This window comes from Vombatus ursinus, unplaced genomic scaffold, assembly GCF_900497805.2.
Source record: "Vombatus ursinus unplaced genomic scaffold, bare-nosed wombat genome assembly UNPS02014782.1, whole genome shotgun sequence".
Lineage (NCBI taxonomy): Eukaryota > Metazoa > Chordata > Mammalia > Diprotodontia > Vombatidae > Vombatus > Vombatus ursinus.
Window position 1 is genome coordinate 6513460 of NW_020954560.1, and position 134109 is coordinate 6647568.

The 134109-nt window shown below is 39.1% G+C and overlaps 3 protein-coding genes and 1 pseudogene across 10 annotated transcripts; 3 read left to right on the top strand and 1 right to left on the bottom strand.

Annotated features, from left to right (window-relative positions):
* Positions 1–12975: 12975 nt before the first annotated feature.
* Positions 12976–14263, bottom strand: LOC114046412 (annotated as a pseudogene).
* Positions 14264–21205: 6942 nt separating this feature from the next.
* SIKE1 (suppressor of IKBKE 1) lies at positions 21206–44737 on the top strand. Of its 3 annotated transcripts, none has more exons than XM_027866737.1 (5): positions 21206–21434; positions 21583–21688; positions 22359–22501; positions 23356–23469; positions 42601–44737. In XM_027866737.1, the coding sequence occupies exons 1-5, from the start codon at positions 21276–21278 to the stop codon at positions 42700–42702; spliced, it is 624 nt and encodes a 207-aa protein (XP_027722538.1). In that variant the 5' UTR covers positions 21206–21275; the 3' UTR covers positions 42703–44737. The 3 variants fall into 3 exon arrangements, with proteins under 3 accessions (XP_027722538.1, XP_027722540.1, XP_027722539.1); XM_027866739.1 differs by lacking the exon at positions 42601–44737 and adding an exon at positions 31965–33715; XM_027866738.1 differs by lacking the exon at positions 42601–44737 and adding an exon at positions 31811–31956.
* A 10833-nt stretch (positions 44738–55570) lies between these two features.
* On the top strand, positions 55571–110155 carry CSDE1 (cold shock domain containing E1). Of its 5 annotated transcripts, none has more exons than XM_027866678.1 (20): positions 55571–55675; positions 73620–74025; positions 84064–84262; positions 85016–85125; positions 85512–85604; positions 86196–86293; positions 87199–87280; positions 88156–88284; positions 88380–88505; positions 89388–89600; positions 94600–94767; positions 94856–95020; positions 99370–99477; positions 100625–100800; positions 101080–101192; positions 102307–102426; positions 104710–104888; positions 105013–105176; positions 108665–108797; positions 109216–110155. In XM_027866678.1, exons 3-20 carry the CDS (start codon positions 84064–84066, stop codon positions 109261–109263), a joined length of 2424 nt encoding a protein of 807 aa, XP_027722479.1. In that variant the 5' UTR covers positions 55571–55675; positions 73620–74025; the 3' UTR covers positions 109264–110155. The 5 variants fall into 5 exon arrangements, with proteins under 5 accessions (XP_027722479.1, XP_027722481.1, XP_027722482.1 ...); XM_027866680.1 differs by having other exon boundaries at positions 94600–94740; XM_027866679.1 differs by lacking the exon at positions 55571–55675 and adding an exon at positions 58493–58673.
* Positions 110156–110660: 505 nt separating this feature from the next.
* Positions 110661–119720, top strand: NRAS (NRAS proto-oncogene, GTPase). Of its 2 annotated transcripts, XM_027866742.1 has the most exons (7): positions 110661–110765; positions 110994–111121; positions 112559–112737; positions 114370–114529; positions 115899–116022; positions 116444–116487; positions 116589–119720. In XM_027866742.1, exons 2-5 carry the CDS (start codon positions 111011–111013, stop codon positions 116016–116018), a joined length of 570 nt encoding a protein of 189 aa, XP_027722543.1. In that variant the 5' UTR covers positions 110661–110765; positions 110994–111010; the 3' UTR covers positions 116019–116022; positions 116444–116487; positions 116589–119720. The 2 variants fall into 2 exon arrangements, with proteins under 2 accessions (XP_027722543.1, XP_027722544.1); XM_027866743.1 differs by lacking the exon at positions 116444–116487.
* The last annotated feature ends 14389 nt before the right edge of the window (positions 119721–134109 follow it).

Below are 134109 nucleotides of genomic sequence, written 5' to 3' on the forward strand. Positions count from 1 at the left end.
AACCTTTCCATCAGGAATGAAGCAAAGATGTTCATTAGCACCATTATTATTCAATAGTGTACTAAAATGTTAACGATAGCAGTAAGATGGGAAAAAAAAATATTGAAGGAAGAAGCATAGACAATGAGGAAACAAAACTATCACTTTTTGCAGACAATATGATGGTATACTCAGAGAATCAACAAAACAGTGGCCTAAAGAGTCAGCTAAAAAACTCATCAAAATAATAACTTTAGCATAATTGCAGTATACAAAATAAATCCACATAAATCATCAACATTTCTATATATTACCAACAAAGTCTATCAAGAAGAGAAAGAAAGACAAATTCCACTTAAAATAACTGTAGACAGTATATAATGCTTGCTAGTCAACCTGCCAAAACACACACAGGAACTATATGGACACAACTACAAAACACTTTATACACAAAGACAAATCTAAATAATTGGAGAAATATTAATTGCTCAGGAGTAGACCAAGCCAATATAACAAAAATGACAATTCTGCCTAAAGTAATTTACTTATTCAGGGCCATACCAATCAAACTACCAATGAATTATTTTATAGAGCTAGAAAAAGTAATAACAAAATTCATGTGGAAGAACAAAAGATCAGGAATATCAAGGGAATCAATGTTAAAAAAAGTGAATGAAGGCAGTCTAGCAATATCAGATTTCAAACTAGATTATAAAGTGTTAATCATCAAAATAATCTGGTACTGGATAAGAAATAGAGTGGTTGATAGATTAGGTATACAAAATATTGAAGTAAATGACCACAGTAATTTAGTGTGTGACAAATTCAAATATTCAAGCTTTGGAGGCAAGAACTCATTATTCAACAAAAACTGTTGGAAAAACTGGAAAGCAATCTGGCAAAAACTAGGCATAGACCAATCTCACACCATATACCAAAATAAGGTCAAAATGGGTAAATAATTTAGACATAAAAGGTGGTTTCATAACTAGATTAAGGAAGTGTGGACAAAATTACTTGTCAGATCTATGGATAAAGTAAAAGTTTATGATCTAATAAGAGATAGAGAGGATCATGGGACATAATTTTGATTAAATGAAATTAAAAAGGTTTTGCAGTAACAAAACCAATGCAGCCAAAATTGGAAGTAGGAAATTGGGGGAATTTTTTACAGCAAGTTTCTCTGACAAAAGTCTCATTTCTCAAACGCATAGGACACTGAGCCAAATTTTTAAAAATAAGATCCATTTACCAATTTATAAGCAGTCAGAGGATATGAACAGGCTGTTTTTAGAGGAAAAAGTGAAAGCTATCAGTAATCATATGGAGAAAATGCTCTAAATCACTAATAATTAGAGAAATGCAAATTAAAACAACTCTGAGGTATCATCTCGCACCTATTAGATTTACTAATATGACAAAAAAAGGAAAATGATAAATGTTGGAGGGGATGTGGGAAAACTAGGAATGCACTAATGGACATTGGTGGAGTTGTTAACTGATCCAGTCATTTCAGAAAACAATTACAACTATATCCAAAAGGCTATAAAACTTCGCATATCCTTTGACTCAGTGGTGTTGCTTTGACTCGGTAACAGCACTACTAAGTCTATATCCCAAAGAGATCATAAAAAAGAAAAAATTACTTATTTGTACAAAAATGTTTACAGCAGCTCTTTTTGCGGTGGGAAAGAATTGGAATATGAGGGGATGCCCATGAATTGGGGAATGGCTAAACAATGTTGAGCACAATGCTTTCAGAAAAACCTAGAAAACTTTATATGAACAGTTGCAAAGTGAAGTGAACAGAACCAGGAAAACATTGTATATGGTAACAACAATATTTTAACAATGATCAACTGTAAAAAACTTAGCTACTCTAATCAATACAATGATCCACAACAATTCCAAAGGACTCATGATGAAAAATGCCATGTACCTCCAGAGACAGAACTCATCAACTCTAAGTGCAGATTGAAGTATATTTTTCCAGTATATTTTTTATGAATCATGACTAATATGGAAATATGTTTTGTATGATTTCACATGTATAATGGGTATCATACTGCTTAACTTCTCAAGGAGTAGAGAAGGAGCAGAAGGGAGAGAAAGAATTTGGAATTCAAAATTTAAAAATGAATGTTTAAAAAAATTTTAATTTAAAAAATTTAAATGATTAAACCCTTAATAATTTTGTTTAAATTTAGTTACTTGTTTAGTAACCAAAAATCAAAAGTGGGAAATGAACAATAGAACTGATAGTAACATTTGAATGTTTGGCAGTCCAGAAAGGACCTCATTGTCAGGTATCTTATTTTGCCAGGTGATGGAATTGGAAATAATTCTTTTTCCTGGCATGGTGCTGGTAAACTGTTCAGATTTCACAGACGTTCAACAATGGGGTCAGCAAAATGGCTCTGTAGTCCTTCAGTCTCGGTAGGCAGTCTAACACCTCTTCTTTCCCACACTTTCTTTTGGAGCCTGAGCTGAGCTAGCTTTGGCAATGTATGTGTCAACCTCATCATCTACGTGTACATCCCTGGAAAGTATATTGCCAAGGTAAGTGAACTTATCCACAGTATTCAATATTTCTCATTTGTTTTAACTGATGGTTCCACATGTGAATGGTGTGGCACTGGCTAGTGGAGAACTTGTGTTTTCTTGGTATTAATCATTAGACAAAAACTAGCAAAAGCATCAGAGAATCAATCCATACTTTGTTGCATCTCAGCCTCTGAGGCTGCACTGAGTGCACAATCATCTATGAACAAAAAGTCACATACCAATTTTCCCTCCACTTTAGTCTTGACTTGTAACTTTTTCAAGTTAAATAATTTACCTTCAGTGCAGTAGCTAACCTTGATGCCTTTTTGTCCTTGTTGCAAGCATCTAATAACATTGCTGAAAACATCATGCTAAAAAGCATGGGAGCAAGCACACAGCCCTGCATCACTCCATTGGTGACTGGGAAAGCTAGAGAGCATCGTCCATTATCCAGAACCTGGGAAAACATGCCATCGTGAAACTGACATGGGGCAGCTAGGTGGCGCAGTGGATGGAGCACTGGCCGTGGAGTCAGGAAGACCTGAGTTCAAATCCATCCTCAGACCCGTAACACTTACTAGCTGTATGACCCTGGGCAAGTCACTTAACCCCATTGCCTAAACCCCCCCCAAAAAAAATGAAAAGAAAAGAAAAGAAAAGAAGCTGACACGTAATGTTGACAAATTTCTCAAGACAATCAAATTTTGACTAATTTTCCATAAGCCTTCCAAACTAACAGTATTAAAAGCCTTAGTCAGATCGATGAACATTGTGTTTAGACCTCTGTTCTGCTCCTGGCATTTCTTCTCTCTGATAATTAATACTAAGCAAGGAATAAAACAGAGATATATGCACAACAAAGGTATTCCCCACTGTAATAGAGGAAATCCAGTATGGAATCCAAGTTGAAAAGGAATTTCCTGGAGATGATAAAGTCCTCTAGGTGCTCTAGATGTATTATGTTGTCTTGATTACATCATGCCCAAAGACATTGAAGAGCTTGTCTTGGACCTATTCTCTTCTCCTTCTATACTGTTTCACTTGTTGATCTCATCAGCTCCCATGGATGAAATTATCATCTCTATGTTGATGATTTTCATACTACTTATCTAGCCCTAACCTCTCTGATGACCTCCAGTCTTTCATCTCCAACTGCCTATTGGGCATCTTGAACTAGTTGTCCCATAGACAACTCAAACTCAATATATCCAAAATTGAACTTATTTCCTCCTCCCCAACCCTCTCCTCTTCCTAACTTTCCTATTACTGTTGAGGGTAATACTATCCTCCTAGTCACACAGGCTCACAACCTAGGTGTCATCCTTGACTCCTCATTCTCACTAGCCCACCATACCCAATCTTTTACCAAGACCTATCATTCTGACCTTCCTAATATCTCTTCCATGGACCTCCTTCTCTCCTTTGACACTGCCATCATGCTACTACAGTCTTTACACCTCAAGCTTGTAATATTGTAGTAACTTACTGGTTAGGCTGCCTACCTCAAGTCTCTTCCCACTCCAATCCATCCTCCACTCACCTATGTAAATCTTCTTCCTAAAGTGCAGGTCTGACCATGTCTTCCACACACCTTTCCAGCCCCATTAAACTCCCAGAAGGTCTAGGATCAAATAAAATGTCCTCTGGCATTCAAAGCCCTTCAGAATCTACTCCCTGACCTTTTCAGTCTCCTAAGCCTTACACAACAATCATGCCATTCTCCACAATGTACTCTTGGATCTAATGATACCAGCCTCCTTGCTATTCTTAGAATAAGAAACTCCATTTCCAGATTCTGGGCATTTTTGCTAGTTGTCCATCATGCCCAGAAAACGCTCTCTCCTCATCTCCACCTCCTGGCTTCCCTGGCTTCCTACAAGTCCCATCTAAAATCCCACCTTCTAGAGGAAAATTCACTTAATTTCCCTTAATTCTAATGCATTCCCTCTTTTGTCTCCATTTTATCCTGTATATAGCTTATTTGCACATAGGTGTTTGCATGCTATTTCCCCCATTAAACTGTGAGATCCTTGAGAACAGGGATTATTCTTTGCTTTTCTTTGTATCTCTGTACTTAGCACAGAGCTCAGCAAATTATCAAGCCCAACTATTAATATATGTTTATTGACTGACTCTGGAAGAGATATATAATCTTTTAAAGGAGTGTGGTCTGTCCATCAAGGAAAGACCAAGTAGATAAAGAATATCTGTTGACCAGTTTACGCATTTTAACTAACACCCTAAAGAGCTTGTCTGACGGTATATGTATATATATGTATGTGTATGTGTGTGTGAATGTATATGTATACATACATATACATATCTGGGACAATAATACAGATGGACAATGAACAGGCTCAGAGTTAATTAGATAGAAGAGAGCAGATATTGATAGATAATGGATAGATGGATGGATAACACATAATATACTCAATATATTATATGCATATATAATGTGTCTATATACACACATATATAATTGCAAATGGAAACTCTCTCTGTCCTAGCAAGGTCTTCATGTATTTTATAATATTTGGAAACAAAAACATTGGAATATTGCAGTAACTTAGCTGTCTCTGATTTATCAAACAGACCAATAGTCATTTCCTTGATCCATTGAGGGTATGAGGAATGGAGGACTGCTCCATTAGTTAATGGATTAGTTAAATGGGGCTTCTGCCCTTGTCTGTTCACCATCCTAACTATCTTAGGGAGATCATAGTTCTTCCCTGAGCTTGACTTAGTTTCCATTTAGAAAATGGCAGGCCCTTGAAAAGTATGTTACAAGAGGATTGGGGTGGCCTAACAATGTGGGGGTAGCGGAAAATTTGGCAACAGTAAAAGGTTTCTGAACATGCAACAACCAAAAATCAGCTCAAAATCAAACATGTGATGAATCCAAGGTGTTTCTGGAAGTGCTTGCCCATGTTGAATCATGTGACTTCATTGCAGCCTTGGTTCTGAACACACAACATGCACACTTTGTGCTACCATATGCTGTCATGCCACACAATGCCAACAAATGCTGCCAGAAACACTTCGGCTCAGATTCAAGACTATTGTATGTTGTGAATTGCAGTGGTTTTACTGTACAAAGTTTTCTGCTCTTACAGAAACATAATAGTTTAATTTTGGAAAATAAAGACTTTTAATATTTTCTACCATCATTCCTCAGCATGTATCAAATCAGCATATCTTTGGATTGTATTGTGTTACAGTATTTGATTTTTTAAATCGCTGTTACCTTCTTCTTTTACAGAAAGATAAGAGTTTAATTGCAGCAAGCAAAGACAAAAACCCTTTAATAATATTTCTCCACCATCACCGCTGTATGTGTATGTAAGTGTGAATATCAATTTTTAAATTAAGTGCAAACAAATGTAATTTCATACACTGAAGCTAATATTTATTTGAGAAATTATTAGCAATATTTATTTATATTTTAGGGCAAAAATATTTTTCAGTTATGGATAAGTGGCTAAATTTAGACAGAAGAGGTAAAAATATTGATGACAATGTGGCAGAGTCTTCACTACCAGGTTGTAGTACACCTAAATTGACAAGAAAAAGAAAATATGTCAAATCACTTTTGCAATATGGATTTGCTTCTAATAATGATGATGGTGAAAACCTCTTTGATTAATTTATAATGAAGTTTTGGCTACAGAGAGCATGAAACCAGCCAAACTCAAATGACATCTTAATATCAAGCATGCAACTTAATGCAATAAACCAAAGGAATATTTTGAACAACTTTTGAAATCTTCAAATAAAAAAAACAATGCTTTGAGAAATTTGTTAGTCAATGAAAAGTATTTACTTGCATCTTCTGAACCTTCTTGTTTAATTGCAAAAACTAAAAAGACCTATGTAAAAGGAGAAGATCTTGTTAAAATTTAGAACGTTAACATTAACATTAAAATGTTAGAAATAGCTCATGAGAAAAAGTATGAGGATGAAATTCATTAAATTCCTTTATCGAACTATACTGTTTCCAAAAGAATTTCTGGGGGCAGCTAGGTGGCGCAGTGGATAGAGCTCCGGCCTTGAATCAGGAGGACCCACGTTCAAATCTGACCTCAGATACTTGTCATTTACTAGCTGTGTGACCCTGGACAAGTCACTTAACCCTGATTGCCTCACCAAAAACAAAAACCAAAAAGAAAAAAAAAAGAATTTCTGAAATTAGTAATAACCAACTCCAGTAGCTTATTACCAGGCTTAATGGAAGCCCAAAGTTTGCAATTCAATTAGATGAAACAACTAATATTTCTAACGTGACACAGTTGTTACTTTATGTAAGATATGATTATGAAGGTAGCATATATGAGGAATTATTGTTCTGTTGCCCTTTGGAAGGACACACAAGAGGGAAAGACATACATCTTAAAGTCAATAAATTTTTCACAAATGAAGGTTTACAATGGAAAAATTGCATTGCACAGATGGTGCTGGAGCAATGCTGGGTGAGAATGTTGGATTTGTAGCAAAAGTTAAAGCTGATGGCAAGGAACATATAACTTTTACTCACTGCATGATCCATCAGGAGGCACTCACAGCCAAAAAAAATATCACCAGTGTTAGATGTGTTTCATGATACTATCAAAATCATTAACTTCATTAAAAGTGACCTTAACAGTTGTTTGTTTTCAAACCTTTGGAAAGACATGGATTCTAATTACAAAAGCTTATTACTACATGCAGAAGGTGACTCTCAAGGGTGTAAAGTTTAAACACATTATTGAAATTAAAAGATGAAGTTGTTATATTTTTGACTGAGCAGAAATCTAATTTTATTAATTTTTTTCATGATGACTTATGGCTTTCAAAACTGTTGTTTGTCAAATATTTTTGAAAAACTCAATGATTTAAACATGCCACTTCAAGGAAAAAATTATAACATAAATATGTGTACAAGATAAAATTGAAAGTTTCACTAAAAAAAGTTAACATATGGACAAATAGGGTGGAAAATAGTTCTTTTTTTGGCTAGGCAATGGGGTTAAGTGACTTGCCCAGGGTCACACAGCTAGTATGCGTTATGTGTCTGAGACTGGATTTGAACTCAGGTCCTCCTGAATCCAGGGCCAGTGCTCTATTCACTGCACCACCTAGATGCCCCAAAAACAGTTCTTTAGAAATGTTTACAGCTACAGATGATTTTGTAATTGAAAATAACCTTACAAAAGATTTAATTTTAAGAGTTATTATTGATCATCTGAAGTGCCTGGAGACAGTTTCAGAAATACTTTCCTTTAAATTTTGATTCTAAAAAACTAAATTGGGTTCATAACCCACACTCAATTGAAATAAAAAATGTCAGTCATCTGCCATTAAAAGTTCAAGAAGAATTTAACTTGAGTTTCCTAAAAAATCATTAAATGAATTTTGGCTTGAGATTAGGACTGAATTTCCAACAATTTCTGAAATGGCTCTAAACATACTTCTACCATTTTGAACTACATATTTATATGAAGTAGCATTCTCAGCATTGACGATTATAAAATCAAAATATTAATCAACTCTGAAAAATGTTGAAGATGCTCTACGTCCCGCAGTATCAAATATTCCACCGATATTTAATTTGTTATGTAAAAATAAACAAGCACATCCACCTCACTAGTATGCAAATTTACTTTCGTCTTTAATAAATGATAAAATTATATGTATACCAAAGAATTGTTTTAAAATAAATTTCTTTATGATTTATTATCAGTAAACATTTGATTTGTATACCTATTTTACATACCTACATGTCTGTGGTCGTGTAAAAATTTCTTGGCCAAAAGGGGTCTCGAGAGGAAAAAGCTTAAGCCCTGTTCTATGGAAAGCCTTTCCTGATCCTCCCAACTGTTAGTGTCCTCACTCCCTAAACTATCTTATGTTATTTTGTATCCATTTTGTATCCATACACTTACTTACATACTTGTTTCTTGAATTATTTTAGGATCTTAGCCACTGCCAATAAGCCAGCACAGGAGACAGACAGGAAAAACTTCAGTTCATTCACTCAGAGTTAGACTCACTCCACCAACAGATGATGAACCTGTATGTTTCAACTCATTCAGTGATATTTATCCCAGTCTATCATTCATGTAACATGTGAGGCAAAGTTCCACTTATTACAGAACAAGTTGGTCAGAGCATAGAAAAGGAGTATGTGTCTGTGATAACAAAAGAGGATGCTTATTGCTTGTTAGAAAAGGAATGTGTGCTCGTTAGCATAGTTATTCATCACCGATCAAAGGGCACCTCACTTCACCTGCTGGACTAGACAAGGCTATCAAAGCCCTCCTTTGCAAAAGCAAACAAGCAAAAACCTAAAGGCAGACATTCAATTAAAGGAGACGTTCAAGAAAGCCAACCTGCATTACACACCAAAGCAACACATTATGGTCAATATAGATCGGAGTTAGTCACGTCAGCTCCCAAAAGACCAGTTAGTTCCCCCAAAATTTACTTTTGACACTTCTGATAGAATGTAAATTGAAAGCAGCAACTGTATCATTTTTATCTTTACATCCTCAGCACTTACTGCAGCCATTGCTCAGTCATTTTTCAGAAACGCCCAACTCTTCGTGACCCCGTTTGGAGTCTTCTTGGCAAAGACTCTGGAGGGGTTTGCCATTTCCTTCTCCAGCTCATTTTACAGATGAGGAAACTGAGGCAAACAGGATTAAGTGCCTTGACCAGGGTCACACAGCTAGTAAGTGTCTAAGGCCAGATTTGATCTCAGGAAGAGGAGTCTTCCTGACTCCAGGCTTCACTCTATCCAGCTAGAGTCACTAGCTAGTCACTCAGCACAGCATCTGGTATTTAATAGATGCTCTGAAAACTGTTTGTTGATTAACTGATTGACATGTGCAGATAGAATTAACTTTGTCTCTTCTTGCCTTTTCTAGAACCACTAGCTTTTCTAGAATGATGTCAATTAATAGTAGGAATAGAAGACAAGTTCATTTGAGTCCTGTATTTATTAGGTCAATTTCTAGTGTTCCCCCATGGCAAATAATGCTAGCTTTCTGATTTACATGTATACTTTTATCATAATAGAAAGTGGCCCTTCTATACCAGCGCTTTAACGATATTTTTAAAAATTTAAATGAATGTTTTACTTTGTTAAAGGCTTTGTCCACATCTATTTATATAATGATATAGTTTTTAGGGGGATAGATTTTGGACCACACATGCAACTTCACTGGCATATGAAAGACTCCATGAGGACAATCTCTCTCTGAATTCAGATTACCACTTGGTCTGCAACTTCATGGATAAGAGAGCTAATGGTTAAATGTCTTGCCCAGGGTTGCATGTCCTTTACATGGCAGAGATAAGACTTGGACCCAGGTTTTCCTGACTCTGAAGAACTTCTTGAGTCTCTATCCATTGCATCATGCTGCCTCTCTTTGTTTTTAATGTAATTAATATTTTTTCTTTTCCTAATTTTGAACCATCTTAGCACCCCTGGCATAAAGCCAATTGTGTCATAGTAAATAATTTTTTGGCTATGTTTCTATAGTCTTTTGGCTAGAATTTAATTTATAATTTTAATCAATATTCATTAGTCATATTAGTCTATAGTTCTCTTTCTTTGCTTTATCCTTTATGGTTTAGGCTCAGAACCACATTTAAAAGAATTTGTTAAGTTTTCTTAATTTGGGGGAATAATTTATGTATCAGAGGTATTCATTTTTTTATGTTTGATGAAATTCACCTTGGCCAAAGTGTTTCTTTATATAAAGATAGATAGATGGATAGATAGATCAATAGATAGACAGATAGTTCATTTATGCCTTCTTTGATTTTATTTTCTGTGATAGAGTTAAGATTGCTATTTGAAGTTCAGTTAATTTGAGTATTTTATATTTTTGTAGTTAATCTTCCGTTTCTTTTGAAGTCTTCTGAGTTCAAATCTGGCCTCAGACACTTGACACTAGCTGTGTGACCCTGGGCAAGTCACTTAACCACAATTGCCTCACCCAAAAGAAAAAAAGTCTCTAGTCTTTGGTAAGATATAATTGTGAAGTGGTTCTGATGATTTTTTTTAAATTTTGTTTTGTTGTAATTTCACCTTGTTTTTTATTTTGATAATTTAATTTGCCTCCCTCTTTTTTGATAACTAATAAAGGTTATTTAAAGGTTTATTAATTCTATATTTTCAATGGTGCTATTTTTAGCTTTATCATCTTTATTTTCCACTTTTAATATTTCTCTCCCTTTCAATATTTACTCTTTTGTGCTTATTTTGGGTTTATTTGTTGATGTTCTAGTTTCTAAATGCACATCTTCTCTCTCTGTCTGTCACTCTTTCTCTTTCTCCCCCCCCATGTCTCTCTCTGTTTCTCTCTCACCCTCCCTCCTTCTCTCTCTCTCCCTCCTTTCTCTCTGTCTCTGTCTCTCTCTGTCTCTCTCTGTTTCTCTCTCTCTCTCTCTGTCTCTCTCTCTCTCTCTCTCTCTCACTCTGTCTCTGTCTCTCTTTCTCTCTCCAGAGTGATGGAGAGGCAGGAAGGGGGAGCTGCTGTGCTGCATGAAAAGAGAAACACTCAGGAAATGACTCTCAAAGGTGACACTTGAACATTTTTTTACCTTATCTATTTACTTTTTTTCTCCATTTCTTCTTTCCCTCTGTTCTCTATGATTCCTTTTGAATTTGCTTTCTGTCTCTCCTTTCATTACAACTAATCACCAGTAAAACATGGTCTTTCAATCAATCACCAAAGACTCCAGAGCATGATTGGGATATCTCTGTTCTGTGGATTAAATTTGTCCTTCAGCTTAATTTAGTCTGGTTTACAGGATATCAAGAGATCATTCCACATATACCTGGTGGCACAATGGCTGCATTCATAGTTTGTAAAAGAAACATAAAGAAGTGTTCACTCCTTGTTCCTACTTTAGGAAATACAAAGAAATTCCTGGCCAATTTTATGGGTTATAGAGAAGCTCAGACACACCCCTTGCACTGAATGAATAAATAAATGACTTGTAAGCATGTGTGTGGTGCCTTGCTTGTTGTTTTGCCCAAGTAGATTATGTGTGTCTACATGCGTCCATAAAGATGTAGTTCATAGATAATCAAGAATAGGTATCTCTAATCTCCCCTGCCCCACCCCCCAATTCTTCTCTAAGGAAGACAATGAGTGCTGCAGGGAGGAGAAACAGGAGATTAGGGCCTCAGACTAGCCACTCTAGTCTCCTCAGAGAGAGAATACTGGGCTAGAACTATGTCTCTCTGCTCCCCTAAATATTGTTAGTATGGAGAAGATATATTTTAGGTTCAAGCTCCGGATTGTTATCTCTTAATAGGGAAGGAGTGCTCCAAAGCTCTCTGTCTAAGACTTGACTCCCTTCCCAACAAATGTTGGTTCCACAATGAACCCACGGAGCAAATAAACCTATTTACCCAAGTCTATAGCAAAAGAGAAATCTGAAAAAGTATTCACAGGAGAAAACATACCAGACAATACACAGAATAAATGAACTCTCCCAATGGGAGTGAGAAATCTCAGCTCAACTTGAAGAGTCTCAGATCTCACCCCAAGGGAAATTCCCTGAAGTCTCTAGTCTAGTGTATTAAGCTGGGGATAGCAACATCATAGAGATTGCCAGCTCTGCTATATGTTGGCTGCTTCTCAAAGTCCTTCCCTCCCTTTAGGGACCTGAAGTGAATTTAGAATGAAGCTGGAAACCAGAAGCCCAGGATCTCTCCTTTCTGAAACTCTCACCAACCCCTCCCCTCAAGCAGGCATGGACTGTGGAGTAGTCAATTTTGACCAAAGAGAAGAGCCTTTGAGCCACAAGTTTCAGAATGAATAAATGAAAAGGCATTTATATAAAATGAAAAAGCACTATGTTCAAAGCTAAGCTCTGGGGATAAAAATAGAAAAGCAAGTCTTTGCTCTCAAGGAGGTCACATTCTAATGGGTGAAAAGTCAACACATATGGTGAGGTTTCAGCTACAAGTCAGATGGAAAGGCCTGGTAGGTTCTTAGGGTGCAAGGACATGGTAAATGATAAAGAATCTCTTTCAGTGTCACAATTTCCATTGATAAAACAATATCCATTCTTAATTTTTAAGACACATTTATTTAGCATCATGATCAGACTATTACACTTAGCAATCAACACTATAAGTACAAAAAAATTTACATTAAAACCCTTTGTTGGAATATTTTCCACTTTCCACACAACTGAGATTAAAATAACCTGTTATGCAATTAGTCACAAATACAGTCCTGGTAGGTTTCTTTGCCCATACACAAAAAGTATTGTCTAAAACATACCTTCTTGTAGTATCTAGGCCCTGCCCCCACTGTGCGTGGCTGAGTTACTAAATCTGTTGTAACCTGTGGCTTCCCTGTCACTTCTCTGGCTCTCCTCTCCTGATGAGCTTTGTTTCCTAACAGTAATTAAAATCTTCTGCCACTGCCATAACTACTGCTACTATTGGAACTACCATTGCCACCTCGTTATGTGGTTTGGCAAAATATTGACCCCCCCACCAACAAAGGGGCCTGAGCTCCTGACTCCAAAGCTTCCTCCCTTCACGGGACCAAAGGTTGAAGACTGATTGTTATAGTTGCCAAAATCATTGTAGCTTCCACCACCTCCAAAGCTGCTTCCATTGTTGCTGAATCCATTGTAGCCATCTCCACTTTCACTATATCCTCCACCACCACAAATGCCACCAGAACCACCATAATCACTGAAGTTCTTATCGTGACCAAAATTATCATTTCCATCAAAGCCATCTCCATGGTCACCATCAAAGTTTCCAAAATCACTTCAACCTCTTTGACTAGATGAAGCACTGGCCATTTCTTGTTTAACGAAGGCTTTCCTTCAGAGTTGTGGCCATTCATGTTATAGTATTTTTTAATGTCAGTCTTATCCACAGAATCATAGTCATCAAAAGTAACAAAAGCAAAGCCCTTTTTTTGCCACTGCCTTGTTCCATCATGATTTCAATCACTTTAGTTTTTCCATAATGTTCAAAGTGGTCTCTTAAGTGATGCTCCTCAGTGTCTTTAATGCTACCCACAAAGATCTTTTTCACAGTTAAGTGGGCACCTGGCCTTTGAGAGTCCTCTCTGAAAACAACTTTCTTTGGTTGAATAACTCTTCCATCAACTTTGTGAGGTCTTGCATTCATGGCTGCATCTGCCTCTTCCACTGTGGCAATGGTAACAAAATCAAAGGCCCTGAAACATTTGGTATTTAGATCCCTCCCCATTGCTCAAAATGGCTCCTTAGACTCTTGTCCATTGTCTCAACGCTCAGGCCTTGGATGAAAAGCTTCCACAGCTGCTTGGGCTCCTTGGGGACTCTGACTTCGACATGGTGAGAGTGGTGGCAGATGCTTCAGTGATCCTTTCCCAACAGTGTTAGGGAAAGAAAGGAGCTAATTAACATCTGTCCATTCTTAATGTTGAAGCATTTGACAGTGTCAAAGACTTGGGTGATGAGAACTTTCTTTTCTAGACTTTTAGTGTTTGAGGCAGGAAATAGAGGTAGGAAATAGAGGACCTACACAGATGGTTACCAGGTTTCATCTCCATGAAAGTTGCTTCTCTAGAATTTGCTGCCAGATGCAGCCCTGGTGGTCTGGAGGATTTTGCTATTCCTGAGACTCTTGGACACAAGATGTACTGGGCTATCTCTACTCGCATCTGAAGTGAAGGTAATAGTTAAGGTGACAGCAGTATTACTGCTTTTCGATGTCTGTTGAGGGCACCATCATTCTTCTAGACACTGAGGTTTACAACCTGAAAGTCATCCCAGACTATTCCTTCTCTTTCAATCTGCATATCTAATTAGCTGCCAAAGTCTTGTTAGTTTCACCTCTAAAGCATCTCTCAAATTAATCCCCTTTTCTCCATTCACATGGCAACTACCTTAGGTCAAGCCCTCATGTCCTGTCCCCTAGACAATTACAGTTGTTCATCCTTCATTTCAAAAAGTACCAGTAACATCATGGGGTGATTTCATGGCTCATCTGTGAATTGGATTGAGGCAGAGTTACACAAAGTCATCTGCTTCACCTTCCCTTCCAGTCACTGAAGTCCAGTGGCAGGACAAAAGTCAGGAAGACTGATGATGGCCCAAGAGTGGATGACCTTAGCATCTTCAATATCTGACCAGGCTCTAAGTGCTCCACAGAGACTACTTCAGTTGCCTTCATGGCTGTAGGAACAAATTGTTCTTATCCGCCCATTCCACTGGAAGAGGTCTTCAGATGTCTGAGGTAGACATCCCCCTAACTCATGGACAGGTTTGAAGCCTGTCAGTTACCTTCAACCTGGTTTAGCCCATCTTCCAAGATGGTTTTACTGGGATGAAGCTGCTGCGCATGCTACAGCTTTTTGGAACCACAGGTGAGAGCTGGGTGACAGGTGGGATTTCTAGTGGGGTCCTGAAGGAAGCCAAGGAAGCCAGTAGGTGGAGATGAGAAGGTAGAGCATTCCAAGCATGGGCTTCAACATTGATTATTCTCACCTTTTGTGTTTTTGTCAATTTGCTGGGTGTAAGGTAAAACCTCAAGGTTGTTTTGATTTCAATATCTCTTATTTTTTAGTGGTTTGGGGCATAATTCCATAAGGTTGGGTAATTCTTTTGAGTAGTATTTGTTCATTTACTTTGCATTTGTCTTCTAAAGGATGGTCTTTGGTCTTACATACTTCTGTTAACTATCTATATATCTTGGATACTGGAATCTGAAAAACATTTATTAACTGTGTGACCCTGGGTGAGTCACTTAACTTCTGTCTGCCTCAGATTCTTCATCTGTAAAATGGAGATAGTAATCATACCTACCTTCCAGGGTTATTGTGAGGATCAAACGAGATATTTGTAAAACACTTAGCACAGTGCCTGGCACATAGTTAAGTGCTATATAAATGTTAGTTACTATTGGTTATTATTATTATTGTTGTCCCAGATATATTCTTTTTTTTTTTTGCAAAAGTCTTTCAGTTTCATGCAATCAAAACTATCTACTTTAGGTTTTGTAATTGCCTCTGCCTCTTGTTTGTTTAAGAATTCATCTCCTACCCATATCTGAAAGCTAGTTTGAGAGGAATAAGGAGTTTTATTTTAGAGACGTTCAATTTGATTGAGGCAGTTGGAATGATTCACTGGCTCTTTATTTTGCCTCCAGAATAAACTACAAAGTCCACAGTTTGACATATCCAGTCCTTCACAATCAAGGTCCAACTTACCTTTTTAGACTAACTGCCTATTATTCCTCCTCAGCCATCCTACAATCTGCCCAAATTGTTTCCCACCCACAACATTCAACTTTCTACCTCTCTATGCCTTTGCACCGGCTGTTTCTCATGTCAGAACCATGCTCCTTCCTCATCTTTACCTTTTAGAATCACTTCACAGCTGGGCTTAAGTGCCATCTCCTTCAGAAGGCTTCTGCTGATCCTTTATCTAGGACTGCCATGCCCCCTTTCTGCCAACAGTAATTTCCACTTATTTTGCATGTACTTAACATTTATTTATCCACATACAAACTCCTTGATAGCAAAGATAATTTCATTTTTGTCTTTGTAATCCCCAGGACCTAGCCCAGTGCTGGGCACATCTTTGTCACTTAATATATACTTCTTAAATAGAATGGAATATAATTGGACCTTAGGTAACAAGAGGACTGGAGAAATTTGGCAATGATCAAAACAGACGTAATGATTGATACCAAGAAATTGAACCTCCCCAAGGAGAGAGATCAGTTTTAACATTTTGTATTTTTCTGTCTCACGGCTTAAAAATATACTAGGTAGTTTATTTATATATCTCAATTAATTTTTTCTGGGGGTTAATTGCCCTCAATATTCAAAAATCCTCCTAAACCCAGATCTTCAAGAATGAATCTATGAAAAAGCCATTTTTAAGTGCTTAATATGTGCCAGGCACTGTGCTTAGTGCTGGAATACAAATACAAAAGAGAATCAGTTCCCTGCCCCCTAGAAGCCTAGATTCTAACAGAGATAGATAACATTGCAAAGGGAATTACGATTTTCATATTAATGGACATATGTGTAATGAATATACTCATAGATTAGATTTTTCAGAATTGCCTCTTTTGGCTTGTGAGTCAGAAGCTTACAATGCAGCTTGAAATGATCAATCAAACTTTGACAAGGCCCACAACGTATCCTTGTGCCTCTACACCTTAAGTGAAGTGAATCAAAGAGTGTAGACCTGTTACCATCACAGAACTCTGATCCTGTGACCCACCATGTAACGACCCCCAAAGACCTGAACTCCAGAATTGTTGTATTGTCTTCCATTTGTGGGTTTGTCTTGGGAAATGGCTAAAAGCCCTGGGAACGATTATTTGTGATCCATCTTCCCCCTACCTTCCCATTGTGATTTCTGTATATAATCTGTCTTCATTTCAGCTAGGTGGAATTTTGATCAAGAGAATTCCCGATTTGTAAATCTGTTCCTCATAATGAAACTAATTAATTAAATGGCTACCTGATTACTTATTACTGGATAACTGATTACTCTGGCCCGCTGTTTCCTCATTCTCAGGTTAGAGATTGGCTCAGTAAAAATACTGTTAACAATGGGTATTGGGGAATGGTGGCCAGTGAAGGGTATTTCAGACTGGAAGTCACAGGGAGGAAGAGTGGAGCTGATGGGGTTGGGATCTGGGTCTCAGAAAGGAAAAACCCTGGACTTTCCCACATGGCCAAATCTGGCCTCCCCCTGAGGCTATAATCCCATCAACTGACCTTTCGTTGTGGACCTCCCTATGGCCCCAGGCCTCTTCTCCATTCTCCCTTGGCCAAGTGGTCCCGGTCCCTGGAATTTGATTACCTCATAGACTACTTGGCCACTCCCAGATCCCTCCCACAGCCTTTCTGTATATAAGGTCCATCTTGTCTCCATTAAAATGCTTAGATTTTTATAATCTAGCCACTGCTCAGATTCTTAAAATCTAGCCAATGCTTAGACTCATAATCTAGCCACTGCTTACCCATGTTCAGACTCCTTAAGACTCTGCCCAATATGATGAATGTTCTAATAAACCTTGTCTTTGGCTGAAAGAAGGCTTGGGTCGAATTCTTTCGGGCAGGACCTGCATGTTGTGATTTTGGGGTCCCAGCACCCCTGAACCTCTAAACCACATCATTTTGGTGGCCCATACGGGGAAACTGCCTGACCCCAAGTTCTTCTCCAGCCAAGACTGGAAGGTATGTAAGCCTCCCTCCCCTCCTTTCTTGCTCTGCAGTTAGGGTTGCTCTCCAAGCATTAAGGCTTGGAGGTGCTTTTCTGACAGACAGATAATTGCACTCAGCCTAACACTCTCAGGCTCTCAGTCCAATGGGTCGGTTCGAGGCCATGAACCTGGGTACACCTTCCGCAGCATAGAGGACAAGGATGGATGTCCTATCTGAAAGTATGAATTCCCTCGGCGCTAGGGAATTGGGGAAAACTGCAGTTTCTTTTTGGTTCCCCGAGGCTTACTTACTCCCTTCCCTCTGCACCTCTGAATCCTCCTTCATGGAAGTTACAGGGAAAGTTAGAACAGCTAAAAATATCTTGGCATATTCTGAAGGTTTTGTGATTGATCATTAGGAAATTTTGAAACACCTTTGATTTCACCCTCCCCCACCTGGGAAAGGAAGGAGGGGGGAGGACAGCAGCTACGTCAGCCATACTGGCAATGGCCTTGAGCTCTGGGGCAACATTTGCCTGGAAGCATCACCCAGTTTCAGCACATCCTGCTCAAAGTAAAGACGCTGGCCTCTGACCTTGGATAAGCATGCTCTTCTTAAAATTTTTAGTTTTAACTGTTAATGATGAGATGTTGATTCTCTGTGTAAAGTAATTTGGAAGTGCATTTAACAAAACTGAACTCACCTGATTGGTAATGCGTTTGTTTCAAGTTTCAAACTGGGGAACTTTCTGTATCAGTTTTGTCAAGCAACTTTTCATAATTTAATTTAATTTAGCTATTGTTGGTTATTGTTTTAATGTGTAAACTAACCAAAAAGTTTTTTTGGGTTATGTATGGCTTGCTGAGAATTTGCAAGTGTATAGAAATCTCTAATGATTGGCTTTTTACACCAGGACAAATTTAAGTTTGAGATGTAAATCCTGGAAAAGTTTTTCCTAAGCTGTGATTAGTAAAACTTGCTATTTGAGGCAAAAGCTTTTCCATAAGATTTTATTTTGAGTTGTCTGATGGGTCATAATCGATAATCAATAATCCATCATCTGAGAGAAATACCACAAGCCACTCAGAGAAGGTGGTACTGGTGGGAAGTCAGCATTGGGAAAAGCTGAGAGGACAATTTTAGCCTCAGTCTAAGATGAGATCCTCCTGGCTCAGTTTCCCCATTATGTTCCTTTGAAAAGGAATGTTACCCACCTGGCTATTCCTGAGTCTGGCTATGAGGTGGATTTGATACTGCATGGTAGGAAAACTGAATGATCTGAATCCAAACAGAGCTAAGGATGTTTTATCCTCTCAAAGTTGGGTCCTAAATTTAGTCCCTGCTTTATATCTGGGCCCTGCAGTTTTTTTTGTCAGATTTGTCTTCCAGACTATGGGCCATTCACCTACAGTTGGTAGCAAACAGCAGGTACCAGCCAATGTCCTCCCATCATCCCCTGGATGCGGCCTGTGCTCGATTCCAGTCAACCTCCTCTTTGGGACCCCCTCGAGGCAGGACAGCTCTAAGCCCCTTGCCAGCAGAAAGCAGTTTCAGAGGCCAAGACCTTCACCTCTTACTCCAAAAGAATGGGTCCCATTTGTTTAAGGGGGGAATGATGGGGTTGGGATCTGGGTCCCAGAAAGGAAAATCCCTGGACTTTCCCATATGGCCAAATGTGGCATTCCCCTGAGGCTATAATCCCATCAACTGGCCTTTCATTGTGGACCTCCCTATGGCCCCAGGCTACTTCTCCATTCTCCCTTGGCCAAGTGGTCCCGGTCCCTGGAATTCTATTACCTCATAGACTACTTGGCCACTCCTAGATCCCTCCCATAGTCTTTCTGTATATAAGGTCCATCTTGTATCCATTAAGATGCTTAGATTTTTATAATTTAGCCACTGCTCAGATTCTTAAAATCTTGCCAATGCTCAGAGTCTTATGATCTAGCCACTGCTCAGATTCTTATGATCTAGCTACTGCTTACCCATGTTCAGGCTCCTTAAGAGTCTGCCCAATATGACGGATGTTCTAATAAACCTTGTCTTTGGCTGAAAGAAGGCTTGGGTCGAATTCTTTTGGGCAGGACCTGCATGTTGTGATTTTGGGGTCCCAGCACCCCTGAACCCTTAAACCGCATCAGAGCCATAGGGCAGCCAATTGGTATGACCTTTCCAGAAGCAATGGTATTGATTACTGATACTAAACTAAGATACAGAAAAGGGGGGGTAGAGGACTCTTTAGAATACTTCTTGCCTGTCATAGTATTAGGCTCTCATGAATCAGGACTGTACAATTCCTGGGAGGAAGTTCCAAGCTGAATGGCTTAGCACCTACTCCATATAGTATCTGGAGATCTGGACCAAAGAACATCATGGCAGGAAGACTGCTGGGGAGAAACACTGGTGAGTGAAAGGTTGAGTAGCTAAAGACATTGAACTCTCACCAACCAGGACAACACAGCCTCAAGGGCCAGTTTGATCATTAAGAGGTTGAATTCCAACTTCAAAGGAACCATTGATAAATAAGCTGCAAATAGCAAAAATCAGAACTGGGGACCTGAATTTGTAGAAATTATTAAGATATGTGTGTATACACATACATATGCCATATAGTATCCATGTGTTTTTGGAGAATAGGAGTCTAAGATGCTTTGATTTGTAATGCATGGATCCATTGACTAGCACAGTTTCTAAAATTTTAACAAACCAATTTTGGGTCATGAACCCCTTTTTCAGTCTGGTGAAACCTATGGAACCCTTCCTCTGAATAATGTTTTCAAAACAAAACAAACATATGCATAAAACAAAATACGTATTACAAAGAAAACTAATTATATTGAAATAAAAATGTAATTTTTTCCATCCAAGTTGAAAATCTATTCACAGACAAGTTCTGTGGACCCCAAGTTATGAACTCATGCTCTACAATAATAACGGTAACCAGCATTTACATAAAACTTTATAGTTTGCAAAGTGCTTTACATATACTATTTCATTTAATTCCCATTAATACCCTGTGAGGTCGGTGGTGTAGCAAAATAAAAGAAATTTAGGCAAGCAGGAAATAGTGGTTATACAAAAATTCATATACGGCTAAAGTAGCAAAGGCTAAACAGTGATGCTACTACTATTACTACTACTAATAATAATAATTTGCATTTAACTTTAAGGTTTCCAAGGTGCTTTACATTCGGTAATGCCTTCACAATCACATAAGAGGGTATGGAAGCATGATACCCATTTTACAATGAAGAAAGTGAGGCAGAGACTTGCCCAAGGTCACGCAGAGAAAGTCCTACCCCCGCCCCTGCCCCCTCCCCCTCCCCCTCCCCGGAAAGCGAGAGCCGGTTCCTAGAAAACGCGGGTCAGCGCGCGGGCAAGAATGCTGTGCGCAGGCGCAAGGCTGAGGCGATCGGTCGGCAGAGCATGGGAAAGACTCGCCTGGGGCTCTCGGAAGCGGCGCGAGTTTTTTTCGTTTGCGGAAGTGACGTCAGTCGCTGCGGGCGAAGACCCGGAACCGGCGGCGTAGGAATCTGTGACTAGCGTCGCCTCGGGTTCACTTTGCTCCAAACCTCCGCTATGAGCTGCACAATCGAGAAGATCCTGACGGACGCGAAGACGCTTCTGGAGCGGCTGCGGGAGCACGACGCGGCCGCTGAGTCCCTGGTGGATCAGTCGGCCGCCCTGCACCGGCGGGTGACTGCTATGAGGGAGGCGGGCGCCACGCTGCCGGACCAGGTCAGGCGGGGCCGTGCGGGGCGTCCTAGGCCCGGGGGCGAGGCGGGAGTTGGGGGGCCCGGGCTGGGGGTCTTCTCGGGCCCTGTGGCCCCCGCCCGAGCCTCCGCTGTAGACTTACGTGGGCGGTGGTTGGTCTGTGTTTAACCAGTATCAAGAGGATGCGGCGGACCTGAAGGACATGGCCAAATACAAACCTCACATCCTGCTGTCCCAAGAGAACACGCAGATCAGAGACTTGCAGCAGGAGAACAGAGGTTAGTTCAGCAGTCGTACCTCAAGCCCCTTTTCTGTACAAAATATCATGCTTTCGGAACATATAGTTTAGGCTAGTTTATTCCCCATGCAGGCAGTGAACAGCAATATAGTGCAGTACTTCCGAATTGGTGATTTTAATAAGAAAATCTTTTGCTAGATAACAGCCTTTGTAGGAAGATGGGACCAATTAATAGATGATCCTTTTCAGTATTGTTAGGTAATTGAGATGTCTTAAGTTCAGTTGAAGGATTTTTTTAAACCCATGATTATAAATGTGAATATAATTTTATTTAACAGACGTGAGTTGTTTCCGCTAAGAACAGTATTTTCAGATGAATTCAGTTTGATATTCTAAAGCAGTGACTTACAACTATTTGGTGAAGTTCTTAAAATGTTATTTAACTTAATTTGAGTTTAAATGTGTGTGGAGAGATAGATATACACCAACACATGCATATGTATATAAACATATATGCCATAGAGTATCATAAATTTTTGTTGAACAGGAATCTAAGATGCTTTGATTTGTACCATGTGGACCATTGGCTAAAATTATAGGCACCATTAGTCAATGTAAATATGTTGTCAAGTATTTCAGTATCACATGGGGCAGAGGTTCTTCACTGTCTCAGATATCACTGCCAGTTTATTTCACTTATACTTTCACAGAGTTGTGGATTTCCTTGGAGGAACACCAGGATGCTTTGGAACTCATCATGAGCAAGTACAGGAAACAGATGCTACAATTAATGATTGCTAAAAAAGCAGTGGATACTGAACCTGTCTTGAAAGCGCACCAGTCTCACTCTTTAGTAAGAAGTTTCACAATAAATATTTTTAAATTGAATTGAATCTAGAAATTGTTTTTATAAATTTCTTGCCCTGTAGAGAGCTTTCTTAAGGAGTTTAGTTCAGAAGGCAAAATATAAAGGATAAGAGCTAGCAGGGATGGGATTTTTTTTTTCCATTAAGAAGTTACCTTTTTTTTCCCAAAGAAAAGTTATCTTTCTTTTCATGTTTATCACTTTATTGTTAATGTTTTAATAATATCCTTGATCTGAGGACTGTGTTAGCTATGATTCTATACCACAAAAGAGTAGTGAATATGAAAAAGAAGAATCAATAGCAGAAATACTGAGTTCTTCTGCACTGTTTAGGGAGGTCAGAGTTGTGTATTTACTTTACTCTGAGTGATGTCAAGTGTTTCTAAGATCTTTCACTATAGTCATTCAAAAAGATTTTTTTTAATTCATTCCTGCAGAGTGTTTGGCAAGGTGGGCCAAACAATTTACTCAGTGAATCCTGAATGGCAGAGGGAGGGGAAAGTGAAAGAAATGTAACTTCTATTCAAGTACTTGAAGAATTTGTTATTTAGCTGGGGAAAGCCAATACAGTGGAACTTTAAGAGCATTTGACCTAGAACACAATATAGTATGAGACAGAAGTACCCAGGACCAGGAAACAAGAAGGGTTAGATTGGAGAGATGGACTGTAGAAATGGGAAGGTCCGGCAATTGATTAGCTATGTGAGAGGAGGAAGAGTGCTTTTTGATTGATTGAGTGGGATCACATTACTTGAGTCTTCTCATAAGCATTTTACTTTTTGTATTGTTTGTTATTCTTCCTGCAGGGCAATGCAGAATTAATATACTTAATATCTTAACAGGAAATTGAAAGTCAGATTGATAGAATCTGTGAAATGGGAGAGGTGATGAGGAAAGCTGTTCAGGTGGATGACGACCAGTTTTGTAAGATTCAGGAAAAGCTAGCCCAACTAGAGGTAAGAATATTGTTTTTGCTATTGGAAAAGTATATCATCTTTCAGTCATATCACCTTAGTGTTGATCTCTCAGCAGATGACTCTCAAATATACATATCCAGCCCTAATCTCTCTCCTGAACTCTGGTCCTATACTGTTAACTGCCTGTTAGACATCTCCACTCCACCAGGTTGTCCTGTAGGCACTTCAAACTCAACATGTCCAACTATCTTTCCCCCAAAATCTATCCCTCCTCCAAACTACCTGATTTCTGTTGAGGGCACTACCATCCTTATGGTTACTTATATTCTCAATTTTGGAGAAAATGACTTGACTTCCCTGAACAAATCCGATCACTTGTCAAGTCTTGCTGATTCTCCCTCCCTTTCTTCACGGTGTCCTCCCTGTCAAGGATTCACTGAGTGCTTCCTAAGGCCAAATACAGTAGTAACATCTCTTGCATCTGTTCCCTTTTCTCCCCTATTCTGCTCCACCCTAGTTCAGGACCTTATATGCTCTGATAGACTATTACAATTGCCTCCTAACTGGTATCCCTACCTTCAGATATACTTTCTCTAAACCATTCTCCACATATCCCTTACTCAAAAATCTCTGATGGCCTCCTGTTTCCTCTATAAAACACATACTCTTCTTTTTGGCATTTGGCAAAGAATTCTACAGCTAGCATCCACCTACTTTTTCAGTTTTATTTCATATTATTTCCCTCTCCACACTTTCTTTTGCTGTTTTCTCTATGTGACATTCCAACTCTTGCAAGTGATCCCCTCCTATTTGGAATACGTTCCTTTCTCATCTTCATCTCGTTCCTTGACTTCTGTCAAAGCTCACACTGCTACCTTCATGAGGCCTTTCCTAATCACACTTGTCATTGGCACTCTATCTTGAAACTGCTTTGTGTTTTCTTTTACTAATTTTGAATCTTTCTAGTGGAATGTTCCTTGAGTGCTGGAATTGTTTCATTTTTATCTTTGTGTCACCACTACCTTCCACATATTAGACACCTTAATAAATATTTTGTTGAAAATAATTAAATTGAATGACTTCAAGGTTAAAACATTCCCCTTCCTCCTTACAGATCAGATCTGTAGTTACTTTACTTTAAATGTTTCTTTGAGACTTCCTGTTATATTCATTCAAGAATTTTCTTTTTCTATGTCCTACACAATGTTCAGTGTTAGACACATGGAAGGTTTTCAGTAAATCCTTGACTGATTACAAAGATAGGGGAGTGTGAAAAAAATAAAATGTACTGTTCTTACTTTTGAGGAATTGATCATTTTAGCTAGTGAAAGCTAATACATTGGTACTTAAGGATAACAGTATTTGTCATGGAAGGGAATATAGTAATATAGTATAAGATAGTTCCATTGAAGGGAATTATTTTTTGCAGGTAAAAAAGTAAGTTTTCAAATTTGTCATCTTGACTGAACATGAAAATATTTCACTCTAGAAATAGGAAAAGTAAAAAGAACTTAACGTTGCCTTTCTATTTTTCTTTTAAAAACACATTTTATTGATATCCTTTTTAAAAATCATCCACATTTCTCAACATATTCCTTTTCTTCCCTTCCCCAAGCAATCTTTATAACAATTTTTTAAGGGGAAAAAAAAGTTTAGCAAAACTAACCAGCTTATCAAAAAAAAAGTCTGACATTATATATAGTGTTCCACACCCATTGTCTCCCACCTCAGCAAAGATCTTATGCTTTGGGGCTAGGATAAGTTATAATTGGGCAAATTCCATTTTATTTGTTTTATTGTTCATGTTATTAAGTTTTTTTTTTAAATTCTGAACTTAAACACTCCCCATTTTAAAAAAAAATTCAATATATATGGCAGAACACAAAAAGAGGCTAGTAATTTCATACCATTTGCTTTTTTAAATAATATATAACAAATTCCATGCCATACTCTCAAATGTATTATTTATCTGTCCTTTCTTTGGAAGTTCCATTTTCAACCATTTGGTGAATCTATTCAACTCTACATTCAAATCCTTGCACACTTCGCCTCCCCTTCCCCCCCCCCCCCCCCCCCGCCATTCCCTCACTGATTATACCTTGCTAAACTCCAGCTTTTGTATATTGTTCCACCATCACCTCCTTTACTCTTGTTCACATGCTGCTTAATGGAGCTAGAAAAGAATCACAAAATTGTGCTTAGTCCACTACAGATATATGTTCTAGATTCTCAACTGTCCCCTCTGCAGCAAGACAATCCTTTTGCGCCTCCCTAATTGATTCACTCTCACTCACCACCATGGCTTTTCCAAACATTTTCATACTTCCTCACACCTCCCATAGTACCCATTCCCCCTTTTCTATGCTGAGAACCTTGTCTTGTATTTCTCAGAAAAACTGAGGGCATCCACCCAGAGCTTCTTCTTGCCTCCTCATATCACTCAGTTGTCTTCTTCCTTCTTCACATATCTCAAAGAGATGGTTCTTCTTTTTTTTTTTAATTTATTTATTTTTAATTTTCAAGATTCACTTCCACAAAATTTTGTGTTGCAGATTTTCTCCCCATCTCTCCCCTCCCCCCACCCCAAGATGGCATGCATTCTGAATACCCCTTTCTCAATCTGCCCTACCTTCTGTCCTACCGTACCCCCTTCTCTTATCCCCTTCCCCTTCTATTTTCCTGTAGGGCAGGATAGATTTCTATACCCCATTGCCTATATATCTTATTTCCCAGTTGCATGTAAAAACAATTTTTAACATTTGTTTTTAAAACTTTGAGTTCCAAATTCTCTCTCTTCCTCCCTGCCCAACCACCCTCATTGAGAGGGCAAACAACCTGATACAGGTTATACATGTGTAGTCACGCAAAACACTTCCATAATAGCCATGTAGTGAAAAACTATATTTCCCTCCATTCTGTCCTATCCCCACCCCCCACCCCCGTTTATTCTGTTCTCTCCTTTGACCCTGTCTGTCCTCAAATTGTTTGCTTCTGATTAGCCCCTCCCCCAATCTGTCTTCCCTTCTATCATCCCCCCTCCTTTATCCCCTTCCTCCCTATTTTCCTGTAGGGTAAGATAATTTTCATACCCAATTGAGTGTGTATGTTATTCCCTCCTTAAGCCAAATCCGATGAGAGTAAGATTCATTCATTCCCTCTCACCTCCCCCCTCTTTCCCTCCACTGTAAAAGCTTTTTCTTCCCTTTTTTATGTGAGATAATTTACCCCATTCTACCTCTCCCTTGTTAATGTTACCATCCCTTCATATTCAACTCATCCTGTGCCCTCTGTCTATATATATATTCCCTCCAACTACCCTAATATTGAGAAAGGACTCATGAGTTACAAATATCATCTTTCCATGTAGGAATGTAAACAGTTCAATTTTAGTAAGTCTCTTATGATTTCTTTCCTGTTTACCTTTTCATGCTTCTCTTGAGTCTTATATTTGAAAGTCAAATTTTCTATTCAGCTCTGGTCTTTTCATCAAGAATGTTTAAAAGTCCTCTATTTCACTGATTGTCCATTTTTATCCCTGAAGGATTATACTCAGTTTTGCTGGGTAGGTGATTCTTGGTTGTAATCCTAGCTCCTTTGACCTCCAGAACATCATATTTCAAGTCCTCCAATCCCTTAACGTAGAAGCTGCTAAATCTTGTGTTACCGTGATTGTGTTTCCACAATACTTGAATTGTTTCTTTCTGGCTGCTTGCAATATTTTCTCCTTGACCTGGGAACTCTGGAATTTGGCTATAATATTCCTAGGAGTTTTCCTTTGGGGATCTCTTCAGGAGGTGATGAGTAGATTTTTTCAATTTCTTTTACCCTCTGGTTCTAGAAATCAAGACAGTTTTCCTTGATTATTTCTTGAAAGATGATATCTAGGCTCTTTTTTTGATCATGCCTTTCAGGTAGTCCAATGATTTTTAAATTACCTCTTCTGGATCTACTTTCCAGGTCAGTTGTTTTTCCAATGAGATATTTCACATTGTCTTCTATTTTTTCATTCTTTTGGTTTTGTTTTTTAATTTCTTGATTTCTCATAAAGTCATGAGCTTCCATTTGCTCCATTCTAATTTTTAAGGAATTATTTTCTTCAGTGAGTTTTTGGACTTCCTTTTCCATTTGGCCAATTCTGCTTTTTAAGGCATTATTCTCATTGGCTTTTGGGACCTCTTTTGCCATTTGGGTTATATTTTTTAAGCTGTTATTTTCTTCAGTATCTTTTTGGGGTCTCCTTTAGCAAGCTGTTGACTTGTTTTTCATGATTTTCTTGCATCATTCTCATTTCTCTTCCCAATTTTTCCTCTACTTCTCTTTCTTGCTTCTCAAAATCCTTTTTGAGCTCTTCCATGGCTTAGGACTGACTTATATTTTTCTTGAAGGCTTTGGATGTAGGAGCTTTGACTTTGTTGTCTTCTTCTCGTTGTATGTTTTGATCTTCTTTGTCACCAAAGTAAGATTCTGTGGTCTGACTTTTTTTTGTGCCATTTGTTCATGTTCCCAACCAATTACTTGACTTTTAAACTCTGTTAAGGTAGGGGTCTACTTCCAATGTGGAGAATGTACTGTCCCAAGCTTGGGGGTTTTGTGCAGCTGCTTTCAGAGATACTTTTAGGGACCTGTAAATTTTCAGTTCTTCCAAGGTGGTATGATCAAGGGCAAGGTGTTTATTCCTTTCCTGGCCTGTGCTCTGGTCTATGAGTGACCACAAGCACTCTTTTCTGCCTTGGAACTCTGAGGAGAATTCCTTCTCCACCACCACCAGCAGCTCTACCATGCCAACACTCCTCCTTGGCCCAGGACCACCACCCAGGACTTCAGCTGAGATCCAAGCAGGGCAAAGCAAGAGAATCCTGCCTCAGAACCAGCAAAGAGATCCCTGTAATCCCCCTCTGATCAGCCACTTGATTGACCCTCAGTCTGTGGGCCAGGAGCAGCCACCGCCCCAAGGCTGTGCCAGGATTGAGGATGGACCGAGCTCCTCTCTTACTGACATCCAATAGACCTTTCCTACTGACCTTCTAAGTTGTCTTTGGCATTTGTGGGTTGAAAAATCTGTAAACTGCCACAACTGCCCTTGATTCAGTCCCTTGAGGCTTGTTCCAGGTTCGCTTTGCCTGGGGTGCCCACGCTGAACTGTGCTCCTCTCCCAGCCTGGCGCAACAGACCTTTCTAATCAACTATCCAGGTTATCTTGGGCTGGAAATTTGTTTCACTCTGTCTTTTTGTGAGTTCTGCTGCTCTAGAATTTTTTGAGAGCCATTTTTTACAGGTATTTGGAGGGGTTTGGGGAGAGCTCAAGTAAGGCACTGCTTTTACTCTGCCCCGAGGTGGTTCTTCTTGCCAAGACAAACCCCTTTATGTGTACCCTTGATGCCATGTCATCTTTCGTAGACTGCTCCTCCTGATAGCTCCACTTTCTAATCTTTAATCTTTCCCTACTTACTGGTCCTACTGCCTACAAACACATCCACATCTTTTGTATTCTTAAAAAAAAGCTTCACTCAGTTCTACCATCCCTGCTAGCTATCATCTTATATATTTCTCCTTCTGGACTAAACTCCTTGAGAAAACTATTCACAGAAGCACAACCAAGATGGCAAAATAGAGGGAGCATTCCAGCTGCACTCTCCCAACTCTTTAAAACAATGCATACAACTTTAAAATAATGCATAAAATCAAATTCTGGAGTGGCATAGCCAACCAAAGGTCAAAGTGAGACATTTTTCCAGCTCCAGACTACTTAGCAGTTCAGAGGGTCAGATGTGTGACACTGTGATGGAGATGGACCATAACAGCACAGTCCATAGTGGCACTAGTTGTGAGGTTTGGAGGCAGCAGCAGCAGCAACAGTTCTAGGAGCTCTTCCCACCCAGGGACAGTAAGGAGATTGGACAAATAGATTACAGGGAACCCTTTTGTGGGCACTGTGCAGAATTAGAGGCTGTTTGGCAATTCCATTAACCATTCTACTTCTGGGCCAAGGTTCAAGGGTGCAGAGGCCCATGTTTCAGTTCCAGGACAGAGAAGAGTGCTAGTGCTTGCTGCTGCAAGGAAACAAGAATCCTTCCTGGGTAAGGACCAGAGTGCAGGCCAGGAGAGGAGTGATCATATATCTCTCTTGATCACTCCACCTTGGAAGCGCTGAAAACTTAAAGATATCTTCCCCCACCCAACTAACTGTGAAAACAACTGAAAAGCTTAGGACAGTATTCCCCCACACACCCCTACCACAAGCAACTCTAACATGAAGGCCAAAGTAAAAAAAAAAAAAAAATAGACTGGAAAAATGAACAAACAACAAAAAGAGAACCTAACCATAAAAAGCTATTGTGGTGACAAGGAAGTTCAACACAGGAAATAATTCCAACAAGAATTCCTAGAAGAGCTAAACAAAGGTTTTGTAAAAGAGCAAAAAGAAAAAAAAAGATTTTAAAAAATTAAAACAGTAGAGAAAAAATTGGGAAAAGTAATGACAGCAATTCAAGAAAATTATGAAAAAAAGAATTAACCACTGGCACCAAAAAATACTAAAGAAAATAATACTTTAAAAAGCAGAATTGGCCAAATGGGAGAAAAGGTACAAAAACTCACTGAAGAAAATATTATTCCTTAAAAATTAGAATTGGTCAAATGGAAGCTAGTGACTCCATGGGACATCAAGGAACAAAACAAAGCTATCTACACTAACTGCCTGCACTTTCTCTCCTGTTACTCACTTGTAAACCTTCTGCAATCTAGCTGCTGCCTTATTTAACTGAAACTGATCACTCCAAAGTTACTGATGATCTCTTTGTCGCCAGATCTCATGGTCTTTTTAAAATCGTCATCCTTTTTTGACCTCTGTGTATGCTTTGGCATTGTCAATCACCCTCTTCTCCTGGTTACTGTCTCCCTTCTGGGTTTTTGTAACACTGCTTTCTCCTTGTTTTCTTACTTCTCTGAACACTTTTCAGTCTCCTTTGCTGAGTTTTCATCCACATCTCACTCTGAAACCTGGGATGTCCCACAAGGATTCTCCCTGTATACTCTCATTTGGTCAATCTCATCAACTCACATGAGTTCAAGTATTATCTCTGTGCAGATATTCCTCAGATTTATATCCATTGATATATGTGCATAAATGAGAGAAAGAGAGAAAGCTTCGAGGCTTTTCTCTTATTTTCTTTTATTCCCCTCTTAGGATCAAGAAATTTGTTTTATTTTTGACTCTTCCTCTTAACTACTCCCCATTGCCATGTTTTTCCCTTTCTGTATATGTGTTTGTTCTGCCTTCCTTTGTCCCATTCAGATAAGAGTTGAGGTTCATCTGATGTCCATTCCTCCCACCCCTTCATGTTTATATACTCTTCTCACATACCCCAGTTATGAGAAATGTCAAATTCCACCCCTTCTTCTTTCTACACTAATATATTCCTTTTTTACTCTCTCTTCTTTCTCCTCTTAATACTTTCAGAATAGGACCAATCTAATGCCAGATTCTGTCCTCTTATTTAACTCTCTCAATGTGATGAAGGCTTTAAGATACTGAAAGAGCCTTGTTTATTTTCCCCCTCTCCCTATTAAGATATTGGAACCACATCATCATACATCCTCTTTTAATTGCTCAAATACATTTACCTTTCTAGGTTTCTCTTGACTCTTGTGTTTGTATTTTTAAGTTCCCACACAAGCTCTGATATTTTCATCAGAAACATTTGGAAGTCCTCTATTAAAGCGTCATTTTTTCCCACACTGTTGGATTATGTACAGTTTTACAGGGTAAGTTAATCTTGATTGTAAATTCATATCTTTTGCCTTTTGGAATATGTGTCTCTTCTCATTTTGGGTAGCAGTTCCTGAGTCTTGAATCAGTCCTGACTGGTTCCAAGTACTTGAACTTCTTTCTGTATACAAGTAGTATTTTCCCATTGGTATGAAAACTTTGGATTTTAGCTTTGACATTCCCTGGGACTTTTCCTTTTGAGGTTTCTTTCAGGAGGTGACTGATATATTCTTTCTATGATTCACTCTGTTCTCTGGTTCTAATAGATCTAATTAGTTTTCATTTGTGATTTCTTGAAATGAAGTATCCAAGTTTTTCTTTTTCTTTTTTTTTTAATAATGGCTTTGATGGAGTCCAGTGATTCCTTAAATTATCTCTCCTTAACCTTTTTTCCAAGTTAGTAATTTTTGATATTTCATTTTCTTATATTTTTTTCAGTCTTGATTTTGTTTTGATATTTCTTGCTGAAGTCATTGATTTCTATTTAGACTATTCTAATTTTCTGGGATTCTGTTACTTGAATAAAGTTTACCATTTTATTTCCTAAGCTATTCTCCTTCCAGTTTTTTCCTCAAGAACTTTTATTTAATTTTATCTTTTTATTTCTTCTAGGTATTCATGTAGTCCTTGTGGAAAATCCATTTTTCCTGTTGAGTCTCTCCTCACAGTTGTTTTTTCGTTACCCTAAAAGCCAACCCAGGAGAGAATATATCTGCATCAACAAATACTTCTTTTATAGTTTTCTTTGCTTTTTTCACCTTTCCAGGCTTAGTTCCTGAATTATAGCTTTGTTGCAGAGCGAGACTCTACTTCTGCTACATTTTTGGTTGGAATGGCTGGCTAGCTATGAGTTTCTGAACTCCCCGGGACTTTGTTATGGCAGTGTATGACTCTTGCTTCCTTTGCATACAGAGACTTTGTAGGATACATGCATCTGCAGGCCTTAATTGGTTGCACTGAGAATCTCTTTGTTTGCTTCATGGTCCCCTTTCCTATTGCTCATGAATTTCTACTTGGTTTTTTGTGCAGTTCTGAGGTGGAAGTTGTCACTATAGCAAATTATATGGGGGTTATAACATAGACAAGTATAATTCAGGGTAGCAGAGGAAAGAGAGCAAAGGAGAGCTCAAAGAAGGATCTGTAGGAGTATTTGAAGAGGGAAAGATGGCACTAATAATTTGTAGTGGGGATTAGTGAAAGTTTCACAGAAGAGGTTGAGCCTTGCTGAAATGATGGATTCTGAAAGACAAGATGTGGCAATGCACTTTAAGTTAGGGGGTGGCTTACTTATACACATGGAAATGAAAAGGTAACATACCTTATGCAAGAAAGATGAAGTAGTTCAGTTTGGCTGGAACACTGACCCTGTGTTTAAATAACACTTTAGAATGCAGAAAACCTCTTAATCACATTTTTAAAAATAATATTTTAAAAGAAAAGCTGACTGATGCAGTTCTTAGGTCCTTATGGCTTAATGATTCCTAGGAAGAAGCTCTCTGTAGGAGATTTCATACCTGAAATGAATAGTTTCTACAGAGGAGCATAGTTAACTCTGCTTTACAATTTCCTATCCATTTGCTCTCCTTGACTCTGTTCCTGCCAGTCAATTAGATTGATAGAAAGCTCTTATTAGAAATCACTTCTTGGCTATAGCTATTAGGCCTGCTCAGCACAAGGTGAGTGTTGATCACAGAAGGGAAATTGCTGCATAGTCTTTTGTGCAAGAGTTTCCTTTTTGCAGTGAAAACTTTCTTGATCACTGAAAATGCTCAAGAACCCTAACAAACAGAAAAGCCGCACTAAATATTTCGGGGAAGGAAAAAACAAAATTGCACAAGAAGTCAGTAGTCAGGTAGAAAAGACATGGTATTGATGCTGTCCCTTAGGAAACAGAGCTCTAGAGAGCTACGCTTTAGAAAATTCATCACTCAAGCGGCTAGTAGCGGAACTTCAGTGTTGTGATACTCAAAATACAAATATTGTGCCAATATGGGGAAACTAGGATTGACTGGAGGCTCCCCAGCCTTTAAATGCAATTTCTAAAAGTAGGATTAGGCTAAGACTACATCTTTCTCTCCTTACTAAATGGGCTTGTTTAAAATTTGTAGGACAGAAGTTAGGGTTACATGCAGGCATTATTTAAGGATTTTTAAGTAGGCCTGTTTCCCTTGAAAGGCTATTAATCTCCATTGAAGAATGTCTGATTCCTTTCATTTTTCTCTAATTGTCTTTCATCCAGTTAATTATTTAATCGCATAATTGCAATTCTGGGGAATTGTTCGGGGGAACTAGATGGATAAGCAGTAATAAATTAAATCTCTGTTTTCAGATAACTCTTGTAAAAGACAGTACCACAAATAGTTAAATAAGAATATTAAGACAGTATATGATTAAGTGCTGAAAAGAGTGCTATGAATTGCTTAGTGATAAAAAGCACAGTTCTATGGTACAATGGACAGAGATCACTGGGCCTGCAATCAGAAAGACCTGAGTTCAAATCCAGCCTCAGAGACTTTCTAGTTGTGTGACCCTGGGCCAGTCAATTAACCTGTCTGCCTCTGTTTCCTAACCTGTACACTAGGATTAATAATAGCACCTCCTTTCCAGGGTTGTTATAAGCAAAAAAAATTAGGTAACATTTGTAAAATGCTTTGCAAATATTAAAGCACTACCTAAATGCTAGTTATATAGCTAACTAAAAGTCACCTGAGCAGCCACTGAGCCTGGAGTCAGGAAGGCTCCTTCCTTAGTGCAGATTTGGCCTCAAACAGTTACTAGCTGGGAGACCCTGGGCAAGTCAGTTAACCCTGTTTGCCTCAGTTTCCTCATCTGTAAGATGAACTAGAGAAGGAAATGGCAAACCACTTCAGTGTCTTTGCAAAACAAAACAAAACAAACAAACCCAAATGGGGTCACAAAGAATCGGACACATCTGAAATGAATGAACAACAGCAACAGAAGAGTTACCGACCTAAGTTGTTCTCCAGCAGTTTAGATTTTGTCATTCGAGATAGTCTATTAAACAGTATTCTGCCTACATAATCCCCTGCCTGAGCAAGGATTTTTGGCTTTGGTTTTTGGCCTGAACCTATTTAGTGAACACTTGTTAAGGAAATACCTTCTACCAATATAAATCAGCAGCTGTTCTGTAACCTAGAGTAGTAGAGTGTTATGTGGGGACAGTGCCACATTCAGTGACATGTCCAGGGTTATACAGCTTATGTATGTCATAAGCAGACTTCAGCCCTGGTCTCAAACCTCTGACTCAGGTCAGCTGTCTGTCCTGTAGCATGTTCCTTCTTATTTTTGTCATATAGCTCTTGTCTTTGTGATAACTGCATTTTTTTTCCTTAAAAAGGTAACAGGCTGAGTTATCCTCAGTTAGTTTGGAGAACATTACATTTAATGGAAAATTTAATTTCATAGTAAAACTTTGTTAATTTAGACTATTCTTTTTGAATTTGGAATAATTCAACCAGGGTTGGGCTGAAATTTATTTTTCTAAATGTACCCTTGACTTAAATGAGATTATAGAGGCATGTCTAACCAACTGAAGAAAATTATTATTTTTTGTTTGTTTGTTTGTTTGTTTTTTTAGGCAATTGGGGTTAAGTGATCTGCCCAGGGTTCCACAGCTAGTAAGTGTCAAGTGTTTGGTCTGAGTCCAGATTTGAACTCAGGTCCTCCTAACTTCAGGGCTGGTGCTCTATCCACTGTGCCACCTAGCTGCCCCGAAAATTATTTTTAAGGACACTATTTCTATTCTGTCAGATACTAATTAAGGATGAACCACTTATTCTTTAAAGTTAGACCCAATAGGAATTTTATATATCTAGAAATATTTCAACAGCTTATTTGTTTTCAAAGTAATAAAGCTATGTTTCTATGAAAATATTCAGTAATTCATATTTCATTAGAATGTACAAATTTATTGTACAAAACTATCTCATTTGACCAGCAACTCCTTTATGTAGTGTAACTTTCTAGAACAAAAAAACCCTTGCTGGTATCTGGAATTCAATAAAAAGTTGTTTTGGTTAATCTCTTAATTCTGTATTTTTTTTTTTAGTAAAGCCTTTTATCATTTTACTACAATTTCTACCTTCATATTACACCCCAGTCCCAGCTCTCTAACTTGTCCTAGATGTCTTCCCTTAGGTGTTCTGTCACCACCTCAGACCCATTTCCAAGACCAAAGTCATTGTCTTTTCTCTGAAATTATCCCCCCTTTCCATTGTCCCTATTTCTGTCAATGGCACTGTTATCCTCAAATCATTAGCATTTATTGAGGGCCTACTACATTCAGGGTAGGACTGAGTCGTTTTTCCTTCGATCTCAAAGAGGACCATGACATCAGGGAGGTGATTCCATGACATGCAAGTGAATTGGATTTAAGTAAGGGATGACTGTGCAAAGTCACCAGCCTCATTTTCTCCTCCAGAGCCATCTGGGTCCAGTGGCCAGATTAGGTACTAATGATACAAAGAGGTATAAGATTCAGTCTCTGTCTTCAAAAATTTTATAGTCTAGCTTGTCAAGTGCAAACTTCAAAATGTCTTTCACAGCTGTTCTTTCACTCCACCACACTGGTCTAGGCCAACCTCACCTCATGGTTCCTTTTGATCTTCCTGCTTTCGATTTCTCTTCTTTCTAATCCATTCATCCATATTGCTACCATGCTAATCTTTTAAAAACTCCTGCTTTTATCATATCACTTTTAGGCTTTCCATCAAGTCTAAACTCTATTGTTTCAAGGTCATCCATAATCTGACTCCTCACCCTTATTGTTCAAACTTATATTTGTTCCTACATTGTAGTAATACTGATTACTTAACATGTCATGCCCATTTCCACTTGTGCTTTTATTCATGTTTCTTCCTTTGCATGGAATGCCTATCCAAGTTTACCCATACTTCAAGGACCACTTCAAATCTCTTCTTTCATGAAGCTGTCCTAATTATCCTAGCCTTCAGTGATCTACCCCTTATCTGGACTTTGACAATACTTACATTTTATACCATGCATATCTTTTTTTTTTTGCCTTATCTCCCACTGCCCTCTCCCTAATCCTTTCCAGAGAATTACCTTTTATAAAAAATCAAGAGGGAAAAAACTAACCAACATGTCAAAAATGTCTCTCATCTGCATCATTCCACACTTCAACTATATAGTAGTCTTCAACTATGCCTTCTCATGTATTCTTTAGGGCCATATCTTTTTAATACCAATATTCTTCCAGTGATATCATATGACCATAAATGATGAAATATAACTTCCATGATATAAAAATTATAGTTATCCATATAGCACTGGAATGATGTATGGTAGGCATAACAAAATACACACAAAGAGCTGTATAGAAAATATCAGATGTATAACTACACAGGGAAGTAAGGTCAAGTAGCAGGAGCAGAGTCAGCTTACATGTTCCATTGGTCCCTGTGTAATATTCAGAGGCCTGGAGGAAAAGGACAAGAGTCATGGAGAAAGAGGTGTGGATGGGTTGCAATCTTCCCTTCGAAGGGGGTACCCATGTTGATGAGATTACGGACCCACTAAAGTATGTATAAAGCAAAGTGGATACAAAGACAAAACAAAACATGGTCCCCGTCTTCAAGGAACTCATACAGTCAGCAAGTAGTTCCCTAACAAAGGTTTTTTGGATTGAATTGTGCCTGCCAGCAGAGGTATGACATTAACCCATTTCAGTTCAACTAACATTTATTAAAGATTTCTTATGAGTAAAGTTCTGTGTTTAAGGAAGATTTTTTTTCTTCAGATCTATAAATTCACTGGTGTGAGGAAACTACCTCTACCAATTGAGATCAGAAACTGTTCTACAATTTATCAATTTAGAGAGTTGTCTGGGCACTGAGAGATCAAATGAATTATCCACGGTCATATAGCAAACATGGTTCAGAGGCGGAACTTGAACTTGGGTCATCTTGACCCTCAGGCCAGCCCTTTCTCCACTATTCATGCTGCCTCTATATACAGATTCAGCAAGATACCATCTTTGCCCTTAAAGAGCTGGTGTAGCAAAGATACAACACATACACACACACATAATACAATAACATAATAAAACTTTCATACAAAATAGAATGAACGTATGTGTGTGTGTTTGTATACATAGAGACTGGGATGAGGACTGAACCAGTGATTTCACTGATACAGTTAACTCCCTGATAAGGAAACTGCCAATGCAAATTAGTACCTTTCTCAAAACTTAGATTCTTAAAGAGTTACCTAGAATACTGAGGTTAAGTGACTTGCTCAGGGTCATACAGGCAGTGTGTGTCTGAGGCAGGATACATACATATGCATTATTTTAAAATGTATATATAAATAGGAATAACGTTATTTGTATCTTTTACATATTTATGCAAAGGAAAGGTACAAATGTCAATTCATATTTATATAACTGCTAGATAGTATGGAGGTTCTGATCAAGGAACATGAAAACTTTGATATCAGTTTCCAGGAAGAGAAATTTCATGTGTGTGTGTGTGTGTGTGTGTGTGTGTGTGTAACATACACATAAAAGCAAGGTACATATAATGTTATTCAAGGTCACAGAAAGAATAATTTCAAAATAAGGATTTAGAGAAAATTTTATAAAAGATAGCATTTGATAATGGGTCTGAAAAGAGGATTTCAACAGAGATAGCGAAGAGAGCAGTTCCGGTGTAGAGAACTTGTAGGTAAAGGTATAGAGGCTAGGAAAAGTGGGACCTGAATGAGGGTTCAGAGGAAGACTATTTATAGTCCATTTTGACTGGAGCATAAAGCATAGAAAGGATAATAATGTGAAATAATGCAGTTGTATTATAAGATCATATTAATCTCTGCATAAATGATACAAACTCAACACTATGATGAGAGCAGAGGAGGGAGGAGCTGTCTTGGAGGATCAGGGGAGCCATCATAGGAGAGAGACAATCTGAGTTGGACCTTAAAGTTTCTCTAGGAATTAATGAGAGGATAGAAATCCTGGTGGGGAAAAACAGCCTGAGAAAAAGTAAAGTGATAAAGTCAGTGTCTTTTCAGGGAGTCAGTTCATAGTCTAGTTAGATTTTAGACTCTTAGGTTCCTATTCGGTAGCTGTGTGATACAATACAGGAAAGGTAATTTGGAGCTAGGTCGTAAAGCCCTGGGATGTTGACTAAAAAACTTTGAATTTGAGTAGCTTTGAAGAACACTGGGCCTAAAAACTGAACTAAAAGTGACAGCGGAAGGAGAAAACTGCCCAACACACAGCCACTAAGCTAGATACTATACAGCAATAGTGTCAAACTCGACTCGAAACCCCTGGAGGCAGCATATATAGCCTTTGAGAATCACAAATTAACACTATCTATGTTGTATTTTATTTTGTTAAACATTTTCCGGTTATATATTAATCTGGTTCCCACAGCACTTGGAGTTTGGAGGTCAGGAGTTTGACACCTCTGCCATAGGATATAGCTACTGGTGAGGAAGAATAGTAACTGAGGTATCCATTGGTTCACAAGAGATAAAAATCCAAGAAAAGGGCCAGGCTCATACCCTCAAATGTCTACATACAAATGCACAAAGTTTGGGTAAGAGAAAAACTAGAGGTTTTATTATAAGAAGGCACATTTGACCTCATAGGTATCACTGAGACTTGGTCATATGAAACCCAAGACCAGAATACTATTCTGGAATGGTATACCTTATTCAAAATCAATCAGACAGATAAAAGGCTAAGGGAGGGAGGGGGAAGAGGAGAGGGTACCTGAAGAGAAAGCAGGTAGCATTGTAAAAGAACATAATGTGAAAAAATTTAGGGAACTAGGGTAAGCAAATAAGGTGGAGTAGGTACAGATCATGGAGACAGAACCAGAAGCATGATTGTCATCAAGAGTATACCACATATGGAATACTACTGTGCTATGAGAAATGACAAGCAGGATGGTTCCAGAAAAACCTGGGAAGATTTATATGAACTGATGGCGAAATGAGCAAAGCCAGAAGAACATTGTACACAGTAACAGCAGTATCGTAAGGATAAGCAGCTGTGAAAGTCTTACCTACTCTGATCAATACAGTGATCCAAGACAACTCTAAAGGATCCATGATGAAAAATGCTATCCACCTCCAAAGAGAACTGATGAACTCTTCAGTGCAAATCGAAGTGTGATTTTTTCACTTTACTTTTCTTGCTTTTTTTTGCAACATTGCTAATATGCAAAAATGTTTTGCATGATTTCACATGTGTAATTGATATGTTGCTTGCCTTCTCAGCAGGTAGGGAATGGTATGGAGGGAGGGAGTGAATTCAGAATTCAAAAAATTTTTTTTAAATAGCTAAAAATAATAAAAAATTTTTAATAAGTATATCATATATATGATTGTGATATAATCACAATTAGGTTATAAGAAGTGACAAAAAAGATGGTTTCAGAAAAATCTGCAAAGACTTATATGAACTGATGCAAATTAAAGTGAGCAGAATCAGGAGAACACTGTACGCAGTAATAGCAATATCGTAAGGATGGTCAACTATGAAAGTCTTAGCTACTCTGATCAGTACAATGATCCCAGACAGTTCCAAATGATTTATGGATGAAAAATGCTATCCACCTCCAGAGAGAGAACTGATGAACTCCTAAGTGCAGACTGAAGCATACCTTTTTCACTTTCTTTGTTTCTTTTTATTTATTGTTTTCAGTATGGCTAATATGGAAATATGTTATGCATGACTTAAAAAAAAAGTATGCCACATCAGTGGGACGGAATAGGAAAATAGATAAGTTCTGAAAACAGATCACAGCACAAAGGTACAATAGGATGGGGGAAATTACCTAGATGGCTGTTAAAGCTCTCTTTTTGCCAAAGGTAGACTAACTAATAATTTTTCAACAGGCCTTAATGGTAATTTCATCCTTCAAAGGATAGAGGCATCAACCAGTAGAATTTCTGTTCAGCATCTGATTCTCATCAACAGAGAGGAACTAGTTTCTGGGGTAGAAATGATAGGTCGTGGGGGGAAAGAGGGGTTACCACTAAATTGTAGTGTCTGTGATAGAGGAGAAAGGACAGCTGAGCACAGTCTAAGACGCACCCTAGATTTTGGTAAAGCAAATTTCAGGGGGTTCAAAGGAAGGAAAAATAGGACTTAGTGAACTAAAATTTTGTTGGCTAAGTCAAACAAGGGGAGATAGATAACTCAAGAAAGAAATTCTGAAAGTACAAAGGCAAAGATTCCAGTAAAAAAGAAAAACACATGTTGAATGCAGAGACTGTTGTAGATATACAAGCATCTTAGATTTTTTAAAAGATTTTAAAGATGGAAGCAAGGGCAGATAGCAAAGTATAAATATGAAAGCAGGGTAAAAGGTACAATAAGCTCGAAAGAGCTCAGGCTGGCAAGGAAATCTAGAGACAAGAAAAAAAATTGTTTTTGTTTAAATAATTGTATTGGGTTAACGTCCAGGGTAGATGGCTTCTCAGGTCAGTAAAGACTGATAATGAAAGAGGGGTCAGAGCTTTTTAATTATTATAATATTAATCCTTATTATACTTCTGTTTTCTGTGCTGAGGAGATTGACCTTTGAACTGGGAAAAAAAAAGGATTAAAATGGCTAATAGAGCTTATAGGTAGTATAAATAAGGAGTTAGAGGGCACCTTGTTTTTCAGGATGAATTCAGATCATCTAGCCCAGATGAACTACGTCCTCCCATTCTGAAAGAACTAGCAGGCATGACTGCTGAGTTACTCTCAGTGATATCTTAAAGGTTATGGAGAACGGGAAATATAGCCAAAGCCTAGGCTTGGAGATGGACAAATGCCCCAATTTTCAATCCACTGAGATTGCCGAGACTGAGGGCATGGAAAAAGAAAAGATAGTGGCCTAGGATAATTAGCTCACATTTATTAAACATTTACCATTGGCCAGGTACTTTGGAGATATCTGTGCTTAGGGAGTGGGAGGTGAATGATGATCCAGCAAAGGGCACAGAAGAGGATCACTAAGCCAATTAAGGAATTTGGGAAAGAGCAACGTCAGAGAAGGTGAAAAAGTAGGACAGCTTACAGCAATGGTCTGTGATGACTGGATGAAGGAAATGGGTACATTTACCCAGGAGAAGGAAAGCCGGATGAAATAAGGCAACTGCTTTCTAGTATCATAGAATTTTTATTGGAGGAGAGATTAGGCTCACTATTGTGTGGCTTCTGGGGGAAGATGCACACAGTCATATTTAGAACTGATGCAAGGAGAAAATTCCCCATACTTAGAGCAATCCCACGCATCTAATGACCTGCTTCAGAAGGCGGTGGTTTCCCCATCTTTGGAGAGTTTTAAGCAAAGGCTGGATAAGGGAGTCTTTCCTGATTAGCCCGAGTGTTAGTGCCCTTCCCCCATGTTACTTTGTATTTACTTGGTATCTCTTTTGATATACAGGTTCCTTCTCACTGCCCCAATGTAAGCTACTTAAGGATAAGAATGGTTTCATTTGTCTTTGTATTCTTTGTGCTTAGCATAGTGCTTTCCATATAGCAAATACGTAAGAACTGCTTATTGAATTAAAAATTGAATTTGAGTGTGGGTTGGATTAGATGGTGCCTTTTTCTAACCCTGGAATCCTGTGATTCTGTGAGATCCTAAGAAAGATGGATCATTTCTTTCTAGAAAATGCAGGGGATTCTTGATGAAGATGACCTTTGAGTTGGGCCCTGAGGAATGTATCCAAGCAAAGGTGGATAAAGTTATTTTAGCTGTAGGCACTGTACAAAGACAAAGAGGTAAAAATATAGCATTATGGTAGGCAGCTTTGTGAGATTAGGCTGGAAAGGTAGGGTGGTGGTAGGATGAAGTCTTGAATGCCAGGTTAAAGATTTAGCTAAGTGGATTTGCCTGGATAATGTCTAAGGCCCCTTCTAACTCAGAGACTGAGGTGAAAGGAACCAAAAAGAGAACATGTAGAAAGGAGGAGAAAAAGCATAATTTTGATTTGAAATGTCAACATTCTAGTAGGAAGTCATCAGCAGAAGGAAATTAGGCTGTTACCCAGAATAAGAGGGCTGAACAAGGGGCACTCTTTAAAATCACTTTTTTATAAATGCACTTATTTTCTGGCACTAAATTTGCCATTTTCTATGGCACATAGGTAGTATTTATCTTTGTACTAAATCAAGCAACTTATTACAGTAACAGCTCAAAGATTCTAGTGGCCAAAAACACAGGGAATGTCATTTTCTAATTTTGCCTGGGATGCACAGATTCCTCAGGTCTCAAGTTTGGTCCTTGGTTAGAGCCCATTCGCCCTTAAAAATGTTAAGTTTGTCTCCTGTTCCTTGGCCCCAAAGATTGTGTTTGGTGATATTTTCTAGGGGAACAAAAGATGAAATGTCCAAACACCTTTTTGTTTTGCAGCTTGAAAACAAGGAGCTTCGGAAACTGTTGTCCATCAGTAGTGAGTCTCTCCAGGTGAGGAAGGAAGACTCAATGGAGAGTGCTTCCCAAGTCACCAAATAATGCTCACCTTTTGAACAACTGCTGCAGAGTACCCCGAAGGGAAGGGATTGGTAGTTACTTGCTCTTTGTGTGTTGTCTGTTCAGTGTCATCTTCCTGCCTCAGTTTTAATTTGGGGCCAGAGGTACTAGGTGGCAGCTTGGTTGCTAGTCAAAGCCTACTTCTTACAAATATCATTCTTCTGATATGTCAGTAAAGGTATGACTCTCATTGAGCTGTCTCCACTCCTTTTTCCAGGAGATGACTTTTGCTTCATTTTTCATTTTGGGGACCTCAGTTTATCCAAACTATGTTTCCGTCTTAGTTTTTTTCATAGCTTCAACAAGAAGAGCATTTCATTGTGAGACATCATATTTACTTTAAGATAGTGAAATCGAATTCCAAACAAAGAAGTATGATAATTCAGAGCTATTTGGTTTGGAACTAGATTATGGCATTTAGCCAGAATAATATTCTTACATAGAGCAAAACTAGCAGTTTATCTATATGTAGGATCATTCAATTTATCTAATGTTTTAAAACTCTTTGGTGCTAGGAATTGGGGCTTTGTGTCCTCACTCTTGTTTTGAGAGTACTCATTATAGCCAATCCCAAGAAAATATACTTGAAAATTATAGTCTATTAAGTCAGAGACAGTAAAATTGTAATATGATTAAAACCGTGGAGTTTTTTTTTTAATCTTGTATTTCACACTGTACTCAGTTCAAAGGCTTAAAGTATTTTTTTTTTCTAGCAACTGTTTAGAGTCTATTTTTCAACCTTGTCTGCCTGAAATTTTTGACCTGTAGGAAGTCAGCCAGCCAGATTTATGGCACGTCTTCACCGCCAGTTTTTAATTACTTATTCTTTTCTTAAATTGAATACAGGTGTGGTGCTTAAGGTCCCACCTCTCCCATGAATCTACAGGGGTTTCCTTCCTATTCCTGCTTTACCATTTTCACCTTGATATTTTCCCCAAAAAGTCTGGTGGAGAAGAAAATTATAAATTAAAATTCCCATTTGGGGAGATTGATGATTTCCACTTCAATTCCAAACATTTATCCAGCCCATGAAAAATATACTTTTATTGACACAATATTATATCTCGACAGCATTTCTTGAGGGTTTCCTGTTGGTTTCTAAATCTGAAGATCATTTGATGGTGTTGCTTGAACTTTTTGGTTTTAAAATCAAATTCTTCTATCATGTTGTCTTGGTTTCATGGTAATACATTTCTTGTAAATACTGTCTTATCTTCCCACCCCATAGCTGCCACTTTCCTTATCACATCTTACACCCTCTCCCCTACCCCCAGACTACTCTTGAGAATTCAGCTCACCTTTAAGAAGCAGTATTCAGTTGGTGTTGAAGTTCAGGACAAAAAGTCCAACCTTCCTAAACTTTACTCAACATAGCTTTGTGTCATGGAGGAACAGTGCATTGTCTAAAAGAGCTTATTGTGAAGTGTTTTGTGATAAGTTTCTTTTGCACAGTCACAAAAAATTGTATTGCTATTATCATAGCATTTTACCTTCAGCTCCAGGATCAAAATATCCCCCAGAAATCATGTGTTTCTGAGTACCAGTGATGCCAATTTATCTTTACTGTGGATAGTGTTTAGAGGGACAGACTTATTTATGGTTTGAGAACTGGCTATTCAGTATCTGAATACAATTTTATTGAAAGCACACCTGTCCCTTTGAACTAAATATGTGTCTTCTCATACAAAAGCAAATGAACTGTTAGCCCAACTTTTATGCCTTAAAATATGCCATCGGTGCCACTTGGAGTCAAATAGGTAACCCTGTTCTTTCTTTAACTGACTGTAGTAATATTTTAATGGAGTTGTTCATTGGCATAAAGTCAAGTTATGTGATAAGGTGTATAAGATGGTGTTCGCTACACTGTGGTTCTCTGTCATCTGCTTTCTACTATTGGAGCCATTTGAAACAGCTCTTTACATCTCAGGTTGAATAAATCTGTACAGTGAGTGGTTTATCCTCCCTTCCCTACATAAAACAAAATAAAGGCTTGACATGTGTTTTTGATTGAAAGTAATTTACAGTGCTCTCAGCTCTTAAATGTGAAAAATATTAATATGCAAGTTAGTTTTAATGTCATGTTCAGAGAGTAATAATAGCAATTATGAAGCCAGATGAAAGTGAAGGTGATGGTACCATTTGGCAACCTCCTTGTGACAAATTAATGTTCAGATAGGAAAAATGAGGAAGTGTATCTTTGTGAATAAAATTGAGAAATGCAGGGTAGATGAAGGTTCACTGTGAAGATTATTCTGCCATTGAAAGCTAGCCACTTTCTTGTGATTCAGCCTCAAACTTTGTTTTGTATTCAGGTAGGAGGTTTGTCTGAAACTTCTGCTTAGGAAAATCTACTCCTTTGTGATAACCCCTTGTTTAAATTGCTGTTAAATTTCCTAAGTCCACTGGTACACCAAATTTTTTAAGTTTACCATTTTTTAAGTGATTGGATAGTCATCCTCCACGAATATCCAGCATAATAGAGTTACATTAAAAAAAAATGGATGTTACTTTTTGTAAGCTAAAAAAATAATTTTAAAAATTTTAATTAATTTTAATTTTAAATTTAAATTTAATTAATTTAAAAAAATAAAATATTTCTTCAGTGCCAGCACACAATCTGTATTGCTCATCTCACATAGTAACTGCCTAAATGATCTGATTATGGAGCCTTGAAGAATTCTGACTTTTTCTAACAGGGTGTTTTTGTACATGGAAAATCTATCTGAGGAATGTACAATACTTTGACAAATTTTGACAAATAAATACTCACAGGAAGTGATGGCATGTGAAAACTTTGGGATGTGGGGGAGTGAAGTCCTGGATTTGTGATTTCCTAAATGTGGGGAACTCCTTGTCTGAGGTCTCTTTCACTGATACAGATTGGCAGCCTGGCTGAAATGTATAATATTAGAGAGTTGTCTAAGGGCACTGAGAGGTTAAGTAATTTTCTCCATTTCATAAAATGTGAATGTGTTAGAATCTGGACTTCAACCCAGGTCTTCCTGACTCCAAAGCTGAACCTCTGTCTAGTTGTTGGAAAGGAAATGGATGCTGTTAAAATAGGTCTTAAAGGCATGTTTAACAAACTAGCACTTTCCCACTACCTACCAAGTACCAGAAATACAAAGAAAAGCAAAAACAATTGCTGCCTTCAAGGAACTTCTATTCCAATGTGAGAGATGTACTTTATATAAAAAGGTACATTAAAAAGTCATCTGTACCCTTTTTCTATCACCTCTTATCATCTATTCTTTTCTGGTTTCCAACCCTACCACTCAATAGAAATTGTTCTCTCAGGGTTACCAACAAATTCTCTTAACTGCTAATTCTTTTTTTTTTTAATTAATTTTTAGTTTTCAACATTCACTTCCACAAAATTTTGTGTTCCAGATTTTCTCCCCATCTCTCCCCTCACCCCATACCAAGACAGCATGCATTCTGAATACGCCTTCCCCCAGTCTGCCCTCCCTTCTATCACCTCCCTCCCCTTTCTCTTATCCCATTCCCCTTCTATTTTCTTGTAGGGCAGGATAGTTTTCTATACCCCATTGCCTGTGTCTCTTATTTCCCAGTTGCATGTAAAAACAATTTTTAACATCCGTTTTTAAAACTTTGGGTTCCAAATTCTCTCCCTCCCTCCCCAATCCCCCTCATTGAGAAGGCAAGCAGTTCAATATAAGTTATACATATGTAGTGATGCAAAACACTTCCATAATAGTCATGTTGTGAAAGACTAACTATATTTCCCTCCATTCTGTCTCACCCCCCCATTTTTTCTAATCTCTCCTTTTACCCTATCCCTTCTCAAAAGTGTTTGCTTCTGATTACTCCCTCCCCTAATCTGCCCTCCCTTCCTCTCTATTTTCCAGTAGAGTAAGATAGATTTTCATACCCAATTGAGTATGTATGTTATTCCCTCCTTAAACCAAATCCAATGAGAGTAAGATTCACTCATTCCCTCTCACTTCCCCCCTCTTCCCCTCCACTGTCAAAGCTTTTGCCTCTTATGTAAGATAATTTACCCCATTGTACCTCTCCCTTTGTCTTCCTTCCAGTACAATTCCCTCTCTCACTCCTTAATTTTATTTTTTAGATATCATCCCTTAATATTCAACTCACCCTATGCCCTCTGTCTATATAGATATAGATATATATATGTTCCTTCCAACTTCCCTAATACTGAGAAAGGTCTCATGATTAACTGCTAAATTTTATGGCTTTTTCTCAGTTCTTAATCTGCTCGACCCTTATGCGGTGTCTAACGTTGTCCCACCCCTAGCTCCTGGATACCTCTACTCCCTTAGCTTCTATGATACAGCACTCTTATGTTTTTTTTACATGTCTCTCTGATTTTAAGTCTCATTTACTGGACTATTACTTATTTTACACACATACACCCCCTCCCCAACTATAGGTATTTCCTAAGGCTCTGTAGTTAGTCGTCTTCTCTGTTTGTGATCTCATCTGGTCCCATGGGTTTAACTATTATCTCTATGCAGATGATTTACAAATGTACTTTTCCAGCCCTCATCTCTCTCTTGAACTACAGTCACATATTGCCAAGTGCCTGCTGGACATCTCCATCTGGATGTCCCATCAGCAGCTCAAACTCACTATGCCCCTAACCAGACTCACTATCTTCTCCCCAACTCATCCTTCTAGTTACAAAGGCTCTTAACTTTGGAGTCATCTTTGACTTTTTTCCCTTTTCTTGAGCCCCACATCAAAGTAGTTGCCAAGTCTTCCCAATTCCACATGCCTACACACATGGTCTCTATCCTAATTAAGATCTTCATCACCTCTTACCTTAACTATTACAAAAGCCTTCTAATTGGTCTCCCTGCTTCCAATCTCTCCCTGATACAATCTGTTCTCCAAAGAGCTGCCAAATTGTAATCCTAAAGTATAGATTTGACTATGTCACCATCCCATCCCACCTTCTATCCCCACTACTCAAAACTTGAATGACTGTTGCCTCTAGGATAAAATACAGACTCCATCTACATTGGCTCCCATTCATTTTTTCAGTCTTATTTTCTTCCTTCACACGCTTTTCATTCCCGTCAAACTGGCCAGCTAGTTGTTCCCCATATGTGACATTGCATGTACTTTCTCTACCCCTTTGTACGAGTGGTTCCCATGTCTAGAATACAGCCCAGTGTCACTTCAACTCTTGCAGAATCCCTTGTTTCCTTAAAATTTTAGCTCAGATGCCGATTCCAACAGAAGCCTTTCCTGATCCCTGATCCACTAGTTAACCTAGTACTCTCTTGATGTACTTTGTACTTAGTTATTGAGGTGTTATATTACCCCCACTAGGCTTCACCAGACTGCCAGAGAAAGCCCAGGACCCCCAAATGGCTAAAAATCTCTGCACTAGGTGATATCTAAGGCCCCTTCTAGTTGTGAGGCTTTGAACTGACATGGGATGTTGTTGGTTGAATACCTTGATACAGCATCTTGCTTGCTTTAAACTGTTACCAGAGATGTCAAGAGTAAAGCTGCCTGACCTGATTTGAATCTTGTCCTATAACTGAAATTTTCCTTGCTCTATTCATGTTCTTCTCTCCTCCTCCTGATCAAAATTCAATTCAACAAACATTTATTAGGCCTCTACCATGTGCCAAACACTATGTTAGGTTCTAGGGCTACAAAGGTGGAAAAGGAGCTGTCATGGAGCACAATTATTATTTTTCTACTAAGTCTGTCTCTGCATTTCATTTATAATGACATTTTCCCCTGTTCCTCTTGCCCTCCTCACTTCAGTGTGAATAATTCTAATTTACTAAGTACCTCCTATGTGCCAGGTACTATGCCAAGTGCTGGGGATACATAGAAAGCAAAAACCACTGGATGTCCAAAGATAATAAAGAAAACAATTCCTACTTGAAACGGACAGCAAGGACGTGTATAAGTATATATAGTAATAATGGAATGAGACGAAACATAAAGTAGTTAAATCCAAGTAACTTAACTAGATTCCAAAAGCCCATCTGTATCAGGGGTAAAACTTGAATCCAGATCTTTCTGGCTGAGACCAGCTCTCTATATCTACATCACATTTTGCACAGTACGTACCTCCCATAGGTCAGCTCTCATCTCTGCCAACACCGTCAGAATCTCTGAGCCATCGGTCTTTTATGTATAAGTTAGAAATCACATTCGAGTGAGGCTTGAATGTGATGATGCCAGTATTACAGCACTATATAAATTTCACCATCCTCATTATTATTACCTTTTCCTCTTAGAATTCTCTTCAGGAGACTTTCTGATCCCACAGTTGTTGGTGTTTCCTTATTCCCAAATTGCTTTGCATTTGTTTGTACGTACACAAGTATCCCCACAGAAGAACATGAGCTTCTTTAAAGCAGGCTTTGTGCTTAGGTCAGTGAAAGGTGGTCTCATCAGTGGTGTAGTTTTCTGTCTTTTGTGACTCTTGTCCTCTTCCTGTCCAGATGAGTGGAGCCCAAAGGCTTGCCCTATGTTGTCCCTCGCTCTGGTTGTATGACCAGCTCATCTCCTTTCCTAGTTACACAGTGATCATCAGTGGATGATCTCCTATAGGTAGCTTTGTAAGTGCAACTTATCTGAGTGGAAAGGGACATGACTGTGTGCCACTAGGCTAGTCACATCACTCAGTGCCTTAAACTACCAAGGTACAGAGGAGGTGCCGATCTGTATTGATAGAGTTCACTATACTAATCAAATTATATGGCCAGTCCCCATTCTCCATGTCCACAGTACATACTGAAGGACCATATGAGTAACCAGCAATTTGGATTCGTCTAAAACTCTGGTATTGCATGATTCATAACCATATGGGCAGCAGGCAGTACAATGGATAGAATATGGGACCTTACATCAGGAGAGTTCAAATCCTTCCCCAGATGTTTACTAGCTGTGTGACCCTAGGCAAGTCATTTAACTGATGTCTGCCTTGGTTTCCTTAACTATAAAATGGGGATAATAATAGCACCTACCCACAGGGTTGTTGTGAGGATCAAATGAGATAATATTTGTGAAGAACTCTGCAAACCTTAATGCACTTTATTAATGCTAGCTATTATATATAAAATGTCACTAGAAAAATAGTTATTTCCAACAGAAGCTTGTCACTGAAAATAATAACTCACATTTGTGTAGCACTTTAAGGTTTTCAAAGCACTTTACATATCATTTCATGTGGTCATTGGAAATACTATGTAATTTCCAAAATGCAGTCCAACCTGTTTTCTTCCTCCTATTCAGCTCTGAGCCTTCATTATCCATTTCTATCAAATCATATGCCTTTTTGTAGTAATGAAATAGTAAGCTGTGAATAGAGTAGGCACTTAATGAATGCTTGCAGAGTCGATAAATATCTCCTTTTCCATAATGATCAACCTTTTCTGGCTTCCTCCCAGGCATTCACAGGAAAACAGATTCCAGCCGCCTGCCACCCCACCCCTACCCCATTCCCCTCTTTCCTGACACTGCTTGCCTCCCTGGTCTGAGGTCATCACTGTAACCAATCAGAGTAGTTACAATTAACAGTATCTCACTGCCTTACTGGCCTGTTTCCTCAGCAATAAAATGAGGGGATTGGGCTAGAACAGAGGTCCTTAATCTAGGGTCCACAGATCACTCCCCCGAAGGATTCATAGGTAGATTTTAAAAGATCTTGAGCTTGATTGAGAAAAAGACTATACTTTTATTTTTTACTAGCTAAGATTTAACATTTCCTTCAATTATGAGGGCAATAGACATTCTTCTGAAAAAGCATCAGTTGGCTTCATCAGACTGCCAGACAGAGCCCAGGACCCCCAAATGGCTAAAAATCTATGCACTAGATGATCTCTCAGGCCCCTTTTCGATGTGAGGCTTTGAACTGACGTGGGATATTGTTGGATGAATACCGTGATACAGCATCTTGCTTGCTTTAAACTGTTACCAGAGATGTCAAGAGTAAAGCTGCCTGACCTGATTTGAATCTTGCCCTATAACTGAAATTTTCCTTGCTCTATTCATGTTCCTCTCTCATCCTCTTGCTCAAAATTCAATTCAACAAACATTTATTAGGCATCTACTATGTGCTAAACAATATATTAGGTTCTAGGGCTACAAAGGTAGAAAAGGAGCTGTCAGGGAATATAATTATTATTTTCCTAATAAATCTTTCTCTGCATTTCATTTATAATGACATTTTCCCCTGTTCCTCTTGCCCTCCTCACTTCAGTGTGAATAACTAACTTAAAAAAACTGATTTTTAGGCTCAGATTCTTAAAATCTAGCCAATGCTGAGATTCACTCTAGCCCACTTGTCAATATGAGCGTCACAACTGTTCAGATTCCTTTAGAGTCTGGTCAATATGGCGAATCATTAATAAATTTTGTCTTTGGCTGGAAAAAAAACAAAACAAAACAAAACAGATTTTTTAAAAAAGGTTTAATTTAAAAAACTTTGCAAATGAACTTTTGGAATCTTGTGTATTGAGAACAGCAGTAGGGTGAGTACCTGGAGGGGAATGAAATTTTTTTTTTTTAATTTTTAAATTTATTTATTTATTTTTAGTTTTCAACATTCACTTCCATAAACTTTTGAGTTTTAAATTTTCTCTGCCTCCTTCCTCTTCCCTCCCCCCTCCCAAGATGGAGTGCAATCCGATATAGGATCTACATATACTTTTTTTTTTTTTGGTGAGGCAATTGGGGTTAAGTGACTTGCCCAGAGTCACACAGCTAGTGAGTGTTATGTGTCTGAGGTTGAATTTGAACTCAGGTCCTCCTGACTGCAGGGGCAGTGATAGCCCCACCTAGCTGCCCCTCTACATATACATTCTTATTAAACATATTTTCACATTAGTCATGTTGTAAAGAAGAATTAGAACAAATGGGAAGAAGAGTGAGAATGAAGAAATAAAACAAAAAAAAAAGAGCAAATAGTCTGCTTTGATCTGCATTCAGACTCCATAGTTCTTTCTCTGGATGTGGACAGCATTGGGAATGAAATTTTAAAAAGAAAGGTTGCAGCCAGATTATGTAGGGTTTAAAATACCAGAATAATTTGTATTTTACCTATATTTAATGGGAAGCCACTGAAGTTTCTTAAGCAGAGAAGTGATTTGGCCAAATATATGCCTTAAGATTATCAATTTGGGTACAATATGTGTGGTTGCAACCCTGATTAGCATTAGTCCAGTTGTCTCTGTAAAATTAGAAGAAAAATGTCCATAATTCATTAAAAAATATTTTTAGCTTATTGTTTTAGTTAAATAAAATGATTTAAACAAATTTTTATGATGGTGGTTTTCCTAATATAACAGTGTTAAAATATTGTAATAAAAATGATCCACCTTCAGTGATTTTGTGACTACCTTCATAAGTAAATAAGGTAACAACATTTTTCAGTTTTTAAATTAATCTGAATAACACCTCCCCAAATCATGGGTTTAAAATATGCGGGATTTATCTGTTTAAAAAAAAAAGAAAATCTCCGAGTTGTCAAGATAACATGGCAAAATTACATTAAGAACATAGTTTTAAGAAAAATACAATTAAATGTAACTAAATTCTAGTAGAAAAGCATCAGATTGAGAGTCAAGGATCTCTGTTTAAATATTGGCTTTGCCTCTGAGGAACTGTGGGACTTTGGTTGGCTGGCCAGTCACTGAGTCTCTTGGGGCCCTTGTTTCTTCATCTACAAATGAAAGCCTGGATAAAATAATCCCTATGAGCCCTGCCACCTTCACATCCCTTGATCTATGATTTAACTCAAATATATTCTGTCCCTGCCTTTACTGAAGTAGCTTAACTTAAATATGTTTTAAACTCCTTAAAGGATATTTAGGTATTGTCAGAATAATGATGATATCAGAGGTTAAAATTTTTCTTCCTTGTAAACAATTCTCAAAAAAATATAGGAAGAATTTGGTTTGGAACTACTATGTGTTACATTATGATATTTGAGAATGTATGCCCTCAGATCTGATTCTACTTTTAGCCCAGCTTCACATGACCTTGTTTCTAATGGAAGAGCCCAAGGCAGTTGTCTCTGTAACGTTAGATGAGAATGTCCAGAATTAGACCGATCAGAAGTGAAGTTCTCCATTTAAGGACTCCACAAAGTGACCAAAATAGCTAGTCTGAAATAATGTTTACATTCTGCACATTGAAGTTTCAAGCAAAGACTTGTCAAACTTAATATATCCAAAACAGAATTCATTATCTTTCCCCAAAAAAGCTCACCTCTCTTCCAGACTTTTTTATTTTTGCCAAAGGCACCACCATTCTTCTAGTTTTCCAGGTTCATAGTCTCAGTGTGGTCCTTGATTACTTACTTTCCCCTACCCCACATATCCAATACACATCTAGTGCTAAATCTTGCCATTTCTACCTCCATATCAGCTCTTGAACACGACTCCTCTCTAGTTACACAGCTACCACCCTCATCAGCTGTCCCCTGGATTATTGCACCAGCCTCCTAACTGGTCTCCTTGGCTCAAGTCTCTCCCTTCTTGAGTACATCCTCCACATTGCTACCAGGGTCACTTTTTCTTTAGTGGAGATCTAACCTTGTTACCCTGCCCTACTCAAGAAACCTCAGAGGCTCCCTATTGTCTCTAGGCTAAAATAAAAACTCCTGTTTGGCTTTTAAAGCCCTTCATAGCCTATCTTTCCAATGTTGTACATTATTGCCTCTCCCTCACTCTGATAGAGCCAAACTAGCTTTCTCTCTTTTCCTCATATACATCACTCCATTTCCTGCCTCCATGCCCTTGCACTGGCTCGTTCCCTGACTGTATTGCACTCCCTCCCTCATCTCTGCATCACAGAATCCTTCTTTTCAAAATGTAGCTCAAGCACCTCCTGCCTCAAAGTTTTCTTGTCCGAGGCCACATTTGAACTCAGGTCCTCCTGACTTCAAGGCCACAGCTTATCCACTTCGCCACCTAGCGGCTCCTTGTATTTATTCTTTTACATTTATTCTGCATATATGTGTGTATATATGTGTATATAAGTGCACATATATATGTATACACATGTGACACTGGCCTCCCAATATTCTTTGTACAAGATACTCCATGTCTCTTGACACCTGGTATTTTCTCTGGCTGTCTCCCATATCTGCAATTCTTTCTAGCTATGCACTCCAGATTTCCCTGGCCTCCTTCAAGTTCCAGCCAAAATCCCACTTCCAGTAGGAAGCTTTTCCCAAATACCCTTAATTCTAGTGCCTTCCCTCTGTTGATTATCTCAAATTTATCCTATACATATTTCATGTTGTCTCCCCCATTAGATTGTGAGGTCCTTGAGAAGGCACGGACTGTTTGCCACCTTTCTTTGTATACTCAGTGCTTAGCACAGTGCCTGGCTGACATTTGTTTCCCTCTTTAGAATGTAAGCTCCTTGAATGGGAATTCTTTGTTTTTGTATCCTCAGTGCCCTGCCAATAAAGTGCCTTGTTGACTGATTGTACTAAAAGAGTAGAGGTAGGGCTCTAGGGGCAGCTAGGTGGTGCAGTGGATAGAGCATCGGTCCTGTAGTCAAAAGAACCTGAGTTCAAATCCTACTCCAGACACAACACTTAATAGCTGTGTGACTCTGGGCAAGTCGCTTAAACCCAACTGCCTCACCAAAAAAAAAAACAAAAACAAACAAACAAAAAAAACCAATTGTTTCTAACATTGCTGCACAAAGGGAAATTCTTTAAAATTAAGTTGGGGGTGAAAGTTTTCCAGTTAAGAGGCACTGTTGTGTCTCAGGTTGAATTCAGATTTTTAAACTGTGAAACTGTATCATATAGACAGAATAAGTCTCATCAGAGTTGTTGAAAGCTAAATAACTGTAGTTTAAAACTGCCTGTGAAACATTTACTATAGACATTAGCACCAGCCTAACTTGATTAAAGTTTGTTAACATGGGCTCTGCCATTTATGCTTTTTTCAAACTTGTGATTTTGGGAAACAGGAAAGGAAATTATAGACATTAGCCCTACTTCTTGATTCAGTTACAACCTGCTATATTTATAGCTCCTTCTACCTTTTTTTCCTTACCTTACATCCCTTCTCAGCATCACACCTGTTGCACCTCTTGCCAGACTCTCACAAAACAACTGTGAAACACACTTGGCCTCTATTCCATTCTTAAAGTCCTAATTTCCAGGCTGTTTTAGTGATAGGAACGGTCCTACCTCTCGACTGTATGCGGTTACCTCCAGTTTTGCGATGCATTGTCAAGGCTGTGAATGGCACACGCGGCTGCCGATTCATTTTCCTTTTATTTATCCAAGCAGGAACCTTTTTGTAATTAGCTTTTCCTGGCCAAACCATTCATATCAAGCGGCTGGTGAGGACTGGTCTCATTCACCAAGGCCACCAACCAATCCTTCCTTAAGAGTCAGTCCTTCCCTGCCCGACCACTGTCCCTGACTGTCGAACCAGGTGAACAGGACGGTACCGGACCCTAAATGAGAACAAATGGGCAGCGGGGAGAGAGGGGGCCCTAGCCCACCCCGAGCGGCTGCTGCTGCTGCTGCTGCTGCAGCCCGGCCCGGCCCAGCCCGGCGCTGACGCCAGAGGCTGTCAATACCGATTTCCTGGGTCCGCCTTAGAACTGGCGTGCCTGAGGCCTTACCCTTAATCTCTCAGCCCTACACGTCACGAAGCAGGCGATGACAAGGGAAGCCGAACAGCCCCATGAAGCATCCCTGCGGATTCAGTAAACAAGAAGTGGCCGCCCGCAGCACGTGGGAGAGAAGAGAAGGGAAGGGCCTCCGCAGCCATCTTAACTACTGGCAAACACAGACAGACAGGTTGGCGTCCCTTGGCTTCTTTGCGCAAGCGTAGCATGAAGGCTCTCCACCTCCCAGTGCACGCGCTCGTAGCTCGCTACTCTCGCGAGAGGAGCGAGATTTATTCCTACGTACCGGGCCGTGCTGCTTATGGCGGCGCTGGAGAGGGGGCGCTGAGCTGTTGGGGTGAGTATGACCTCGGGACCCCGTTGGGAGCGGGAGGGTACCGGGCTAGGGACAAAGGACCAAACTACGACTCAGGGGAGGGACTCTTGGGCCGAAAATGGGGACCCCCAGAGCTCTAGGGGGGAAGCCCCTCCCGTTTCTCCCAGCCCAGTGTCTAGGGCTTTACCACCCGCTCGGAGCCCAACCGCCTGGGCCACGCACCGGACTGGGGAGCTGCGGCTGAGGAGCTGGGGTCGGGCCGGGGGAGGGGGCGGCATAAGTGGGGGTGGGGGGCGAAGATGGAGGCTCCGACCGCAGCCAAGATGGAGGCAGAGGGTGCGGGGCTCGGACGCAGAGGCTGCTGGGAACTGTAGTCCAGCTGCAACCCCCTCTGCGGCCTGGCCTAAGAACTGGAACTACAAGTCCCGGCGGGCGGGGGCGGGGGGAGCGGCGCGGTCCTTTGTGTGTGTCTGGGAGCGGCAGCAGCACCTGAGTTTGGGCCCGAGGCTGGACTGGATCCGGCTCCGCTGTTCCCGGAATTGTACCCACCCGGGGACCAAACTACGAGTCCCAGAGCGCAGTGCGGCGGTAGTGCCTTCCCTTTGTGTGGCGGCGGAGCCCCCGCCCGAGCTAGGGAGCCCCTACCACCTTTCACCTTACTGCGGTGAACCGGAGCGGCTGAGGCGGCGTGCCTCACGTTCCCCCGGAGTACTTCCCGGGCCCGACCGGGGCCCTGGGCCGGCTTACCGGAACTGCCCGGGCACGTGGCCCCCGGCCCTGTCACCTGTGCGGGGGGCGCTTCTGCATTCTCCACGCTTGGGGCTTAGGGTTGGCGGTGGCCATGGTGGTGCAAGAGCGCGGCCCATATTGTGCAAGAGCGGCCTAGCTTCGTCATTCTTCCCGCAGCTCGGTCTCCCGGAGCTTCGAGCCCCGCGGGGGCAAGCGCCATGTGGAGTTTACCTCCCCTAGTGGTCCTCTTACCAGGAAATCGGTTTAATGCCTCCGTTTTTTGTTTTTTTGTACCTCCCCTTGCTGTAACGCGGAGGTGGCCCTGCCTAGCAAAACACATCTGGGCTTGGGAAGTACTCCAAGACGTTCCCTAATTCCCTTTCCCATTCCCCACATACATCTTAGCTCAGCAAACTTAGCCTGACAAATATCTGGCAACTACTTACCTTGTAACAAATGTAACAAAGTGTATCTAAAAGACTTTATCCCCACTTTATTGGGGATTGGGGGATGCAAAGGCAGAAATTGTGGCATGTGACCGTGATGGATATTTATTCAGTGAACCTTGGATTTTACCATGCTGTTCTGAATGGAAATTGATGGGAATAAACAGCTAGAGATAGGCCCATTTAAAGGCCCCATTACTTGTACACGACGCCCTCTGAGGTAGCCTGTACTAAAACTTCTTTCATCAGCAAAATGTATATATACATTGGGGTTCTAGAAGGTGTGTGTAGAAAAACTCACCAAAAAATACTTAAGAAAATACAGTAATTGTGTTCTCTGGGAGCTAACCAAAGATTTAAATGTCACCGCATCAGAAAAATCTCTGTTTCAGCATTGTTTTCTTTTTGCTTTCTTTGAGCCTTATTACAGAAATGGATGATTGTGTCTTAAGTATTTGGTTATGCAGCTGCTCGGGATGCTTAGCATTGGGATGGATATTTATAGCAACTGAGTTGAAAAGTAAAGTATCTGACTGAGACCCAGAAGATAGGTTTTCTTTTTTTTCTAATTTAGTTGTCTTAAGTTTGACTTCTAAAAGGTGTGATTTAAAAGTGCAGCCACATTTTATCCAGAGAGAAGAAAAGATTACCTTGGTTTTATCTCACTTTCCTCACTCCGCAAAAAAAAAGAGAAAAAAAAGCCTTCACTGGCATAATTTTGAGTGACTGAACTGAGATAGAAAAATGCTTTGGATATATTCTTTTGTATTAACTGTTTGAATCGTATATTACAAAATGAAATTTTGTATATTTAAAAGTACTTTAAAAAGCACGTTTTTATTTACATTCATTATCCTTTCTTCCCATAAAAGTTGAATCAAAGTTTGCCAAATCTGAGGGACCTAAATTCATAGAGGAGAATCCTCTTTTCAAAGAGTCTTTCGGTGTGCCCAGCTCAGGTGCCATCTCTTATGGCTTCCCTTATTGCCTTAGTGTTTTCTCCCTTCTCAAGTTATCATCTGCATAAGTGCTTGTTCGAGTGAACTGGCCTTAATAGTCTTGCTTTCTAGCATTTTCTAGTTTTAAGTGTCGAAATTTCTCCAGTGAGATATAGCATTTTATCTTCAGCCTGTTCCTTTTTTTCCAAAGGTGAAGTTACTATTGGTGTGTGGTTAAAAAGCATCTGATTTGTGACCAGAAATTTCTTCCAAATTACACTTTAGTTGCATTCACAGCCAGCCGGTTGGTTATTTGTATCCTTGCTTCTATGACCCCACAGGCTCAGTCTTTGTACACGAGCCACTCAATTTTTTCATACCTATACAAGACATTCGTCTGCCAGTTCTCAGGAGTTTACTTTTTTCATGATAAGTTTGTAAATCTTTTAAGATTTAAAAGCTGCTTTACCAGTAGGACCTTATTTGATTCTCACACAGATCCTCTTGGGAGAGAGGTTCTACAGATGTGATGAATTTTATAGCAGAGGAAGCAGAGATTGAGAAAATACACTTGCCCAGAGCCACATATCTACTAAGTGTTTGGGACAGGATACAATCCCAGGTCTCCTGACTAGTGATTTTTCCACTACATCATGCTACCTCTTACTGTCTAATATTTCTTGTAATTTTTTTTGCTGTTTAAAGAGTAATATTTTCCATTGGGGAAGTAAGAGCCTTTCTAAGACAGCTAGTCAACTTAGAGCCTGAGGAACTCACTGCTGCCTTCAGAGGCTATATGTGGAATGTAAAGGATAAGTGCTGACCTTGAAGTTAATTCACGTTAATTCAAAATGACTTGGATTCAATTCCCACCTTTGCCTCTTAACATCTCTGTATGACCTATAGGTAAGTCACTTCACCTCAGCCTCAGTTTTCTCACTTACAAAATGGGGATAATGACACCTACATCATTGGGTTGTTGTGGGGCTCAAATAAGATATTTGTTAAGATCTTTGAAGTTTGCCAAGTGATGTGTGTATGTGTATGTGTGCCCGTGTGCATGTGTATGAATTTTAGTTACTGTCATTTAGCAGCTGTGGTCTATCAAGAGTTATGATGAGCATAGTTTAACTTTTCATATACACCAACATTTTTATTTGTCATCTGTTCATCCTACATGTTATAATGTCTTCAAATAATTACTCAGTTTTAAAAAATTATTTTAAGTGAAAATTAGCTCATAATAATCAAAAGATGTTTCACCTGATATCAAAATAATGGTTTGAATTTATAACAACTCTTAGTTCCTTGGATTCATGTGGCATGGAGTTTTGCAAGTTTCTCAATTTTAGAATGCTAGGTTTCATAGGATTAAGAATTAGAACAGTCCTAGAGACCATCTGATTTTTATTTTTATTTTATTTGTTTATTTAGAGAGCTAGATCAGGGAGTCTAGAGGCAGCCAGTGACACGGTGGACTTGGATGTAGAATCAGGAAGACTGGAGTTCAGACAGCCTCAGACACTTAGTAGCTCTGTGACCCTGAGCAAGTCACTTAACCGGTAAAGCTTCACTATCTCAACTATAATAAAATGGAAACAACAGTTGTATCTACTTCTAAGGGATTTGTGAGGGTCAAATGAGTTAACTTGTGAAGTGCATTGTAAACCTTAAAATGATATAGAAATCACATTATTTTGTGACCTACTCAGGTCATATATAATTAGTAGCAGATTTGGGATTTGAATTCAAGCTCTCTGATTTCCAAACCCAATGATCAGTGATTATACTACCCTGCTTTTCTCCTTTCCACCTCAGTTATAAGGAATATTTTTTCACTGGGGTGAAAGGATCCTTTCTAAAATCAACTAATTTGGGGGAAGCGAGCACTGACCTTGAAGAGGGAGGACTTGAGCTCAAATCCGCCCTCAGACCAAACACTTGACATTTTACTAGCTGTGTGACCCTGGGCAAGTCACTTAACCCCAACTGCCTAAAATAAATAAATAAATGAAATGAAATCAACGAATTTAGTGTTTATAAAGGGTATCAGATTGGTGGTCTCTAAAATTTGGAGTGGGGAATGGAAAACCTTTTCGGTTAACTGAAAACAGTGATATTAACACCTACTCTCTACAAGGTGTCCCTTTTCTTTTGTGAACCTCCTTTGTCAGAACACAGTGAGAGAGGCAGTTCTGATAACCTGGGTGATGTTTCATGGTAACTAACAACTCTTCATTTAAAATGGACTGTTGCCTTCACATTTGGCTAAATTCAAATTCCTAAACTAGATAAAATGATTTCTATTACCTGTTTGAGTCTTTCTACTTGATCCCAGTCAGTGGAGAGGGGAAAAAACTGCTTTCTGTGAAAGGCCAAAGAGAATTGTGAACTGGTTCATTAATTCTCTGTAAGTGATTACTGTACAAATGCTCTGAATAGTTTCCACAAGGTTAAATTAACTGGGGTTATGCTTAATAAGAAGTAGAATTAGTCATCTATTTGAGAGACAATAAGATTCTAATATATCTTGCTTTGATTCAAGTAAAGTAATTTAACCTGTAACTTCTTTAAAAAGTGATAATGGTGGGAAAAGTTTTACAGGTAATATTTTCCAGAGTAGCATTTTTTAATTGAGGAGGAAAATGTGCTGATAGCTAGTATATGAAAAGAATCCTTCATAATATTCTCAGGCACATAGTCTTTATTTGTTTCACAATGTTCTTTGTGTGGGTTTGTGTTCAAAGTGTCGGCATTGAAGCCCAAAATCAATTTTTAAAAATGATCAACTGAAAATGAAATGTCTGTGGCAGATGAAGGCTGATATTCTTGTATTGGCATAAATGTATATCCAATGAAGACAAAATGCCAAAGAAATCTTACCATATAAAGGTGCTATAATTAAACTATTCCCTTGGTAAAATTAGACATATTGCTTAGTGAATTTTAATAACCGAGACAACAAATTTCACTAATGCTCAAGAGTGGTTCTGTATTAATCCTGCCCTTGGATTTTAGGTCCCTTATTTCTATTTGGATAGTAAGTAACAAGTGTGAAATTTTCAAATAACACCACCCCAAATTGGGTTAATCCAGTTTAAGTTATTCAAGATTTTAACAGGCTTTTGATTGTCATTTTCTACTTTATAGTTTTGGCCTTAGCTGTTACATGATTCAGGTTTGCAGTTAAACAGATCACCCAGACTAACTCATACTAAACTGGGATTACTGCTCCTCCACCCCTTTTACAACATTGCTAACTAGCAGACCTCTAGTGGTAAGAAATTTAGCCCCTCCCAGAGGTACAATGTGTTACTGGGAGAGAATACTGCAGTTGAAATGAGTGGGCTTGGTTTCAAATCCCATCTCTGCTCCTTACTACTCATGTGATTTTAGGCAAGTCATTTAACTTCTCCAGACCTCAACTCCTGTTCTCTAAAATTACAGTGTTGACCTAGACGACCTCTAAGATTCCTTCTTGATTTCCGTCTTGAATTCTGTGCTACTGTGGTTTTAAATAAGCGTATTCTACTTCTGCCCAGTAGTATTTGGTAAAACTCTGTATCCTTAAAGACATGTCCAGTCTCCCCTAAGTCTTTTCCAGGCTGAATGCCCCTAGCTGCTTCAGCTAGAACAGGTAGACTAAGATCAGGTTCACTTCTTGGGCTATGGTATCACATTGTTGACTTTATGAGTTTGAAATCCTTTAAAACCTTTGGGTCATTTTCTTGTCAACTCTTAACACGCTAGGACTTGTGCAACTGATTTTTGTCCCAGTATGGGGCTTTGTATTTATTCATATTTAATGTCATCTTATTTGATATCTCCTCTTCCCCTGTCCCCCGATTCATTATTCTAGCCTATTGATCTGTCAATACACCATGGGGTGTATTGGAAATAGCACTGGACTTAGAAGACTGCAGGCTGGATCTTTGACTTGCTTGTGTCCCTGAGGGTGACATTTCCCTGTCTCTGAGCCTCAGTTTCCTTATCTACAAAGTTAGACTAAATTACCTCCAAGGTTTATTCCACTTCTAGCACTGTATTATCTTCAAACATGAAAAACATGCTGTCTCTGCCTTTGTTCAAGTAAATAATAAAAATGTGCAGGGCACCTAAGTGGCACAGTGGAGAGCCTGAGTTCAAATGTGGCTTCGGACATTAACTAGCTGTGTGACACCCTGGGCAAGTCACTTAACCCGATTGTCCCTGCCTCCCCCCTCCCCCCAAAAAAGTTGAACAGAATAGATTACTGGGCACTGTTTTTATGTAGGCCACATGCTTCCATCCACAAGAATTTCATGAGAGATTTTTGTCAAATATTTTTCTATTAAATGGGCTTTTGTCTCTCAGCATAGCACAATTTTGAGTGCCTTTGATTCCTAAAGAAAATTAAGGTGTTCTGTTAATATCAAAATATTATATAAAAAGATAGCTTATCTTGCATTACTAGATAATGAAAAATAGCAAACTTTGTAAAAATATGGTAAGCAAACTGTTAAAACTTCAGGTTATGAATTAGAGGTGTCACAGCAATTGTGTATTAAATGTTGTACCATATTGTCCTTTATTCCAGTATACCATTTAAACATAGCAAGCTGGGGAATATGATAGGTTATTTTAAAACTTGAATGAACTTCAGAGAGTAAGCTACTGTCTTTGAATCCTTTTGAATTCTAGAACCTAATGACAGGAACTTGCTTAGGTCTAGAAAAGTAACTATACCCACAGACACTAAATTTTTGTCTTCCCTGGTTTTATTGTAAAGAATATAAATACTTGCTAAGTATATAGAATTGTATTGTCCAGAGTGAAGTTAAAAAGGATGGAAAAAAAGGAAGAGCCTTGCTTTTCAGGAGCTTGGCATTTGACTGAGGAGACTAGAGATGTAGACTCGAAATGGTTAATTAACAGTGTAAAGCATCATGTAATTTAGTACCAAAATGAGTAATACAGAAAATGAGCATTGGTAATTCAGAGGGGAGGAGCTCAGTGTGGATTGGATCTTGATGATTTTGAACAGATGGGCTTATAGTGAAAAGAGCACTAGATTTAAGGCAGCTAAATGAGACAGTAGATAGACCCCAGGGTCTGGGATCAGGAAGATCTGAATTCAAATTTAGCATGAGACATTTTAGATGTGTGGTCTTGGACAAGTCACCTCTGCCTCAGTTTCCTGTTCTGTAAAATGAAGTAATAACAACATCTCACTCATGGGATTGTTGTGAAGATCAAAGGAGATATTTGTAAAGTACTTAGCACAGTACCTCACATGGTGGATGCTATATAAATGTTGTTATTTGGAGTCAACAGATATGGGGTTAAATAAGTTCTGCTATTTATTTGCTATATGACTTTGGTCAAGTCACTTAAACTCTGGAGCTGTTTCCTCATTTATATAATGAGGTGATTGGACTAGATGGCCTTCAAGGTGTTTTTGAGCTTAAAATCTGTCCTCTTGAAGGAATACCAGTAGGAAAAAAAAAACACATGCAAAAAAGAAAGAAATTGAAAAGAAAATAGAGTAAGTGAGCTAAACTAGGAAAACAATTTTTACAATAACACTAATACAAAATAACTCTGGAAGACCTAAGGGCTCCGACAAACCGAAATTTCAAAAGACTGATGCTCAACTGTGGTACAGAATAGGACACACATTTTCAGGCACAGCCAAATTGGTACTTTGCTTTACCTGACTATACACGTTTATTACAAGGGAAATTTTTTTCCTTTCAATTTTTGGATAGGGCCAAGAAAGGAAAAAGGTAGAAATAGCATGAGCTGTATTGAAATGTGAGGGACAGCTAGGTGGCGCAGTGGATACAGCACTGGCCCTGAAGTCAGGAGGACCTGAGTTCAAATTCGGCCTCAGACACTTGACACTTACTAGCTGTGTGACCCCGGGCAAGTCACTTAACCCCAATTACCCCCCCCCCAATAAAACTGGTTACACTAGCAGGAATTGTAAATAACCGAAGGTAAACTAAGGATACATAAATATGGTAGAGGCAGATTACAAGAATTAAATCGCTCCTGTGCAGGACACTGTGCCTGGATGCTAAAGAAGGTACAGAGTTTAGAAAACTCCCTACCCTCGTGAAATTTACAAGTGTTAAAGGGTAAGCCACTCACCTGATAAACTGTAATACCTAAGTACCCAAGCCAGTTACAAAATAGAGTACTCTGAGGAGGGGCAATCCTTATGTACCCCGTGCTTCAAAGAACTGGTGACATTCAATTGGGCTTTAAATAAGGGGTAGGAAGTCATTGTACTAAGAGTAGAAAGGTGGATATGCCAGATAAAAGGAATATTGTGAATGAAGACTTAGAACTGGGAGAAAGTAGGAGAATTCAAAAAGAGAACCTAATTTGGCCACCATATAAAGCACTTGGATTGGAAAGAGAGTAATAATACTAGCTTTAAGGTTTATATAGCATTTTACAAGTATTATATCATTTGGTTAAATAGGAAGGATGGTGCCATTATGAAGAGGAGTGAATGCTAGGGCAAAGGAATTATTTTTCTCAGCAATTTATTTTACTCAGATATTTTAGCAGAAAAAAAAGGCCTTATCTGTGAATATGAAAACTTTATGGTAGGTAGTATAAAGGATGGTTTAGAGTAGGAGAGGTAGAGGAAGGGTGTAGTCCAGGGGAAAAAGAAATAATTATATTTACACAGCTCTTACCACTTATAAAGTGAGGTGGTTAGTGTGTTATCCTTATTTTACAGGTGAGAAAATGGAAGCTTCGAAGTAAAATAATTTGCCTCAAGTTTCACAGCTAGTAAGTGGCAAATCAAGCATTCAAATCAAAGTCAGTCTGCTGGCTGAGTCTAGCATTCTTTCAGCTACACTACATTGCTTCCCTTTAGAGTCCTCTAGTCTAACTCCAAACTTGCTCTCTTCTCTCACCTTCTTCAAATCCCCATTCAGCTAATTGGAAGTACTATTTTCTCAGTTACCCAGACTCAATTTTGTCATCCACCTTTGATGCCACTACCCTGTTTGTCTGTGTGGCTTCTGAACTCCCTTCTGTTCTTTTCATAAGAATGCTTTGTTGAGGCTATTTTCTTTTATTTGCATCACTTTGATTTCTCACATGCTCCTATCCCTCCCCCTGTCAAGCAAAACAAAAAAATTTTGCTATATCTGAAAATGTACGAGTCATTCTGAACCTCTTATTCAGTGGTTCCTAAAACATCCCCCAGGAATCTACTACAGACAAACTATTTACATAATCCTAAATTCTGGTTTCTAACATGGCACATACCAATAGAGTTAACCTACATTAACAAAAGCTCTTTAGTGAGAGTTTCTAAGAACAAAAAAATTTGAGAACAACTGCTTTAATCAAATCACCTTCTTCCAAGAGGTGGGTAGCATGCTTTATCATTCTTTTGAAGTCATGGTTTGTCATTGTGTTGATCAGTATTCTGAAGTCTTTCAGAGTTACTTCCTTTTATATTACTGTCACTTGTTATGAAGTAGCTCTTGGATGATAGACCTTTTATTCCATTTTTTAAAGTAATTAATTTGTATAAGCACATGGTATAAGAGTATTTTTATTGTTAGTGTGCACTAGCATTTTTCAATTGGAAAATAGGCACTATTCTCATACTTAGATTGATGAACTAATGCAGTTCTACCCATGTCTACCGAGCCTCTTTCCCCCAATAAACTCCAGTGGCTTCTTCTCTCCAAAATGAAATAAAAAATCCTCTCTTTTTTGGCTTCTAAAGCCATTCACAAACTGGTCCCTTTCTACCTTTCCAGTCTTCTTACGCTTTAGACTCATCGATGTATTGTCTATACTCTATGATCCATCAACATTGACCTTATAATTAAATTGTTTTGTATTAAAAATCTACCTTCTCTCCTGCCCGTCCCAACCCCCTCGTCCCACTGAAAAAAGAAAGAAAAAAGCCCTCATAACAAATATGTGTAGTTAAGCAAAACAAATTCCTGCATTGACTGTCCAAAAAATACATCTCAGTCTGCATCCTGAGTGTGTCACCTCCTTGTCTGGAAGGAGGTGGGTGGGTAGCATGTTCTGGAATCCTGGTTGGTCATTCTGCAGTGTTTCAGAGTTGTTTGTCTGTATGTTGCCATTGTGTAACTTGCTCTCCTGGTTTTATTCCTTCACTCAGTATCAGTTCATAACAATTCTTTTCAGGTTTCTCTGAAACCAGCCACTTTGTGATTTCTTACAGCTCAGGAGTATACCATCACATTCAAATACCATAATTTGTTCAGCCAGTCCCCATTTGCTGGGCATGCCCTTAGTTTCCAGTTCTCTGCAAGAGTTGCTATAATATGGGTCCTTTTCCTCTTTCTTTCATCTTTTGGTGGTATGGCCTTTGTAATGAGTGGTATCGCTGTGGCAAAGGGTATGCTTTCTAGAAAGGCTGGACCAGTTCACAGCTCCACTGACAGTGCATTAATGTACCCGTTTTCCCACTTCCCCTATAGCATTTGTCTTTTTTTGCCATTTGCTTTAATTTGCATTTTTCTAGTTATTAGTGATTTGGAGGATTTTTCACATGGCTATTGATAGCTTGGATTTCTTCCCTTGAGAAACTGCCTCTGCCTTTATCAGAAACTTAATACAAATACTTATTCCCTAGTTACCAGCTTTTTTATTATTAAAAAAGTAAAAGGAGTTTCTTAAAAAAAACAAAAACATAAAGGCAGAAGTGTCTTGGCTGTCTGGCTGGGAGGGAACTAGTCCCTGGATTCAAATCAGGACTATTCATAAGAGTAAGGCAATTCTGATAGGTACACATTTGCAGAGGGGGATGGGACTATTGCCTCTTAAATTCTCCCCTTATGGCCTACGGAAATGAGATTAGAGATGAGGGAGGTGGGCAACTGAGTGCTAGCTAGCAAGTTACTAGGAAAACAAAAGGGGATGGGATCAAGTACTTGCCACAAACTGCCTCTTCCCCCAAATAACTGATCTACAAGTATCTAGAAGACAAGTAAGAGTGGAAGCAGTGGAGTCACTGGGATACACATGTATGGTGCAACATCATAGTTACATCCATATCAGTCTTCTATCCTCAACTGCCACAACCCAATCTTGGTTGCCTGTAAATTTTGGCTTGGGGATCAGTTCTTTGCACCAAAGGCATTGTAAACATGGAAGCTCACAATCCCCATGAGGACACACGAGAGAAAACCCACAGATACTTTGTACATGAAAAGTTCTGCACTCCCCCATCTCTCTTACCCCCCCCCAAACGTATAGCTAGCCTGTGGATTTTGGTAGTTCAGTATAGTCACTCTGAATGTTCAAATGGTATGGCGCCTACTTCTATTTCTTCCCCATCCCCATCATAGTTTCCTTCTGTGAGGAGTTAGACTCTTGATCCACAGTGGTGCTGGTCCTCCCTGAGTACCCCATACACAAAAAAGATCTACTTTACCTAGGAAGGAGTATAGGGCTTGCTCTGAGACCTTTTCAGGGCTGCTTATCCATCCACTTCTAGTGTCTACCTGCCACCTAACTCTCACCTGTAGCTCCAAGGAGCTGTAGCATGCTCAATGGCCACGTCGAGTTTAAACTGTCTCAGCAAACAGGCTATTCCAGGTTGAGGATAACAGACCAGCCTCAAGTCTGTTGGTCAGTTAGAGGATGTGAAGCATCTGAAGACTACCCTCAGCAGAATGGGCAGATGAAGACAGTTTGTTCCAAGGGCCATGAAGGGAGCAGAAATAGGTGCCATGGAGCACTTAGAGCTTGATTAGATATCAAAGACACCCGGGGCATCCACTGCATCCCGGCCATGCCAGTTAACTTGACTTTCTCTTGCCACTGGTGAAGTTATCTTCACCTCACAATATCATTGGTCCTGAGGAGTGGGAAGGGGAACTAAGCAGTTCTCAGACCACACTTCATTTTGGCAGTACTTGGCATTCCCCTTGAATGGTGCATTGTTGGCTTAATGACAATCCAGCTAATCATACCTGAAATCAAAACTCAGAATATCAAATAACAGTACCAAGAGATTTTTATCTCAAAGAGCAAAATTTCATTGGTCACAGCTTAGGGCTAGGATATTACTTGTTTTCTCATCTTTCCGTAACAGTTAACAATGAGCAAATATAAAGACGTTTCATTTGTCCTTTATAAAGTAAGAAGAATCACATTTTGGAGTTTCACACATACACTGAACACATCATAGTTGACTCAAAACCCCTAGAAATTGCTGGCTACAGTAGGTCCCCAGTATTTACACCTAAGGCAAAAATAAATCTTTGAATCTAAATCTTATTGTTATTAAATTGGTTCAAAGATGTAACTTCAGTCTACCATTTATTAACAGATAGTTTTATACTTTTCATAAGTGATAGCCAAGTAATCTCAGATGAAACTCACTCTTCACTATAAGCAAATTTGTAAATTTCCACAGTGGCTGGGAGTAGTCTAAATTTCAGCACTTTGAGATTTTACAGTAAATGATCAGCAAGGCTAGAAAGTGCACAGTACCTGGCATATAGTCTTCACGTGTATAGGATAACTTTTCTCCCAATAGTAACTTATTGTCGTTATCCACTTTAAAGCTATCATTTATTTAAAACATGAAGCAAACTTATTACCAGCCAGATAACATCAATTCAGTAGAATGCATTTCCACATTATCTTACATAGAAAATCATTCATTTTATCACTTTTGGCATTCTGTATTGATTACTTTCAACACTAGTATAGAGTACTCACATTTACTATGATATAGTGCTTGCCATGTGCCAGACACTTTACTAAACCTTTTACAGTCATGTGAGGTAGGTGCTGTCATGGTCCCATTTCTCAGATGAAGAAAATGAGGCAAGTGGATCACACAGCTAATAAATTTCTAAAACTGGATTTTAACTCAGGTTTTCCTCTCTTTCCAGTATGTTGTCTTGATGCCACACAGCAAATATATTTTGCATTGTTCTGATTTACCACAATTATCCTAATAGAAGAACATATCTCACTTTAAATTTAAAACCATATTATGATTTTTGAGCCCATTCTTAACTATTAGCTCTCCCAAGATTCAAGGTAGCCCTTTGACCTTTTCATAAAATTTTTTTTGTTCCTTTAAAATCACCCCAGGAGCCAAATCAATTCCTTTGTGTTCTTAACCTAGCTTCACCCAGGTACTTTTCAGAGGGTGGATCCAGGGTTAACCTTACCCTACCCCTTAAACCTGGGTAGGGCCATAGACTGGAAAAGCCACTTAATAAAAAAGAAAGAAAGAGGATGCTTAAATTTTTACAAAGGCCTTTAGCATAGCTATTTATACCAAACCTAAGAAAACTGTCTTCTTCCGAGGTCAGTTAATTAGCGTTTGTTAAGCTTCTAAGTGCCTTATTGGATAGGATAAAGAGAAGGAGGGTGAATACCTGGAACTATTCAAAATCCTAGGAGTTTTCTTTTGTGATCTTAAATGTATTTGGGGGGGCTGGTACTGAAGAAAACATCATTTGTTGTTTGTTGTTCAGTCCTTTTCAGTCTTGTCTGACTCTTTAGTGACCCCATTTGGGATTTTCTTGGCAAAGATACTGGAGTGGTTTGCCATTTCCTTCTCTAGCTCATTTTACTGATGAGGAACTGAGGCAAACAGGGTTAAGTGACTTGCCCAAGGTCAAACCACCTGTAGGTATGAGACCAGATTTGAAATCAGGAAGTTGAGTCTTTCTGACTCCAGTCCTTGCACTTTATCTACTGTGCCATCTAGCTGCGCCTTGTCAAAGAGGCATCTGAGAAGGGGGGAGGGGGGAGGGTTTCAGGTTCACATTCACATTCTAATCCTCCTCCTCAATGGCTAATGGGCCTTTCTCTTAAAATTTCTTAAATCTTTATTTCAGTTGAATAAAGCCCTTCTCAAACCCCTTTCTAAATTTCCAAACCCTTTCTGTCTCGTAACTTTCCACTCACAAGATCAGTGCAAATTAAACTACTTTTAGCTTTTTTAACCCATTCTCCTATTTCTACTTACACCTTTTGAAAATTTTCCCTACCAACTTTGAAACAAACATTTCATTTTATATTCCTGGTTATTCACCTTTCTTTATCTTATTTCACAATTGTTTTCTAATCTAACATTCCACTGAATCTCCCTTGTACAGATTTCCTTAAGCAGCAATAGCTCTATAACTCTCCTGGAATGGGGGAGAGAGGTTGTTGCCACTTAACCTTAATCTGCAGACCTCCAAAATCCACTAAGATATTTTAATAGTTACCTTAATTTAGAAATTTTTGGCAAAAAAAAATTTTGAGGTTTAGGGGTGCCGAGACCCCAAAATCACAAGCAGGTCCTGCCCGAAAGAATTGGACCCAAGCCTTCTTTTAGCCAGAGACAAGGTTTATTAGAACATTCATATTGGGTAGACTCTTAAGGAGTCTGAATGTTAGTGCACTATTGGCTAGATTGTTAAGAATCTGAGCGCCTTAATAGAGAGACAAGATGGACCTTATATACAGAAGGACTGGAAGGGATCTAGGAGTGGCCAAGTAATTTGGGGTGACTGGAGAAGGGGTCTAAGGAGGATTTGGATGGGAGTGACCAGTAAGCTGGGTTAAACAGAATGGCCTAGCACCTGGACCATGTGGCCAAAGGAGAATGGAGCCTGGCTAGGATTAAGGGTGAGAAATGGCTGGGGCCTTAGAGAGGTAAGACAGTAGAGGGCTAGGCTAGGTTAAGAGTAACAACACAATTGGGAGATTTGGAGTAGCCACAATGAAGGGCCAGTTGATGGGATTATAGCCTCAGGCAAATGCCAGGTATTTGGCCTTTTGGGAAAGTCCAGAGTTTTTCCTTTTTGGGGTCTAGCTCCCGTAGTCATCAAAAATAGTACATTTCAGTTACAAGTTATAGTCTGTGTTTTATGCTATAAATTTCTGCAAACCCAAAAAAGATTTCCTTCTTTCTCTATCTCTGCAGTCGCTAACCTAGTCAGGATTGTAAAAGCTGAGAGAAAGAAAGACTCAATTTTTTTTTCTTATACACTACTGAAAGCCTAATCAAAGTCATTGAGTCCCTGCTTGGTGTTTGTTACCCACAGCTGGGAGAACTGTTTTGCTACTTCTTCAGCCTTCCCCACCCTTCTCAGCTCCACTTCTGTATTGTCTCCCCACAGTTTTGTTTTATGGGTAACAAAGTGTTCCCCTTCAAAGTTCTCCAAGGTAAATTTTTTAAAAACCTTGTCAGCACTGAAAGCCCACTCTTATTATTCCCTGCCAAAGTGATTCCTTAAGATTCTATGGTCTTTTATTTATATTTTATATATATTTTTTCTTCTTCTAGGCTCTAGTTTTTTCTTCAAGTTTGTGGTGGGTTTTTTTTTTTATGTGCAGTTAATAATAATCAAAAGTCCCATATTTATCTGGCCATTTCTCTCTCTTCCTCCCCTCCCCCTACAATTATAAACCTCTGTTACTGAATCCTGTGTGTATGCCAGACTTTTTTTTTCCCTTTTCCCCAGACTTTTTAACAGCTTGCATAATAGGGAGTCAATAGGATTCTTTGCCAACCCCATTTCTGGACAGTACTCACTTATCAACTTTTTGTTCCTGGGCAGCCTGTGATGTTGGGTAATGACAATTTACTGCCATCTATTTCCCATGTTCCATTCCTTTTCCTTGTAAACAAGTGCGAAAGAATGGTTTTGAGTTCAGGACTTATTCCTCTTTATCTGTTCTTAAGTTTGAGGGGCAAAATTTCTTCAGCTACTTCACTGCTAAGTAAAACCACCAGGAGGCCCCAAGGTCTGGCAGTACCTGAGAGCAGGCTTTCTGGGGTGGGATGGGGTGGGGTGGAGTAGAGCACCACTACCTTTGGTAATAGTCCTGGGTTAATCACCCTCAAAAATCTCCTGGCTTGGGGCTCTACAGATTGTTAAAAAGAAAAATTCTATTTTGGGACCTTTACTCTAAGAAAAGGCAAGCAAGAGAAAATTAAAAGGAGTCTACTAAAAAAAAAAAAAAAAGACCAAGGCAGAAACACATTGGCGGGCTGGCCACAAGAACCAGTTCAATTACTTGTTCTTCTAATTGAGCTACGTTGGGTTTGTTTGTGCAAAAAATTTCTTAAATTTTATGTAATCACAATTGTCCATTTTGTCTTTTATGGTTCTTTCTCTATCCCTAACTTGGTCATATTTTAATAGTGCATGGCACCTATTAAGCACTTAATAAATACTTGTTTCCTTCTTGAAATCTTCTCCCTATACATAGTTCTTCAAGATAATTTCTTCTTTGTTTCTTTAATCTATTTATGATGTTACCCTTACAGTCATGTATCCATTTGGAGCTTATTTTTGTATAGGATGTGAGATGTTAGTTTATACTTAGTGTCTGCCATATGCTTTACAATTTTCCCAGAAGTTTTTTGTTAAAGGATGAGTTACTAAGCCAATAGTTGGGATCTTTGGATTTATCAAATACTAAGCTACAGTATTCATTTTGCTTCTGTATGTTGCAACACTGGCCTTGCTATTCTTTACACACACCACTCCATCTCTCAATGCCTTTTCACTGGCTGTCTCCCACACCGGATGCTTTCTCTCCTCACCTCCACCTCCTGGCTTCCTTGGAATCCCTCAAAACTCAGCGCAAGTCCAACTAGATGTCCTTGCCTGTTCCTTCCTCTACTCCCCACCCCACATAGGTAGTCCATTCCTTCTGAGATGACCTTCCATTTAAACTGTTTATATCTTGAAGTGTAATACTTTTTTGTAGGTTTTCTTCCCCATTGGAATATAGGTTTCTCAAGGGAGGAACCATGTTTTTGCCTTTATATACCCAGCACTGGACACAGTACTTGTCACATGAGAGACACTTAGTAAATTCTTGTTAAGTGACCCCAGACTAGTTTCCCCACCACCATTTCCTCCCTGCAATCAGTTGTTGTTGTTCAGTCATTTCAGTATGTCTGACTTCAGCTTCATGACTCCTTTTGGGATTTTCTTGGCAAAGATAAATGGAATGGTTTGTCATTTCCTTCTCTATCTTAAAGGAACTGAGGCAAACAGGGTGAAGTGACTTGCCCAGGGTCACACAGCTAGTAAATGTCTGAGGACAAATTTGAACTCAGAAAAATGAGTCTTCCTAACTCCAACCCTGGCACACCTTATTCCCTGCCACATACTTTTCATTCCAGTAGCATTGGCCTCCTGGCTATTCAGTGAACAAAACATTCTAACTGGCCATTCTCTCTAGCTCTTTCACTCCTCCTGCCTGGAACACTTCCTCCTCCATTCCACCTACTGACCTCTCTAGCTTCCTTTTAAGTCCCAATTAAAAACCCATGTTTATTGGAAGCCTTCCTCAACCCTTCTTAATTCTGGTGCCTCCCCTCAGTTAATTATTTCCTACTTATCTTGTATATAGCTTGCATTGTATATATGTTTGTATGTTTTCTCCCATATTAAATGGTAAGATCCTTGAGGCAGGGACTGTCTTTTGCTTCTTTTTGTACTGTCTGTGCTTTACACTATTCCTTACCTGTGTGTGTAAGTGTTTTTTCACTAAGGTTGAAAAGTCCTGATGACTGAGACTGCTGCACTGTTGTATTCTTAGTTTCATCTGGAATAGTGTTAGAGACATGCTGGAGAGCACTGGCTTGTACCAAATTAGGTTCAAGCCCTGATTTCAGGGTCCCAGAGGTGACGTATTAGATATTGTTTATATTATTAAAGGGAATTGTTTACTAACATCCAGATAATATCAAGAATTTATTTCTAAGGTGCCTCAATCTAGCATAGATGTGAGCTCTTCCCCTTTTTGCTGTTCCAGATTTTACCATTATGATGATATCCATCATGAAATTATACTGAGTGCCTTTATTTCTTTTTTCCCCAGTATGAAGTGTAACAGAACAGACTTTACCACCTGAAACTGCTGCTTCAAGTTCAGATCAGGCAAGGAACACGCCTCGTTTGTAACAACCAACAAGACCAAAGAAGAGTAAACTTAAGCTGAAGACACAACACTTGATCTGAAACAAGAAGTTTGTGCCTACTCAACAGCTTCACAAGAGCACTTCCCAACGCTGCTAGTAGTCTTTGTTTTCTTCAGTGCTGTACTGTGAGATTGATTGCCCACTGCAGCAGCAGTCGGATCTCTATTAGCTTGGTAGATCATTTCCTCTTGCTCTCTCTCTTTTTTTAAAAAAATATACTAGAAATTTTCATCCTTTGAAACGTGTGCTGAAAAAGAAGAATCAGCAAATACTACTGAAAGTGCAATATTTGATTATCACTGCGAGGTAAGTCCATAAAGAGCACTTAAATTAACCTTCCAAAAATATATTTCAGTGCTAATTTTGAAAATTATCCAGTGCTTAATAAACTACTCAACACTATCTTCCTATAATGACACTCAATCCTTATCTGGTCATCTATAAAATAATTATTATTGCAATATCTCGTTCCAGAATTCTTCAGAAACTTGGTTGCTTTGATAACCCTCAGCTACTTTGTTTGTAGCTCTTGATGTATTGAATTCTCTGTGGATCTCTTCCCCCCCCCCCCCCCCAAGCAGTTTTAGTTGATGTTAGAACATTTCTGGCCATAGCTATGTTAAATGCATGGCATATTAGCATTTTCGTATTAATACAGACTAACCTCTTTTGACGCATCAGCCTCTCAGGAGCAGAATCTCCATTTGCACTATTATTGCTGCTAATTCACTTTCTTCAAAGAACATGGGGAGTCTAGAAAGGGACCACTTTTTAGTCTTCAGTGGACATAGGTTTATCTGTCTGTGGGTACTTGGATATCTGAACTGGTTTGGAAGGTCTACTTGTTTAGAAGTACAGAGATGAGGACAATAGAGATATTGATTTAAAGGACACATTCATTTGACTCCTTGGATTTGATGCAAAGGAACTTGAAGATGGCATCAAAGCTGTGGTGATTGACGTTTGCCTTGCTTAATATTCTGGTTCTAAAATGTGCTCCCCACTGGAGAAAAATGTAGTCTTTCTAGATTTCAAAGACAGTAAGCAGGTAGCAATTTTTGGTGTTCTGTAGGTTACTTTTAGTCTTGACATGTGGTAATATCAGTTTTTAACCTTTTAAATTTTGTTGAAAATGTCCATCTCTGGGCTTGGAAGTTATTTTATGATAGTTTTGCTGTTTCTGCTGCTCTAGTGGGCCCCCACCCCCCAAACTAGGTTCCTTACAAACAGTGGGGACTATTTCTCTGGGCAGCCTTTTCAGGCCTCCTCTATTTAGCTAGACCGTACTGCTGTGTCCACAACCATTTCTGGTGGCCCTGCTCTCAGCCTCATTTAAAGGATGTTATGTAGTTGACAGTTTTGCTGAGGACCAGAATTGGTCTGTTGGTATTCATGTTAATGGTTTGTGAGTGTAGTTTGTTTTTAGAGGAAGAGCATCATAAAAATGTGACCATAGCTGGAGTGTTGGTACCATTTTAGATGCCATATTTTAAGAGGAATGTTGGTACCAGAATTTAAGAGAAGATTGTAGAGTAGTTAGGGTAACAAGGTGTCTCAAAATCATGTAATATGAGAAGTGGCTCCTTCAGGGAGCTCAGAAAGTTTAGCCAGAAGAAAAGACGAGAGAGAATGGCTGTCTTTTGATTATCTGAAATTGTCAGGTAATGTTCACTAAAATTCTGTTTGAAATTAGCTGGTTTTGTTGCTCCATTCACCTTCAAAAAGTGAAAAGGAAAGGTTAGAAGCTTAAAACTTTACATAGTATATGTATTGCATGTCTTTACACAGCTGCAAACTAAAAAGTTCTGTTTTCCTTAATAATCTAATATTATATTTATGTATTTTGAACACTGAGCTATAGGGAGGGGGCCATGTGGTAAAGTGGACTGGATTTTGAGATAGGGCACCTGGGTTTAAATTTCAGTTCCCTGCTCCCTACTTGTATGACCTTGGACAAGTCATTTAGCCCCATTCAATTTCCTTGTCTATAAAAGGGGAGGAGTGGACTGCATTTGATCTCTCATAGGTCCCTTCCAATTTCTTAGGTCTTTTCATTCCTTTTTAAATACCTAAGGAGCTGTACAGACACTTAAAATAAAGAATGCCAAATGTATGCATTCGGGTTGCTCAGAAGGGACTTGGGGAGTCTGAAAAAAGGAAACTGACTACAAAATCTCAAATAATTATACTAGTAATAACAGAGACATCTTAAAAAAAAAATCCACCATATACAAAAAGTCAAATGAGAAGCATGATGAAAGAAAGCAACAAGAGTTTGAGGAAGACTAAAATTGAGAGCTTGCTACTGCTTGAGAAAAAAAGTAAAGAAATGAAAGATTTGTTTTTTTTTCTTTAAATGGTGTCAAGAAAATAAGGAAGGCATAGACCTGCTAATTGGGTAAAATGATATAATGCTCGAAGCCAGGTAATATATAGAATAAAATCCATTCCTGTTGTGTATCACCAAGGAGAAAAATTTTTTAAATGGGATATGAAGACAAAGTTTTATTAAGACAGTTGAAGCCTAAAATAGGAGTGAAAATAATTAGAAATCCCTTGGCTGCTTAATTAGTTGGAGTCCTGAGGGCCCAAAGCAATTATATCCTAGAATCCTGAAAGAATTTGGAGGTAGGATTATAGAGCCATTATTGGACATCTTTGAGACACAATATATTAGTCAACAAACATTTATTAAATGCTTAGCATATGCCAGGCACTACTCCACAAGCTATGGATACAAAAGCAAAAACACAATGCCTACTTTCAAGGATCTCACAATGGAGTGTACAGTATGCAAAAATATACATATGACATATACAATGTAAATGACAGTTAATCTCAAAGGGAAGATGCTTGAGGTGATGAGGTAAGAGACTAGAAAGTACTCTTACAGAAAGTAGGGTTTGAGCAGAATCTTGAAGGAAGCCAAGAGGCAGAGCTGAACGTGGAGGCACGGAAGACAGCCCATGGAAAGGCCTGGGTTGGAGAAGGAACAGCAAGGCCAATTCAGTGTAGAGTACATGAAAGACAAAGTCAAGTATAAGACAAGAAAGGTGGGAAGGCACTAGGTTGTAAAGGGTTTTGAAACCCAAAACAAGATTTTATGTTTAACCCTGAAGGTTAAATAGGAACCCCTTAGTCTGAATAAGGGAGTGATGTGGTCAGACCTGCACTTCAGAAGATCATTTTCACTTGTGGAGGATGAAATAGAGTTCGGAGAGACTTGAGGCAAGGAAAACAATGAGCAGGCCCTTTCAAGAGTCCAGGCCTGAAGTGATGGCTTACACCTTGGTGACAGCTGTGTGAGTGGAAAGAATGGAATATATTCAAGAGATGTTACGGAAGTAAAAATGACAAAACATGACAACCGACTAGAGTGAAAAAAGTTGAAGATGACACTGAGATTGCAAGCCTGGGTGACTGGTAGGATAGTTGTGTCCTCCACAGTAATTGGGAAGTTGCAAAGGGGAGAGTTTAGGGGGATTGATAATGAGTTCCATTTTAAACATGTTGAGTTTTAAGAAATCTGAGGGACGTGCATATTGAGATGTCTGAAAGACAGTGGGAAACGTAAGGCAAGAAATCAGGGGAAAGGTTAGGGCTGGACATGTAGATCTGAGAGTCATCTGCCACGAGATAATTGAAACCATACAATCTGATGAGATTGTCAAGTGAAACGCAGAAGAAAAGAGGGTCCAGAACAGAGCCTTGTGGGACATTTAGGGTTAGTGGTTATGATTCAGAAGGAGCAGTTAAACAGGTAGAAGGAAAACCAGAAGGCAGCACTGTTACAAAAACCAGGAGAAAAGGGGATCAACAGTGTCAAAAACTGCAGAGAGAGCAAGAAAGATTGGGATTGACAAAATGCCATTAGATTTGGGAACTAAGATCAGTGGAAATTTCAGATAAAAATGGATGTATTCTAAGCACTTAAAAGGAGTGAAGGGTCACTGGGAACAAACATGAGTTCACTGAAAAGTCATCTTCGCTGAACTAACATCATTTCCTTTTTAAAATATTGCTACTAGGCTATTAAATCAAGGGAATGTAATAGAGGATTGTATATCTTAATCTCAGCCGAGCACTGGATAAAGGCTCATGATCTCCTTGTATAGAAGATGGATAAATGTGGGTTGAATGATAGTATAATTAAGGTGACTTTGCAGATAGGTGGCTGAACAATTCTATCTAAAGAATATTACTCCAAAGGATTTGTGTCAGCCTGGATGGAAGTCTTACATATTATACTATGGGGCAGTCCTTTAGCTTTGTCCTTTTTATCCAAGTGATGAAAATATTTAGAACTATATAATGTGTTTATTAGATTTATGGACAAAATAAAGTGGGGAGGATGATAAATATCAGACATTCAAATTTACCTCAGGCTAGGATTGAGGCCAAAGCCAGTAAGGTATGATTTAATAGGACTGAAAAGCCCTCTGTTTAAATTTTAAAAAGCAGTTGTAACTTTAAAACACAACATTACTAAGAGCCCATTTTGTGAAGAACACTGCTAAGCAGTAGGTGAGATAACAGTTCAGACATTTTCTCAGATTTTAAGGTCTAGTAAGGCATGATACCAACACAAATAAATACATAGTGTTATCCAAGTGTATAAAAAGTTATCAGACAAAATTCTCAGTGAAACTTGAGAAAAATCATTACCATTCATAGGGATAACTTCTTGGAGAAGGTAGCATTTGAAATGGACTCTGAAGAATGGTAAAAACAAAGAGAGAGAACATCCTAGATATTGGAAACTGAGACTAAAGGCTCAAGGCTTTAGAGCCTAGTTTATGTTTGACAGCAGAGAATATTCCAGTTTGTTAGGATAGTGTATATATAGCAGATGAGTAACATGAACCAATACATAAGGAAAATTAATCTGTAAGTCACTTGCACAGTATCACACAGTTAAGTATCTGAGGCTGTATTTGAACTCCAGCACTCTTACCCTATTTACCACAGAAGTGGAATTGATAGACGTGGCTATAAGGGACAAAGATGATTAAAAATGGGACTTAATTGAGTTTAGGGTCCTGGTTGAACCAAGTGGGGATGTCCAGTAGGCACTTGGCAATGATGGGGAAGAAAGAGAAAGAGAATATGAAGATAAAACCATAAAGGTTTCTGATATGTTGATGGTGTAGAGGTCTTTGGAGGGGAGAACTTTTCTTTTTTGATACTAGGAAGCACATTCAGAGGGAGGGGCATTCATTGTATTTGGCAATTAGGAGGTCACTGATTTACAGCTGTTTAGTGTTGCTAGGGTGAACCTTTTATATAGAATCGTGGAGAAGTCATTTTACCTTGGGAAACCTTGGTTTCCTTTTTTTTTTTTTAAATTTCATAGATTAAACTTAGATGAGCTCTGCAATCCTTCCAATAAGACTTGTGGTTAGCTAAGTAGGTACTGAAGAGAGACATCTGGTGTTGATAGCTTTCTAGAAGTTTGGCAGTGAAAGGGTTGAAATGGGACGTTTGGATAGGTTCATAGAGGCTACAGAATGCATTTTACAAATTGGGACCTCGTGACCTGAGCATGTTCATACACAGATGGGAAGGAGCTAGTGTTCAGGGAGAGATCATTGAGAGGTTATGAATGGCCACTGGAGAAGACCTAAGGGAAGACTGATTGACTATTAGCTTTAGTGGTGAGTGATAGCGTCTTGGGTGAGGGATGGGGGTTAGGGCAGCACTGCTGGAAAGGCACCGTCTAGCTCCACCAAATTAATTTTAACATTAGGGAACTCTAGTCCTGCGAGGGAATGAATGAATTTTAAAAAAAACCAACACTTAAGTGCTAAGCCGTGGGGGATACAAAAGGAATTTACGTTCTGATAAGTGAAAAACTTCTCATATCTGAGAAGTGGTAGCCAGAAAAAAATGCTTTGGTCTGGGAAATTGCTAGGATTTTTAGTGACTGGTTAGTTAGTTGACCTGGATCCTTTTACAGAAACCATTGTAGTATTGATTTGATCCCCCTCCCCCTAGTGAAAGGTGGAATAGATGTGAGGAGTTGTGGGGACATTCTGGAAAGGTCAGAAATTAACCTGAGTGAAAGAGCATGGGTCTAGTCTGGGGCTGCCTGGATTTAGTGTGGCCTCCACAGTCTGGCCCCAGGGTAAGAATTCTACAGCTCCTCGAGAACATGACCTCTAGTGTTCTAGTCAGAGGATGCTGGGATAGGAGAAGGAGAGTTGGCGTTGAAGAGATTAGAAAAGGAGAGTTCTAAATTTAGTTGAATCACTTCTGTCTTCCCTGTGATATAGGGGAGATAGTTTACCTGCTTGAAGTGTGGAGGGGAGGGGAAGGAGATGGGGAGCATGTTGAGAAAGAGAAGGAAAATATTTCTGTGAAAAATGATAAGTTAATCATGGTGGAGTCACAATAAGGGTCCGGATCTAAAGATTTTAAGATTATAAAAGAGAAAACTAAAAGAAACCTTAGAAGATCATCTAACCTATCTCCATAATTTTAGAGATTAGGAAATGGGTACAGAGAGATTGTAATTTACCGAAGGCCATGTAGCTAGTAAATGTGAGAGATAGGATTTAGACCCAAGTCTCATGACTCCAAATTGCACCACACACCATGCTGCTAGTTGACAAGATCAGTATGAGCCAACAGTGTGACACAGCTGCTCTTTTAAAAAAAAAAAAAAAAAGAGTAGTGCATACTTCAGCTGTGTTACTTAGGAATATACCATGTCTTGGTCAGATCATATCTGGAGAATTGTGTCTAGTTCTCGATGCTACATTTTAAGAGGATTGTTGACAAACCAAAGGGCTAACCAGGACGGTGGTGAGAGTCTGAAAACCAGGTCGCTTGACAAATACTTAGGGCAGTTAAGAATATTTAGTGTGGCGAAGAAAAGGATTTAGAGTTAAAGCTGAGATGGCACAGAGTATGATAGCTGTCTCAATTTTTGAAGGTTGATCATGGAAAGAGGAATTATACTTCTGTCTTGTTCTGGAAGGCAGAACTAGGACCAGTTTGTGGTTACAAGGAGTCAGATGTTGGCTCGATTTAAGGATTAATTTTTTAATAATCAGGTATCCAATGTAAGAAACTGCCTTGTAAAAGAGGACTATTCAATCAGAGGCAAGATATCTATCAGGGATATTGTAAGAAAAGATTCCTTCTAGGTAGAACCAGATGGCCGTTTATGTCCCTTTTCAGCTATAAAATTTTCTAATTCTATTTGTATTTAATAATACCCACCTACTGATTTTCTTAATGGCTTTCAGTTTTCTTGATGCCATTGCTCAGCCTTTCTTTAGTAATTCTTGTTGCAGCATATCAGTGGTAGATACTAACCTTAACTATTAGATATGTTGTAATGTGAACATTATCTGTGTCTGATTCTGAAACAACAATTTTTCTTCACTTGATGTCTGTCAGTGTGGGCCGTGTTGTAATCTTCAGACTTTATGATGACTATTATTTTTTCCTCTTTGGAACTTCTACCCACTTGTTCTAAACTAAGCAGAAAAGTTGAGCCTTTCTTCCTGAGGACAACCATTCACATATTTGGTGATAATTATCACATGCCTCTGGGTGTTCTCTTCTCCAGGCTAGCCATCTCACAATGGTTCAACTGATTCTCCTATGCTTGTTTACTTCTTTCTTTCCTCACAGTAACCTTGTGGGTAGATGTTATTATCCCCATATAGATGAGGAAACTGAGATAAGCAGAGGGTATAACTTGCCCAGTGACACCAGTAATAAGTGTCTGAGGCAATATTTGAAGTCATCTTCCTAATTCCAAGCCAAGCACTCTGTATCCTTACCACAAGAAAAAAGGTGTGACAATGGCATCTATGTACTCTGTGATTTGAAAAATACACATGTAAGAGAGTTAGAAGCCAGTTTGTCTCTTGTACTGCTTTTTGCTTTGAGAAATATGATTTTGTGATGAGTTTCTTTCCTTCTGTCTCTCTTAGAAGCTCAGGGTGCACTCCATGCCACCCTCTCCCTCTGTGTACTCTTAACTCTCTTCTTTTTCTGAGAGCTGAAAGGCTCAATTCAATTAAACATTTCAATGTATATTTATTAAATGTCCTTCACTGTACTGGGTGCTGAGGTTAGGAGGACAGAAACAAAACAGTCCCTTGCTTTCCTCCTGGGTACTTCCTAAAAGGCCAGGCCCTCAAACTACTATTTTTAAATTAGGCTGCTCCAGGAAAAAAAAATGGAAAATATTTCATTAGTTAAGTCTGGCTGATGGTACTCAACAGTTGAGACTCAGACTTAGTTTGCTAATAACATTTAACCAAGAGACCTGTGCACCAAGAAAATTATTAGAGCAGCATAGTCATTTTCGTTTCATACTGCATTAAAAACAATCTGGGGAAAGTTTTTAGCTAAACAGACCTCATTGAAGATCTAGAAAGATATCAATGTCAACTAAATGTGTCAAATTATTGTAATGTCAGCTATAGTTATAACACTCTGCTATGTTATCACAGCTCTCTGAGATGGAGAACCTTTTTACTGTGTCATCAGATCCTCTCCCCCCTCCTGCAGTTCCCCGTCCTTCTCTTCCTTTACCTTTATCTTCATCTTCATCTTCTACCTCATCGGGGTCTAAAAAGCAGAAGAGGACCCCCCTGTATCAGAGATCTGTAAGTCAGGGAAGTAACTTTCTCAGCTTAGTCTGTGTGTAGCATGGATTTTTAGGGCCGTTTTGTTTGTGTATGAATATCTCAAAAGACTCACTTTCTAACACCTAAGCATTATGCACTGATTGAATTTTCAGTTTATTGAACTAGAACTCGAGTTAACCTTCAGTTTTATTTTTGTTACTTTTCAGTGCCTTTTTTTTTTTAATTAAAGGATTTAGTCTTGTGTCATAGTTCTTCCTGAATCCTTCAGGGGAGAAAGGAGAACAACAGTTTAGCATTTAATGGTTAGGATTACGTCATTCTACACAGTGCTGGATTTTTCTTGTTTATATGAATTTATTATACCCAAATTCAAACGCTATATCTAATAGAAACTTTACTCCCTCCTCCCATCAATTAGTAACTTTTTTTTCTAACATCAAAATCACTTCCCCATTTAATCTGAGTTTGAATCCTTATTTTTTCATCAATAGTGCTTAGCTTTTCACTCAAATCATACTTCCTGCTTAGGTTTTCATGTCTGTTTGACTTATAAAAGGATTCAAGATTTGATTTAAAAAAAAATAGGTAGAAACATTCATTCAACTGGCTTATCTTTTTCTTTAGATTTTTACTTCAATTTCTAAAGAGCCAATTCTGCCTTTTGAACAAAAGAGATGAAATTGATTAACGAGTTTTTAAATACTTTGAAATTATCTTCTAGGACTTCACATGTAGAACACTGCATTTGAGGCCTTTAAGCAGATTCCACTGAATTTGCTTATTTTTCTGGTGTTAGAAGTAAAAACTGACATTGGGAGAATAAAAAACTTTCTGGGCTATTTCTGAAACAGACACACAAGTAGATAAAAATGTATCTTTTGAAATACATATGTACATATGTGTATTATGAAATTTTCTTAAAAGTAAAAAGGTTTCATCTAACCCTTATCTCTCTTTAGGAAAAATATACTTCTTTTTCTTTTGTAATTTTTCTAATAGTTTGAAAATACTAAGAAGTTTGTAGCATTAAGAAAGGAAGTCTTTGTTTAGATACTTTAGTTTTCATTTTTTCTTACAAAGCATGCTTCCCTTCAATTTTCTGTTTTGAAATGTCTTCTGTAAAAGATTTCAGTCCATTCTACACTAATTTCAGTGCTTAACCGTAAGTTGCATGTCTTACTAGCCATTAATAAAATTACCATTATTAATAAACTTTGAAATCAGAATTTATATTGGATATTTCCAGAAGTCTATATAAATATTACTGATGAGCATGAACAAACATCTCATGGAAGAAAAAAAAATCAGTAGTTAGAGCTGTCATGCCTTGCATGGATCTTGGCAGCTCTGCTAGCTACTTAACATTAACATCCTTTTACAAAACATCAATAAGAATTTTCTTTTAGATGTTGTGAATTGTAGAAATTTTATGGAGACCATGAAAATATACATTTAATAAAAATAGGAGCAGTTTCTGAAATGAGATTGAAACTTAATCACCAGAAACATGTTACTGGCTAATACTACTAAAATCACTGCTTGTGGATCTTTGGTCACTTTTTGGTGTAACTAGCATTTCAGTTAAATGAAAGCCTATGCATTTTAGTCAAATTAAGTCATTGTTTTCTTGCTTGTTTATGGTTCTTAATGATATATTCATCTAAATTGAGTGTACAATCTAGATTGAGAAATACACAAGGTTAGTTCAACTGAATTTTTTTTCTCTCTGAAACAGATGAGCTTTGATCCAAACCTTCTCCACAACAATGGCCACAACGGGTACCCCAATGGTACTTCGGCAGCACTGCGTGAAACTGGGGTTATTGAAAAACTGCTGACCTCTTATGGATTTATTCAGTGTTCAGAACGTCAAGCTAGACTTTTCTTCCACTGTTCACAGTACAATGGCAACCTGCAGGAGCTAAAAGTAGGAGGTAATCTCATCAGTAATCTATCAACTCTTACATTCTATTCACAATATTTATAGCCCTTATTTTCCTAAGCATCGTTGATATAGGAGTTAGAGGGCGATGGCAGATTCTTGGTTAGGTTGGATCTGTTTGTAACTTCAAGGAGGTACAAGTTTCATAGTAGATGGTTGAGATTGGATTTACTTGGGAGATACAGTAACATTTTCCTTTTTATAGTTAATTCCCCAATGGTTACAAAGTGAAAATTGCTTTTTAAAAAGGTTATTGTTGGGGCAGCTAGGAGGCTCAGTGATAGAGCACCAGCCCTGAAGTCAGGAGGACCTGAGTTCAAATACAGCCTCAGACCAAACACTTGACACTTACTAACTGTGTGACCTTGGGCAAGTCACATAGCCCCAATTGCCTAAAAAAAAAGAAAGGGGAAAAAAAAAAGCAAAAAGGTATTGTTAGAAGGAATATTTTAAGTGATTTTGATGTGAAATAAATATCCTGCCCTGTGTATGAATTCATTTTTCTTGTTTGTCCATCCTGCCTGCATATTTCCAAAAAATGACTCACAAATTAAGCCCTTTTGGTTCTTTTTAGGATTAAGGAAAAAACTGCCTTTACAAAACAATTGCCCTTGAGAAAAGTCAAAATAGTATATGCCATGAGGCATCTTTATTCCCTCTGAGATAGTAAGAAAATTGCATTTAGCTGGGACTTTTGTGCTAGAAGTAAGCAAACTTGAAAAAAAACATTCTTCTTTTATTGTAGATGATGTTGAATTTGAAGTATCATCTGACCGGCGGACTGGAAAACCTATTGCTGTTAAATTGGTGAAGATTAAACCAGAAATCCTACCAGAAGAACGAATTAATGGACAAGTTAGTGGCTTGATTCTATGTGTGTTGTATGTGTGTGTGTGTGTTTCCTTCTTAATGGAAAACTGGAAGGACCCCACCCCACCCCCCACTTTTGTATGCAAGAGAGCTGTATAATTATTGAAATCATCAGTGTTTCTTGACCTCTGTTTGGCCAAAAAAAAAAAAAAAAACCAAAACAAAACCAACCAATCTCGTTAAGGCTCAGTTTGGGTTTTTGCTTAACCCTCAAACTGTAAGCTTGAAACTTTGCAGCATAACATCCTCTTGTGGATCATATTAAGATGCATCCCTGCATATAGTGTAGAGGCAATTAAGATTCCGTTTGTGTTGCACAGTGCTGCTCCTGAAATGATTAGCAATGGAATTTTTTTTTTTTTGACTGGTAGGTTGTGTGCGCTGTTCCTCACAACTTAGAGAGTAAATCTCCAGCTGCCCCGGGTCAGAGTCCAACAGGGAGTGTATGCTACGAACGTAATGGGGTAATCTTGTGTATTTTTCTTAAACTTTTGCTTGATCCACCAATATGATCTATAAGAATATTTTTTAAATTCAAAGTAGAAAATTTAAGCTGCAGTTGTTCAAATTAGTTTTAAATTTTGTTTCTCAAAGGTTTCAAGTGCGATAATCAGAAATAAACAAAACTTCCAATCTCTTAATTTGCCCAAATGTTCCCTTCCAAAAATCTTATGAAATACTTCCTAATCAAAAATTTTTTTGTTGTTGAATCATAATTCACATTAGCCACTAACTCCAGTAGTAGTAGTATGTCTGTCTCACATAAATTTTTTTCCTTTTTTAACTACATTTATTTTCTGGGCAAATGCTTCCAAATGTGTTTAAACTTTTTGGAGTTTGACTGCTGCTCAGCTTTAGACTCAAGAAAGCCTTTGACACCTGGAGACAATGTGTTTTTATGTGAAGAAAGCGCTTTGCTTTTTTTTTTTTTTTTTTTGTCATCATACCTAAAGAAACTTGGCTTAAATGTGCCAGTGTTTTAAGTGTTTAAGAAAGTCTATGTACAGCGCATCTGTAGCACACAAATATGGTCATACAAGTGTGTTCATTCACAGGAAGTGTTTTATCTGACTTACACCCCTGAAGACGTGGAAGGGAATGCTCAGCTGGAAACCGGAGATAAAATAAATTTTATAATTGACACAAATAAACAGTAAGTTTCTCTTGAATATTTTCCCATTATGTAATGCTTTATTAAGTTTTTCTACATCGAAGAAAATTTCTAAAATTTAAAGTGATTTGAATTTTCAGCTTATGGCTCTAGCGTAGTCTCTTAAGTTGTCCTTTGCAAGACCTTTAAATTTATAAAGTGAAACAAGTTATTTCCAGAGTGCCTCAAGTGATGCTGCCTTGTTGGAAAACAGTGTTTCTTATTTAACCTATTTCATTACATCTGATCCAGGCTTAGGAAAATTCTGGGAAAGGTATCAACCCCGTCCTTGTCATTTTCCGTATGTGTCTGGCTACCCCACCAACACAAAGGTTGTCAAGTGGAGAGGGAACAATAAAATTCTTTGTAACATTGATAAGACTAGTTTCTACTCCCTGTTCTATAAAATAAAAAGAAAATAAATCAGATGCATTCCTGGAGTCATCCTTTCCCGACTTCAGCTCCTTAGTTAGTTTTTATTTAATCAAATAATGATTGGATAGATAGCATTTTCAAAACTTTATTAATCTTACCTATTGCTTTTTAAAAGTGTGTTTGTCGCTCCAATTCAGATCATATCTTGAAAGAAGCCAGCTAAGAGGGACATATTTTAAAGAGATATTTGCAAAATAGGAGATTCATGTTTAGCATTCACCTTTTGATCATGTGGCTTGTACCAGCCCAATATTTACAGCTTAGAAATTTGGAGTAGTTTCTTCTTAGATGCGGTAATACATATGGGGTTAGCTGTTAAATGCTTTGTGGTTATTTTGACTTGTCAACCTCTTTGAAACCTCAGAGATTTTATTTTACATTGTTCCTCTTATTTCATGCTATTGTCATATTATAGGCAGTGCTGTGTTTTAGCTCCTCCTTTATTCTTTTTCCCCCACCTACTTCCTCTCTAGTACTGGTGCTGTAAGTGCTCGTAATATTATGCTGTTGAAAAAGAAGCAAGCTCGCTGTCAAGGAGTAGTTTGTGCCATGAAGGTAAGTAGAGTAGAGAAATCAGGAAAATTATGTTGGTCTTGAAATTTACTTGCTTTTTCACTTTTTTTAAAAAAGTCTGCTTCCTTTATTCTCCCCCAGCCTCCCCATTGTAAATGTGTTTTTTACTATTATTTTAAAAGTTTAATATGAAAAAGAATCAAACATTTTTATTTTAGAGTTTGAAGGGAACCTTGAAAGACCATTCAGTCCAGCCTCTTGTTATACAACTGATGAAACTAAAATCTGAGGATTGTGATTGACCCAGAGTCAGTAGCTAGTTACTGGTATACCCAAAATTAAAACTCAACTGTTCTCACTTCCTTCTTCAGTGCTCCTCAGTTATATAATAAAAACATCTGTATTGCCTATATCATGAACTGATTTCATTTTCTTGAGTTCTTAGGTAGATTGCAGGGAGCATGTGAAATTGATTTAAACCTCTCACTACTAAACCTAAATGTAGCATTTTCTTTCCATTAAAAATTTCTTTTGGAGGGGGAAAAAGTATCAGAGATCCATATGTTATTACCAGAGTGCCAGAGCGGGTCCTTGATGCAGAAAAGGTTAAGAACCTCCATCTTGCGTCTTTAACTTGAATCTTGTCTAGCAAAAGCAAAATCAAAAAAGAGATAAGTGCTGACTAGGTGCTACTTTCTTGGAAAATGGGCCTTTCCAGAATTGATTATCCATTTGATTGGTAGCACGTATATCAAACTTTATGCCAAAATGCAAAATATTTATATTCTAATGGTGTTTTTATGGAAAGGATTCTTCCTTTTTAAATCAACAACATAAAGTTCTAAAAGAACTAATGATCATAAAGTACTGAGTTTCTTTGTAAATAATATTCCTAACTATTGTGCATTTCATTTTAGGAAGCATTTGGCTTTATTGAAAGGGGTGATGTTGTAAAGGAGATATTCTTTCACTATAGTGAATTTAAGGGTGACCTAGAAGCCTTACAGCCTGGAGATGACGTGGAATTCACAATCAAAGACAGAAATGTAAGACAATCCATTTAAATTCCAGTCTCTTAATAGTAGTTCTCATTGTTTCTTAGGAAATATTTACGGTATGGGCTTTTCTTTTGTAATTATAGGGTAAAGAAGTTGCAACAGATGTCAGACTACTGCCTCAAGGAACAGTTATTTTTGAAGATATCAGCATTGAACATTTTGATGGAACTGTAACCAAAGTTATTCCAAAAGTACCTAATAAAAACCAGGTAAACAGTTTTTTTGCATTTAATAAGTATTGCTTTTTTAGTTCTACCTGATGATGTCAGACATTTTAAATTCAGTAAAGTGGTGATTGAAAGTCCACTGCTACGCCTGAACAATTCTAGTACCACCCTCTAAAAACTTACAGGAAATGTATTGTTGAATCAAATTTAGCACTATACCAATAATCTTCTGGTACTTTCAGAAGAACAATTCGAACTATTTTACACCAGTTCAGTTTGCTCAAAAAGGAGGAATTAGATGCTAACTTAAGAATTATTTGGATTTTTTTCCCCCCCTCTAAAGTTGGGTAATAATGAGAAAGGTAGAAAAACACTAGTAATAATGTTACTATTCATGCAGTATTTGAATGTTTGCATGGTGGAGAGATGTGTGTGCACATATACTTACACATTTATATGTCTCACTACACCTCCATGATGTAGGTTTGCAGGTAAAATTATTTTTCATATTTAGCAGATTAGGAAACAGGTCCTGAGAAGTCATGACTTGCTAATAGTTACATAATTAGTAAATATCTGAAGGATTCAAATCTAGTTCTTTCTGGCTCTTATCTAGCTCTCTTCTATTTCATGCTTCTAAAACATGGTCACAGAACTCTTCCTTGAAAAAAATGAATTGATTTAATTAACATACTTTTCCAGGTTGTGTTACTTATTTAGGAAATAGGAGACAGGAGACTATTGAAGTTGCTTGAGAAAAATGCTTAGGTGTCTGGTAAAAATTTGCAATTGTGTTGTGGTTACAGACAAGAAACATAAAGAAACAGTCAAAATAAAAGGGCAGTTTGTTTCAGATTATCTTGTTCTGCATCATTCTTTTATGGTGAAGAGAATCTGCAGTTTAAGATATTTTCTTCTCTTCAGAATGATCCATTGCCTGGACGCATCAAAGTAGATTTTGTGATTCCTAAAGAACTTCCTTTTGGAGACAAAGATACAAAATCCAAGGTGACTCTGCTGGAAGGTGACCATGTTAGGTTTAATATTTCAACAGACCGACGTGACAAATTAGAACGAGCAACCAACATAGAAGTTCTCACCAATACGTTTCAGTGCACTAATGAAACCAGAGAAATGGCAAGTTGTATTTCTTCTTAAATTTTTGAGTGTTGTCTGCTAATCTGAAAATGATACCGAGACTCGTTGTCAAACCAATTCTTGGAAATTGGTGATGACATTAAGATTTGTGTGGAAAATTACTTTTGTCTTTGAGATATCTTTCAAATACAGTAGAACTAAAGTTGGGGTTAATGCAGGTTCCTTCTAGCTTTTTAATTTCTTTCATTCCAGTGCTGGTTCTTGGGCACAAGATTAATTACTTGCTTCCCAACCTGTTATAATGAAGTTTAGTAAAGTAAGTAATAGAGTTAATTTATGTATCTTTAGTTGAATGTGATTTAACAATGCATCTGACTTCCTGTAGTAGTCAGTTACTATAAAGTTATTCAACTATAGTAATTATTTAGTGATGGACCCAGGTACCATTTTCTCTGAAATGTGTTTTATAAGAAATGTAATGTTTTCTCAAAACTTGTTATTCCTTTTAATTCGTTGGGGATTTGATCACATTGCACAAACTTTTTAAGGAGGTGGCAGGGACTAGATTTGATTTCTTTGGTAAAGGGAATTTGTGAGAAAACTTCCAGACCAAAGCAAGTCTTTGTTGATCTGCTTTATACCTTATTGCCTTAGTTGCCTAGTACTCTGAGAGGTTAAGTAACTACCAGGGTTAGAGACGGTTGAATCCAAGTCTTCCTGAGTCCAAGGCCAACTCTTTATCCACTAGATATTTCACTGAAAAAATTGAGCGTATTCACAAAGATCTCCCTCTTCTCCCCTGTTCCTTGTCTTACGTCATTCAGATGATTTCTGTCACTATCTCCTTCACTCATTTCTTATGAAGGGCTTTCTTTGCTCTTTGGCCTATCCCTGTCCATGCATAAGTGATCCTATCCTGTCTCCTACAACAGACTGCTCTATCATCTGTACTTTAGCAGTAATCTTTAATCACTCCCTGTCTGCTGGCTGTTCCTCTACTGTCTGCAAACATGCCCGTGTCTCTCCCATTCTCAAAAAACCTTCACTTGACCCAACCATCCCTGCTAGCTATCATCCTGTATCTCTCCTCCCTTTTATGGCTAAAATCCTTGAGAAAATCATCAAATTAGGTGCCTCTACCTCCTTTCCTCTCAGTTTCTTTTTAACTTGTGACTTCCAGCCCTTCATGAAATTGAAATTGCTATCACCAAAGTCATTAATGATCTCTTAATGGCCAAACCTAATGGACTTTTCTCAATCCTCATTCCCCTTGACCTTTCTACAGCCTTTGACACTATGGATCACCATCTTCTCCTTGATATTCCCCTCTCTTTTAGGATTTCATGACACTGCTTCATTTTAGTTCTCCTATTTGTCTGACCTGTCCTCAGTTTCCTTTGCAGAATCTCTTGTCTAGTTCATGCTCATTAATCATGGAGGTACCTCAAGGTTCTGTCCTGGGTCCTCTTTTCTTCTTCCTCTATACTGTTTTGCTTGGTGTTATCGTTAGCTCCCGTGGATTTAATTATCATCTCTTTGCCGAATGTTCTCAGACCTATTTATCCAGCCCTAACCTCTAACTTGACTTCTGGTTTCATATCTCCATCTATTGGATATCTCAAACTGGATGTCCTGTGGACATCTTGAATTCAGCACTTCCAAAACGGAATTCATTATCTTTCCCCTTGAACCCTCCCCTTTTCTGTACTTTTCTGTTATTGTAGAGGGTATCACAATCCTTCCAGTCCACAGCATCCCAACCTCCTTGATATACTCTTCTCTCTGGATTTTTGCGATACTGCCCTCTCCTGGACCTCCTACCTTTCTGACTACTCCTTCTAAGTCCCCCTTGCCTCATCCTCTTCAGTGTTACCCTGCTGACAATGAGGTCCCCCAAGGCTTTGTATTGGGCCTTCTCCCTCTGTACTATTTCACTTGATCTCTTTAGCTTTTATGAGTTCAAGTGCTTTTCTCTATCCAGATGACAAGATCTGCTTGTCCAGCCCTAATTTGTCTGCTGACCTCCATTCTTCATCTCTGCCTTTCTAGATTCAACATGTCTAGAACTAAGTTTACTATCTCTCCCCTCCAAACTTCCTTCTATTACTTTCAAGGATGTCACCACCCTTTTGGTCACCCAGACTTGCAACTTTGATGTCATCCTCATCACCTCACTTTCATCCATTCCCTCCCGACACCACTCCCACGTCCAGTCAGTAGGCAACCCCTATTTGTTTACTTATGCCTTTACAAAATCTTCTCTCCTTTGATTTGGCCATCACTCTGATGAAGCTTTCGTCACCTCGTGCCTGGATTATTGAAATACCTGCTGGCATGTCTGCCTTTCCCCATTCCAGTGAACTCCAGTGACTCCCTGTTACCTCCAATATAAAATCTAAAATCCTTGGTTTGGCTTTATCTTATTCTCTTCCATGTGCTCTGATCCAGTAACACTGACCTCCTTGCTGTTCCATGCACATGACACTCATCTCCCTACTTGAGCATTTTCAAAGGCATCCTTCAAGACTCAGCTGAAGTCTTATCTTCTTCAAATAGCCTTTCCTAATCCTTCTTAACTTTAGGGCCTTCCTTCTAAGGTTACCCCCAGTTTATCTGTCTGTAGCTTATTTGTACATATTTGTTTGCCTGTGGTCCTCCCCCATTAGTCTGTGAGCTTCTTGAGAGCAGGGACTATTTTTTGCCTTTCTTTGTATCCTCAGGGCGTAGCCCAGTGCCTGGCATATAATAGGATCTTAATAAATGCCAGGCTGACTGAGTGTCATTACCCTACTTCTGTGTAATACATTTTTTGAGTATTTGTAAAGGAAAAGAACTAGATTGTAACTATAGTACTACAAGTATAATGAGGATAGAAGCTTAGATATTTCCTGATATTAGGCTTTTAAAATTGTTAAGATACAAATGTTAATTACATGTAACCAGCTTATATGATATATAATTGCCAAAGAGATGAATTTCAAAGGGGGGAAAAAACCTGTTAAGAGGGTGAGAGGTTTTCTCTTTTGAAAGAAATAGAGTTGGGAATGTGTGTATATAGTGCTCTAAAGTTTTCACTACAGCTTAGTTGGTCAATTTAAATTTGTATCTGATTCTACAGAGTTCCTATGTAACAGGATAACTCTTCTTCATTGTTGTTTTAGTAAATAACTTTTTATGTAACATTTAAGTTTTACAGAATGCTTTATATTCCATAACTCATTTGAGCCCTTTGACAACCTCGAGAATTACAGAAAATATCCTCATCCTACTGTTATGAGAATAGGCTAACAGTAGTTAAGTGACTTAGGCCTGAACATTCAACTAGTAAGTAACAGAAGTTGGGTTTGAACTGGAGCTTTTTCTGACTCCCAAGGTCCAACACTCTTTCTGTTACATCTGATTCTGCCTCATTAAACCACCTGACATTGTCACCCATTCTTTCCTCCGCTCTCTCATTCAGAGTTGGCCCTTCTCACCAAGGATAATCTCTCCCCCACCCCCATTATTTCTTTTAACCTGTTCTTTCCTGTCTCCTCCAGATGCTCCCACCATCACTCCCTCCACCCCCAGTTTTAAGTCTCTTCCTATCTATTGGGTTATTCGTTTCTGTTAACAGTGATGCCCAGGTCTCCTTCATTCTTAAACCCTGATTGGACCTTACCATACCTTTAATATTATCTTTTATCTCTCTTTTTTATAAACAAACTCTTGAAAACACCTCTATTTCTTGTTTTCCAGTCCTTTGTAAACTGGCTTCCTTACTTCATCTCTTAACTGAAACTACTCCTGACAAAATTATTTAATGATTTCTTAATTGCCAGTATAATGGCCTCATTTTTCTTGACCTCAGCAGCTTTTGTGGAACTCCGTCTTCTGAAAAATGTCTCCAATCCGGGTTTTTGTGATAATTGTTTTCCCTTGGTTCTTCTGAACACTAGTAAGTCTCTTTTTTCTGGATCATCCATATGAATGCTAACTGGCTGTACCCCCACCAGTCTGTTTTGAGCTCTTTTTTTACATTCTCTGGAGACCTCCTAAGCTCCCATGGGTTCAGTTATGATCTCTGAACAGATGTTTCTCGGGTCTGTATATTCAGGCCTACCTTCTTTCTCATATCTCCAGTTGCCTATTAGGTATTATAAATGAGGTGTCCCATAGGTATCTCAAACTCAACATGTTCACGATAAAGCTCTTCCCCCCACCCCATTGAAAAAAAAAAACAAAAAACCTCAAACCATTTATCTTCTTCTGAACTTCTCTGTTTCTGTTGAGGGCAACACCGTTTTCCAGGCAACACAGTTTACAACATTGGGTTCATCCTTGACTCTTCGCTCTTCTTCATCCTCCACTACACGTCAAATCAGTTGCCAAGTTTACCTTCTTATTTTGCAGATACTTCTTCTCTACATTCACACTTAAATCCTAGTGAAGACCTGCATCATCTCTCATCTGAACTATTTCAAACAGTTTCTAATTGATCTTCTTGCCTCAGTTCTCCCAACTACAATCCATCTTTAACTTAGCTACTGATCTGATAGATTCCTGAAGGAATGACCACGTTACTCTATTGATTCCTTAATACAGCTGTGATCAAATACAAAACTTGTCTGTCTGTGGAAGCCCTTCATAAACTCCCCTCCAGGCTACCTTTCTAAGCTTCTTACACATTATTCTTCAGTCCAGTTAAACTGATATTCTTGCTGTTTCCTATTTATAGCATCCCATCTCTCCTCTCAGTGCCCTTTGTACAAATGATCCCTATGCCTGACATGCACTTCCTCCTCATTTTAGCTTCTCGCAATCTTTTGTTTCCTTCAGAGTTCAGCTTCAATGCCACCTCCTATATGAGGCCTTTCCTGATCCTTACCCCCAGCTGTTAGTCCCTCCTTCCCAAAATTACCTTGTATTTTGTTTGTATTTTTTGTCCTTATGTCTTCTGATAAAAATAGGACAGTAACTTTATTTTGTCTAGCACTTGGTACATAGTAGGAATTAATTGAATCACCACCTGGCCCTGACTTGCGTGTTTGTGTTCTAGGGTGTGATTGCTGCCATGAGAGATGGTTTTGGGTTTATCAAGTGTGTGGATCGTGATGCCCGCATGTTCTTTCACTTCAGTGAAATTCTGGATGGGAACCAGCTCCATATTTCGGATGAAGTAGAGTTTACTGTGGTTCCTGTGAGTAATGGAGTTTTTTTGAGAAAAGTATGAGGGTTTTGTTTTTTTTAAACATGCCTTTAAAAAAGTTTTTATTTAAATAAAATGAACCCAAAAAAACTTTCTTGTGTTGTAGGATATGCTGTCTGCCCAAAGAAATCATGCTATTCGGATTAAAAAGCTTCCTAAGGGCACGGTTTCATTCCATACCCATTCAGATCACCGCTTTGTTGGCACGGTAGAGAAAGAGGCCACTTTTGCCAATCCCAAAACCACTAGTCCAAATAAAGGCAAAGAAAAGGTAACTGACACTTGGAGAGAATGTTCTTATAAATATAAAGAAAATACGCACATCTTTTCTAAATAATGTCATATTAAGTAAAACAACAAAAGTACAATGTGATACTGTAATATTGAATTGTTTATTCCTAATATTTTAAACAGTCTATTATTCATTTCCACTTTGGTGGTTTTTCAGGTGGGTTTTGAAATTTTAGATTTTTGGATTGATAGTGTGATACTGTAATATTGAATTGTTCTTAATGTTTTTAATAGAGTCTTATTAATTTACACATTGGAGATTTTTCAAGTGGGTTTTGAAATTTCAGATTTTTGGATTGATGTAGATCTGATTAGTTCTTAGCTGACAAAATGAAGTAATTCTTGGGGAAAATATTTTAAGTAGTTATAATAGAAACCTCTTTAATTCAGAAATAAATTGTAATCAAGCTTTTGTACTTTCTCTTTAGCGCTGCTCTGGCTACTGTGTTTAAATTCTCAAACATTAACATTTAATTTTGGCATGTTAATCAAGAGATAATTTAATGTGCACTTACTATAAGTTTTAAACCACTCTAGGTGCTGTAGGAAAGCTCTTGAAGTTTCTGAACTGTCTACTATTTGGGAAAGGCAAGGTTAAATATATTTTATTATATTATATGTTGTCATTTTATATATTATTATAAATATATTTTAAATTACAACACAGAGTACGATCACTTCCTTTCTTAGACTGCCTAGGTAATCAAAGACTATTGAATAAATGAGTTGTACAAACAGTAATTACTGTCATTCAGAGGAGAGATCACCAAGGGTTGCCTTGCCTTTCTTCTGTTGGTGTGCTAAGCTGTATAAATTTTACTTATCCACAAAATTCATATTTTAGCACTGCTTCATGGCCTTAGATGTTAACCCTTGGATCTTGCGATGTGGCAGCAGGGCAGCAGAGCACCAGCTCTAACATAATTCTGCCTAGCTGTACAGGATTTGAATCTAGGCTGCTGTCCAAGCACATCCCAGCAAGGTAGAGAGAGGCTTATCCTCCTGAGTCCTAAGTGATGCATTTTGTAGTGCTCTTGTTACACACAGGGAAATATAAAATGGTCCTGAGTCCTTTGTGGACCCCTTTCTTCCTTATTGATCCTGGAAATCGGGGGCCAGATAGTGCTAAAGGTCATGCAGTTTTTAAGTTTATCTTCAAATAGTAATCTACTGGTAATCTGAAAATGAGACTTTGCTAAAAAATTGGTACACCACTCAAGGAAATGAACTATATTGACATTCTTAATATAAAGGACATAGGTTCTCCTCAGGCAAATAAAGGAAATAGTGAAGTTGGCTTTCTGATGTACCTAAGGACATCTTTGCTTTTAGTGCCTTATGTTGAACATAAGCAGATATCATCATAGAAATATGTGAAGCCTGTGTGCTAATTATCTTTTGCAGATCATGAAGGAATTAAAGAAATTTTAATATGAATCTAACAGAGTCTTACAAGCCATCTCGGTCAGCATGTATCTTGATAGAACAACCCTACTCTCAGTTCAAGAGTTGACACAGGAAAGGACTGTGAAAAATGTGTTGGAAAAAAGGCTTGGGACTTACCAGTGGAATAAATGAAAAACCAAAGGCTTGTGAATTATTCAGATCATTCACACCTGTATGTTATGAATACTTCCTTAAGGAAGCTCCTAGATTTTGCAAGCATCAGAAATCATTTCCTTACCTCCTTTCCCTTTCCTAAGGGGGGCGGAATGAAATTGACTGTGTCAATAGACAGGAAACTGATTATCAGTGTGAGAGTTCATTTCTGAATGCCATTGTGCATTTACATCATTAACTAATCAGGACCAGAGGTTCAGATCATTGTCAAATTAGAGGGATAAAAATGAGAAGGTACTATGTGCCAGTAGTGTACTCCCAGTGTGACCTATTTAAACAAGACTTTTATCCTAGAAAATGAATATAAGACTTTAATTTGATCACCACTTCTTAGGGAAGTTGTACTGATGTTTGTCACTGGCCAAAAGAATTCTGAAACACCATGAACCATTAAATACCTGACCTCTTCATGAAAATACATAACTAATAAATGCAACATTAATTTAGAATATAAATTTGTTTGCCGAACATTTCAAAGGAAAATGATGGGAAAATAAGCCAAGAAGTGGATAGAACAACCAGACTACAGAGTGTTTGATGTGAGACCCAGTTATCCCATATTATCCCCAAAACATTTGCAGGTGAAACTGGAAGGACAGCAAATAGGCTTTACCAGCATCTCTACACTGACCATAGAACCCTTTCTTCGGGGTTATCAGTAGGAGTACTGTGCCTATGCCTGACAGGAGCCAGGCATCCGAGACTGGTCTCTAAAGAGTTTTGCCAGTATGATGAAGACATCCTACACACTCCTCAGATGGACACAAGATTTTATTGAAAACAAGACATGACAAGTTTTTTACAAGAACACATTGAGACCTGGACCACTGCAGAGTCACCTCCTTAGTGAGTCACTTCCCAACACATTCCATAAGGAAAAAAGAAGGGATGAAGAATGTTGTCCATTGTTTCTTAGGCTGGCAATGCAGGTGGATGAAGAACTGAGCCCAGAATTTAAGAATAACTGGATTACGTTTAGGTAGTTGTATAGCACAGTGATCCCAGTATGCTCCCTAAACCCAACTTTTTAACACCACTTTCCTGGTAATGCCGTATGCCGGTCAACCCTTAAATACTATTGTCTCAGAAGAATCCAAACTGGAAGTGTGTCAGAGCATGGGAAGATGATTATACATGTTAGTAAACTACCAAGAATAACTTACAGAATCACAGAATGAAAGAATTTCAGTGTTGGGATACCAGTGGTCATCTAATCCAATCCATACCCGAAACAGAATCTTTTTCTACCATGTGATACTGTTGACTAATTTATCTTGCAGTCCATTAAAACTCTCAAATCTTTTTGAAATAAGTTGTCATCTAGTCATGCTTCCCTCATGTTGTATTGGTGATGTTGATTTTGGAGGACTGTACTGTAAGACCTTGCATTTAACCCTATTAAATTCCATCTTAAATGATTTGTTCCCATGTTTTTAGATTGTCAAGCTCTTTCAGGATTTTGATTATCAACTAGTGTGTGTCTTCCCAGTTTTGTATCATCAGCAGACCCAATAAACATGTCACCTGTGTCTTTATCCAAGTCACTGATGTAAATGTTAAACAGCACAGGGACATAAACATATTTCTAGGGTACTCCTCTGGAGACCTGCTTCTAAGTAGATTTTGAACTAATAATTACTCTTTGGGTCCAGCCATTCAGCCAGCTCTGAGTAACACTTCTCTCCATCTTTTCCATGAGAATTACAGGACTTTATTTAAATGCTTGGTTAAAATCTAGGTAAATTATATCAACATTCCCCTGTTCCCCCAGTTATGAACCTTATAAAAAAAAAGGGGGGGACATGAGGTTTGTCTGGCATGACATTGTTACTGGCTTTTTTTTTATCATTGCTCTTTTTTCTGGATATTCACTAATCATCCCTTTAATGGTATGTTCGGGAATTTTACCGAGGAGTGTTAGCCTTCCAGAGCTATAAGCAATCTATTTGGATATGAGAACTAGCATAATATACATTATAAAGGATGTGTATTTACAGAAAGAGAGATAGACCAGTCATGTAGCAAGAATGAGACATAGAAGGTGATCTTAATGTTATACTGATATCAACAAAAATACTAAAAGACCTGAAAAAAAGATTTCAGTTCTTCGGTAGATCCTTTATGGAGCTCTTGTGAAAGTGCATGAATTATAATTGCTTAGGATGAGAGAAGTTGGATGCGTTGCCATTTGTACTCTAGGGTGCCATATTTATGTGGCTGATACGGGTCTATGAAGTGTTAACTTGTATATTTCTTAGTCTGTGTTTTAAGCTACTAAAAAGTATATTTCACAGTGCCCAATAAATGTTGTAAATGAGTAGTACCAAATATTTTGTGGGGAAAATATGACTTGAACTAGGCCTTGAAGAATACTAATCATTAGGTAAAGAGGAATGGGAAGGGCTTTCCAGTTTTGGAGTAGAGATAGTGGTGACAGTGTGAGCATGTTTAGTTTTTAAAAACTTTCTTCCTAATTAGCAAAATGTGAGATAGAATATCCTGCTACTGAAAGGACCACATTAGAATTGATTTAGTACTCAGCCTGTTTGTAAACAAGATTTCTCCTACCCAGATGGATGACAATCCTCTTTAAAGGACTCCCTACTTGGAGAGAAATATGGAGCCAGACTTCTCATTTTCCTATAGTCTGTCAATAATTTTTTCCCCATTGGTACCTTGCAAACCTCACCATGGCCCTTTTTGTTTTAGGAGGCTGAAGATGGAATTATTGTGTATGATGACTGTGGGGTGAAACTGACCATTGCATATCAAGCCAAGGACCTGGAAGGCTCCACTCCTCCTCAGATAGGAGATAAGGCAAAGTCATCTTTACTTTTTTAAGGGATGAAGTCAATACCAAGAATGTTTAAAAAAAAAAAAAATCATCTTGTTACTCATGAAACATTTGTAAAGTGAAAAGGTTCCTTTTTTTATAGTCCCAAGTTTTCATTTGGCTTTGTTGTAAAAACTATATTTCCCAGACTTCTAGCAAAAGGCTGGTGAATGATACCATCTTATAAAACATATAAGTGGGTGTGGCTGGTCTGGGCACTTCCTTGAATGGATGTTCCAACAGAAACTCACCAATTAGAGGAGGGAGCTTCAGGGGCAGAGGTGTACCTCTCTGAGTGTGAAGGCAGCTGGGATTAGAGTGCTGGCTATTAGAAAGAAATAAGCAAGGGGACGATTGATTTGAAAGTGATGGCCACTTAGTGGCAAAATTTCGTTCAAGTCAAGATAAACTGGTTTTATTTCAACCAAGTACATTTAATGTAAGAGACCAGTTTAGCTTTAAAATAAGGAGCTAAGCCAGGTGCTGTGAGAGAGCCACACTTACAATGTACTGACCATAAGTTTCCCTATCTCTGGGAACGGCCCTTCCTTTGCCTGTCATGCACGAGTGCTGTTTGGTTGGTTTGATTGTTCCTACTTGCACAAACTGTGCTACTGAAAGTCTGTATTCTTAACAATATAGTAGAATAAGCTCCTAAGTTAAAAGTTGTACTTAGAGATCACTTGGAACTCTTGGTGTCCAGGAATAAATGGCAGAATACTTTGACATCTTAAGTACTATTAAAGGCATATACAGAAGTAAAGGATCTAAGGGGTCCTTGAGTCCTCAGAGGCACACAGACTTTGAATGATGCTGAAGGTGCTCAGCTGGGGTCTGTCCAGTGACGATCATTCCTCTGGGGAAGGTACATGATGAAAATGATGTGCATGGTCAGAGGCCTTAATAAATCACATCAAAAGTACAGTCAGAGAGGGGAAGTCATAATGTAAGACAAAACTAAAATACTGTGCTTTAGGAGAAACAGGAATGTTAGTTTGGAGGGAAGTTTCCTTGACAACACAGTGACAGAATAGTGAATACAACCTTTGGAACATGCAAACAGAGCTCACCTTATGTTGAGGGGAATTGGGTGTGTCAAAAATGATTCATGAACATCCTTGTTTTTCACAGGTTGAATTTAGTGTAAGCGAAACAAAGAGGACTGGTCAGCAGACAGCAACTTGTGTCCGACTTTTAGGTCGTAACTCCAATGCCAAGAGGCTCTTGGGTTATGTGGCAACCCTGAAGGATAATTTTGGATTTATTGAAACAGCCAATCATGATAAGGAAATCTTTTTCCATTACAGGTAAATAGTTCCTTTCATCATGTTAGAACTTAAAGGGGTCTTAGAGATTATCTAATTCTCCATATATGACTCTTTGCCTTGGAATAAGAACCACATTTTTTATTATTAAACGCTTCGTTAATTTAAGGACTATATAAATGTCACGATAAAGCAGTCCTGTTGAGTTACGTGATGGCTTGTATGGACCTGGAGAGGTGGTACAGGTAGACAAATGTCTCCCCTCCTATGAGGGATGTTTGTGGTTGAGACTAATTCAGAATGTCATTTCCTCCCCAACAGTGAGTTCTCTGGTGATGTCGATAGCCTGGAACTGGGGGACATGGTCGAATACAGCTTGTCAAAAGGCAAAGGCAACAAAGTCAGTGCGGAAAAGGTGAACAAAACACACTCAGGTAATGATTGTGTGACTGTTGCTCAGCTATTGGTTTGGGTAGATTCAAAAGGCAAATAAGCACTTTGTTGTTTCTGGTTTTAGGGCACTTTTAAGATCATTTTGACTCTTTAAAAACAACTCCAAACCACTTTATCTAGGGAAAGCTTCAGGAATTCTACTAGAAAATGACGGTTTTAGTTCTGTGGTTAATCTTATGATATTCCTTAGTGACCCAGGCCAGTAACTGTTTTCTGGAACACAAGGACCTTTCATCTCACTATTGGTTTCCCTTTTCATGTAAGCCTTTTTAATAGTAAATGTGCAGAGCAAAATTATTCCTCCACTAAAGGCTTTTGCGGTAACTTAAGTTACTTGATAAAATATACAAACTAAATTACCTTTGGATTGTGGGGAGCAGAGAATTCTGCTCTTTAAGAATATGTGCATGACAGGCAGATGTGTAATTTCATGAAGATGGGAACGTCCCTCTGTCTGTGTATATCTGTAACTCTCACTTCAGCAGCTCATCTGTGATTTGGTCTTTAAACAAGTACCTGGGGCATTGACTGGTAAAATGCCTTAGCATTGGTCCCACATCTTGTATGTGCCAGAGGCAAGGTTTTTCTGACTCCACTGCAACATAGTGATGCTTCCATGTGCATTTATAAAAAGTAACCTTGTCTTCCTTGCCTGCTGCCCCTAATTCCTTTGCCTATTGATAAATCTATTGTAATGATAGTCTTAAAGGGAAATGCCAAGCATTGTTTTTAATTCTAATTTTCTTTTCTTTTCTTTTCTTTTTTTTTTTTTGTTCCCCTAATTTTCTTGAATGAGTAAAAGCTATGCTTGGAATACTTTCTGGGTATCTTATTCTTATGCAGAAGCAGTAATGTCATTAATGTTCATTCTATATTACAGTCAGATTAATTTATCCATCAGTTGAATTGTCTTTATGAAGAATTAAGATGACTTTTGAGATTGTCTGAATTTTGAAGTAGTCAAATTAAGATGGAAACTTTCTTCTTTAGAACTTCCTTTCCCAAATAGAGCTCACCGCCCTTGTTTATTAACTCCACTTATTAGGAAATAAGTCGGTGGAGCTTTCTGGTCTGATAGGACTGTTTGTTTTGTAGTTAATGGCACAACTGAGGAAGCTGATCCAACCATCTACTCGGGTAAAGTCATCCGCCCCCTGAGGAGTGTGGATCCAACCCAGACTGAATACCAAGGCATGATTGAGATCGTGGAGGAGGGTAAGGGCTTCTCTGCCAGCACCCTTTACATGAATGGAGGGAGATTTTAAAATATTGGCAAGTTTGTGTTCATTGTAGCCATCTCAGATTTCTTCTTGTGCTGAACTGAAGAGGACGAGGGACTTGCTGCCTTGCTTAATAATCTTGTTACATCTCTGAAATGAAAGATCAGAACAGATTAGGACCTGGCTTATCTTTAATACGTTTTATTGATTCCTTACACCAAGAAACACAGGCAGACATAGTTCTGCCTGGAGGCAGATCCAGGATCTCAGCTGACCTTTTTTCCCATTTCTCTGAATTCAGCTTCCTCTTAGTCACCTTTCTGTCAGAATTGTGTACTCTCTCTTGGGTCTGCTCACACTCTGCTTTACTTCATACACATCTTCCCATATTTCTCTTACTGCACAATAATGTTCCATCACATTCGTAGAGGGTTTTTTGTCTATTCCCCGTTCGGTGGATGAACACCCATCTTGTTTTCAGTTCTTTTATTCCATGAATGTTTTGATAAATATTGCCCCTTTGTTTCTGACTTCTACTGGAATTCCTCAGTCAAAAGTTATGAACAATTCAGTCACTTTTTTTGCATACTTTATAAATTGAAATGTAAAACTGTTGGACCCCTTCCTTCACAACTCCACCAACAGTGCATTAGTGTGCCCGTCTTCCCACAGTCCTTCCAGTCTTGATTGTCCCTGCCCTTTTGCATGGAGTGAGGTGAGATCTTGAAGCTATTCTATGTTTTCTCTTACTGTTAGTGAGTTGGAGCATGGTTTCATGTTGTCATTTATAGTTTGCAAATCTTCTGAAAACTGCCTGTTTATGTACTTTGACTATTTTATCTTTTGGTGTGGCATATTGTCTTATTTTTTATTTTTTATTTCTCTTATTCCTTGTTTAGTTAAGAATTCTCCCTTTAAAAGTTATTTCAAGTTGTGACTCGACTGTTACAAGAGATGCAAAAGCCTGCGCACATTAGTGCTACATTGAAATAAGTGGCACATTGGTGCACATTCTTGGTTTATGCATATAGTAACTAGAAGCAGGTCACATAGTTTTTATTTTTATAATTATGCCATATTTTCATAGTTTTTCTGTTATCTTTAATTAAATAACCTCAATGTTGATAGCCTTTATTGATGGCACATACTCTGATAACATGTTATGATACAACTAAAGGTCCTTTATTCTTCATCTCAACATCCTAGATTCCTTGTAAGTACTCTGTCACCTAACTCAAGGCTGAAGGTCCCTGACATTCCCTCCAGTTCACCTTAGTTCCATTCTAGATCCACTGATGCCATCTGACATGTCCCTTCAGCGGTACCTGCTGCTGCTGCCAGTTGCCTACCTTATAACCTGGCTTGATTCTTCATGTACTGAAGAACCTGAGGCAACAGGACCTCTGAAATGAGGCAGTGGTTTATGAGTTAACCTTATAAACGGGGAGGTTGGGCTTGTGAGTTACAGAAGATAGACAGAAAAGACTGAGCGATATAGAATCTTGAAAGGAGAAAGGGGTTGACAAGATTGAGAGGAAGACTGCCAAGGCTACTGAGCCAGCTTCAAATACTGTTCTCACAGTGAATGACCCTGTGCACATGTCCTTTTCCATCGTGAAGTTTTCAAGAATAAAATGACTGCATACTGGTAGGGGGGAGAGCAAGGGCTATTGGATGCCTTAAGAAGGTGGAGGGTGATGGACTGAGCATAACTAACCAGTGGACTGATATTGCCAAATAGTCTCCCCCTTTTTTTTTTTCTCATTTGATATCATATCCTCTGCCCCGCCAACACACACACGCTCACTCGCGCTTGTGTACATACTTGTTTATTTAGGTTCTTTCTAGCTTTGTTTTTCCATCAAGATAGAATTGTAAGGTTGAAAAGGGACCCACTAAAGTTTTCTCAGTCTCAGCTAGACAGGGCAGAACAGAAGACATTTAGTTTAGCCTAACACGTTCCTGTTTTCTTTCATCTCTGTACAGACCAAAAAAAAAAGGTGGACAGAAAAATTTTTTTTCCGTGTGTTTGCATTTACTCTGCTTAGCAAGGCCATCTAGAGGATAATAATAAACTTAGATCTTTAAAAATGTTCTTTTACTGTTGCTGGTAAAATGCTGACAATTATCAACTCTACTTAGACTTTTGGCAGGATTTAACATTCAAGCTTAGGTTTCAGCTTCACTGTGTAAAATTCTAAAGATTCTTAGATGTTTAATATGCCAAAAGATACAACATGAGTGGCAAGTGACGCAGTTCTGAACGTTTCTCTCCTAGGGGACATGAAAGGTGAGGTCTATCCATTTGGCATTGTTGGGATGGCTAACAAAGGGGATTGCCTTCAGAAGGGGGAAAGTGTCAAATTCCAGTTGTGTGTCCTGGGTCAGAATGCACAAACAATGGCCTACAACATCACACCCCTGCGGCGGGCCACTGTGGAGTGTGTGAAGGATCAGGTAAATCTAAATTTCAATCCTTATCTGCTCTGGATTTGGAGGAACATAGTATTTCATTCAAAATGTGCTGTACTGTTTCCGCCCTGAGGTTGTGTTCTTAATGGTGGTGTGCTTTTTGTTTCAGTTTGGCTTCATTAACTATGAAGTGGGAGACAGCAAGAAACTCTTTTTCCATGTGAAGGAAGTTCAGGATGGCATTGAGCTACAGGCTGGAGATGAGGTAGAATTCTCAGTGATTCTCAATCAGCGTACTGGCAAATGCAGTGCCTGCAATGTCTGGCGTGTCTGGTGAGTGTCTCCCTTTATTAGGTCTTTACATTCAGTTAGCACTTATTAAGTTCTACTATGTACAAGACAATGTGTTCAGTACTAAAAATCCAAAAACGTAAAAAAGAATGTCTGTTCTCAAAGAGCTTAAATAGTATTAGCAGGGACAGTATGTACCTATAGAGGTATGTTGAGAATGAATACAAAGTATAGTTAAGACATTAGCATTTGGGAGATCAGAAAAGGCTTGGTATATGAGTTGTTGCTTGAGTTCCATGTTGAAGGAAGTAAGGAATTCTATGAAGTGAAGATTAGAAGAGAGTTCAGTTCAGGCAAGAAAAACGGCCATGTAAAAAGGAGTCAGGCATCAGTGCCGTATTTGAAGCAACAGAGAGAAAGTTAATGTACTGAGGGAAAGGGAGTAATGCATAACGGGTTGGAGAGAGATGTTAGGACGAAGATGTGAAGGGCTTTAAAAGCCAAACAAGTTATTAAGTGCCTACTATAGTCAGCTAAGTGGTACAGTGTATGTATAACACTGGGCCTGGAGTCAGAAAGCCTGAGTTTAAATTCATCCTCAGACACTAGCTTTATGACCCTGGGTAAATCATTTAGCCTGTTTGCTTCGGTTTCCTCATCTGTAAAATGGGAATAATAAAGGCACCTGTCTCCCAGGGTTGTTTGTAAGGCTCAAATGAGATAATAATTGTAAAGTGCTTATTAGCACATATTAAATGCTATGTAAATATTAGCTATTGTTAATAGTTGTTTATTAATATTATACACTATGCACATGTTGGGAATAGAAAGAAAGGCAAAAACCGTCCCAGCCCTCAAAGATGCTCTCAGTCTGATGGCGGAGATAACATGCAAATAACTATGTACAACATGCATATATCTACACACACACACACACAATAAACTGGAGATGAATACAGGGAGAAGACCACTAGCATCAAAGGGGGACTGGGAGAGTCTTTTTGCAGAAGATGGAATTTTAGTTGAGACTTGAAGATAGCCAGGAGGAGTTGATGAAGGAGGCATTCCAGTCATGGGGGAGAACCACCGAAAAAGCGTGCGTGGAGTTAGGAAGATGGAGCGTCAAGGCGGCGAGTGACACTGTCTCAGAGTACAGAGAGGAGAGGAGAGTGTAAGACTGGAAAGGCCAATGTTTATGAATAGAAGTTTATTTTATATTGGGGGTAATAGGGAGCCAGTATAACTTACTGAATTAGGGGAGTGACATGGCCAGATCCCTGCTCAATAAAAACCACTTTGAGAGTTGATTGGAGGATACATTAGAGTGAAGAAGAGAGAGGCACATAAGGGAGGCTGTTGCAGTAGTCTTAAGCAAGAGGTGATGAGGTCTGGAACAAGGGTAATGACCTTGTAAATAGAAGGGGACAGAACATGAGGGATGTTGTAGAGATAGGAATGGCAAGAGGCAACCAACTAGCAAAGATATATGAGCCGATAGAGAATGAAGAAGTCTACGATGAGGGTATGAATCTGAGAGCCCGGGAAAAAAGTGATATCCTCAAGAAATTAGGTAGGTTTTGGAGAGGGTTGAGTTTAAGGTCAAAGTTGAGAGCTGTTTTAAGCATTTGAGATACCCATGTGGGAAATCCAGTTCAGAATCTTTAATAATGATGTAGGGTTTCTCTTCAGGAGTGAGACCTCAGCTGAGTGTATAGATTTATGAGTCATCTGCATGGGAGTGATAGTACCTGAAGGAGCTGATGAATTCACCAGTCAGAAGATAAAGAAAAGGCAAGGGTCCCCAGAACAGCATCTTGGGGGGTCCCATATCCACAGTTGGGAAAAATCAGTATTAAGTGCTGGGTGCTGGGGATAAGACAAGGAAAACAGTCTCTATCCTTAGAAATTTGCCTTGTATTGGGAGAAGAATTCTGCTGAGGTATACAACATGTAAACAAGTAAATTGAAGAAAATTTGAGGAAGAAAAGCACTTAGGACAGTTTCTTTCAGGGGGGTGGGGGTGGGCAGGAAAGGCCTGCTGGAGAAGATGACACATGAGCTCAGCCTGGAGAGGTGGAGGTGCGTGGGGAGAGCCTGGGAGAGATGGGTACAGGATTTGAGAAACAAAAAGTTGTCCAATTGGGCTGAAATTTGGTGCATAGGGAAAGGAAAGTCATGTGAAATAAACCTGAAAAGGTAGATTGTGATGGGTCTTAAAGGCCAAGGAAAAGCGTTTTTATATCACCCAGGAGGCAATAATGTGATGGCCAATGGGGTTTAATGTCACCTGTATCCCCCACTTCTGTACCTGTTGTTAGGGGAACTGAGTTCAAAACCTAGTTTTGATACTGCCTTGGACAAAACACTTCACTTCTGGGCACTGATTTTTTCATTATTAAAATGAGGGGGTTGGATCAGATGATCTGAGTGAGGTATTTGCCAGCTCTCAGTTTAGTTTCCTATGATCCTTTACAATTCTGTAGTACATTTTAAGATGATACTGTTTATTGCCTATTTCATTTATTTTTATTTCTTCACATTACCTGTATTTCTTGTTTTTAGCCTCCAGTTATCCTTCCCTCATTGCCAACTCAATAGTCATGAGTTCATGAATCTTCTCAATATAAATAAGAATTTGATAAGTTTTTTGGTTTTTGTTTTGTTTTGTTTTTTGGTTAGGGGAGGTGCTCTTTGGATAGAGTGATAACTTGTATTTTAGCAAGAACTACCTGAAGGGATTTGTGGTTGAATCTACTCTTAAAGATGAAGCTGTTTACTTTTGTCAACAGTAAATACCTTACATTTTTCTATTAATTTTCACTTGTGTTATCACTTTTATTTTTGTTGTTCAGTCATTTTATTCATGTCTGACTCTTTGTGACCCCATTTGGGACTTTCTTGGCAAAGATACCAGAGTGATTTGCCATTTCCTTCTTCATCTTATTTTACAAGGCAAACAGGGTTATGTGTCTTGCCCAGGGTCATGCAGTAAGTGTCTGAGGCTAAATTTTAACTCAAGAGGAGTCTTCCCAACTACCAGGCCCAGTACTCCATCTGCTGCACCACTTCGCTGTCCCTTATCTGTTTTATACCTTTATGGAATTTGTCTCTCTGTTTGTAATCCAGAGCAGCAGTTAAGGTTAAGACTTATTTTATGTTCACAAATCCCATCTCAGAATAATGTTTTTAAATTAATAGAATAAAATAACATAGAATTACAAGGGAAGTCAATTATATTGAAATAGTTACCAAAATACTTAAGGAGTTTATGGACTCTATTTTAAGAACCCCTGGTCTAGTGATTCTTGTAGCTTTTTCCCAGGAGAATTTGGCCAAGTAACATTTAGCCACAAACTTGTCTTGTCTCACAAATTTTTGTCTGGCTAATTTTTTCCCATTACTCAGAGTCCCCATAATTAAAATGAATAATTAATTCCACAACTGGAATGGAAAACATGTACATCTGGAAGTATACTTGCTGTTTTTTCACCAGGCCTTGCTTCTTCTGATCTCTTGACTATGTATTACAGTGAAGGCCCCAAGGCTGTTGCAGCTCCACGTCCTGACCGACTGGTCAATCGCTTGAAGAGCATCACTCTAGATGATGCCAGTGCTCCTCGCCTAATGGTTCTTCGTCAGCCAAGGGGACCAGATAACTCAATGGTATGATACTGGACCAGGATTTGGGAAGCTTAGATGTGGAGCAATCAATAGGCAGAGTTTCTGTTTCCTAGCATGCTGATATGAAGATGTGCTCAATGAAGCAGGAAGGTCATCGAGCACAAGGGGGGCCTAGGCTGCTGGCCCACAGTGCTTCTGACTGGATAGAAATTGTCTTCATAGAGGTGTGCTTAGCACACTATGGCTGCTGTTAAAAGTATTATTTATAGTTAGGTGAGAGATTTTTATGCAGACTCCACCATGAAGAACTCAGCTGTTGGCCAAAACTATAAATCTCTCATATTTTGTTTTCAATTGAATTTGCATGCAGGTGGTTTCTGAATTTAGTTATAAAATTAATTTTCTAAATGCCATGAACAGTTAAAAATTGCAATTAATCACGAAGGTTATTTCTTTACAGGGATTTGGTGCAGAAAGAAAGATCCGTCAAGCTGGTGTCATTGACTAACCCCATCTACAAAGCACATCACTTAATCAGATATGATCAAGTGGGGGGGGTTCTGGTGAAGGGTTCTGAATATCTCCCTCTTCATCCCTCCCAAAATCTGGAATACTTATTCTATGGAGCTATTACACCAGTTTTAACACCTTCCTCATGTTATGTTTAAAAAAAAAATAAATAAATTTAAGAAAACCATTTTAAAATTATGCACAGTTGCAGCCTGGAGAACTTAAGGTGGCGCCTTATAGTATCAATTTTAGAAGCTTTATTTGGTGCATTTAACGCAACTGGTAATTGCAAAACTACTTCGCCTGTGTAAGTGAAAAATATAGACAGTTATCTGGTCGACCTTATGAAATTCTGCACTTGATATTTAGTGTATACTCTACCTTCATTACTTCTGGCAAGGTGTTCTGCCTTAGCTCTCAGTTGCATTATTTTCCTGTTATTTCCTGTTCATTATGCTTTAATTCTGAGGACCATATGAGGGTAGACTATATTACCTTTTTTAAAAAATTAAAAAATTTGTGTAAGCATTCAAACCATTTCCTTAAGTTGATGGCCAAATGTTAAAATGTTATTTTTCATATCTCATTTATAATCTTGTCACAGTCCACTTAGCGAAGTTGTTAGATTTCAGTGAGAAGTATCTTCCAGAGTATATCTAAGGGTTTTTTTTTTTTTAATGACTTTACTATGATTAGTATGTATGGTGCAGAATTTCATTTGGATGAGGTGTGCCATCAGAGTGTGGTAATTTAAACATATTTAAAAAACAAAAGGATGATGCACAAACTTGCTGCTTAGGACACTGCAGCTTCTAGACCCCAGTTTCTTTTACTGATTTAAAAACAAAAACAAAACAAAAAAAAAAAGTTGTGCCTGAAATGAATCCTGTTTTTTTTTTCTAAGCAGCTGCCCTGGGCCCAGGGCCTTCTAAGAGACCGACCCGGGCCTGCTGGCTCTTCCCGACTCGTACCCAGGGAGCCGGTTGGCCCCCGGGCCCGAGGAGGCGGGACGGGCCCGGGGGCGACTGGGCCTGCCCGGCGGGGGTGGGGGGCGCCCCGCACCCCTTGTCTTCCCCTTCCGTTTTGAAGTTATGATCTGCTCTGAAAGACGAGGCCGCGTTTATCTTTGTAAACACGAAACACTTTTTGCTTTCTCCGATTTTCTGTTAATGGCGAAAGAATGGAATAGAATAAAGTTTTACTGATTTTGAGACAAAAAACCTATAGCCACCGAGCGCTTTCATTATCGAGACGCCTAGTGGGGGAGGGGGAGGGGAGGGGAAAGGGGGCTGGGTGGGGCTCGCGCGTGACCGAGCCGGCTGTGGCCCCACGTGGCCGGGGCGGGGATTGCCGCTGAGTCGGTGCGGACTGATGACGTCAAGGGTGGGGCCGGAAGTGTAGCTCCGCGGGTGGGGGCTGTTCATGGCGGTTCCGGGGTCTCCGGCACATTTACCGGGTGTGGGGCTGAGTCCGACCGAAGTTGAGGCGGCGGAGCTCGAGGTGGGGCTCGGGGACGGGACGCCCGATTCCCGGGAGGAGTTGGCTAACAGCGGGCGCGGGACAAAGGCCTCGGGGCCGGGCGGGGAACGGAACTAGGGCCGGGCCCGGGAGAAGACTGGGGAGCCGGGCGGGGCGGGCGGGGTCGCGGGCGTCGCGCGGGGCCTCGCGCTCCGCTCCGCTCCGGGGGCCGGGGAGCCCCTCGCCAATTAAGCCGCTGTCGCACCACAGGTGTTTGCTGGTGTGAAATGACCGAGTACAAACTGGTGGTGGTCGGAGCTGGCGGTGTGGGGAAAAGCGCCTTGACCATCCAGCTCATCCAGAACCACTTCGTAGACGAGTATGATCCCACGATAGAGGTATGAGCCCCCTCCCCGCGCCGCGGGTGGCCCCTGCGCCCGGGCCACGGGGGCCCAGGACACAAAGGAGGCGGCCGGGCCGGGGACGCTGCGCGCGCGGTGCCGAGCCCAGCGCCGGTGGGTCCGAGAGCAGCCGGTGCCATGGGGAGCTTGACGGAGACCGTCCCAGCGGAGGGGCGTCCGCGCTGAAGGCGAGGGTGTCGGGATTTGGGGTTTGTTAAAGCGCGGTGGAACCCCGATTTCCTTCTGGAAGAAGCCGGGGATGCCATGCAGATTTCTGCTCAGTTTTGGTTGTCTCAGACTTATGTGTGCTTTTCAAATCCTTTTGCATGTCGGAAAAATGCACATAATACCTAGACTGTGCAGTGTTTACTGAGGACTTTACGAAATTTATCATCCGTCGTCGTCCTTCTTTCAGAACTCAGCTAAGCATTGCAAATTGATTTCAGAGTAGACGTTATTAGGAACAGATATCGTGAATGATTTGTGGCAAAATCTTACTTTTAGTTTTGACAGCACCCGGTCTTATTTTTACTTAGCGCACTAGAAGGTCTTGGCTGTTACCTAAGTTCTTGACTACCTTGCTTGCCCCAGAGACTGTTTGAGAGAGGAAAACGTATCAGCCCAAAAGAGAATTGAAGATACCCAAAATGAAGTGAATGAAGAAGAGAAATTGACCCAGGGGAGAAGATGGGGCAATTTCAGTTTTACGGAGCCTGGCGAGTCCAGTCAAAACAGTGTGATTTCATTATTTTGTTTGAACTAAATTCCAAGAATATCAAACACACCCATGTCCAAACATAAATATTGAAATACAGAGTCAATTATAAGTTATTTTTGTATCATCTACACACGTATCTAGATTAATAGATGACTATGTAGAGAAATTTTTCTCTATCTCATGTGGTGTTTTTTGGGGCCACTGTTGAAGAAACATTCTCAGAACTGGGGTCCAGGGAGTCAGCCCTCCCAGAATCATTCTTGGCCACTACTTCCTTTCTTCCTTGATCAGGGTCACACTAAAAATGGTTTTGAATGAAAAATATAAATATGTTCTCTGAACAGGAGTTGAAGGCTCAAATCCAGTCTTAGGTTATAGAGATAAGTATCTCTGAAGTGATTAAATGGGGAATTTGAAGTGCAATTAGCAAAAATGCTCTGTGAACTCACTTTGCCTTTTTCCCTTCACACTATCCTGAGCTACCATTGGGCTATTAAGAATATCTTTGTCTTGTCCAGGCATAGAGGTGCGACACATTTTTCACTGCAACAGCACTGAGGCTAAAGGTTGTTGATTTGATATTGATGCATTTAAACTGCTTAGAAAAAATGAGCCTGTTAGAAAGAATATTTTTTTTAAAAAAAACTTCATTTAGCAACAGCATTAACACTACTCTGGTGTTTTGTTTTTAAATAAAAACAACTTATTTTCTCTAGGACTCGTATCGAAAGCAAGTGGTTATTGATGGTGAAACCTGTTTGTTGGACATACTTGACACTGCTGGACAGGAAGAGTACAGTGCCATGAGAGACCAGTATATGAGGACAGGCGAAGGCTTTCTCTGTGTCTTTGCTATCAACAATAGCAAATCATTTGCAGATATTAACCTTTACAGGTACTGGGAACATTGTTTATTGTAGATAGATAATATCTAACTGTTCCATGTGGTGGGTGCACTCAGAAGATTCTGTGTTATAATTAGAGCAGAAAGGTGGCTTTAGGCTTCATGTTACATGCAAAATAAATGAAAACAGATACAGGGATTCTTAGGGCTATACTCAGTATTGGAATGCGATACTGGGAGTTAGCACATGATAGACGTGTTCCAGGATTTGACCATTGTCTCTAGCATGTACCCTAATGTATAAATGGAAGAATTGTCAAGCGAGGGCACACAGGACCACTAAAAGGACTTGTACTCAAAGCCTGCTGGTGAAGAGTGGGAGATGGGAGATCTGGGTATCATCACGATTTCACCCACAGCTGCCAGTTCTAAGGAACATTCTTTTGGAAATTGAATTAAAAAAAGGACATTCAAGAGCAAAATGAAAGTATGACAACAGATAAATGAAGGTGCATTTTTAAGCACTCACTGCGTGCCAGGCATTTTTCTGGGCACTTGGGATACAAAGACAAAAATTAAACTCTTTCGTGAAGGGACTTACAGTCTGTTATAGTGAAGTTAGATCAAGCAGAAGGCAAAGGGAAAGAGCCTGAGTCTTTGTACACCTCAGAGATCATTTGAACCTCTCTATTCTATAACAAAAACTAAGGACAGAAGGCCCTGTGACTTGACTAAAGTCACATATCTAAGTAATGTCACAGTCAGGATCGGTAGAGTAACTGTCTTCTGAATCCTGGCTGAGTGTTCTCGCTCCTCCTCTCTGCCACCAGCCCTGAGCTTTTTCCTCCAGTGTTTTGCAGGCACTGCTGAATAAATACTTGTAGAATCTCTGTGGAGCATTGCTCAAATACATCTTTAAAAATTTTTGTTTTCAATGTGCCACTTAACCTACTCCAGAACTTCCAGTTCCTCTCTCTTCCCTACCATATCTAGTAGGAGGAAATAACTGGAGAGGGGCCACATGACTCGACTTTCTGAACCCTTTATAAGCTGACCTCCCCAGTCCACACTCCTTCGGTGTCTACCTGATGTGCTCCTCCACAGCAGGATGTGCCTTTCGCTTGTGCTGATTTCCTCCAACCTGGGATGCTTCACCCTCCTCCCCTGTGTTTTCAAATTTCGTCCAAACTTCATGGCCCAGCTTGAGTTAACCTTTTTCATGAAGCCTTTCCCTTCCTGTCCCAATACCCCTCCACCCAATTACCTCTACTTTTTCTGAACTCCTGTTGTAATAAATCTGTGCCAAGTTACTTGGAGCTCAGTCATATGTGGTTGCTCTCAAATAATGCATTAGTCTTGACTCCCTATCTATAAAGTCTTGAGAAAAGGACCTCTGTTTTATACTTTTCTTATATAGATGATAGCAGTATTGATCATATGTGGGATATGTGTTAGGTTAGTGAGCAAAGAGAATAAAGTGTTTTTGGAGGGATCCTGATGAATTGAAAACTGGATTGGCAAAGGTTGTGGGAGTGGAAATGAGAGTAATTTTTTAAGTGACGAAAGCAAAACTTAATATTTAGCACAAACTAAACTGGATATAATCCATATCCTAAGCTGTGCTTTTTCTCTAGTAAAGGCTTGGCTCTTCTTACTTTGTTATAACCTATTCCATTTTTCTAGGGAACAGATTAAACGAGTGAAAGACTCAGATGATGTACCTATGGTGCTGGTGGGAAATAAATGTGATTTGCCAACAAGGACGGTTGACACAAAACAGGCTCACGAACTAGCCAAGAGCTATGGAATTCCTTTCATTGAAACCTCAGCCAAGACCAGACAGGTACGATAGGGCCCTCCTCTTCATCTATATCCTGGGCAAATAATGGAAGGCACAGGGGATTATCTGGGGTATGTTTTAGGGTAGAAGAAGTGGGAATCATAACTTTGTTTACTGATCTGGGTTTTGAATAATATTTGAATAATGGAATAGGTCTATTAGGTTTAATAGGGGCATTCCCTCACCACAGATTGCGTGTCAGTTTTCCTTTTAGTAACAGATCATTATTTTCACCTGGAATATAAATAGAAATTGCTGTTATTATTTTCCAGTCTCATATGGCTCTCTTACCTCTACCCCCCACTGCCACCTTCTCCCAGTCTCCATCACCACTAGTTTTTATTTTATGTCTTAGTTCTTTTTGGTATTGAGTTCATGATTTAGATGACAAAATGGAAGTGCAGTGCAGTGACTACAATGGAAGTGCAGTTTAGTTTTACAGAAAGACTGTTAGCAGTTATTGTCATGTGCCAGGTGGATATGGCATGGTGGAAAGAGAGCCAGTCTCAAAGCCAGGAAGGCCAGGATTCAGGTTCTGGTTCTGACCCATCCTACCTATTACATCCTGAGCAGGTCACTGGTCCTATCAGGCTTTCTGCAGCTCTCTAGGACTATAGGATGTGGAGAAGGTGATGGAGTGCCTAGGCAGGGTAAAGGGAATTCCCTTTACCAGTGAAATCATTGTCTTTTCCTCTCCTCTTGTAACAAATTTATTTTATAGCAAGGCATAGAGAAAGCATATTGAAAATACTTCAGCCCACCAGCATGGAATCTTAGAATTAAGAGGGATTTTTTTACCCCTAGAATCACCCTTCCCTCCCTTTTGCTTGTTTTTGCTACAGAAGTCTTCGCTTAGTTGTCACTCTGTTATCCTGAGAATTCTTATTTGCACACTTTGAAATATTAGGCCATCTTCAGTTCAGTTCAACTTAATACTTAATTTTTTTTATTTTTTTCTTTATTATTTATTTATTTTAGTTTTCAACATTCATTTCCACAAGATTTTGAGTTCCAAATTTTCTCCCCATCTTGCCCCTCCCCCCAACCCAAGGCAGCCTGCATTCTGAATACCCTTTCCCCCATCTGCCCTCCCTTCTATCACCCATGCCCACCCCCCCTTCCTCTTATCCCCTTCTATTTTCCTGTAGACCAGGATAGATGTCTGTACCCCTTTTTCCCTTCAACAGATACTTATTAAATGCCTATGTGCAGAGCACTGGAGGGTTCCTCTTTTGAAACATTTTATTTTACCAGGAACCACCACAGTAATGAAAATCTTATGTCAGTATTGAGAAGGCCTGCTTCCTTCTCACCTAGATAAAGGTGGATATAGCGTATGGGAGAAAGAATCACTAATGAGGACTTTTTTTAGGGTGTTGAAGATGCGTTTTACACACTGGTCAGAGAAATACGGCAGTACCGCATGAAAAAACTCAACAGTAGTGACGATGGGACTCAAGGCTGTCTGGGTCTTTCGTGTGCAGTCATGTAACCAAGTGAGTGTAAAAATTCTCTTGAGATTTACAGACGGATTATTTGCCTTACTAAATCGTACATCTCAGAAACCACCTTATTGACCATGGGAAGTCTGGGCATATCACCTATGGTTTGCCGCCTTCTTAATTTTCTTATTTTTTCTTCACTTTTCTCTAAGCTGCTATTTAGCTCTCGGTTTTCATAAACTTTTTAAAGGGATGAAGCATTTTATTTAGTAGTGAACTTTCCCAGAACACTAAAGCATGAACTTGTGTATAGTGCAGCCATTTAAGACCTGAGTATTTTATGATAATTCGCAATGTTAGCAGCAGGAATATGTCTATGACATGTATGACATGCTACCTTGTTGTTGAAGGAATTGTTGACTCCATAATAGATGATAGATAAGCAGTGTGTTTGGGGTTTTTTTCCCCCTAATAGATGGAGTTTGGAGTTTCATCCTCAGAAAAGAGCCACTTTTTGAGGTAGGACAGATTTGGACATGTGTCATTTGGCAACCATCATTTACATGTTTTCCTCTTTTACCGAAGTTTTGTCATTTACATAAACTCTTCTTTTGTTTCAGCTGCACTGACACCCTGGTCCTGACTTACCTGGAGGAGAAGTATTAAATACTCATCTTCAGTCTCCCTGTGAAACCCCTTGCCACTTTCCCGGTGCCCAGTAGTAGATCAGCACAGCGTTCTCTTGTCTGTTCTCTGCCTGAGAAGTTCTCAGAACAACTACCTCCTCACTTGGTTGTCTGACCAGAGAAATGCACCTCTCCCTACCAGTGTTTCTTCTCCCTGGGCTTTTTCTCTCTGGGTTGTTTGGTTGGTTTTTTTTTTTTTCTCCTCTCTAGGTTTTTCATTTGAAAAGAAATTCATGCTCTGAAACAGAGAACCTGTTGAAATACTGTTGAAAACAGCATATTGAGCTCCAAAGTACCAACTGCTGGTGATTTTTCTTTTTTAATGTTGAACTTGGACCTGTGTTGATATTTGGAGCAATGTTATGAATAACTTTTGTTGAAGTCACTGTCTGGTTTTGTTTATGATGTTATTTGGCTACATATGCTAACCTGGCATCTGCTCCTCTTATCACAAATATGAAAGCATTCTCCAATCTCAGCTAGAGGACCTCTTGCTAATAGTAAATTTTGTGTCTACTCTGGTTCTCCTCTACTTCTGTGTAATTAGAAACACCTTTCCTAATGAAGTGCCTTTTTTCAGAAGTGATTTGTAGAATTTTCCTGTTTTATTCAGTGAGGAAACCGTATCAGGATGTCTATGGGCAGTCCGCTTGTGTAGGATGGGTAGGCAGGCATGTATGATATCTGATATCTTCATCTCAGATATGTTGTGTCTGGTTTTCCAGAGACCTGTTTATGGAATCTACAGGGAGAATCTGAAACTAGAAATACTTAAGAATCATTTTTTTACTCAGTCTCCACTTTTTTGCGTCCCTCCCCAACCCCCCAAAAGTTATTGCCTGCAAATTGTATGTGCAATTTGTAGTTAATGTTTCCTTTAGCTTTTATTCTTATACAGAAGAAAAAAAGTGCTTAAGAAGCAGCCAGCCATCATATGCTAATTTGGACCACACATTTGCAGTTGTATAGGCCTTATTATAATTTAGGTGAGATTTTCTTCAAAAGGTGCAACCAATGATCTTCAAGTGTTAAATGCAATATATTAATAGAATGAATAATAAGCAGCTAAAGTTTATTTTTGCCAACTTCACTACATTCATCTGGCTTATATTGACTGTTATACATACTATTTGAGGGACAGGATGTGCCTTACCATCCTGAGCTAGCTAGTTATTAGTTCACTTGGCTAGAGAGTATGGTGCTAATGAGACCAGGATCACGGGTTTGGTAGTGATGCTAGCCATTTATTGCTGTGCAAAGAGAAGTTCTGCCAGGGCCACAGACTGCCACTCCTAATTCCAGCCAATTTTATCATCTGTGTATATGCAACTCTGAGACTACACGGGTCTGTGTTCCCTTTGGAGGACAGAGTATGGGAGTTATTGTTACGTATGAATTGCCTAAGGTTAGGTGGAGGTATAGCGTATCAGTCCATCATTTATTAAACATCTGCTATATGCCTATGTGCCTGCTGTGTAAGGAAGGCCACACGTGGCCTTTCTCTTAAAACTGTGAGACATATTGAACAATCTGTGTGCTATAGGGAGCTATACAATTACAAGTTTCACAGTCTCATACGTCTGCTATGTATCTTTCACTCCACAAGCTTTTTCTTCAGTATGTCCTAAGCACAGTTGGGCTGAACTGGGCCAAAATCCAGATTTAGAAATGGTTTCCTGTTAGATCTTTGTTAAATTTAGGTGTGATATCTGGCTGGATAGGTGATAAACCTAACTGTTGTGAGCAAGTTAAGCCATCTAAGGTAGTTGGACTTAAAATATGGATTATGAAGGTTTATGGATGCTGAGACCTCCCCTCAGTTACCTTGAATTCTAAGAGCTCAGCTTCACCCAAGTTAAATCCTTAGCTGTCAAAAATTTTGTATCCCTTTGCAGCTGGTCTTTGCTGTTAAAGGTGGTAAGTTCAAGAGTATGAAGATAGAATATCCTGTTTGGCTGATGCGATAGTGTTTACTCCATAAATGTTTCTATGAAGTGCTGTTTATATTCAAACAGCTTAGTATAGAACCTTGGTAATAAAGGACTATCCTCAAAACATCACAGTACTGGGCTTGTGAAAGGTAGAATTGAGAACAAGAATTTGCAGCTCCTTGTTCATAGATCCCAAGTGTAGTCCTAAAGCTGTGAATTCTTTCATCTTTACCTTAATGAGATGTGATTTTTAAAAAAAAATTCAACATATTCATGGAAAAATTTCAGGTTCTTTCTCCTCCTCCTGAATTTCAGTAAGAGTAATCTAATTTTATTTTAACTTTGGGAGGTTTCTTTTCCCCTGAGCCTTCCATAATCCTTAAACCCAAATGTAGCGTGTCTGGCTCCTAGGACACAAGAAACAAGTGAAAAAATCAGGTAGTTTAACTTAATAATATGAACTAAGGAATCACAAGAGGAAAGAGGCATTCACTGGGGTGAATATTAAGTTCTGGTGGTTTATATTTGGAACTGACAAGATTTTAATTTATCTTTCATCTTTATCACTAAATTACATGTAATTATGTGACCTTACATAAGTCACTAAAGGTCTGGGCCTCAACAAGGATAGAATCGGGCTCTAGAGACTTTTCCAGTTCCAGCAGTCAGTCTGTGATTCTACCAGCACATGGCTAATGTTTTTCATATCATTTAGTTTTCCAAAGGAACCATTTGGTTCAAAGTGGTATTTTCCATGTCAGAGTATCTGTCACATAGATTTACAAATAACTGGTGACAGAATTTGAGTGACCTTGGAAAGGGAATTTCAGGTCATTCCTGTGACTGTTTTTTGCATAACTCCTAGATGGGGGTTGTTTCATTAGGAGTTATATAACCTATATGTTTTTGTGCCACCAAATGCAGGAAAATATATTAATTGTGCAAATCTGCTGTTTGAACTGGAGCTTATTGGCCTCCTTGGTCCTACACAGAAGGGCTAATATTTTAAGTTGAAGATTTTGTTGTAAATTAATCCATCTTAAATAGACTTTTTGTTCATTTGAATTTAAAGTTGGTTATTGTTCTTGTTAAATGATTTTTTAAAAAATAAAACTGGAAATTCATTGGTTATTAATCCTTTTCTCTCTACTAAAGTACCATTATGGATAATCACAGGTCTTGAGACATATCATTTACCACTTTGTGGGATGGGAATGGGTGTGAGGGTGGTACATGCCTGGAAGCCCAGATGCTTTGGATACTGAAGCTGAGGCCGGTGAATCTCTTTGGTTTGAGAGTTTTGAACTGCAGTGGACTATGCTGATTGGGTATTGGCTTCAGTATGGTAACTTCCCTCCCCTGTGAGAAGGGGAAGCAGATTGCCTAAAGACAGGCAAACCTGCCCAAAGAGGAAGTCAGACCTTCCATGCCAATCAGTAGTGCCCTGCACTTCCATCCTGGATGAGATGGGGAGACAGTCTTAAAAAAGATGTGGGCCTTGTTCAAAGATCTGCATTCCTATTTTATCTCCATATAACTGTCAGGAACTGTTACCTTGGTGTAATCCGTTTTCACCTCTTTACACAAAAATGTTTCATACTAATAGAATAATTCTAAATCATCAGCAAAAAGTTCATTCTGTATTCAGGGTTTTTACAGGACCAATTAAAAATTAACATTTCCACCTAGCACCTTGTAACTGGGCTTAATTTAATAGATGTTAAGTGCCTGCTGGATAGACAACTTTGTACTTACTATGTACCAGGAGAGAGAGAGTTTGTTTTTAAAAAAGAAAAAAAGACATTCCGACCCTAAAGGAGCCTAGAATCAACTAAATTTTGTTAATATATCAAGAGTTTAGTCTTCCCAAAGACTGAAGGCTTGTGAGCAAAGGCTGTCTTCTATCCTTGAATGCTTACACTGTGTCAATTAATTGGGCTGCAAATTAAATTCAACAAATGTGCCTACTTTATGCAAGAAAGGCATTTATTCAAAGACAAAAACATAGATGCTCCATCCCGAAGAAACTTACTTTGAGTCCAGATGGCAAATTACATTGATTTTTATAGATAATTGGTTTAAAAAAAAGGTAGATAGAAATATTTTTAAGTTGAAAGTTAATGTGAGTAGGAGAATTAAAGTTTTGGGATGTGATTTTTTTATGTGCATGTCAGATAAATCTAGTAACTAGGTTACTATTCATTCACTGATTCATTCACTGATTGTAGTCAAGATACTTTTGTATAAATCTTGCCTCTGATGCCAAATTCCCATACCTTAATAACCCTGGGCAAGTAGCATAACTTTCCTGGGCCACCCTTGCCCTATTCATAAAATAAATGAGTTGATCTAGATAACCTCATTGATCCTCTCCAGAAGTTAATACACAGTCATCCTAAAAGCTTAGAAGAACCTCAGGACTGAGCTTTCCTGCTTTTAACTACAGTTGCTATTCTGATTGCCTGAATGAAAACTAGGAGTTGGGCCAGAGAAACATGGTAAAAATGTAGCTCTCGAAGCTTGCTTAGGCTCCATCAGAACTCCTGTGACATTTTTGTGCCTGCTTTCCCAACATACAGCCCTCAGGGTCATTAGAAGACCAGACCCTGCCACGTAGATTATTTGATACAGTCATAAATAAGCGTGCATGGGAAGAGAATCCCTCATTAGTAAACCTTTTGTTAAACTGCCCAAGATAAAGAGCAGAAGAAACCACTAGCTTTATTATCTAGAACACAAAAGAAACGAGTTCTCCCTGCAGGAAGGTTTTCTTGCAAGAGCTGGGATTGAAGAACTAAATTTAAAAAAAATAAATAAAACTTTTCAGAAATAATCTGTAAAAAAAAAAAGATGTCTGGGTCCCTTCCACAAACCTTGCAGCCCACCTCCATACTTCTAGTAATGCATCTTGTAAAAGTTAACATTTACTCTGTTGAAGCTTGAGGGTATCAGACATGCATACAACAGATATTGCAGAAACAGGTCCCTCCCGTAGCAGGTTCCATGTTGGTTCAGATCCATAAAAAAGAGCCCAGGGGGAAAAAACATGTAACAAACCCACCATTTTTGTTTGAGGACAGTGCTGCTACAGAATTTGCTTTATGCTTGAACTACAATTGTTTCAAATCCTATGGGGGAAAAAAAATGAAATCCTGTTATCTATAGGCCTTGTATTTCTATGATCCAGCACATGGCAGCCCTAGTTAAAAATAAAGCAAAAATCATAGATTCCAGAATAGAAGATGATAGCCTTTGCTTATGAATAGGCTCAGGGGCAAACAGACAAGGGTTTGTCTTGATAAGAAATGCCACTTCTTCAAGAAGGGTGAAGAAGATAGTGAGGAAAGCCATCTGAGTAATGGGAGAATACAGAGCTGTTAAAGAATAGTGTCATTTCTGTGAAGTATAGGACGACAAGGACCTCTTCTGAAAGGGCTGGGGAAGATGAAAAGGTTTGGACTAGCTGCTGTGGTCAGCAAAGTAGCTAATTAAGAAATTATCGCAGGATTATCTTACTTCAGTGAGGATCCAGTTTAGGAAAGATAACATGTTTGTCGTGGAAAGAGGACAGTTTCCAGGCTCACTGTTCAGCACTTAAGTTAGAACAAAGTGGGGCTGGATTGTAGAGTGCACAGAGAGGAGCAAAGAATCAAGACTGGACTGGTAGGAAGATTCCAGATTGAGAAGTTTATATATGATCCGAGAAGTAATAGGGACTTTGTAGAGTAGGGCATGATATGTAAAGAATTGCACTTTAGGAGAAAAATCGCTTTGACAAACTGAGCACAGGATGGATTGGGGAGAGACAGGGCAGGCAGACTGCTTAGAAATCTGTTATGAGGGTCCAGGTGAGAGGTGCTGAGGGTGGCAGCTATTTAAGTAGAAAGAAAGCTATGTTTGTAAGATGCTGTGAAAGTAGAAACGAGATTCGGCAATAGATTGGTTATTTGAGGTGAGTACAAATGAGTTGGAAATGACAGGTTGTAAGCCTTGGTGACTGGGAAAGTGGTAGTATCCTTGATTCTAATGGAAGTGTGGAAATGGGAAGGGTTCAGGGAAAAGACAAGCTCTGTTTTGGACATTTTGAGTTCAAGAAGTCCACTAGGCAATTGGTGATGTGGGACTATAGCTCAGGAGAAAAAGTAGGACTGAGTATTTGGATCTGGGGACCCATGGCAGCTGATGAGGTGAACAAATGAGATAGTAGAGGGAAAAGGTAAGAGGGCTCAGGAGAGAGTCTTGGGAGCCACCCACAGTTAATAGGTGTGACATGGATGAAGATGATAGCTAGTGGGAATGGTTGGATCAAATGAGGAATTTTTAAGGATGGAGAAGGGGAAGGGCGTAGACATGTTTATAGACAGCAGAGAAGAAGCTAGTAAATAGAGACTGAAGATTAGAAAGAGTGGGAGTGATGGTGGGGCAATCTACAAGATAAGATGGGATAGGAGAGGATTACGGGTTCAGGTAGGGGATTTGGCCTTGGCAAGGAGAAGGATCACTTTGGGTGGGTCAGGAAGATGTCAAAGTGATGTGATAAGGAGAGATGAAAAGGGGAGAAAAGGAAGCTCTCGTAGAAAGGCTTCAGTTTTTTGGTTTGTTTTTCGTTTTTGTTTTTTTTTTTAAGCAAAATATGAGGAGACAACTACCATGTAGAGGGTGAATGTGCCAGGAGTGGCTTGAGGAGAGGCAAGAAATTATAGAACAGTTATTGTAGAGATTGGGGTATATAAATTGATTAAGGGTGAGTAAAATAATTGCTGCAATGAGAGCCCAGTTGAGATTAGATTACATAAATTGGTAGCAGACCAAATCAACATATTTTTGTGATTTTCTCCAGCTATATTCAGCAGCACATGAATAGGAGCAAAGGAATTTGATGGTGGGAATAATCCAGGATGGGGATTTCGCAAAATATCTTCAGTAATAGGAGAGGGGGCAAGGGCTTCAAGAGCAAAGGATACTTGTCAAGTTGAACTGGTTCACCAGCAGGTCAAGGAAGGGAAGGAAGGGGAGTATAGCCAGAGCAGGTGTGATAGCCTGGAAAAGAATGGAGGTCATGGTCATGGTGAAAGTGAAGAATAGGGTTGGTTTTATGTCATAAGACCTAGAAAGGATGGAATGGTAAACAGAGCTAGTAAGGGAATTCCAGACTTTATGAACATGGAAGTAGAACACAATCGTGTGGCCATCTCTTTGGATAGCTGAGGTGGAGTGTAGGAGTAGGACGTGGGAATCGATTAATTGGGAAGGTAGGGTAGTTAAGGGAGCATCGCATATGCTGAAATTCTGTTGTATCAGGACAAGAGATGTGGTGGAGAGGAAGACAGTGGTCCAGGCACTGAATTCATTGAAAAGAGAAGAAGGTCTTTGATAAATAATGGCCACTGAGATCTGGACTGTGTGATAAATGTGTACCTCAAAGTACACATATACAGAATAAATACAAAATACATACAAGGTAGCTGGAAAGGGCACTAGTAATTGTGGGGATTGGGGAAGCTTTCATGTAGAATAAGGTGCTTGAACTTCTTGAGAGAAATGCTGTGAGGTGGAAGTGAGGAGAGTGCCTCCTAGGTCTGGGCAATGTCCAATGAAAGGGCACATGGCCAAGGAGTGTAGCACCTTGTGAGGGACAGGAGGAAGGCCAGGCTGAGTGGACCATTGAGTGAGGGAAGGGGAAAAAATGTATAAGAAAGGAAACAAGCATTTATAAGCACCCATTGTTTACCGAGCACTTTACAGACATCTAATTTGAACTTCTCAAGAACTGTGGGAGGTGGGTAAGAAATGGAGGCAGAAAGGGATTAAGTGACTTGCTCAGGGTCATACTACTAGCAAGTGTTTGAGTTCAAAACCGAACTCAGGTCTTCCTGACTCCAGACCTAACATTCTAAATATGCACCACCTAGCTAGAAAGCTAGGTTGGGACCAGACAGTGATGAGTTTTAAAAGCCGGACTGAAAACCATCCAGCAAAATGTTGATTACAGTCTTAGGAGCTAGGAGATTAATTAAAAACATAAATGGCTAAACACCCATCATTTTTAAAATTTTACATCTGAGGCTTCCTTTATATAAGCAGTACCAACATCTCTTGCTGAGACTAAGTTTAGTAAGCTGTCGAGGCAGATTCAAAACTTAGAGAAGGTTATTCTTGGTTTATGTGGGAATTTGAGAAGCTTGACATTCACTATACAAAGATTAAGGTGAAATGCAATACTTGTAGTACAGTATGCGAACTGAAGCTGTTGGTCATCTGTGGCCTTTCACCCCCCTGTGCTCCAACACCAGGGCAGAACTCCTTCCCCCAGGAGCCGCATCAGAACTCTCCCCATGGAAGGACCAGCCAAGAGTCTGACAAACAGACTTACTCTGTTGTCATTTTCCCTTTTGACCTTCCCAATTTACTCTGAGGCATAAACTTGCTTAGCAACAATGTTCGAGCTAGGGACAGAACCCAGTAACACCTCCTTCCTGAGGCTGGGATGCCCCCGCCCCCCCCACCAGACGCAGATAACCCTCGTCTCAGCTGCGGCCTGTCTTGTACTGACTTGTACAGGACCCAGTACCTCCTGCAAGAATCCAGTCAAACAAGGGGTCACCCTGGTCATATCCTCTTATCTCTGGCCCAGCACTCCACACCCTCCAGAAACATGGTGCCCAATGGAGAAGCACCAATCAAACCACACTTTCTGCTTAGCAGCACAGAAACTACTTTGACATCTGGCATTATCCAACCTTAGACTGCTCAGCTGAATGCAATCCCATTCAGGTAACAGGAAACAAAGTCCTTTAACTAATGAGAAAAGGATACATTTTGAGAGTTTGGCATCTATGTTTATTGGAAATGATTATTAACAGGAAAGTAAAATGAAAGAATTAACATAGTAAAATCCTGCAAAATTTCACAAACTTGTCAATGGCATACATTCATCTCTTTCCTGAATACAAAAAAATGGGGATGATTTTCAAGTTAGATGGGACCCTAGAATTCTAGTCCAACCCCCTAACTGAGGCTCAAGTTAAGCGAATTGCCCAAGCTAAGAAACATCTAAATGCTCCTTCAAACCAGCTGCTCAGGCACTCCCCAACAGGTTACAGCCCCAAAGTCTAGAAGCTAGTTTGAACCTCTGAAAACAGCTTCCCACAGGAGGTAAGTGTTCCAAATGATGGTGAGGTGCACAAGCCTATGGAGTAGTTTGACTAGAAAGGTAAAATAGTGCTTTCTCTTAGCCCTAGTGGTACTAGGACAGTTACAAGTCATAACTAAAAGTCCAAGGATTGCTGAAGAAGATGAGCAGTGGATTGAATGCTGGGCAAAGGTTCTGTGATTTTCCAAGCAAGATGGAATCCTGTTAAGGATGACACCACCCTACAGAAATAGGAAAGTTTGGAAAAGGGGTGAGTTTGGGAGAAAATGTATGTGACAAGAGAATTTCTGGCTTAGGCTTAGGCTTCTTGACGCCACTATGATAAAAAGACATTGCCCCAGTCTCTCTTTTGAGCTTCCAGACATTGTCCCTGAAAATTAGAAGGTCATACCACCTGCACCATCCAGGTTGGGAAAGAAGCCACAGCTCCATTTTTGCCCAGCTGGCAAGTGTTCTTGTTTTTTCCCTTATGTTACTTGTTTCCAGATGTGTATACCCTTATCTTTCTCTCCTGCTTTCTGTAAAATTCCCATTTTTCTCTGCTGCTTATATTCTGCTGAATAGATAAAGCTGCTGAAGCTGATGCTCTGGGCTCATTGACTCATATATCATTAGTTGAGCCTGCGCTCTGAATGTAATAAAACTACAGTTCCCTATGTCTGTGTCATTGATTCACAGTGATTGACAGCAGCACCAAACCAATGGACACTGAGATAATTTTCATCTCATTTATAATGAGTTCTGTTTTGGATGTATTGAGTTTGAGACGTCTATGGAACATCTAGTTGGAGATGTCCAATAGGCAGTTGGCGATATGGTACTGGAGCCCAATAATTAGGGCTGCTATACATATTAGAATTGGTTAGAATCAAGAGATTATCTGCATAGAGATGATTATTAAACTTATGAAAGCTGATGATATTACCAAGAAAGAGGTCATAGGAGAAAAGACAAGCGCCTAGAACAGAATATCACAGAGCACCCATGTTTGGGGGTTGAGCCTTTCATGAGCAGTCAAGCAGGTAGAGGGAGAATCAGTAGAAGAAAGAATACACAGTAGGAAGAGATCCTACTGCTGTAGAGGGATGAAGGAGGATGAGAACTAAGGAAGAGACATGAGATTTAACAATTAGAGGATAAGGGAGTAAGACCTTCCTCTGAGAGAAGGCTACTAGAGGTCAGTGCTGAGACTTCCATTTGTACCACACAAAGCAGCCCAATCCCCCAACCATGATGTGGAGAACCTTTGTTTCAAAGAGGATCAACCTTCTCTTTGACCCCTATAGGTCATCATTTAAACCCCATTCCCTACCCCCAACTCCCAATTCCTTATCCCCATACTCCTCAATCCTCCCACCCAGGAATTCCCACCAAACACTTCTTCCACTGTGTCCTCTGGAATGCTTGTTCCATAGGCAACAAATTCATCTTCATCCTAAACATATTCCTTTCCCATTCCTTCCATTTTCTAGCAGTCACTGAAACCTGTCTCTTCCCTCATGACACAGCCTCCCTAGGTATCCTTTCCAATTTCAGTTGAACCTTCACTCATTCCCCTTGACTCACTGGTCAAGACGGGGGAATTGGAATACTCCTTGCTCCCCATTGCTACTTCCAGGTTCTCCTACCTCCAAAACTCAGTAATCTCTCATTCTTTGAGGTCCATTCTATTCACATGTGCCACCCAAACAAAATCCTAATAGCTATTGTCCACAGACTTCTGGGTAATTCCCTTTCTTTCCTCAACAAGTTCAGTAATTGGTTCAAAATTGTTTTCTCCTCCCCACCTCCTGCCCTCACACCAGAAGAATTCAACACATATATTGACTCTCCTTCAAACACTCTAACTACTCAGTTTTTCAACTTACTCATTTCCCATGACCTACTCCTCCACCTCACCTTAGCCACACAGAAAAATGGTCATACCTTTGATCTTACCATCACTCACAAATGCACCACCTTCATGTTCAAGAATTCAAAGATCCCTTTATCTGCCCAATTTATTGGCTTTCCACCCCTCACTCTGCCTTCCCTTACCGAACCTTACAGTTCACCCCCACACCAAGACTGCCATTCCTTTGATACCTCATTTCTCTCTCAGGCCATCTTCCCGAGTCTAGTCACTTTCTCCTCTTTTCCCCATCTTGACCCCTAGGTGAACCAGTTTAACTCTACCCTGCCCTTTTCTCTTGAGTCTCTTATCAGTATTTCCAATAAGCCTCAACCTTGGATGACTCCTGTTGTCCACCACCTTTGTTCCTATACATGTGCTGCTGAATGTAGGTGGAGAAAAATCACACAGCTATTCTTACCGTCCACTATACATTTATGCTCCACAACCTCACTGCTGCTAGGCGATCCTGCTACACAAATCTTATCAATTCATTATCCCACTCTCCATTGGGGTTCTTCTAAATATTTTCATCCTTCCTCAATCCTCCAATGGATATTCCTCCCCACCAACCTCTCAGCTAAGAACCTTGCCTCATATTTTAGAGAAAAATAAATTGAGGCTACTCACTGTGATCTCCCTTTTCTCCCCTCTTTCTCATCTTGTAATACTCAGATTCCTTCTGCCAGTCTCTCCTCCACCGCATCTCACAGGAAGAGGTAGCCTTACTCTTTACCAAGTCTCACCCACACCTTCACCTGGAAAATCAATGCCATTCCATCCCATCTCCTCCAACAGATTGCCCCCTCTGTCATCCCCACTCTCACTTATTTTTCAATCTTTCCCTGTCTAATAACTTCTTCTTCACTGCCTACAAACATGCCCATATCTCCCTTATCCTAAAAAAATACTCATTTGGTCCTTCCATCCCTAATAACTATCATCCTGAATGTCTTCTGCCCTTTTTGGCTAAACTCCCTGAAAGGACACTTTATAATGGGTGCCTCTGCCTCCACTTTCCTCTCACTCACTTTTTAACCCTTACAATCCAGCTTCTGACTTCAGAACAAAACTGTTTTCTCCAAAGTTAACAGTGGTCTCTTAATTGTCCAGTCCAGTGCTCTCTTCTCAATCCTCACTCTTCTTGACCTCTCTGTAGCCAGTGACACTGTTTATCACCCTCTTCTCTTGGATACTCTCTTCTCTCTAGGTTTTCCGAACACTCCTCTCTCTTGGTTTTCCTCCTACCTGTCAAACCATTCAGTCTGCTTTGCTGAATCCTCATCCAGGTCATGCCTTGTAGCTGTAGGTGTCCCTCAGGGTTCTGTCTGGGACCCTCTTCTCTGCTCCCTTTTTACTTCTTCACTTGATAATCTCATCAGCTCCTATGGATTTAATTACCATCTCTATGTTGAAGATTCTCAAATTTACCTACCCTGCCCCAATCTCTCTGCCGACCTCCAGTCTTGCGTCTCGAACTGCCTTCCAGACATCTCAAACTGGATGAACAATAGACATCTTAAACTCACTATGTCCAAGACAGAACTCACTATCTTTCCCCTAAAACCTCCTCCCTTCTTAACTTCTCTATTACTGTAGAGGACAACACTATCCTTCCAACACCCTCAGGCTCACAACCTAGGAGTCATCCTGGACTCCTCACTAGCCAAGCTGTTGCCAAGGCCTATCAACTTCACCTTTGCAATATCTCTGGAATATATTCCTTTCTCCTCTGAAACTGCCCCCCTCCCTAGTAAAGACCCTCATTACCACGTGCCTGGACTATTGCAATAGCTGCTGGTGGGGCTGCCTGCCGCATGTCTTTCCCTACTCCAATCCATCCTCCATTTAGCCACCGAAGTGATTTTTTTAAAGCAAAGGTCTGATTGTGTTACTCCCTCCCTGCGCACGCATGCTTAAACTCTATCACCTCCAGGATCAAATTTCTAAATGCTTTCTTTGGCGTTCAAAGCACTTCATAACTGAGCCTCCTCCTACCTTTCCAGTCTCCTTACACCTTACTCTACTAACACATACTCGTGGATCCAGTGACACTGGCCTCCTGGCTGTTCCATAAACTAGATGCTCCATCTCTCTGCCAATTCTGTGGCTGTCCTCCATGCCTAGAGTACTCTTCCTCCTTATCTCCACCTCCTGGGCTTCCCAGGTTTCCTTTGTCCCGACTAAAATCCCTGCCTTCCCTCTTAATTATGTCCTATTTATCCTGTTAAAGCTTGTTTGTACATATTTATTTGCTTGCTGTCTCTCCCATCAGATTGTGAGCTCCTTGAGGGCAGGCACTGTCTTTTACCTTTTATTGTATCCCTAGCACTGTGCCTGGCACATAGTACATTTTTAATAAATGTTTATTGACTGACTTAAGGTTGTAGAATTAGAGCTGAAAAGGAGCTTTGAAGTCATTCAGTGCCCTCCCCCACTTAACAAATGAAGAAACTGAGTCTTAGAGAAGCTAAGTTAGTTGCCCAAGGTCACAGAGGTAGTCCCAGAGCTGGTGTTCAAACCTGGATCCTTCAGCTCCAAATTCAGCACTAGATCATTGGTAACTTTTGAAACCATTGATTCAACTTGAAACAATTGATTCAATGGTGATGGTACTGGAAAATAAATTGCAAAAGGTTGAAAAGTGAACATTAAGTCCCAGGAGGCCTTGTAGGGGTTTAGGACACAAAGACACATCTATGAGCACAAAATGTGATTATTAAACTTAGAAATAACCTTAGATGTACATTTAATCCAACTCCCTCTTTCTATACAAAGATACATATATATATATATATATCCTATATATGATATATGTGTATATGTGTGTATCTATATATGTAGATACATGTAGATCTCATACATATTGATATCTCTCTCTCTATATATATACACACACACATATATATACACACATATATATGTACACACACACACACACACACACACACACACACACACACACACACACACATATATGAGATGAGGGAACTGAGGCCGAAAGGGGTGAGATGTGAGATCTCTCTTTTAAAATGGTGCCCTTCCCCACCACAGCTCTTAGCTGTTACCTACTCCTTCTATAGAAAAATGCCTCTTTTTTTATATCCATTCTAAAAGTCTCATGAACCTAAGATCTTTCATCTTTGGCAATAGGATGTCACAGCACAATGTATACAGTAAGTCTCAGAAGCACTTCTTTGAAAATACAAGTGTAAATATATTGTAATAGCAATTAGGTGAGGGAGAGCCTGAACTTGCCAACGTGCTGGGCAGTAAACACAGAACTCCATATCATCAGGAGCTAAGTTTTCCATGGGACCCCAAGCCCCAAGAGCTAGGCCTGAGGACGTAGGTCGGAAAGTTGAGCTCTTGCTAAAGGCTGTGCTAGTGATGAGGTATTGTCATCACAAGTGAGGAAATAGTGGGAAAAAGAAGAAAAGTGAAACCACGTGGGAGAACTGCAGAAGTTCCCAGGTTCGTGGAGTCTATGAGGACTGACTAGAGTCTAGTCACTAGACAAACAGGCTGGTGACCTGTTTGTCACCAAATTATGAGAAAATGAGTTAACAGAACCATCAACACATTGTGCTATTTTCCCTGGTTAAGACAAGGAACCTGGATAAAAGAAGTTTCACCTCTTGACTCTGCTACAGAAGGAAACTGGGAATTCCTCATTTAGGGAATGGCAGATGAAAATATTTTTTTTAAATAAAAATTTTTAAATATCTTTTGATTTTTACATCACTTCAATTTCCCTCGTGCCCTTCCCTTTCCCAGAAAGCTATCCCATAAAACAATTTTTTTAAAGAAAAAGAGGGGGGGCAGCTAGGTGGCACAGTTGATAGAGCACTGGCCCTGAAGGCCCTCAGGAGGACCTGAGTTCAAATCTGGCCTCAGACACATAACACTCACTAGCTGTGTGACTCTGGACAAGTCACTTAACCCCAGTTGCCTCACACAAAAAAAAAAGAGGGAGAAGACAAAGACAACAACAACGGCAACTAACAAACCAACATTTGTGCATCTCCCACCTCTGCAGTGGAGGATGGAGAGACAGCTTCCACTAGAATATTAGAAATGTTTGTTGCATTTCTTTCTTCCTTCCTTCCTTCCTTCCTTTCTTTCCTTTTACTGACATTATGTTATGCTTTGTTTAGATTTCTGTAGCATGGTAATAACTGAGAATGCAGACCCAAGGTGATTTTACCACTTTCACACTGAGATTGGGGCTTGAGCCAAATACATATAGACTTATCAGAATATACCCCTCAAAAACACGAATTCAAGCTATGAAGACTTGGTGCTAGCTGGCTCACAGGCAATTTATTAAACATATAGGATTGAAGTGTACATCGATCGGGAGAGAGAGAGAGAGGCAGCTAGCTAGCTAGCTAGATGGATATGTATTTAAATAGATATTTAGATAGATGGACAGATAGATTAGATATTGATTCAGATTCAGATACAGACACCATGTGTATGGCATTGTTCACAGAACTAAGATAACCACTTTGTATTCATAACTTAACTTTTAACAACTTTGTGTGAGCACCTCCCAATGCTCTCTAGGGATAGGGAACCTTAAAGCAATGCATAGCCCTCTAAGTCCTTGGGTGCAGCCCTTTGACTGAATCCAAGTTTTACAGAACAAATCCCTAACATTAAGTTACATTAACACTAAGAAATTACATGCACAGAAGAATGATGAACAGGGTCATGGTTCATGGCAAACAAAAGACAAGTGCACACAGAGAAAGAGATAGATGGGGACAGGAGCAAAGGGACAATTTGCAGGGCAAGTACTTCCAAGAAAATAGGACGAATTTGCAAAATACAACTTTCCCAAGGTCTCCTTGAACTCCTTTTTATGGAGTACATTAATGCGCTTGATCCAACCCATCAGAAAGAGTGAAAGCACTCAGAGGAAGACAGAAAATGAGTCTTCCAAATAAAACTCAGAGTAAGTTCACTTTTTTTAGGGAAAGAGGGAAAAAGAGAGAGAGAGAGAGATACACCGAGAGACAGAGACACAGAGAAAGTAAGTGCCCCCTGAGCCCTTCCCCAACCCAGATGTGTTGGGTGTGGGTGGGGTAAACAGAAAACTGCCTCTGCACTCAACTTATATATATTTCTCTCAAACAGCCAAACACATATCATTGAAATCCCCTCCTTTCCTGTGGGAGAAACGTGTTTGAAATGTTCTTTCTTTGTTCCGGCATATCTCTTTCTGTTCTGGCTTGGCCTTGCGACTATTTGTTTCTTTTTCTATGTAAGCTGCACAAAACATCAGCATAATGGCCTTAGGTATCTGAAATTTCAAGGACCGAGAGAAACTTAACTGTGGCAGGGAGAGAGGAACACCCTGTGGGCACACTTTGTGAACTGAGGGCAGATTCTGGTCTGGGAATTTCAGACTGACCTCAAATGTTTCTGCTGGGCTTAGTTCTAAGCACAGGTGCCCGAGAGAATAATAACCTATGTTTAGCACTATGATGTTTGCACAGCATTTATCAGACATTTATTTTGAGCCCTACAACCACCTTGTGAAGTAACAACTGAAGATGAAATTTTCCATATTTTATAGATAAGGACACTGAGGTTCAGAGAGTTTAAGTGATTTGTCCACAGTCATACAACTAGTAAATGTCAGAGGCAGAACTGGAACCCAGGTCTTTATGACTCAAAAGACTATTGTTCCTTTTTGTGGTGGCTAAGAATTGGAAATTGAAAGGATGCCCATCAATTGGGGAATGGCTAAACAAGCTGTGGTCTGTAATTGTAATGGAAAATTATTATGCTGTAAGAAATGACAAGCAGGATGATTTCAGAAAAACTTGGAACATTACATGAACTGATTCATAGTAAGGTGAGCAGAATCAGGAGAACATTGTACACATTAGTAATAGCAATATTGTTTGATGCAGAATTGTGAATGACTTAGCTATTCTCAGTAATATAATGATCCAGGACAACCCCAAAGACTAATGATGACGCATACTATCTGCCTCCAAAGAACTGTTATTATTTGAATACAGACTAAAGCATGCTATGTTTCACTTTCTTTCATTCTTTTTCTTTTATTCAAATCTTCTTGTACAAAATGACTAATATGGAAATATTTTACATGATTGCACATATACAACCTATATCTGATTGTTTACCATCTCAGGGAGGGGGGAGGGCAGACAAGGAGGGAGAGAAGAATAGAATTTGGAACTCAAAACTTTAAAAAAAAATGTTAAATTGTTTTAACATGTAATTAGGGAATATATATGCATAATACACACATCATATGTATATATATCTATATATCTGTATCTATCTAAATTTAGATATAGATATATAGATATCATTGCTCTATCCACTACATTGTAAGATGATTGATCTCCTAACAGGAATAGAAATGTTAGGAGGAGGAGCTGGTTTGGAGGCCAGTAGTAGTAGTAGTAGTAGTAGTAGTAGTAGTAGTAGTAGTAGTAG

Bases quoted from the DNA above. Each gene is read 5' to 3' on its own strand.
- NRAS (XM_027866742.1), top strand. From the start codon at position 111,011: ATGACCGAGTACAAACTGGTGGTGGTCGGAGCTGGCGGTGTGGGGAAA. The intron at 112,738-114,369 runs GTACTGGGAACA...CCATTTTTCTAG, and splicing joins GCAGATATTAACCTTTACAG to GGAACAGATTAAACGAGTGA. The intron at 114,530-115,898 runs GTACGATAGGGC...GACTTTTTTTAG, and splicing joins CCTCAGCCAAGACCAGACAG to GGTGTTGAAGATGCGTTTTA.
- CSDE1 (XM_027866678.1), top strand. From the start codon at position 84,064: ATGAGCTTTGATCCAAACCTTCTCCACAACAATGGCCACAACGGGTAC. The intron at 88,285-88,379 runs GTAAGACAATCC...TTGTAATTATAG, and splicing joins TCACAATCAAAGACAGAAAT to GGTAAAGAAGTTGCAACAGA. The intron at 94,768-94,855 runs GTATGAGGGTTT...CTTGTGTTGTAG, and splicing joins ATGGAGTTTTTTTGAGAAAA to GATATGCTGTCTGCCCAAAG.
- SIKE1 (XM_027866737.1), top strand. From the start codon at position 21,276: ATGAGCTGCACAATCGAGAAGATCCTGACGGACGCGAAGACGCTTCTG. The intron at 21,689-22,358 runs GTTAGTTCAGCA...ATACTTTCACAG, and splicing joins CTTGCAGCAGGAGAACAGAG to AGTTGTGGATTTCCTTGGAG. The intron at 22,502-23,355 runs GTAAGAAGTTTC...ATATCTTAACAG, and splicing joins CGCACCAGTCTCACTCTTTA to GAAATTGAAAGTCAGATTGA.